General features: G+C 44.1%; 2 protein-coding genes and 2 long non-coding RNA genes across 8 annotated transcripts; 1 reads left to right on the top strand and 3 right to left on the bottom strand.

The window, feature by feature from the left end:
• Nucleotides 1–22,235: 22,235 nt before the first annotated feature.
• RTP4 (receptor transporter protein 4) lies at nucleotides 22,236–27,676 on the bottom strand. 2 transcript variants are annotated; one of them, XM_037037466.1, is made up of 2 exons: nucleotides 27,408–27,676; nucleotides 22,236–23,548 (listed from the first exon to the last, which is right to left on the bottom strand). In XM_037037466.1, exons 1-2 carry the CDS (start codon nucleotides 27,584–27,586, stop codon nucleotides 22,438–22,440), a joined length of 1,290 nt encoding a protein of 429 aa, XP_036893361.1. In that variant the 5' UTR covers nucleotides 27,587–27,676; the 3' UTR covers nucleotides 22,236–22,437. The 2 variants fall into 2 exon arrangements, with proteins under 2 accessions (XP_036893361.1, XP_036893422.1); XM_037037527.1 differs by lacking the exon at nucleotides 27,408–27,676 and adding an exon at nucleotides 25,539–25,712.
• Nucleotides 27,677–65,914: 38,238 nt separating this feature from the next.
• Nucleotides 65,915–68,260, bottom strand: LOC118980726 (uncharacterized). Its single transcript, XR_005065213.1, has 2 exons — nucleotides 68,197–68,260; nucleotides 65,915–67,253 (listed from the first exon to the last, which is right to left on the bottom strand). It is a non-coding gene; the product is annotated as an uncharacterized LOC118980726 (long non-coding RNA).
• An 11,290-nt stretch (nucleotides 68,261–79,550) lies between these two features.
• LOC118980661 (uncharacterized) lies at nucleotides 79,551–81,691 on the bottom strand. Its single transcript, XR_005065188.1, has 3 exons — nucleotides 81,605–81,691; nucleotides 81,339–81,488; nucleotides 79,551–79,635 (listed from the first exon to the last, which is right to left on the bottom strand). It is a non-coding gene; the product is annotated as an uncharacterized LOC118980661 (long non-coding RNA).
• Nucleotides 81,692–81,794: 103 nt separating this feature from the next.
• On the top strand, nucleotides 81,795–143,106 carry MASP1 (MBL associated serine protease 1). Of its 4 annotated transcripts, XM_037037205.1 has the most exons (17): nucleotides 81,824–81,986; nucleotides 88,741–88,782; nucleotides 88,890–89,121; nucleotides 107,513–107,690; nucleotides 108,482–108,613; nucleotides 111,012–111,208; nucleotides 112,916–113,063; nucleotides 114,309–114,427; nucleotides 115,388–115,466; nucleotides 121,991–122,128; nucleotides 122,978–123,052; nucleotides 131,388–131,525; nucleotides 134,813–134,926; nucleotides 135,804–135,989; nucleotides 138,039–138,106; nucleotides 139,297–139,396; nucleotides 139,838–143,106. In XM_037037205.1, the coding sequence occupies exons 1-17, from the start codon at nucleotides 81,982–81,984 to the stop codon at nucleotides 140,026–140,028; spliced, it is 2,142 nt and encodes a 713-aa protein (XP_036893100.1). In that variant the 5' UTR covers nucleotides 81,824–81,981; the 3' UTR covers nucleotides 140,029–143,106. The 4 variants fall into 4 exon arrangements, with proteins under 4 accessions (XP_036892962.1, XP_036893022.1, XP_036893158.1 ...); XM_037037067.1 differs by lacking the exons at nucleotides 131,388–131,525; nucleotides 134,813–134,926; nucleotides 135,804–135,989; ... (1 more) ...; nucleotides 139,297–139,396; nucleotides 139,838–143,106 and adding an exon at nucleotides 127,149–129,627 and having other exon boundaries at nucleotides 81,795–81,986; XM_037037127.1 differs by lacking the exons at nucleotides 88,741–88,782; nucleotides 131,388–131,525; nucleotides 134,813–134,926; ... (2 more) ...; nucleotides 139,297–139,396; nucleotides 139,838–143,106 and adding an exon at nucleotides 127,149–129,627 and having other exon boundaries at nucleotides 81,800–81,986.
• Nucleotides 143,107–144,179: the final 1,073 nt, after the last annotated feature.

The following is a 144,179-nucleotide window of genomic DNA, read 5'->3' as shown; positions in this document are numbered from 1 at the left end:
TGGTGGCCTTTCAATTTGTGGAATGATACCCAAGTAACTGAGCCATACTGGTTGGGCCAAAAATATATATTTTATATACTAGGTTAAATCATATAAAATTTCTACTATTTGATTTTTTGACCTGCAAAACTAGCAGTTTCCTCTGGTTTAAACTAATATGTATAAAAATTATTTTATACATACCAAAAAGTTGTGGCGATCTCAGAAGAGCAATGATCTCTTATGAGATGGCAGATCTCTGTTATTAATGGCAGGGTTTGTAATAATCCTTTCCTAGAGCTTTGAAAGTGGCCCTACAACATCGCTAATTCTTGTTCTCAGGCTGCTGCAAGCCGCAAATGAGGTCACATGTGTAGAACAATCAGCAACCTCATGACACATGGTAAGTGCTCAGTGAGGTTTAGCAGGATTGCAGTTCTGTTGGTGCTGTTTAGGTTATTGTTTACCAGTTTAGGTTTGTCTTTGCTGCATGCTAGGCATGTCCCTCAGACTGTCACTCTATGGTGTCTGTGCCTTGCGGCAGCCCTTTATGATACCTTCCTCAGCATTCGATTCAGCTGCCTGCTTTTAATTAACATTCGGGAAAAGAAGTTCCTTCCTTTGTGGTGTGGTTAGGAACCCTGGGCTTCAGGTTGCTCAGTAATATCCTTATACTCTATCCCTTCACCTCTCAAGAAGCTTCTCAGGTTCCTGGAATCAGCTTCTTGACCAGCTTCTCTCAGTCCTGAGGTAGAGAGAAAAGGCTTGATCTTAAGTACACTCAGTAGCTCTCTTAGTGTTTGTTTTATTTCTTTAAATCCAACATTTGGGTTTCATGGCCAGAGTTTTTTGACTGAACCCTGGACTAGGGTGTCCTAGAAGTAAGATGACCCTGAGGGCAGGAGCACACTCCTAGGGACCAGGAGTTTCTACAGCTGCCGTCAGAAGTTCCTAGGAGGCTGGAGGTGGAAGTGGAACCAGTCCTCTCCTTCACCCCTCAGTTTAATGAAGGTGAAGAAGGTCCTTGTCCAGAAGTCTTAAAATCTGGGTCTTGCCTACCCACTTGTTGGGTAACTTGGCAAAGTACTGTTCCTCTTTACACTCCGATTTTCCCATTTGTTCAATGCCCTTATATTCTCAGGTCCTGTGACTTGTTTGAGTCCTTTCAAAACGTGTTTCAGTGATTCTTACACAGAAGAGATTGGAGGAATTCTTTCTTTCTGAACTACTCTTTTCTTGTACAAACACAAATTGGTGGTTTATTAGCTGAAGCTTTTCTGATTCTTCTTAAGTGGAGGCTTTGTTATCTAGGTATCTAGAAAAGAGCCTTGTATCCTCAGCTTAAAGGACAAGAAATGGATCTCAGTATCAGAAGGACTTACCTTTGTGTCCTCCCTCCGTCATGAAAGTGAACAAGTCAGCTCCCACCTTCAAGGTACCACTTCTCAAATAATAACTCGGGGAGTAATGATTCAGGGCCACCTACCCACATCAGAATGTTGTCACTGCACATTACTTAAAAGGCACTTTAAATAAGCACTTCTCCTGAGATAACTAAAGTGGAAAATGGCAGTAATCACAGGTGCATATACTTCTGTGAGCTGCATTAGCCATGGTCCCTTGGAGGCAGTGGGGGCTGCTCAACTGATAGGGAAATTGTAGGCATGTGGGCTCAGGTTCTGTGACGAGCAATTACAGCCCAGTACAGAGCAACCGTGGGAGGAAGTTGACAGCTGTAATTGAAGAGCATAAGATAAGTCAATAGAGTGAAAAGGAGAGAAAAGAGTGAAATCCACAGCTGCAGGAAGCAATAAAAGCCTTGTATTTGTCCATTTTTGTGTCCTGAGAAGGACACCATAGAAAGTAGGCCAGGATTGAATCCTGCTCTTACCATTTACTAATGGTACCATCTTGTGCAAATCGCTTACACTCTCTTTGGTTTAGTTCCTCCTTCTATGGAAATGAGTGTGGTAATTCTTCGTAAAATTGTTGCAAGGAATAAATGAATTGCATATGTAAAAGAAGCTGGTGGTAATACTTCAAGACGGCAAAAAATAGACTCTGAGTTCTCATTGTATACCAGGCTCTGCACCAGCAAGAGATGAGATATAGATTTTTTTTTAAAAAAAGACAATTCCTGCCTGTCAAGGTAATAGAGATGAGTGAATAAGACAGACACATACACAACTACTCAAGATCAGAGGGTAAACCATTGGTTCCCTAAGAGAACCCAACTTATTTCAAAATATTCCTTTCAGGCATTTTAAAGATCTGTCTGATCACCATTATTTTGTTGTTGTTGTTGAAAAATGGATCTGTCTGCATATTTATTCCAATTAAAAGCATCAAAAGTGAATTACACTTTTAATAACAAATGTCACAACCACAAACCACTACATTTGTAATACCTTCCAACATTCTGAGGATCTGGAAACATCCATTTCTAAAAATTCATTAATTAAACTAAATTGCCAAGTAAAGTGAATTATCTAAATTGTATCATGTAAAAGCACTAGGCATCTAAAATGAGAACTAATTCCAAGAAAATCCAAGATCTTATTTGAGCACCCTGATCCCTTAAACTGGAGCCAGATACTACTTCACAGAGATTTATTCACAAATAACTGAAAATAAGGTCATGCGGGAATAAAAAACAAGAATAATTCATTTTGCAGAGTAGTGTACAGTTCCAAGTAACTTCCACATTTATTCAACTCTATATATGTTAGCTTTTGCTATCTTAGAAAACACCCCAAATATTAGTGGCTTATAAAACACAATAATTTCTTCTCAAGGAGTGAGGTTCAGTCGGCGGCTCTCCTGATCTCTGCTGGGCTTGCTCATGAGTCCAGAGGTTGAATGGAGGTTAGGTGATGTAGGCTGACTCAGCTGGGACAACAGGGCTCTGTGCCGCCCTCTGGGACCACATGACCCACTCGTGGTGATGGTGGAAGCTTGTGAGGACAAGTTGGAAACACACAGGCATCCTGAGAGTTAGGCTCAGAACTGCCATGCTATTATTTCTATACTATTTTATTTGTCAAAGTTATATGGCTGAACTCAGAGTCATGGAGTGGGGAGGTATCCCCTTCCACTTTTGTGGGAGGAACTGTGAAGCTACGTGGCAAAAGGCATGGTATGGGAACAAGGAAAAAATTGGGAACCTTAGTGTAGTCTGCTGCAAACCCTATAAGGTAAAAGAACAAGCATTACTGTCCTTACGCGCATTCTATGTGTAGAGAACCTGGGTCTCAGAGAAGTGAAGTGATTTTTCCATGGAGTAGTGCTTGGTCTTGTGACACCAGATGCCCTTCACTTTTAGTGAACCACAGAGGAGTTGCCTGGAAACCCACATGCTAGAGTTAGAAGGATGGGACTCTAGGAGAAAGCAGGCCCTTGAGAGACTGAATACACCAATGGTCGCTGGCCAGACCACATACAAAAATGGAACTGTGACCCACAACCTCTACAATAGCCAGCCTGGAAAGCTAAACCACAACTTCTGCAACCATTGGACCCTAGGTAGTCAGAACCTGGTCAAGAACTACTACTTCCCTAATTTTTCACCCTCCCACCCTGCTTCCAACTTAGGACCATTTAGAGAAAGACTACCATCTCTTAACAAACCACGTAGGATTCCCCTCTTCTAGTTAACCCCCTTGCTGCTTTCCCACCCCAAACCTCTAATTAGGACATACTTAAATCCCCCATTTTTTCCATCATAAAGCTTTCACACTCTCTTGCTTGCTTTTGAGTCTCTGATAAACATGTGACAATATTTGACTCCTTTGATAAAGCCAGCTCTGTGAGGGGTGTCCAACCTGTGGCCCATGGGCTGCATGAATGGCTGTGAATTGTCAAAGTTGTCAGCCCAACACAAAATTGTAAATTGACTTAAAATATGATGACATTTTTTGTGATTACATGTCTCAATGTACTCAATGTGTGGCCCAAGACAGCTCTTCTTCCAGTGTGGCACAGAGATGCCAGAAGGTTGGACACCCCTGCACAACCATTGCTTGTCCTTATCTGGGAAGTCTTTTTTTTATTTCTACACCATGTGACCCAAAGACTGAAGTAAGAGACTTTTCGGATCCTGCCTATAAAGTCAGAGGATGGAGATTCCTTGGGCCCAAAATAATTGCTTTCAATTCCCCCAAATTTTCTCCAACATTGGGCAACCTTCTTGACTCTGAAGAATATGATAAGAAGTACTTGAGTTCTTTAGTTGAATAACATTGCTATATTCTTATATCCTTTTCCTACAATAAACGATAGATTGTAAGTATTATCATTTGGCTGAATATTCTTAGGCAATCAAACACTGACTAAATGCAACCCCAAACTGGAACAAATCTATATGTCCATCAACTGGTAAATGGGTAAGAAAAACTGGTGTATTCATATAATAGAGCGATGCAGACTCCAGCCAGCAGGATCCGTGTGTTGTGGTTGTGACAAACACATTCACACAGACTACAGAAGTCCTGTGGAGAAAAAAGGGACAGCATGGCCACTCTCTGAGTGAGAGAGGGTCCCAACACTTGCCTGGACAAGCTTTTATTGCTTTTCTGGGCACATTACATTGAGGATGGTCTTCATTTACTACACACAGGTTCGCTTTAGGTGATTTACCTTTTATAGATAACAAAGGAAAGAATGTTGCTAATTACTTCAAAGAAAAGGATGTTGCAGATGCAAAGGGAAAAGTAGTTGAACTGGTTACACTCTATACTTGGGAGGTTCAGCACAGATTTTAGGAAGTTACTTTAAAGATATGCAGTAAACATTTGCTGCCTCAATCCAGGGTGAGGGAGTTTTAGCAAAAAGCAAGCCTCAGAGCAACTTAGGTACAATGCAGGCCTGATTCCCCATGGGAAAACAGATCCCTGGGCTCGGTTCCTGTGTACCAACTCCCTCCCTGTCAGTTTTCTCAATCAGGGGCTGGGCTACATTCACCACGCTACGTGGAACGGTTCCCTATAATAGAGTACTTTTCAGCAGATAAAAAGAACAAACTATGGATACAGGCGAAGCAGGAGAAGCAAGACACAACAAAGCACATGCTTCCATTTACATGATATTTTTATAAAAGGCAAACTTAAAGAGATAGAAAGGAGATCAGTGGGTGAGGGAGGCTAGCTGTGAGAGTGAGGGTTGGCTACAATCTGGCATGAGAGACCCTTTTAGGAAATGTTCCCTCATTTGGAACATTTAGAACATTTGGAAATGTTCTAAAATGGATTGTGGTGATGTGTACAACTGTGTAAATTTATTGGAAACCATGTAATTGTTTTCTTATAATGGATGCAATTTATAATATGTGTTTTAATAAAGCTGGTTAAAAAGAAAGCATTTTGAAAAACAAGTGTTCCTTGGCAGAAAATAAAAACGTATTATGAATGAAAGAAAATGTCGTCAGGCAAATTGCTAAGGACCCAATGTTTGGTATAACATTAGTTGCTCAGGAATGTGGAAGCTGGGTACTGAAAACCCCATCCTTGAATACAGCCCCACTAGGGCTGGGAAAGTGACCTTCCCAAGAGCCTCCTCTTGACCCATTGTCTCTTGGCTTTGTTGGCTTTCAGCACACAGAATGCTGATTCTGGTAGGCGTGTCAGGTACCTGGTCTTTGGAGTCTAATAGACTTGGGTTTGAACTCTGCCTCTGTCACTTAGCAGCTATATGACATGGGGCATATAATTTGATTTCTCCAACCTTTGGTTCTCTTACGCATAAATTGGGACTAATAATTTACATCTCATAGAGCAGTTATGAAGACTAATGGGATTGTTCCAATGATCTATTGCTGTATAACAAACTACTCCCAACCTACTAGATAAAAACAACCATTTGATCACATCTAACCATTCTGTGGGTCAGAAATTCTGGAAGGGCTTGTTTGAGTGTTCAGTGCCTGATCCACATGTGTGAAAGGGGGCGACTGGGCTGGAGCATCTACTTCCAAACTGCTTCTCCCCTCACCTGTACAGTACCTCCCTGACCTTTGTTTTCTCTCTCCACATGGCATCTCACCTGCCAGGGCCTTTCCATGAGATTTGAGTTTCTCACAACATGGTGGTTTCAGGCAGTTCTACTTCTCACATGACAGCTGGCTGCCAATAGACAGGGGGCAAAAGCTGCCGGGCAAGTGGGGCTGTCCCTATGATGGTACAGCATTACTTCTAGTCTGTTACTGATCAAAGCAGTCACAGAGCACACCCACCAGGCACACGTATGGGGGTGGGGTAAGAAGTTTCATATTTTCACCAGAGCATGTGGATGGGAGATACTATGTGGAAATATTTGGAAAATACTTCAAATAGAGGTTAATGACCACATAGTGCCAGGGGAGGCACACTTTTACAGTAAGGGCCAGCTAGTAAGTATTTGGACTCCACAAACCGAGTGGTCTCTGTCATGATTACTCAACTCCGCTGATGTTGCACAAAGACAGTCATCGGTAATACCTAAATAAATAGTTTCAGCTGTTTCCCAATAAACTTTATTTACAAAACAGGGAGCAGGCCAGATTTGGTCCATGGGTCATAGTTTGTAACTCTCGACGTATGCGTGACAAATAATAAATGCTCAGTCATAGCATAAGGTATTATTGTCACCATTAAGAACTTTGGAAATCACCGAATGACTATTCACCTCCCCTTCTATTTACGAATGGAACCTGACTTAGCCAACATTCACAATTTGGTGCCACTAGCCACCCAGTGCTCCCTCTTTGCAATTGGCTCCATGACCTTCGCCTACATTTCAAATCCTAGTAAATACCACCCTCCTCCTACCTGACTCCCCATCAGCCTTTGTCTCTCTCACTGCTAAAGAGCAGCAGGTTTGGTGGGACCTGAAGCCTATTAAATGTAGTCAGGTCCTCTGTAAGAAAAATAATTAAAAATTATGCTCAAAAGTGAATACTTATTTAAGATGAAAAAAGAAAGCACAGCAAATTAACAAATTTTAAAATGCTAACAGACTCCACAAAGTCCAGAAAAATGACATAGCCTGACATTTCTGTAATTCTATTCCCTAAGATTTGATCAAATTTTTAATTTGATTTTGTTATATTTACTATAGAAAGACCAGAAACATAATATAGTTTTCTTCTGACACAGTTAATCAAGTTTTTGAAAAATTATTAATAGTTAAAGAACTCATTCATAATGCCACAAAAATTAGAACTGTTGTGAAATAAAGAAAAACCTTTATCAAATTTCTTTAATATGTGAGCAGGAAGTTTGCAGAGTGTTTCAGGTTCCTTGTACAGTGACTCATCTTACTCTGAATCAAACCACCCAGGGAGCTTATTATTGGCCTTCTTGTTGTAGTTTCTATTATTAATTTTATATTCTTTCATTGATATTATCATTTCATGTCAAGTAGACAAAATATTTTTTAAATTTCCAGAATGTTTATATGGCTTCCTTTACTTCATTGATTATCAAACCATACAGAAAGTTACTCACTAATTTCATTGGAAAGTTATCTCTTCCTTCTTATTAATTACTTCCTTTGGTAGTTTTTATTTTTGGTACAATTTGCTTTTCAATATCAGAAAATTTCTATCAATTTCCTTAGTTTTCTCGATCACTTGTTCTATATTCCATTATTTTTTTAAAAAGTTCCTGAATGTTTATTATAAAAAATTTTTATATTAAAAGTTTAAAAAATGCTATAATAGCCACCAATGCTGTGAATTTTTCAGTTTTTTAATAAATAATTTTAAAGCATAAAACAAGATATTTTTCACGTATATTCAAAACAATGCATTCTCACTAGATTTATTGAAAACTTTATCAATTTGTCTTTTCAAATGGCAGTTAAAATGGTATACTTAAATGTCACTGACTTTTTTGCATGACATTTTGCATTTCAGTCACGTTCAGATACGTGAAATGCATAAATATGTCCCTGCTCAATACAGACTAAACCTCCCATTTAATTTCCTCATAGCTGGACCCCAAAACCTACTAGCCTCTCTGTTGCCACCTGATAACAGTAAATGTGAGATGAAAGCACAGTGAGAGTGAGGAAATATTACGACCTTAACTCGATGTAATTAAAATACCTTACTCTGGAAAATTTACAAGGACAAATGAATACACTGCTAACTTCTACTCCCATGCCTTGTTTTGTTTGGGGGGGGGGGTGGTGATCTTCTTTAAAGGAGTGTGGAAAAGGCAGGCAATATAGTGCAGCAAAAATCATGGCCCTAGGGTAAGCTACCTTTTTTGCTAACCAAACCAGTAAGACTCACTGCAAGTCTCCTTTCCTTTCTGAGCCTGGCTGTGTACCCCATCTCAGTAAGAATCCATTTTAGTCCATATATGATTATAAGGACTGAGGAGGAATCCACATACTCAAGCCCGTGATGAGAAATACTTTATTTTAATAATTCTTTGAGCAAAAAGGAAAAAAGACTCATGGACATAACAATGGTGTGATGATTGCTGGGGGGAGGTGGGGAATAAAGGGACTAAAGGTAATGGAAAGAATACAATAAAGATTAAATAAAATACAAAAAAAGTAAAAATAAATATAAAGAATGATTCTTTTGGGTTTTATTCTTTGGGATTATTTTTATCTAAACTTCATCTCTCTTCAAAACAAAGGATTAGAAGGTTTCTACCAAGTCATCATTTTCTACATCATAAATATAATCAAAACATACCCGTTAGCTAGAAATATGTTATCCCAGATGCCCCCCTCAAAAAAAACCCCATAATTTTCCACACAATGGCTCCAGAGAACCTTTTGTAAAAGACAATTGATTTTCACCCACACACTCATTAATTTTCATGTTGTTCTAAGTTTTGGAGACAAATGAAGTTATTAATATTTGAAGACACTAGGCAATATTTCCTGGCCACCTCATTAAAAAAGCCTCACAGTCAACTAAAGACAAGTAGGGTCTAGACCCAAAATTTAGAATTAGAACTAGGTTGACAAAAAGTCAGGGCTCGGCCCCTGTGAGGGAAATTGAGGTTTGGGACCACCTTGGGCATCAAACTGGTTTGCAGACCTCGTGATTCTCAGTCCCATGTGAGCAGAGAGGAGAGTGTGTGGGAGCAGGCCAAGGGAGACGGCATTCCAGACCTGAATCTGAAGTGTGGCCCTGGATAGGCTAGACTGTGTTTATCTTTCCGAAGTAAAAACAGCAATCCCTACTTCCAGAAAACAATGTTAAGGAAGACCAGGCTACAAAAATGTTTTTTAAACTGTAGAGAAATGTGAGTGAAGATTGCTTTTAAAATGGCCGCTTGTTTAGAAACCAAAGAAGAAACCATTGAATTACCCAGCTTTTTAGTGATACAGAAACATCAGAAATAAATAAGAGGCACGTTTAAGAAAACAAAATGGGACAGGTTGCTCAGGCTTTCCCATCCATTTAGGTCATTGTTTAAATGTCACTTTAACAGGAAATCCTGGGATGGGTTCCTGCTTCCTCTGCCTGGGTTCCCCCTGCTGAAAGGAAAATGTGGCTCTGTGACCTTTAATTTTGTTCAGCTCTCATATTCCACAGTTCCAGCGAGGTTAAGTGGCTTCTGTTGTCCTTGCCCTTTCCCACTATTTCCAGGAACTTCTCCATGAGCCAGGGCTGTGGTGTCTCTCAGCAAAGCCTAAGAATGGAAGAGGGGTCCTCCCCTTGAACAGAGCTGTGTGACGGCCCAGGATGACCAAGCACTGGATGGGGGAAGAGGGGGCGGGCTGCACTCAGAATCCAGGCTGACAGGCTTTCACTACGAACACTAAGATTTATGCACTAGTGAACTTTAGCATGCTATCGCGTGTAAACATATATACTTTCTTGTGATTTCTGGGAATAATTCTGGGATCAGTTCCATCGGAGAAGAAGCATGGAAACATACTACTTCATTCGTCCTTGAAAGATAAGACTCTCATCCAAGGATGCATACAGTCTATGCATGAGAGATGGCCTGTAGAGAGGAGAGGCCCCCGGGAAGCCCACAGAGGGAAGAAACAAGTCCCAGTGCAAATGCAAAGACTCCCTGTGGGAGGTCAACTTTGAGCCAGGGTGTGAAGGATGGGTGGGATTTGGACTGAGACAAAAAAAAAAGAGAATTTCAGGAATCAGAATAAGCCAGTATTTATCAGATCAGTTGCTCAACAAACAGTCCCAGAAATAATGCACCATATTCTCAAAATTTCTGGAGGTTCTGTTTCAGACCTTCTATTCCCAGCACCTTTCTTTGTACTGGTATGTTCAGTTTCCTTCCTGTTGCTTTGCAGGCTATTCTGCTTCCCTCCCCATGTCTTTTATTTGACTTTTATTTTTTTTAATTTTATTTATTTTTAGAGAGAGGAGAAGGAAAGGAGAAAGAGAGGAAGAGAAACATCAATGGGAGAGAGGAGGAGCAATTGGTTTCTCCATGAATGCACTCTGACTGGGGACTGAACCTGCAACCCAGGCATGTGCCCTCACTGGGAATCAAACCGGTGACCTTTCCCTTTTCTGGGTGACACCCAACCAACTAAGCCTCACTGGCCAGGGCCATACTCAGCTCTTTAAGACTGATGTTTCCATTGCATTGTCTTTTTGACTCTTTTTTTCTCCCCTGGATGAGCTAATTTCTTTAGTGTTTTAAGTACAGTTGACAGTCAACATTATATTAGTTTCAGGTGCACGGCCTAGTGTTTAGATATTTAATATAACTTATGAAGTGTTCTCCCCATGACTCCAGCACCAACTTGACACTGTACATTGTCTTAATCCCTAGATTCCATGTGGCTTAAACAGACAGGGTGCTATGACACAGTCCAGCATAAGGCAAATTTAGGGTTCGCACAGGCCTACAGCCCTGGCGGTGCCTTCCTCTGAGGTTTCATCACCAGCCTACTAGTGAGATAACTATGGACATTCTGGACTTCAAACCTGGTCAGAGGCTTTCCACAAAAAAATGGAAATTCTACTGGAAAAGTGAGGAAGGACTTTTCCAGAAGCCCTCTGCAAAATCCTCCTTGCAGGTCAGTGACCATCTGTATGTCAGATGCTTGTTTATGAACCAGTCACTGGCAGGAGAACGTGATTTCACTTGGGTAAACCAGGCCTTTCTTGGGAGCTGGAAGTGAAGCATGTGAGCTTTGTGAGACAAAAGTAGATTCCTATCAACAAAACAAACAAGCAAAATATAACCAAAGACACCAAAATAGAGAACAGGCTGACAGTGACCAGAGGGGAGAGGGGAGGGAATTTCAGGGGGAAAGGGGAGGGGTTTGCAGGAACAAGTATAAAGGACACATGGACAAAAACAAGGGAGGAGGTGGAAATGGGAGGGAGGTGGGAAGGGCTGGGGGTAAAAGGCAGAAAACTGTACCTGAACTACAATTAAAATAAAAAAGAAGTAACTATTAATTTAAAAAGTGGATCCTTAAAATAAATCGATGCTCTGTAAGGAGAAAGTGGAGAACAAATGCTGGGCAGAAACCTACAAGGTCCCCGAACTCAGAAGTTTAGGTCTGTCTTGACACTGAACTCGCTCCATTCCCTTGTCTGTTGTTACAGAACAGAAAGAGTTCATCCACCCAGCACTAGCACAGCCAAACGCTAAACACAGAGAATTTCACTGGAGAAAGATTGTCTTTTTTATTATGAATGGCTCCACCCAAGGAGAACTCAAAGCTAAAGCACAAAAGCCCACACTCCTGATTCAGGTTTGGGGTGGGTTTTTAAGGGTATAGGGAACAGGAGGGAAAAGTTTCACTGGAGAACTTGGAGCTTGACCATTTATGGTAAAACAAGTCAACACAGAATCTTCCTGGACAAAGAACCCTTTGCTTCTAAAAGAGATTGGGTGTTCAAGTTCAGTTATGTTCTGGTCCTTTGTTTCCATGGGGCGGGGGTGAAGGGGATGGAGGGTGGGGAGATTTTGATTCCAGGTGCAGCTGGAGGTCAAAGTTCTCTCCTCCATGCCTGTGGGGGCTGCATAACTTGCAGTTTCCTTCTGTTGTCTCAGAAAAGCAACTTGGTATCTCTTGAAATAGGATAGGACCAGTTTCAACTGGTTCTGTGGTTACACTGTTTCAGATTCTTCTGATTCCAACTTGGATCCAATGAAAATGGTCCCGGCATGTCTGGAAGTGGAATTCAGTCACTAGGGAGGAAAGCCAGGTGAGAGAAGGGATGCTCTTGAGAAGACAGTGTTGAGTGTGGGAGACTGCAAAGCACAGCACTTAAGAGCAGAGCTTTGGAGTAAGATACCCAGCTATTCTGTCAACAGCTGTGGGACCTTGGGACTCAGCCTCAGTACCCAATGAGCCCCAGTTTCACTATTTCTAAGTGCAAATGACAGTACTAGTCTTAGTGTTGTTGTGAAGATTAATTGAGATCCTAGAAGTGGAATGCTCTGAGCTTGTCATGTCCATAAGTGCTCAATAAAATGGCTACTTTATTATCATTTCTGAGGAGAAGTGGGGAAACAGCCCATAGGGAAAGTTGGGGGTTGGCCAGGAAGAGACCACAGCAGGTTCGGGGGGGTTATGGGCAAAGTATTTGGAGTAAAGAGAAAAAGATTTGATTTGAGAAGAGAGGAAAAGGGCTGAAATCACTCCTTTCAGTGTGTTTTATTTCCTAGCTCAGGCCTCAGAGCAATAGCCCTCACCAGTGGCACAGTTCAATAGACACGGTATTAGCCCATACATCTTAGAGCTTTGTTCCTTCTGCCACATCCCCCATAAATCACACGCAAAAACCCCCAAATGCCTTAACACAGCTGTGTGAACCTGGGGAAATCATGTTTCTTCTGTGGGTCTTCATTTCCCAACCTACATAATGCTGATCTCTCATTCTTTTGGCCCTAATATACTGTGAGCCAAAGAACAAAATTAGAATTTTAGCACAACATTTCCAAAAGGTTCCCATTTCTGTCCCAGACTTGTGGTCTAAGTATTATGATGGTTTTACTAGGCGTAAGGAACTTATCCTTAGAGCTTCTCTCTTTATTTAGAGGATATAAGGAATGTAAAACCAGCCTAAGAGTCGGAGCATACGGATAGATGATTCATTCCCATCATGTTATCTTTTGAATAGTTAATAGCTATCCCTACACTACACTCATTCCTTATCTACCTGAATGCCATTTCAGACAAACAAACAAAACGATTACCCCCCAAAAGGGACAATTTTAGAGAGACACTGGGAAGTCTGATGGACTCTGGTGATGAAATTTTTTCTAACTCTGCCTCGCACAAGGGTCTGGCAGAACAAAAGGATGGGCGTGTGTGCAGATGCCTTGCCGTAGTCCAGGAGCAGCACAGCGTCACTTGCCTCAGGCTCCCAGATCTTTTGGCAAATAGAAAAACTCCATTACTTCAGAGCCCTCTCAGAAGGGGGGCATTAGTATTCACTTCCACAAGGAGCCAAGAAATTAGAGTTTTACTAAAACCAAAAATTGCTGGCAGCTTTGCCAACCTGCCTAAGGTTTCCTAGGTTCCATGTAGGCATGCCTTGCTTTATTGCGCTTCGCTTTATTGCGCCCCACAGGTGTTGTGGTTTGTTTTTTTTTTATAAACTGAAAGCAAGACTCTACACCAGCAAAAAGATTATGACTTGATTTATTGTGATACTGTTTTATTGTGGTGTTCTAGAACCGGACCGGCAATGTCTCTGAGGTGTGCCTGCACGCAAGTGCTCACTCCCATTTGGGAAAAAAACTCTTACAGAATTCCTGACTTTAAGTACTGAAAGGACTTTAACAGATCCCTATGCCAACCCAGCACACTCAGTACTTAAATCCCTGTAGTTAATGTCTCTGCCAAGGTGTCGTCTAGCCTCACTTGAATGCCTCTAATGAAGGTTCCAACAGAGAATCTACAGAAAAGGAGCCCAGAAAGACTGGATTATGCGGACTAAGTGTGTGGAGGTGGAGACGGGGTGATTAAGGAATCCTGCTGCAGGGAAGGAGGGTGTTGAGACCTCACCTTGGGTTTGGAGGACGTGGAGATAAGTGTGAGCTTCCTCACGGGTCAGCGTTTGCATCCCAACGTGCTAAGGAAAGCGGAGTGGATGGAATGGGCTGGTCTGGAGGAGGAAACAAACCAATTGCCTAAGCAGCACTTTCTCTAGGTAACAATCTTGGTCTTTCTGAATTGTGCTGTAAGGACAAAAATATTGGGTTGGACATAATGAGACTTCAGTTACTTTCCCACATCCGCTAGCAATTACCAGTTCATCTTGGACACGTTCAAAATATTATCTGAAACTTAGAAATAGGTGAAAGAGATTATTGGATGTTCTTTCAATGCTGGACTTTTTAGACTGTCTCACCTCACCCTAAGGCAGAGGCTCATTTGGAGAATTTTGTTCAGTAGAAATGCAAATAATTTCTTCCTGATGAAACTAATAGCTTCAAAGTTTATGATCCTGTTAAACATAACCCAGTTTTGGAATAGCTTATAACCCAGCAAGCCATTTAGTTACCTATTTGTATAAAATTTTCATATGCTCTTTGGACAAGTCTTAAATCTTACTACTTTCCTCATTATTTAATGAGCTCAGTAAAAACTTTGAAACCTGTTCACTTAACATCCGTATGAGAGACATGATTTTACTTTTCTGAAAATGAACCTTTAACAGGCAACTAACTCACTCCTGCCTCCAAGGATCTGGTTTCCATATTTGTTTAAAAATGCATCAGAACTAGGGGTCTCTAAAGGCCCAGTCTAAGGTGTCTGAACCACTAAGCCACCTGGGACCCTCTTTCCCAGCCTCCCCGGGTCTCCAGAGAAAGGGCCACTCTAACTCCTTGCTGCTGAGAATCGGTGCATGACAGCACCCCTCCCTGCCCCTGAACAGGTGGTCAGATCACACTAGATCATGGCTCAGCCCACCTGCAGCGGGTCTGAGATTGTTCAGAAGTTCCTAGGAACCAGACTACAGTGTTTTGCCTGATTTACTTCCACTCCCCTGCCTCTCCCTTCCCCAACTACCGTCTACTCCCCACTACAAACCTCAAAAGTCTGAAGCTCTGCATCCCCAAGCTTTTAGTTTAATCTGGAGGGTAAGGCCTTCCCCTCTGAGTGCTCACCTCCTTGACATTCTAAATGGAAATCGGTGTCTTTTGGCCTCCGCTGAGGCAGCAGGGGTCAAATTGCTTCTGTCCTCACTCCCAGGGCTCTAAACCCACTTCAGGCTCTGACATCTGAGGAATCTGCCCTTCCAAACCTCCAGAGCTTCTCGTCCTCTGCCTCCTCGGCCTCAGGAGGCCATTATACTCCATTATACTCCAGCTGCAAGTACTTTGAATTCACCAGGGCTGAGGGAGGAAGTGAAGGGTAGATGGAGGCAGAGCACATGAAAGGCGGGTCAAGAAAGGCCACTGGATGCATTTAGGATTTCTTGAAATCCGTAGCTTGTGGTCTTGACCTATAACTAATAATCAACACATAGAAAAAACTCCATTTTAGAAGATGATGGCTTTGTTAACAGGACTTTTTTGTTTGGGGGTGTTTTTTTTTCTGAGTGTTCCCAGTTCAGATCTTCATTCTCTTGGGAATCATCTCAGTGCTTACAGTGTTTATAAAATAAATATGGTTCTCTTCTGATCCCAGCTTGCCTGCATGGCCTGACTGATAATACTCACTCATGACGTGGTGAAGTATTGCTGTACTTCTCTCCACTCCTTTCTTGTTTTCAGTAACATTCTAGTCTTCTATATCAGGATTTAGGCTAATTCTCAGCAGGGGAATGAAGTCATGATTCCCAGGCTCCCAGGCACATCCTGGCCCTCCCTACTCCTCAACTATATAGCTTGTGAAAGGTGCTGGAGATGGGGTATTGGGGGGTAGATGGCTGTAATTTGGGCCCAACAAATTACACAATATTTATTCCATGCTGACAAGGTGCCATAGAAACAAAATCATCAAATGCTTGGATGTGGTTATCCTAGAAATGTAGTTTTAATCAATCAGCAATATACCTATTCGACACTTGGAGTGGGTCTGGTTTTTTTTAAATGCCTTCCTCCTTTACATAGCAAAGAGTTTGGGGATCCTCTGCTCCAGTTAAAGGCAAATTTTTCCAAGAACTTTTCGGGACAAGAGCATTTGTTTCCCTGAGAAGAAAGGCCAACTCCAAATGGGTCACATACCTCTTTATAAAACCCTTGAATCTTGGGGACACAATTCTTTCCAGGTTCACGTCCCAGGCAAGAAAAAGAGCCCAAGAAGGGCCAGGGTGAACACTCCTGCTTCGCTCCACAGCAGGGAGAGACGAGGTGCAGGAGGAGGAGCAGGGGACGGGGATGTGGAGGGCCCAGCCTGGCCCTTTGTCCCCTCTGGACCTGCCATCCTAGTGACCCCAGACCCCAACCTCCCTGGAGCCCAGCCCCTTTATATGACACTGACAAAATTAGAGCCACCTTTAAAACCTAAAAGATACAGAGGTGGGGATCCAGCACATCCTTGTTTAATTCACCAGTCTGGCTCCTCAGAAACCAATCAGATCCTGGAGAATGACATTGGACTATCTTAAACTCAACCAGGAAGAGGTCCCAATCATGACTGCTGTGCCAGAGTGATATTTTGCTAGAGCAAGTGCACATTGCTTCAGATATACGGTATATGGAGATAACTCTGATGAATGTATTCTTTTTTAACCCTATCAAAGATAATCAGAAGTACTTTGTCCTCACATAGAGAAGATGGCAGCTTGGGTTTACACTCTTGTCTCAGGGCCCTGTTAACTCTCTCATCCTGCATCACAATGTAATCTGCAGAATCGGAACCATCTGGACATTCTGTAAAGCATCACATTGGTCCACTGTGTCAATGACATCATATCAATCAGAGCAGATCATTGAGAAGTGGCAAATGCATCAGAGATCTTGGTAAGACGCACGTGCTCCAGAGGGTGGAAAATAAACCTGAAAATGATCCCCTGCCACATCCCAAAAGTTTTAAAGGTACATTAATGTGGAACATGCCAGGATAACACTTCCAAAGTAAAGGTCATTTATTGCATCTTGACCCTCCCATCACTAAAATGAAGCACAGTACCTGGTAGTCCACACTTTGATTCATTTACTAAGTGATAGAGAAAGCTGCCAATTTGGAATGGTCTGAATAGGAAAGGGCTCTGCAGCAGGCCCACAATGCACTGCAGGCATTTCTGTCATATGGGCCATGTGGTATTTATGACCCAGCAGACACTTTGATATTATAGTTGTCTGTACTGGGAAATGGTGCCATGTGGTGTTTATGGCAACACCAAGTTGGAGAAACACAATTTATAACATTTGTATTCTGAAGCAAGGCCGTGCCATCTGCATCAGAGGATTGTATGTCATTTAAAACACAACTCCTACATGCTACTTAGTGATAGTAAAGGTAAAACTCCTGATCACAAGATATCAAAAGATGATGGGGCCAGAGATGCCCATCATGCTCTAGGTTCTGAAGGGCCCATTAAGTTAAAAGGTTGAGGAGGTCCAACACAATTCATCAGAATATGGAAGTGTTGTAGCCAGAACAACCACAAGTCAAGGCTAGAAAATACAAGTGAACTGGGTGAACTTGTGGCTCAGCCCCCGTGTTGAGGGGCCCAGTGGTGCACTGGGGCCTCTCCCTCAGCTCATACCTGATTGCATGGTGGTGGGGCAGAGGTGAGGGTGGGGTTCTACCACCTAACACAAGCCAATGGGGGAAGGGGAAGGAGAAGGTCAGTCTTGGTTCCCCAGTGGTTTTGTGGTAAAAGCTGAAAACAGACTGTGGCTATACTACAGCCTCAAAGAAGGATGGTATATTCACTATGCTCCTTCCATTCTTAAAGGGATAGTAATTCATTTTTACTAGAAGCAGCACATATTCTGATATGGGCTTGCATTTCTTGCCAATAGGACTTCAGCCAGCACGAGTCTCCAGAGGCTTATGGAGTATTTGATCTACAAACCCAGAATCCCACATGTTATGATCAAATTGTGTCCCCTCAAAACTCATCTATTGAAGTGCTACCCACTAGTGTCTCAGATTACAACCTTATTTTGAAGGTTGAAGGACACGATTGGATTGTTGAAGATGTAATTAGTTAAGATGAGGTCTTACTGGAGGAGGGTAGAGTCTTAGTCCAATTTGACTGGTATCCTTGTAAAAGGGGAAAATTTGGAACACAGGCATACACATGTGAAGAATGACCTTCAATGGGCAAAGGAGATACCAGGGCAGTGCTTCTACATGACAAGGAACTCCAAAGATTGCCAGCAAACCACCAGAAACTAGGTGAGTGGCATGGAACAGATTCTCTCACAGCCTTAACAAACTAATACACCACATAATATCACATTACATAAATGATCAAATCTGTAGCAAAAGAGTTACAGCAGCGGTGATAGGCCAGGGGATTTCCTGGTCTTATCAAATACAACATCACCCAGAAGCTGCCAGCCTGGGAAATTAATGACATAACTTCTTAAAGATGCAGTTTGGTACAGTGCAGAGAAGCTATCTTGTGAAATGAGTGACCATCCCCCAGGATGTAGTACATCCAAATGAAAGAGCATTGTATGATGTGTCACCCATAAGAGGTGAAATACATAGGCCTGGAAATCAAGAGGGGAAAGTAGGAGTGCGTTTGTTTACCATTACTCATGTTAAATTCATTCTCATTTTTGTGTGTCCCAGAGTCAGAACTCAAAATTCGGCAGGTCTGGAGATCCTAGATGGGGAATGCTTCCATTAAGGAAGAATCTCATGAACGGCCATGACTGGTCTTTTCAGAGATCTTTTGCCAAGAGATCAACCGGCAAGATAAAGAGTCACTGTCCTGATCATCAAAGGAAAATAGATTGCTGTCACACGGTGTCGGTAGGAAGAATATATTTGACCCCCAAGTGGTCCTCCAGGGCGTCTCTTGGGACTTTCTTGTCCAATTTTGACAGCAGATGGGCAAATGCAGATACTACAAACTGAGAAAAGCCTTGTGACCAAGGGCTCAAACTCCTCACGGATGAAGGTCTGGATAAGCCCATTAGTTAATCCACCTAGACAACAGAGGTGCCAAGGTAAGGGGAATCAAGAATGGGCAGTAAAGGGAGGTCAGGAGTATCCAGTTGCCATCCCAGGACCAGATGTAGTGGTGGGGGTTGGGGGCTTCGATTGCCCGTTAAATTTCCCTCTTCCTTGTTTTTTTTTTTTTTTTTCAGGAAAAATAAAAGTACTGGAGAACTTTTTCCCAGATTCAGGACTTTTTATACCTAGGAAATAGATCCCAGTGGTCCAAAGTCTGGGTTGCAGTGGATGGAGGCTGTGGTGTGCTCCCCTGATCCCTCTCTCAGGACTAGAGCACTCATCTCCCCAGCTTCTGGAAGCATGGCCTGCTACAGGCTTATAGCTGAGACTGTCCCCAGGACTTGCTTTCAGCCACAGGGAGATGTCCCACCTGAGGCTGTCCCAGAGGATCATGTCCAATTAGTTTTTCATAAATATTATAACTTCTCTTATCTTTCTGAGGTATCAACACTAGCTTTACTTTTTAAATATTTTTTGTCTTCTTATCCTGAATTATCTCTTTTTATTCTGATTTTCCATTTTAACCTTTATTTCTTCTTCTTTACCTTCACATTAGGAGATTTATCAGGTATTTGATACTCCCTTGGCTATCTGTCCAAATGCAACTGTGAGACACTAAAAAGCTGACCGGAGGCTCTACAGGGTCTTGGCAACTGATGGGTTTACTCTGGAACTATCTGAGTTGGTTTGTCCACTGGAGAAATCTCCCTATGATCTCTCATTTCACTATAAGTATTTTTTTCCTCTTGAACTAATCAGTTTCCCCCAAGAGGTACCATTCATTCTCCTGTGTGTTTGAGGGTTGGGTGGGTAGGACACAGGTTGGCTCCTAGGTTTGGTAGTGGGTCGAGGAAGTCCCACTACTCAGCATGTAGACTTTCACAGTGTTTCTGACTGCTGAGCCACGCCTGGGTCCCTGAGCCCAGAATCCCTCTGTGTCAATGTCTTCAGAGTATAAACCTCCAGTCTCCCTAGAGTAAGTTAAGAGTGATTACTAGGCCACTTAGAAGTGGGGGAAAGAAACTTGGCATACAGGCATTCAGCCAGTCCTCTTACTTCAACCTTCCTAGGTCCCACCTTCAGAGCTTCTTGTTGCCTACTATTCTTAAGCCCTCTGAAACTGTGCTCCCTGAATTGCCTTGTCCCTCAGTTTTCCCTTGCCTACCTTCTCTTTCAGATCTCTCTACTCTGCTAAGTCACTTGCCTATTATTAGTTCATCAGCTTTCTAGCTTCAACCCATTCTCTTTGACCTTGTGTATTGATGCTTTTTCCCTCTTTTATGGACAGTGGGGTTTCAAGAGAGATCAGTGGGAAATACATGTGTTTTAATCCCCTATATTTCATTGGAAGATGTTAATTTGTTTTACCGGTGGAAAAACTGAGGCCCAGGAAGGGATAATGACTTGTCCCAGGTCATAAGCATGATCAGGCTAGAGGTAAAGTGTCTAGTACCCAGGCCAGTGTTGTCTGTGAAAGAACCAAAAAGTATGAAAACAGGAGGAATGCAGAAATTCAGTAGGGTGGTTTGGGCAGAGTGGCATTTTTAAAAGGGGAGTGCTGGTGAGAGTGACCTAGGAGAAAATGAAGAGACAGCCTTGTAGAAATGCCTAGTAGACAGATGGAAATAAGGAGCAAAAGATGTCACCATGCATCTCAACATCTCAAGATTGGCAAGTTCTTACATTCCTCCCAACCCAATGCTGGAAGAATTGAGACCATATGATAGCTTCAAAATCAAAAACCAAAGGTAATCTCTTTAGGGTGGAAATTTTGGATGGCTTTGAGTAGGAGAGAAAGAAGAACAGGGGGATGGGTATATAAATTTAAATTTTTAATTTCATTTTACTTTTTAAATTTTGGGGGGGAGGAAGACAGAGAGACATTAATATGAAGGAGAAACATCAATTGGTTGCGTCCTGTACACTCCCTGACTGGGCGTTGAACTCACAACCTAGGTGTGTGCCATGATGGGAACTGAACCTGCAACCTTTTGGTTTGTAGGATGATGCTCCAAGCTCCAGGCAACTGAGCCACCCAGCCAGGGAAATATTATTCATTTATAAAATGCTCTTTTTCTTCTTAAAACTGGAGCATATTTAAAACATAATAGCCTGACCCCTGCAGTGCTGTTGATAACTGTATGTTTCCTATTCTTGTAACAAATTACCACAAATGTAGTGTCTTAAAACATAAATTCATTATCTTATAATTCTAGAGGTCAGAAGTTTAAAATCAGTCCCAATGGACTAAAATCATGTGTCAGCAGAGCTGGCTCCTTCGGGAGGTTCTAAGGAAGAATCTGCCTTTGAGTCCATGAGCTTTGAGAGGCTGCCTGCATTCCTTGGTTTACGGCTCCTCCCTCCATCTTCAAAACACATCATTCCAACCTCTTATTCCATCATTATATCTCCTTCTCCTAACTTTGATCCTCTTGCTTCTTTCCTATAAGGTCCCTTATGGTTACATTAGGCCCATCGTGATAATGTAGGATAACATCCCAGTTTTAGGATTCTTAACTTAATCACATCTGCAAAGTTCCTTTTGCTATACAAAGCAACACATTTGTGTTACATTCAAAGAGCGAGTAACCAAATGTCCAGGCACTTAGAGCATTTAGATGTTATTTATTGGCCAAACTCTTAACCTGCGCAGGGGCGAACTTCCCCAACTGTGACCGGAGTCACGTAGCTCCTCAGAGCTACAATATGGAAGTCGCGCCTGGCTTACAGACTAAAGGGTTTTTATAGAATACTGCAAGCAAGCAATACACAGAAGCAGATGTGGCTGTTAGCGATTGGTACCATTGAACAACAGCCTCCTTACTCATTGGTGGGACCCCTTGTTGGAAGGCAGAATATATATTTTTCTTTTTTTTTCTTCTCCTACTGGCCTTCCACATCCTCCTTATCTGGCTTCATGCCTGACTGGCCTTCCACATCCTCCTTATCGGGCTTCGTGCCTAACCCTCCTGGTACACTGAATACATTCTGGGGTGGGGGCCTAACTATATCCTGGTGAAATTTCTACTTGCAGCTGGTCCCTATTGCAGCTGGCTCTTACAATTTGTAGGTTCTGGAGATTAGAACATGAACATCTTTGGGGGACCATTATTCAGCCTACACAATAACTTTCTCATAATACTCATGACCCCAAATTCTGGTGAAAATACAGTCTATATATATTGATACCAATGAATGAATTAGTGAATAAATGAACAAACAACTTTAGTTATTCCACAAATATTTATTATTGGGCTATTATCTGCTAGGTCATGTTTTAGGCTACCTGCAAAGGAAGTCCAGGGACCCAGGGGTTAGCCTACAAACTTGACCCTATTTTGTCTCAAATCAAATTCTTTGTCATATTAGTTCATTGATTACCATGAAATTAAGACAAGAGGAAAAGACAAGCTTATTTTCATCATTCTATCTAAAGTGTCTGCCTACAACCAAGGCATAAAGAGCAGCAACACAGATGGCGCAGCCCAACTTGAGTAAGTTACCAAGGCCACTGGAGTTATTTGGTGCCATCGAGAATAACGCCCTGGAAGAGCTGTCTGGAACTGCTGCTCTGTGTGAATACCTGTCCTGGCTTCCCCAGGAGGCTTGAGTTCCCCCGAAGCTCCCAGATCCATGTGTATCTGTGGGACTTGCTCTCCGTGTGGGCTGTGGGTCTCTCCCCTTTAGAGCCTGAAGACCTGTCCCTGGTGTGGCTTGTGAACCTGTCTCCTGTTTTGACTGTTGGCCAGACCTCCTTAGAGCCTGAGAGTATATCCTCTGACGGGTCTGTTGTCCTGTCCCCAGGGTGGACTGTGAATCTGCCCCCGCTGAAGGCAATGGGCCAACTGCCCGTGTGGGCTGTAGGTCTGTCCACCCTGAGGGAAGTGACCCTGCTACTTGGGTGGGCTGAGACTCTGTTCCACGTACAGCCTGCCGGGCTGCCCTTGGTGTGGGTTGTTGGCCTGTCTCCTGTTTGGGCTGAGGGCCCGCCCCAGGCACTTGGGTTCCAGCAGTGGCATGGCTGGGCCCTGACACCTTACGCTCAGAGGAACCCCCACTCCCCTGAGCTCCCTTTGCTCCAGCTGGCTGGTTCCTAGCTTGGTTTTGTCCACACACATCACCAATGTGAGGCAGAGAGCTCCCCATCTCCATGTAGGAGAAAGGGGATTTGGATAGTTTTCTCGTGCAGTTTTGTAAGCTCTGAACACAGAAGCCCAGAACACATGCCTCACAATTGGCCGTGTCGTGGGACCCGTCCAAAGGCACCTCCGGGATCACCGGAGTCTCTGAGTACTTGTTGGTGCCGTCTCCGTAGTACTTCTCCCGAATGCGCTGTACCAGATTGTTCAAAATCCTCATGGTGCTGTCTGAGGAGAACTCGGGCTTCTCAAATTGAGACCTGGAACACTTCTGGCACCTCTGACCAAAGAGCCGCATAAGCACCTGCCCCTGGGACTTCCGCTGCTCCAGGTGCATGTGACACAGGATCTTCACTTGGGCAGAAGCCCAGTTTCGCTTGCATGAGGAACACCGGAAGCTGCGGATGGGAGAAAGAAGCCCATTGTTCCCTCAGTTACTTGTTGACCTAGGGAAATGCCCTGCCTTGGTGTCTAAGGCCCCTTTCAATTTGAAAAAGTGTATGTGGTATTGACAAATTGACCTGAGAGTAAGAGAAACTGTGTTTCCAATAAAGCTTTTTTTTCCTGTGACCCATTGAGCTTCCACCCACACATGATTCTAGGTCTGCCTCTTTGCCAGTAAGACATCTCTGGGAGAAATGTTTCTGCCTCCTGCCAGCAAAGTTTATCGTCTTCACAGTGGTCAAAGAAACCTCTAACGCAGTACAGTGGTCCTCACTTATCCACAGGCACAGGTGACTCCCCACAGTGGGTGCCTGAAACTGTGGATGGCGCCAAGCCATGAATGTACTTTTTTCCTATATATACATACCTATGATAAAGTTTCATTTATAAATTTGACACGGCAAGAGATGAACAATAACTGGTAATAAAATAGAACAATTATAATTAATACTCTTCAGCAATTTTTATATTGTTTAGCCCAAACCTATTTCTGAATCTGTATGACCATCCCTTACTTGCAGTAAATGTCCACTGTTTCAGGGGTCGGTTGTTGGAGTCTTCCTCCAGGCTCAAAGCTTTCTGGCACAATACATTGCCGTCAACTGTAATATAATTCTGTTTATGTCTCTTAACCACAAATGTGATGCCTTTTTCCGTATTAACGTAGCACTTATCATGCACTGTGGCTGTAAGATTTGCAGTTGTAGATGTGACAGCAAACTAACACAAATTTCTTTTTCCTTCCTCGCAATTTCATGGATATAAAATTCATTCTTACCATAAGTCATAGCAACCTTAGCATATACTTTTTTTTTCTTATTAAGTCAAGAACTTTCACCATCTCCCTTAAAGGAAGCACTTTGGCATATCCACATTGCCAGCATCACTACTCTTGCACTTCGGGGCCTTGAGGAACTAAAATAAGGGTCTCTCAAACATCAGCTCTGTGATACCAGGACAGCAGATCTGATCACGGAGGAGGCTACTAAGTGACTGATGAGCGGGGAGCATATCCTGTGTGGAGATGCAGAACAAAGGGATAATTCGCACCCTGGGCAGGCTGGAGTGGGACTTCTCTGAACAGCATGATTTAAAGCTTTTGAATTATTTATTTCCAGAATTTAACATTTAATATTTTGGACAACAATTGGCTGTGGTTAACTAAAACCACAGAAAGTGAAACCATACATAGGGGCGAACTGCTGTGCCTATTTTGAAGCAGGCATTGCAATTGGTGCTTTACAGCATTATCCCATTTCATCTTTAAAGCTGTTGTCTGACTAAGGCATCATTGAACCTAGATGAGGAAACTGAGTCATAAGGGTGATAAAGCTTGCTCAAGAATGTACAAGATAAGTATAGTCCCGTTTTAGTCCCCAGCCATTTTCAAGTCAACCTTGTTTATTTACCTATTACACAGCATCACTTCTAATGAGCAACGTGGCTACTTTTACACCTAGAAAAACTGACTTGGGACTTGGGGTCATAATACTTAGGTTGGACACCCGAGTGCATAGTTTCCATCAGGGGGACCTTGGAGAAAACACTTCTCTACTCAAAGCCTCAATTTTTATATCCATCAAGTGAAAAGATATTAAGGATTATATTGGCATCATTAAAGGAGATGGCACATGTGAAAGCACTTTGTAAACAACAAAATGCTTTCCAAAAACAGGTTGATATTTTTCAGTGGTACATTGGTAGGTTGTTTATCCTATCTCAGGATGACTATCAAACAATTCATCTGAACAAAAGAAGTGCCTTCCTGTTGGGGGAAGTGCCTCAAGCAGCCCTGGCTGATTGGAGACACTTCCACAGCTCACTGGCTTAAAAAGCAGAGCAGAAGGACTGCTGCATAGGCTCGGGCCAGTGCCTGGAACACTGTTCTGCAGCAGCAGCCCGGAGGCTGGTTTTAAAACCGCCCCCCCCCCACCGGGGTTTTACCTGCTGGATCGGTTCTTGAAATATCTTTTCCCATGTCCCAACATCCAAAATTATTCTCTCTTGAGGTTTGGAGTTCATGTTTAGTGAGGAGCTCTCTCTTTTACTTGATGTGCAGCAGGAAATAAAAACAGTTTCGGTTTCTCTGACCAAAAACCCATCACTAAGTTTCACTTTAGACTGAGTGCACAGGACAAGTCTTTTTTCTGAGGACAGGGGGCAGCAGAGTTTTGCTAGTTTGTAAACAGGCAAACATCTGAGCACAGAGCTCTGTTGTAGTTTTGGGGGGGCACCAATGTTAGTTTTTGTTTAATTTTTCTCTTATCTCACATCATGCAAAGCACTATGCTCAGCACTGGGGCAAGTGCCATTGACTAAGACACCATTTCTAACCCCCAGGGATGCTCAAACCCTTATGCAGACCCAGGCGGTGGGTGGAGGGAACACGTGTCCCACACTCGTCTCATGCCCCCAGTGAACTCTCACCAGTGTTAGGGGAATGTATTAAAATACCCAGAGGCTGTATTTTAATAATGGATTCTGCCACTAAAAATATTACATACATGCTCTATATTTTATATATGCTCTATAATATGTGATATATACATATATGTTATCAATACATTTATTATACATAAGTTAAGTATATATGTATATCTATATGCATTGTCACATGGGAATGGAGAAGGAAACCTTGCTCTGCCTCAGGAAGAGAAGAAAATGCTTTAAGGAGCAGGTGGAGCTTGAGTGGGTTCTTGAAGGATGAATAAAGAGGGAGAAAGGGGAGGGCCGCCCAAACCAGCAGAAATCATGGACAAGGGAATAGAAGCCTGAAAATGCATGGCACGGTTAATAATTCTTAAGGAATGGAGCAGAGGATATCTGAGGCAGGATAGGGGCAGGCAGGGAAGCAGGTGAGGTGGGAAGTAGAGGGAATGTCTCTGAGTACCATATCAAAAGAAAAGACTTGATAGCCCTGGTCAGCAATTCCCACCCTCCTGACATGGTCCAGGAAGCTGGTTCCTGCCACTTGAGTCTCACTGGAGGCTGAAGAGAAAGATGGCCAGTTAGAAAGAGGCATTAGTTAGGGACTCCTGGCACTAGGGTTTATATTTCATTCTTGTAGCATATTTCACCTTTATTACACCCAGGTTTTTAGTAAAGCAATATTCAAAGTGCCTGCTTGGCATTCATCAGTTCTTGGGGCTTTAATGGAAGGCCCCAGGCGAGGGCTGTTCCCAAACAAGCCCAGCAGGGCGGCTGCAGCCTGGGAAAGCTAGTTGGAACTGATGGGGGGGGAGGGGGGGCGGGGTGCAGCAGAAGTCACTAGATAGAGGCAGAGTGGAACAAATGAGGTGGTGTGAAATAGGAGGACAGACTTATGGAGTACGGGAATATTCCTCCAGATTTCAAGAAATATTTAGGGAGGAAATCTAATAAAAAAAGAAACTTCCTCAGGTAAGCAAAAATGGAGGCTCGGAAGTCTAATTTAGATTCTGAAGAACATTGTGACCACAAAAGGATGAAAAGCCTAGTGGCATTTGTTCTTCTGTTTCTTTTTTTTTAAAAAAAGTCCTCATCAGAAGATATGTTTATTGATTTTAGAGAGAGGGGAAGGTAAAAAGAGAAAGAGAGAGACATCAATCGATTACCTTTCATATACTCCCCGACCAGGGATTGAACCCACAACCTAGATATGTGCCCTGAGTATCAAATCCACAGTATTTTGGTGTATGGAACAATATTCCAACAAACTATGCCACCCGCAAGGGCTTGACATTGTCCTTTTAACAAGCTCTCAAAGGACTCAGTCAATGCTAAGCTGAGCCTCTTTGCCTAGGGAAGGTCACTACCAAGCAAACTCTCACCTACCTGCCAAATGCTGGTTGTTGGTATTGCTTCCACCCTTGGGCCACGCAGTCTGGCTGAAGAGTCTCATCCAACTTCAGGGTCCATCTGGCCCGGGGTTTTACCTGCTGCATCAGTTCTTGAAATATCTTTTCCCATGTCCCAACATCCAAAATTATTCTCTCTTGAGGTTTGGAGTTCATGTTTAGTGAGGAGCTCTCTCTTTTACTTGATGTGCAGCAGGAAATGAAAACAGTTTCGGTTTCTCTGACCAAAAACCCATCACTAAGTTTCACTTTAGACTGAGTGCACAGGACAAGTCTTTTTTCTGAGGACAGGGGGCAGCAGAGTTTTGCTAGTTTGTAAACAGGCAAACATCTGAGCACAGAGCTCTGTTGTAGTTTGGGGGGGCACCAATGTTAGTTTTTGTTTAATTTTTCTCTTATCTCACATCATGCAAAGCACTGGGGCAAGTGCCATTGACTAAGACACCATTTCTACCCCCAGGGATGCTCAAACCCTTATGCAGACCCAGGCGGTGGGTGGAGGGAACACGTGTCCCACACTTGTCTCATGCCCCCAGTGAACTCTCACCAGTGTTAGGGGGATGATCTTGATTGAAATCCTTAGCTAGTGGTTTGGTCTTGTGAAGTCTCTGGGGTCAGAGGGCAGGACACCAGGTTGAATGAAAGGATTATTTAACCCTGCCTTTCACTATGTACATTATCTTGGGGGCAGTATACAATCACATGTGGAAGCCATATTTTGGTGGCAAGATGGAGAGAATTCTTGTTCATGAGGTGAAGAATTGAAACTAGATGTGCTTTAAAGTCAGTTCTAACTCAAAGAGACTTAAATTCTAGTAAGTAAGCTTTATCCCTCTGAAGTTTAAATTTAAATGGGGGAGACAAGACAACAGGACACTTATGTCCTTGAAAGCCCCATTACGGTTACCGCATCCCAGATATGACTGGCCTGTGTTCTCAAGTTTTTTAGACTTTAGCGTGCTCTGTTCGTGAGGCAGCAGCCCCGTGCCCTTCTTCCCTCCCTCCCAGGATAGTCTATTCTACAAAAATACTCACTGCTTTCATAACTGTGCACACTGAGGGCACCTATGTCTATATAGACAATGGTAGGAACTTGGAATTGGACCCACAGAGGATTAGAACCAAAAAGCCCTTAGGAGTCAACTTGTACTGTTCCCCCCTGATGAGTATGTGTAAAGAAAACTGAGATCCAGAGGAAAGAGGTCTTTGGCCCAAGGTCACAGAGCAAATTAGTGCCAATACTAGATCAGAACCCAGACATCCCATCCCAGACATCCCCACCTCTGAGTTCTGCTCATCTGCCCCAACCATACATAGGTCCTTTCCCCACCCTTCCCTTCTACTTTCTGCTGGATCTAAGAAGCCAAGCCCATTCTTTTTATTAGTTATCTTCAGAGCATGACCACACACCCTGCCTCCTGACTCCTCCAATAGTCATTTTTCCCAAAATGTAGCCTCGACTGGCCCATTGCACTCCCTGCCCATAGCCCTCTGCCTCTGCTTCGTGTGTTTCTTTTAACATGCACAACGGCTCTAGGCCAGCCTGATCCAGTGGACAGGGAAGCGGGGAGACTATGGGTATGATTTGAGATTTGAGGGCTGAAAGGAGCCCGTTACCTTCCCTGTTACTACAAAGAAATAGAAGGGAAGAAAAGTATGGCCTTTCTAACACCCCATGGATCCACCGTGAGCCACTAGTTTCTTTGTGCCAAGGAATTGTGACTCCAGTACGACAAAATTGTGGGTTTGCTTTTTTGGAGGAGACCTGAAATAGCATCTCGTGACCTCTCCTCCCATGTCACTGAGAAACAAGGTGTAGAAGTGACTTACCCAAGTCACACAGTGTGATGGTGGTGACCTCTAGGCTCTCACCAACCATTGGTACCTTATCATAGATTGGTCAAAGAGTTCCTAAAAAGACAGTAGGAATAGAGGAAGGGTCCCCAAAACAACAAAACACAGGTCAATTCTGTGGAAGGAGGCGATGGGAAAATTTAAATTTTCAGCAGTTCAGAGCTGGAATAAATGTAAAGGATAATCTAATCCTGGGGTGGCAAGTGATGTTTCTCTCCCGTTCTTGCCCAAGACCAACCTTGCTAATCAATGCTTGAATCCTCTCTGGATCTCTGTGTCACTTCAGAATCCCTTTCATCTCAGTTCTGGATAGCTACTACCAAGCAATTGGTATACGAAAAAATTTTTTTCCCATTTCTGCAATAGCCCAGCTCCCTTATTTTACAAGTTTCAGAAACCAAAGCCAAGATAGATTTGCAATAACGAGAGCTAAATCAGTTTCATAATCTTAGATATGCACCCATTTTCACAAGATCTTTCACAGATAAGTCTAGCACAAAGCTTACCAAAGACAGATGTGTTTTTCTTGGGGATATTTTGGGCTTGTGACTAGAGGACGATAGGCATGAATGAGAGGGATTGAGGGTGTGAGACTGAAAGAGGAGGTAGAGGCTCTGCCTGTGGTGATCATCCACTTGTTAATTTATTTCTATAGTTACTTTCGCTTGCAGGTGATAGGGGGCGGAGGGATTTGATTTAATTGAAGGGGAAAAACAAGAAACAAGAATGTAGTTCTTAACATAGCAAGAATTTTACTCATATTTTAAACATCTCTTCAGACAGTTGGCATAAGCTCTGGAGGTATATGTAGAACAGATACAGAAAATTTCATGGTGATTGATCTGGGGAACAAGGAGGCAAGATGATTCCTAACCTAAGTCCATTTTTCCCACTTCAAGCAAGGTTTCAGAATAGGGAGAAACAAATTTGGGACCCGAAGTCCCTGCTGTGTTGGTGATGTCAGATATATCTTCAGCTCCCCGAGCCTGAGGTGACCTTCCTCATAGATAGCTGAGCCAGGACTCAAATTTCTGATACCACATTAAGTCCTGTGGAAGCATGCACATATCTAAAGAAGGAGTGGATTGCAAATGGTAGAAGAGCAGGCAGGAGGCAGAGGGAGCTATTTGGGGTAATCTGAGTGGGGTCTTCATGCTGCTCCTCTAACGTTTTTCTTGCTGGGCTGAGGCCCCTGAGCACATCGGAAGAACCACTGCTCCAGTTAGGTCTACCTCTCAGTGTAAGGTCACTCTGGAGGAGAAGGGTGGTAGTAGGATCACAGCATTCTAGAATGTAACAGAAGGGGCTGGTTTCCCATACTGGACAGTATGGATAATCACAACTAATTACAACAAGGAGCAGTGAAGTTTAAGGAGAAGCAGTTGTCTTACAGTTGTCTTACAAATATCAAAGAACAGTGGGGTCTGGTCAAGATGGCAGAGTAAGTAGACCCTGCACTCAACTCCTTCCACGAACACACCAAAGCTACAACTAAATTATAGGTCAATCAACCTGGATAATTATCTAAATAAAGACTATCTGGACAGCAGTCCTATAATGAAGTCACGCTGAGATTAGTAGAAGCAGCAAAGATGCAAAAGGGGCTGACCTCATACCCACATGTGGCCATTGAGAATCTGGATGGATATCTCAGCTGCAGAGGTCCCCTGAGAAGCAAGGGGTCTCAGCTCCACATGGAGCTCCCCAGTCTGGTACACTGAGAGCTGGGAAGAGGATCCCACAGAACATCTGGCTGTGAAAATCAGGGATTCCTCTTCCTTCCTGGTGAGACAGTGAGAGGGCGAGACAGAAGGTTGCTGGAAACCCAAGCTCTCTCTCAGAGGGCCAGCACACAAATTCTTGCTTGCAGGCACTCACCTTAGGTTCTGGAGAAGGGAGGGTGGCTATTGGGGGGAGGGGCACCAGAGACATAAGGGGAAAGACTGAGCTGGGTGACATTGATGCAAGGGCTGGAAGGATAGGTGCCACTGACCCTGTGTTGAATCCTCCTACATTGCTGACTGGAGCCATCTTTGCTGTTTTAAGCAATCATATATAACTTCTTATACCATGTACAAGACTAAACTCACAATGAATTGAACACTTAAATGCAAAACCTGAAACCATTAAATTCTTAGGACAAAACATCAGCAGTAAAAATTCTGACATTTCTGTTGGCAATTTTTTTCTGATATATTTCCTAGGGTAAACGAAATAAAAAAAATAAACACTTGGGACTACATCAAACTAAAAAGTTTACACACAGCAAAAGTAACAAACAAAATGAGAAGAAAGACTAACGAATGTGAGAAGATATTTGCTAATGATATATCCAATATAGAGTTAATATCCAAAATATACTTAAAACTCATACAATTTAACACTGCCACCTGCCCAAAATCTACTTAAATAGTATGTGCATAACCCCCAGACATGGACAACACAGTGATGATGGTCAGAGAGAAGGGGTGCCGAAAGCTAGGTGGAGGTGGGCAAAGGTGAGGGGAAATGGGGACATCTGTATTAGTGTTAACAACAAAAATAAAGTAAAAAGAAAAATAAATTAGGTAGAAGACCTGCCTAGACATTTCTCCTGAGGGGATATACAGATGGCCCATGGACATTAAAAAGATCAGAGAACTACAAATCAAAACCACAATGAGATATCACCTTACATCTGTTAGAATGGTTATCACCAATAAATCAACAAAGAAATGAGCCCTGGCTGGCGTAGCTCAGTGGATTGAGCACAGGCCTGCAAATCAAAGGGTCACTGGTTGGATTCCCAGGCAGGGCACATGCCTGGGTTTTAGGCCAGATCCCCAGTGGGGGGAGCATGTGAGAAGCAACCATACACTGATGTTTTTATCCCTCTCTTTCTCCTTCTGTTCCCCTCTCTCTAAATCAAATAAATAAATAAAATCTTTTAAAAAAAAGAAATGTTGGCAAGGGTGTGGAGAAAAGAAACCCTCATGCACTGTTGTTAGGATTACAAATTGGTGCAGCCCGCATAGTAAAAAGTATAGAGTTTCCTCAAAAAAAATTACCTTATGGACTAACAATTCCACTTTTGGAAATATATCCAATGAAATCTAAAACACTAGTTTGAATATATGCCTTTGAAATAAATCAATAAACCCCTTGGTTTATTTCAGTGTTATTTACAGTAACCAAGATATGGAAGCAACCCAAGTGCCCTTTAATAGACAATTGGCTAAAGAAGAAGTGGAACATATATACAATGAAGCATTATTACTCAGCTATAAAAATATGAAATCTTACCATTTGCTACAACATTGATGGACATAGAGAATATTCTACTAAGTAAAGTAAATCAGACAGAAGAGAAAAATACCACCTGGTTTGACTGATATGTGAAATCTAAAGAACAAAATAAAGGAACAAACACAACAGAAACAGACTCATAGATACAGTGAGCTCACTAAGGGTTGCCAACTGGGAGGGCGTGGGGCGATGGGTGAAAAAGTTGAACGGAGTAAGAAGTTATAAAAATAGTCACAGGGATGTGAAGTACAGCAGAGAGAATATAACAAATAATATTGTCCTAACTATGTATGGTGCCAGATGGGTAACAGAACTACCAGGGCATCACTTCACAAATTATATAATTGTCTAACCACTATGTCATACACCTGAAACTAACATAAAATAAAAATAAAATGAAATTACAATCCCTCTTGTGAAAAAGGAAAAGTCAAAGAGCACGTTTATCAAATACCTATAATCTGCTAGTCCTTATTCCCAGGCAGGGTACAGTCTAGCAGAACAGACAGGCCTGCAGAGAGCATCTACCTTCATTTCCCCACATCTCACTTTCCTCAGCTTATTCTTTTACTGAGGACACAGATTTGGAATCAGCCCGCCCTGGTAGAGTTCTAGGCCCACAACTCATGCTCCTAGCAGCCCTGGGCAAGTCCCCCAACTCATCTGTTTCTTGGTTTCTCCAAGTGAGGATAATATCATCGCGTACCTCACAGGGCCATTGTGAGGTCCGAATGAGTTTAAAAATAGTTATTGGCACTTAATGAGCAAATAGATGCGCTTGCTATGTTTTTGTCTTTGTTGCTATGTTGCATGATTCTTCCTAATGTACTGTGAAGTCTTTTGTTAAACATAGAGTAAAATATAATTACAAATAAGTATTTTTAAAAATTATGGCACAGGGGAAAAAACTACAAATGTGCATACACACACATATACATATGTATATATATGAACTCAGAGAGCAGAACAGAATCTGTCCTAGGCAGAGATACACATTTCTATCATGCCTTGTTATCTAACCCTCGACCCCACTCTCTGTATCTCTCTGGGAGGGGCCAGCTCTCCCCAAGGACTCACATACCACCTTTGTCTTGACAGCCGGCTCTCCTGTAAGTAGTGAAGTAAGGTAGTCTCCAGAGATCGGTAATGCTCAGAATAAAGGTTGGCCTGCTGAGGATACCTTTTAAGAGAGCAAAGGTCACACTAAAAGGACAATAAAGTGAACCTCTTAGAAAGAACCAGAAGAAATGTGTGAAGTCAAAAGAACTAAAGTAAAACTTCATGAGTTTTCAAAGGGACGGTTTGTCTCACAATTTCTCTGAAAACCTGCTTGGTTTCAGGCTTCACACTGTCCATCTGGGGTGCTGCGGTTTGCCTCCATACACAACCATTTGAATATCGGGGGGCAGAAAGAACTCCAATGAGCTTAGAGAGAGCTGAGCCCCAGAAAGAAGTACAACCAACTCCAGGCTGCCCAGCCCATCATTGCCATTCGCAAATAGAGCCTCTGACTCCCATCTCTGACAGCCACTTCTCTGATAACACAGGTGGTCTGAAAACCAGAGTCAGAACTCTCCAGGTAGCAGTCCAAGGCTGTGGTGAAGATGTGTTAAAGCAGTGACTTTACCCACCCCAAACCACCACCCACACAAGCAGGCTGAAGTTACACCTCTAACTGACTTTTCTCCCGTCTCTGACTCTCTTCACCCAATCCCTTGCTCCTGCCCCCAGGAATCACCTCTCACAATAACTACCAGCAGCAAGTTCTTGTCCAGGCCTGTGCTTTCAGAAGAATCCCAACCAGCACAAAGACCAGAGAGGAAAAAGCTCAACAAACTGAAAATCAACAACTTTTCTCAGATTCATCAGAGAATTCAGCTCACAGGGCCAGCTGCAGCCCTGAAAACCGAAGAGCTAGATGGTGGACACAGAAAATCACAGCTTATTGGAGCCAAAGGCCTAGGAGCACAGGCCAGCACTGGAACCAGTTACGGAAGGGAATTTCTTACATTGTCTTTGGCCGATTGCTAGAGGCTCATTGAGGCAAAGCTTGAGAATTAGGCAATCCAGGGTGCCTAGTCTGAAGAGGGTTCTCACTCTTTCATTAGTTTGACCTCCAGGAGCATCACCAGGTTTTCACCATGAATGTGGAGAAAAAACTGCCTTGTGCTTCTGGCCAAAGGAGGAGAAAAATGACAATGTTTAAAAAATACTCATAACTCTGTTTATAATAAGACCTTACCTCAAGAGAAACTTTTCACTTCAGCATAATGCTTGGGCATTACAAAACTGTAACCAACCTTGGGGGTGGGAGGAATTATCCAATGCAAACCCCTTCTAGCCTTCACTGTGGGGCATAGGAACTACCGTACCCCCTCCTGCGTGTGCTTCCCCTTCCACCTGGTAATGAGAACAAAGCTCATCACACTCGCAGTGAAGAGAGGGGAAAGCAGGGCACATGCTCAGAGAGGCAGGGCCACACCTGTGTTCTTCTTTGGAAGAGGAGCCAGATCCCGCACGGTTCAGACTAATTCTATATTTATCTCATCATATCTAAGGGAGAAATAAAGAATTCAATTATCTATGAAGGTTTTCAACAACCAGAACTATATAACCTCCAAGCCTTGGGAGAGACTTTAAAGGTTCTCTTAGTTCCACTCTTTACTTGCATGCTTGGTAATGGTTAACACTTAAATTATAAATAAAAATCCACATAGTGTCTTTAGAGTGACTCAGAGAGAACTGGACTTAGAAAACAAAGATTTATGTTCCATCTGCAACACTTGCTGAGTTAGTTAAGCTCTTTCAACCTTAATGTCCTCATCTATAAAACAGAAATAAGAATACCATCCCATTAGGCTTCATGATATATATGATATGATATCATATATATGATATCATATGATATCCAATATGATATAGAGATAAACCATAACTATAAAATTTCAGATAGTATTATTTCATAAAAAAGAATAAGTAGAGGCTTGAAATGGTAGCACTTGAATAAAATAGAGTACTTGAACTTAATATTCAGAGTAAAGAAGACATAGGTGCCTGCATACGGAAAGCAGAGACATATTAAAACCAAGAACCTAGAAAGTGTCCGTGTCTGTGTGTTGTAGAGAAGAAAAGCAGCAGATAAAATAAATGACTAAATTTTAGAGCACTTTACTCCTTAGACTGTACCTTTATCCCCATATCTATGTGATCTCCACAATAACCCAATGGCTTACGATTCTTAATCAAGAATGTTTCACAATAGAGGCATCTAATACAGCTTTGTAAAATACAGTTGAACAAGCCCACCTCTGGAAATTTCGATTCAACACATCTTGGGCTGGGGAGAGTATGTATTTTTTGAAAGCTCCAGGAAGAGTGCTGAAATACACTTCTGCTTAAAGATCACTATAAATTAAAAACGGGAGGCTCAGGAAGCTCGAGCAACTCGCTAAGATTTAACATAGGCATGGCAGAGGTAGGAGGTGCAGCCAGGTGCTCTAAGTCCCACTTGTGTTCTTTTTTCCACCCTGTGATTCTGGGAGGCAAGGTCAGCCTTCCTTGGTCTAATCGCAATGGCTGAGTTGACCTGGCACGAGAAAGCTGCTTGCTCTCTGGTGGATGGAGCCCAGGAGACAGCCGCAGTGTTAATGCACGAATGTAATTAACAGCAGCGCACATTGATCCGGGGAGGACAGCTGTAAGAAATGGAGACAGATCACTCAGGGCCATTGCAATGCAAAGCTGGGAAGATGCTGTGCAGCCTGCTAATGGCCATACCGATCAGCAGAACTTGACTTCGTGTCCGTGTGGCTTCAGTCTGGCCGTGAGAGTGCAGCTCAAGTTTTGATGAGATCCCCACAGCTCCCCCATGATGTCAGTGAGAATTTTAAACCTGTGCAAATAGTTGCCAAGACCTCAGGTTAGTAGCAGGATCCAAACAGGCTCAAAGCCACAGGCTCTCCTAAGGGTGGTATGCTGAATGTTTTCAAGGCCTCTTGATCTCAATGTAGCTATGTTGTAAAGATTCAGAATCATCCTCCCAAGGAGAGTTCACAAAATTCAGGCTGAAATATCTCCAGTGAAGCTACTGATTTCTCCTGAGTTCATTCCAAAAGGTCATTCTCACGGCCTATTTTGTGTATCTCTATGGGGCACTCTAATCCTCAGCCACAAGAATGAAGATTAAGTTTTTCATTGTTGGGAAAAAAAGAGGTCAACTCGCTGTCTCTTCCTGATGACTCTGCAGAGATATTTTTTCATTTTATTTTTTTTTAAATCCAGATCCATTATAACCCTGTTTCAATGAGGAGGGGCTTGGCAGGTCCCAAGAGCCTCTTTCAGTATCGGGTATCAGTTACATGTGTCAGGTTTGCAGAGAGGGATGAGTGAGGGCTTCAGCTTTGAAATAAAACCCACTGTGCACACAACACACTCCGGAGGTGGAGGAGGTGGAGACACTGGAGATTACAGGTGATAAATGCTACTCGAGGCACCAGCGCTATTGCACTATTTTCTCTCCTTGCTCTTCCCTTGCAGTCCCACGATTTGTTATGCCCTGTCATGCCCAATTTCGGTTGCAGCCTGATGGATGTCATAAGGCTGTAAACACTCCCAGGTTTTACTTTTCTGTGCACTGTCTCCTACTTTGTACTTGTTATAATCCATGTCACCCAATAATGGATTAATTCTGGGATTCACTCTTGGTTCTTATTAAGCTCCTGAGGTTTGGGAAATAACTATTGCAAGTGCTAATATGTGGAACTGAGCTGAAAATTAGTCTGGCACAGATATTCAGGGAAAGGAAAATGCTGTTCCAGGGAATTTGATAAATGTAAAGAGGATCAGATTTGGGGTGAGAGGATCTGGACTTGAACTCTAGCTGTTCCACTGGCAGATTGCCATGATCTGGACAAGTTGCTTCACCTCCTTGCCTCAGGGTCCCTTTCTGCAGAATAAAGTGTTTGAGTAGATGGTCTTCAAGTTCAGTTCCAGTCCTGACATTCTATGTTTGGATCAGGGCTCTGGACCTACGTTAAGGGATGCAAAAGAGTCCTCCTGCATCCCTGTGAATGCCCTTGACAGTGCCAGGGTTCACTCATTTCTGGGCCTTTCCCCATATTGCTTTCTCTGGCTAGAAGGCTCCTTCATCATCTCCTTACCCTGGAAAACCCTACCCATCCCTTACATCTTAGTTAAGATGTCTTTTCTGTGATAAATAATCTTTTACTGGTTCCCCATGCCTGGATTTAGTGCCAATACCATGTGCTCCCAAGGCGGATGGTATTTCCACTATAACATTTTCAGACATGTAAAACTTTGCTATCATCTCCTCTATGAGCAGGAACATTTTCTAGCTGGTACACTGTTGTGTAGAGTTTAAAGGGAAAAAGATTCAAGGCTAAAAGATCTATCTAGTCAAGTTTTTTCACTTGCCGGGGGAAAAGATATTCTTAACGAGTAAGAACTTGGTACATGTATCTGTACTTTCCAAGAATCTTATTAAAATTATTCTCTGAAAAGATAAATTAAATAAAACTCTAGAATAAAAATGTCTTTAGTATGTCAATATTTAATATGGATTTTGGTGTTAGCATCTGAGAGACAATTTTTACCACATTTAAGATAGTTTTTACCACCCCCCCCAAATTGAAGGTAAAAGTAGCTGTTATTTTTAAGAAGGGAACTTATGGCATAGCGGGAATCACCTCTTGTGTGAGGTCAGAGACCCCACACAAGACTTATAGCTTTGAACCAGCCAGGCCTTTGTTCCTCGTAGGTGAAGTAGGGGTAGTGGAGTGGGCCTGAGGCCTCTTCCCAACAACCTTGTGAAAATCAAGCATTACAGGTGTGAAGATACCTTCTTGGAAGTAAATCATGAGAATGTTTTACTGATGTTTTACTGATAGTACTGATGTTACTACTACTACCAATAAGAATTAGAGTTACGATAGAATAGAAATGGGCTGTCTCATTGTAGCAATAGAAGCCCCTGCCCCTGGAAGCATTCCTACGGAATTTGCACAGCCCTCTCTTGGAGATGTTTGGGGAGACAAATGTATTGGACATTAGAATATTAATCTCTGAGTCCCTTTTTAATTTTCTACAAGGCTATGATTTCTCCAGCACTTGGAAATGTCATAGGCCTGGGAACCATGATTTCCCTGATGTTAGACTGAACTCCATGAATTTAAATCAAGCAGGAGTAAATGTTATATTCCAAATTGGGGTAAAATGTAGCTTTGATATGTGGCTAATGCACACAGACTTCTCTTTCACTGATAACAGAAAACAAGTTATCTCTAGTAAAATACCTTACTGCAGCCCATTGACATTACCCTGGTAGGCTGAGGGAGAGAGGGATCCCAGACATCATTAGCAAAATTTGACAAAGCCTCTCTCTCGAGCCCTGCGCTCTAAGCCTACCTGCTCCTTCTTCCTCCTAGGCTCAGAGCTCCAAGGCTCCGGTCTGGGCCCAGAAGTGGTATAAATGGAGGAGCTCACAGACTACAAGTTACCAAGAAAAACCGTCCACCCATGCTCAAATGAAAACTGAGTAAAAACTATGTTTTGTCAGCTTTTATATCCAAAGTATTTTGAAACTAATGATTCTTTCGACACTTATGCCAGAAACTGGCAGTAGAGTCTCACCTCCATGACACCGAAGTGTCAGAATGCAAAAGGAAAGGGACAGCCCACCTGGCTGTTAAAACTTGCTTGGTTTACTGATTCACTCACTCAGCCAATGGTCACCAAGAATCCTTCAAGTGTGGAGGCACCTGACTCAGCACCAGGTCAGGGGTCCAGGAGAGAACGGGTGACAGGTTCTGTCTCTCAGATATTTATTGTGATAGGTACCGACAGAATGTGACAAAATATAAAGTGATCATACTGAGTAGAAGCAGGAAGTTCAGTTAAGGGGCAGTGAGACATGGAAAGCTTATTTTTTTACCAAGAGAATCAGAGAACTTTTCCTGGCTGGTCAGTACTTGAGCTTGGTCTTGAGGAAAGAGAAGCACACAGATGTGTCGGGATAAAGGTGAGCCAAGGCCCAGAGGCAGGTGCATTCATGGGACAGGAAGCTAATACATGGCATTTATCAAGTGCTTACTGTATGCCAGGGGATGTGCAAAGCTCTTTAAACAAATTATTCCATTTGGTTGAGAAAACTGGGGCACAGAGAGGTGGAGTTGCTTCTCTAAAGTCACACAGTTTAGCAGTGATAGAACTGATACAATGTCTGGGGGTGATTATCGGAGGCTATGCAACAGCCACTAATTCTAGATCAAGAGGCTTTAGGTGCCAAGCTTAGGAGACCAGTGTTCCAGGTGTTGAGACAATAACTCTAGATATCTTGTCATTGGAAAGATTCAACCAGCCTGTCGGGGACTAAATTTTCCACTCATCATAGTGGTTTAGGAAATGATGAAAACCTAGATTTCTCTGACAGAGGTGACAATGGTCAACTGCTATTGCTTACATCAGCACACAGATCTCAGCTCTGCATTCCGCAGAACTCTGGGATGATCTAAAGAAAAGCTTACTGTGCGTTGGAACACCTGGACTGTGGAGAGGAAGGTTCAGGAGCCTTGGGGGCGTCCCTTCATGAGACAGGCTGGTGTAGAGTGGAATTCCACCACTTACTTCAGACTGAATAAGAAAGTCTTATTTATCATGTGGAGAATAGACAGAATAGAGTAGAGCAAAGGACGACAAATCAGGGCTCAGCAAGTCAAATTTAGCTTGCCACCTGTTTCTGTAAATAGTCTTATTGAAACAAAGCCACGCTCATTCCTTCATTTATTGTTGCGTTCCTGCAATGATGGCAGTCTGAGCAGCTGCTACAGACTGTGGTGGTGTGCAGACCCTAAAAGGTCTGGCTTTTTACAGAAAAAGTCTGCCAACCATTATAGAAAAATAAAAGAATTCTAACATATTCACATTGGAAGAGTGGAGCTCATTTAATTCATACTCTTCTCCCCTCCCAGCAATCCCCTCTCCTTCTACCCCACCCACAAGTCACATACACACTCACACACACACAGAGATAAAGAGGCTGAGCTCCAGAGAGAAAAAGAGGTGTACCCAATATGCACAACTGTAATTGAACAACAATAAAATAATTTAAATTTAAAAATGCAATAAAATATAAATAAATAAAAATAAATTCACAAAACTGGTAAAGGACCATAATTAGGGTCACTAACAATTAACTCATGTTCCTTCTATCACATCAATTCTGAAAGACTAAGGTACCTTGTTTTCTAAGCAATTAGCAAATTCCTAAACCACAGTGCCCAGCACCACGCTTGCTCAGAGTGCTGAGGGGGTGACAACAGGGGAGACTTGGTACCTTCCCATCGCGTGGTCTACACTAAAAGTGGTGGTATGCCTCCTGCTGTGGAATTGTACCTTAACACCCTCTAATGCAGGCAAATGAGAGAAAACCAAACAGCACCAAAATTTCCTTCTAAACTCCTTCAGGGAGCCCACACAGCGGAAGCTGACTTAATGTCTTTCATTCACTCCACCACCACCTGTCGGTCCTGCAGAGCTGGAACCGATTTCTGCTTCTTGGAGATGTCTCACATGAAGTAGCTGGGGTGTGTTTAGCAGTCCTATAATTCAAGACACCTTACACCTGAGTGGCACAAGGAAATGAGCCACGTTGAGGATGGGGCAGGCCCTCACTTCCTATCGCATGCTCAGCTTGTCCTAGGGCCTCGTTTATAGCGTGGCCTCCCATATTATTCAAATCATCTTCCTGCTCTTCTTCGTCCTCAAGCTGGGTGTAAGATGCGCCTGTACCAGACAGGTGAGAGAATTTGAGGCAGTGTGTGGTAAAGTTCTCTCTGCCTAGTAGAGACTGTCTGTGTCGGTGTGCATGGAGTGTGTGTGTGTGTAGGGGACTCGGGCATAAATGAACAGAGAGGTGAGATTTTTCCCAAATAGGAAAGTCTTTGTGGAACAAGAAAAATTTACTGTGGATTTTGTATTAGCGATTTATAGAATGCTGGAATTAGAGTGTCATTTGAGGGCCAAAGGCTCCCAGATGGTGCCCAGTACAGGAAATGCACCGGCAGCATCTTGGACAGATGGCTTCTGCCTGAACGCTCCAGGTGACACACTCACTGATTCCTGGGGAAGCCCACTTTGTGCTCAAACAGCTTCAAATGTTGAATAATTGTTCAGTATATTAAAGTGAACTTAATAGCTTCTAGTCTGATCTCCCAAACTCACATGGAATGAGTCGCTCATCTCTTTCTTCATGATGGGTCCTAGGGTGCTTGCACCAGTCAGTCAGATCACTTCCTGCCCAATGTTCTGTTTTCCTCATCATGGAGCATCATGCATGGATGGTGTGCATGTGTGTTCATGCACATGCACATACATGTTGGGATGTGGAGGGGATGGAGAAGAGAGAATTGTGTCAGTTCTGAGTTAGTGGAGTATAAAAGCCATGTGAAAGAGGGGGTTGAAAACCAGGCAGGCCATACTGCACAGGGCATTGTACTGTATGAAAAGGTTGGGCTTTAGGTGGGAGAGTGACACAGCCTGGTTGACAATTTAGAAAGATTTTTCTGCTTGCATTGTGAAGGAGACGTTTGTAGCACCAGGACAGGAAGGAGTTCAAATGAGAGCGAATGAGCCTGAGCAAAGCAAAGGGCACAAAGATCTCCATCAGGTGTATTGGAGACAAAGATGTGTTCAAGGAACCTTTGGGAGTTGGTGACTTAGGCAAACTTTTTCGGTACAGAGAGAGATCAGAGATGACACCAATGGGTCATGGTGGGTCAGCAGATGAAACGTCTCCAAGAAGCTGCCACCGCCAGAAATTTTCATTCTGTGGCCTCGGAGCCCAGCCCTCCCAGTGGAGTCTCTGCCGAGCAAGAAATGATACATTAGCTGTGGGAGTTGGCAAGAGGAATAGAAAACACTAATTACAGGCCAAGATAATTAACCAGCAGGTCTGGGATCAGCTGCATAAACCTCAGTTCATCTGCTCCTGAAAATGGCCAAGGGACGACATGGGGGGAAAGTATGGGCAGGACCTTTCACAAATGCTAAGGGACCAGCTGGGCTCAGACCTTGGTGACACTTGAATTTAATGTGCTGGTCACTTTGGCTCTAGTTTCTGGAGCCCTTGGGGTGCCAAATGCACTGCAGCCAGCCAGTGGTCCAAACATCACTTATGCCTGTAGGCCACTAATTACTGGTCCCCTTTAGCCTTATTGCTACTCTCCATTAGGGGATTGTTGGGGACGTGCACAGGAAATGGATGGGAGGCCATTAGACTGTCCAGGTGGAGAAAGGTCAGGTCTTGCCTCCTGGGAGAAAAGCCTAAACTGTAGCTTTGTAATCTGGTGTTTGAAGCATGAGAAATATCTCGGGACTAAAGAGAAAGAATAAATACTGTCTCGTCTCAGCCTACCCAGATGGCTATGAGCAAGCACACTGTTGCGTTTTACACCACTTTCTTTTGCTTCTCTGTTATGTGTGCATAAATGATGCCTACTGGGAAGATCAGATGATATCAGAGGCATGGGAGTATGCATCGAAGGAGCTGTTGTTACTGTTGTTGACGTTAACTGCTAACCTGAACATTTTGGTACATTTAACTGTATGACATTGGGCAAGTCACTTCTCTCTAGGCCTGCTTCTTCATCTGAAAACTGAAGGGATTGGTCTAGATAAGTGATTCTTAACCAGAAATGCACACTAGAATTGCCCGTGGAGCATCTTAAAAATGCAGGAGCCCACACTCTAGTCCAGATACTATACAAGGAGGGACTCCCCCAAAACACTGATTTATAGAAAGTTGTGTATTTATTCTTACATGTTTAACTTCAGTTGCCTTCAAAGTACTCTCCACTTGGTGCAAAACATTTATCAAGACATTTTTTCCACTGCTCAAAACAGTTTTTGAACGTGTTAATTTTCATGCCTTTTAGTGCTTCTGCCATTTTTTTATTTCACCTCTTCCACATTAGCAAAACATTTCCCTTTGAGGCCTTTTTTCATCCAAGGAAACAAAAAAAAAACTTTGGGGTCAGGTGAATAGGGAGAGTAGGGTATAGGGTCATGCTATTTTTGGTCAAAAACTGCTGACCACTCGGCAGGGCATGTGCAGGTATGCTCATAGATCACCCATCAAGAAATGGGCAAATGCGTTTTAAGTGTTCCCAGAGAGTTCAATGAAGCCAAACCCAGCCTCTCCCTACACTGCCAGCTGATGCACCGATGCAGATGGGCTCCCAGAACACTCACCTACTGGGGGAAGCCTGTACTACAAGGAGCCCAGCCTGCAGAAGATAATTCCGTTTTGGGGGGGGGGTCCCCTTTATATTGAAGTAGATTCTTAGGGTGTATTAGAATCCCATGCTCACTAAAAGCCATTGAAATAAAGTCAAGCTCCACCTGCTTCTCACCTCCATATACCTGCTCCCCCCATAGCTAGAGCCATTTGATCTCCAGCCTCGGGATAAGCCTGCCACAGCCTCCACCACTGATCCTGTCCTCAGGCCAAAGCTCTGGAGCTCAGCAGAAAGCCCCCCAGTGCTAAGCTGGCTCCGACCTCCTATTTAAGTTTGGCCTCAGCTCTGGCCAGCCATCAAGATGTGCCCTCACCTTGTCCTCTAAAGGAGCTGCATTGCAGGCTCATTTAGCCCTGACTGGCAGGGCATTGCCTTGCTTTTCACAGAGTCTGGGTTTTTTCCTTGAACTTGAGACTAATGGGAATAGACCTGTGATTGACTGAAAGACTGTCTTGCTCTGGACCACCTGCCGGGGTCATCCAAATACTCCTGCTGTTGGATTCCTCCTCTTGTCATGTTACATAGCTCTGTCTGCCTCACAGAAAACCCACCGCTCCCATCCAACATTCATGTTTGACATCATGACTCAGCTTCCTTTCCAAGACTGCACATGGCCTGTTGCCTGCCAAAGCCGGCGGGCCTTCAGCCTACAGTTTTGTTCCTTTCTCACTCCAACTTGACTCTTACTCTGTCCAGCCACAGTTAAGGGTGTTTTGACTGGTTCTGCCCCACCATGCAATTTTAGTGATTTCTAAAACCCCTCCCAACTGAAAAGTCACTACCAGGCTGGTTGCCTTGGGCCCTAAGAAGAGCGCAGGGTCTCTCTGGGCTCAGCTTGCTCATCCGTAAAGCAGGAGTGCCAACATCTATCCGCCTTGTAAGGGCACTGTCTCTGACTCAAACTCTTCTTCTCATCTATCAACTGAACTAGTCCTACTCATCCTGAGGCCTCAGGTCTTAGACACTGCTTCATAAACCAGATTTCCTTACCAACATTTCTCCACCACTGCTATGTGCCGTGATAGCAACCGGTACTTTCCTTTGCGCTCTTTAAATTCATGTAGTTCATTGTGAATTATCAGCTGAAAGTCCCTCTCCTCTTCTAGTCCATCAGGTCCGTGAGAGCAGAAACTGCCTTGCTCACCAACATTGAATCCCCAATGCCTGGGGCATAGTAAATGTGAGGCATGCGTCTGACGATTGAAAGATGAGATGTTGGGTGTGTCTGGCACACACACACAGCAGGTCCTCAGTGAATATTGTTCCTTCCTCTCTGCTCCAACAGAACGCTGCACAGCCCGTCTCAGGACATGAGCTGCCAGCACAGGGGAGCACCAGGGTAGAGCTGAGCTGGATCTCGAGGTCAGCACCGGCCTTCTTTCTGGGTCCTGTAGAATCTACAACCCTGGCAAAAGCCACAAGCAACTGAAAGTCTGGCAGTGATGCCCCTGTCTGCAGTTATCCACATTAAAGGAATCCCGTCTGAGAAGCTCTTTAAAAATACCAGTGCCTGTATCCAACTCACAGAGACTCTGTTTTAATCCTCTGGAGTGGGGCCTTTGCTACTGTTCAGTAATTCCCCCAGGTGACCTCAATATGCAGCCTCATTGTGAGAATGATTGAAAATGGTCCAATGACCGTTTTTCAGATATGAAGATGAAGCACGGGAGGGAAAGGAATTAACCCAAGAACCCATAGCTTAGATGTCCACCCACGGCTCTTCCCACTGCACCAAGTAACAAATTGAAATCCCCTTTACCGATCACAGAGGCAGCGCTCCTGGCGTCGGACCAGGCTGGGGGCAGAGAGCTTGTTTTTTCCACCCTAGAAAATCTGTTATTAAAAGCCTGTTTGTGCAAGAAGGATATAATTAAAATTGAATGAGTATAATTTCTTTACCGCAATGAATATTAATTGAAGGTAAACACAGCATCAATATTCATTTAGAGGAATATGGAGGCTAAAAAGCAGACTGCTCATACCAGGGCTGTCAATCAGAAAAATAACAGGATGATAGGAACCCGATAGCAAAATGCTGCTCTATTTTCCTCAAACCCTCTTGGCTACAGAAATCAGTCAAAATGCAAATCTGCTGCCGGTTGAGCCCCATGACTGTGCATGTGTCTGCCTTGCTCAGGGCTCAGCTTTCAGAAAATTTTAAGCTGTAAAGGCTTTAAATTTTTTTTAATTTTATTTATTTATTTTAGACATAGGGGGAGGGAGGGGGAGAGAGAAGGAGAGAAACATTGATGTGCAAGACATACATGGATCTGCCACCTCCACTGCACCCCCAACTGGGGACCTGGCCTGCCACCCAGGCATGTGCCCCGGCTGGGAATCGAACCCAGGGCAACCTTTTGGTTTGTAGGCCTGCACTAAATCAACTGAGCCACACCAGCTAGAGATATAAAGGTTTCTTAATGGGAGGTCAGGATGCTGGAGGGGCAACTGTCCTCTTTGACCCTCCTGGAGAGGGAGAGAGGCTTAAGCAGACCCAGCCAGGCTCAGCCATGGGCTTCTGGGCTGTGAGCATTGGGTAAATGGCAAAAGCACATTACTTCCCAAGAAAGAAACCCCGATGCCCTGGGGGGGTCCCCAGCTCTGTAAAATAGGACTCAACTGGGAAGGCTTTTTAAAATGCAGATTGCCAAGCCTCTCCCTGGTCCTACTAAATCTAATTTTTTATTTGGACCAACGTTTGGGAATAAGCATTTTAACAAACTCTCCTGTTACTTCTGATTTTTAGCCAAGCTCAAGATCTTTGTTGTGCCAGGGCAGTTAGGGTCTTGAATCACGCTATTCATTGATCACTCGTCTGATAGGTATTAATCATTAAGTATTCTGTTAGTCGTAGGTGAATACAGGGACTGGTAGTCTGTTCAATGGTTCCTCCTGGTCCAGCAAGAGGAACTAACACATTAGAAATGCATTTATAATACATAGAGATTATCACAGAGGGAGGAAAACAATATTATGGGAGCACAAAGGCAGGTTGACTCAACTATGAATGGGGAGTCCAGGAGCTTTACAGAGAAGATGAATGGAGAACTTGTGTGAGTCACATGTTCTCCCAGCAGTGAAGGTGTGGAGCCCTGGAGGCACAGCTGGAGACGGGTTTACTGGAAGGCAGAGAACAGTGTTTTGTTAGGCTGATGAGTACTGCATTGTGAAGAGCGTAGATGTCATGCAAAGGCATGTGGATTTCATCATGTAAACAAGGAAGATTCGGGAGACTAACCTGCACCTTGGCAGGTTAGAGAGGGAATGGACTTAGAGGCTGCAGGTTTAAATATCTCTTCATCATACCAGATTTAGGATCAAACAGTGATTAAGATTTTAAAAGGAAATGATAACCGGAAGGCTAACATTTAAACAGTATTCACCAGGGATTGAAAGAAAGAAGCACTGTCTTCCCAGAGAAGTCAGTGTGTCCTGAATCGGTGGGGAGAAAAGAAGGGATCCTAGGCTTGACAGGGCGCCCATCAGCAGTACTCAGCAAGGTTGCTAACCACCATCATAGGCCAAGAAGGCCTCACTATAGGCCTTTGGACCTATGGCTGTGGGCAGCCACCTAACAAGCTCCTAATGAGAAGGGGGTTGTATTTGGATACAACGATGCAAACAGCATGGGTACCAGCTCTGACAACCAAGAAGGGGTGAGCTCTGTACTCATCCTGGTCCCATGTGAGGGAGTAAATAACTTCTCTTCTTTCTGGAACTGACCTTACAGAGTTCCTCAGCTCTGGCAGGGCCCATAGAGCTCCTCCATACCAATGCTTTCAGCTCCGAGACGGACTACACAAATGCCTGAGGGTGCAAGGACCCTCCCAGGGTTACTCTGCCCCCTAATGTGACCCATCCCACCTGAGTGTGACTTTTTCCCTTGAAGTACCTGTCCTCTAGCCCCCTGGTGAGCAAACCCTGCTGCACACTGGAATCACCTGAAGAGATTTAAAAACTATTGATGCCTGGGTCCCAACCCCAGAGATTCTGACTTAATTAAACTGTAGTGAGGCCTGGGTACTGAAAGACAAATACTATTTAAGTGCCAAGAAGAAACACCTTTATTGCATGGGCTAAGATAGGAGAGAAGAGGATTATTTGTCTTTCCACACCTTGAGTTTCCTCAGGTTGAACCCCTTGCCTTCCAGCACATGGCCGTCTGCTCCGCCAGCGGCCTGGTCTCGGAGTGAAACACACAAGAAGCCTGCCTGCTGAAACCGCTCCTCCGGAAGACTGCTGATTTGGGCATTCCTTTTAGTTTCACCATTTCTTTTGAATTGCCTTTGATCATTTTTTGTTTAAAATCTCTCCTCAGGAGTCATCTTGGCTCCCTTCTTGCGGCCCAGGGGAAGTGCATAGTGGCACTCAAACCACTGTTGGCAAGGTGTGCTGTCAATGAGCACAATGCAGCTCCTTACTAGTGTCTTTGCACGGGCCACTTCATTCTTCGGTACACTGTAGACTACATCAGTAGTCCTTGTGTGTGTGTGTGTGTGTGTGTGAGAGAGAGAGAGAGAGACAGAGACAGAGACAGAGACAGAGACAGAGACAGAGACTCACTCTAAGCCCCAGGAGAAGTTGCCCACGTCCAGCCTCAAGGCTCAGTACTTCTTGTTGCTTCCCTGCACAAGGTCTGTGTGTGTGCATGGCGGGGCCAATCTCAGTGTTGGCCCCTCACATTTGGCCCCTCACATTTTTGCCTCCTGTGATTGGGCTTTCTCTTGCCCCCAGTCTGGTGGTGCTTGTGCCAGCTGTCCCAAGAGATGCCCAGGGCTTGGTGCCAGCTGGATAGAGACACAGTTGCATTCTTAATCTTAGCTAAAGAGTCAACCAATAGGTATTAGAAGGAAATAAGGAGTTGTTCATTAACGGAGGTGTTAGCTAAGAATGCTATTCCCATTTTAATGAAGAATTATTTTTTCTTCTATACATATTTTGCTGACTCTCCTTTAAACTTTGAGAACAATGCACACTATTACTGCGGTTCAAACAACACAATAAACAACTTTCTATAATCTCAACTTAACCTGTATCTATATTTTCCCCTACTTACAGCAACAAAAATGTTAACCTCCTCTTCCCCACATTAAACATAGGGATCATTGGGGATTTGGGATCTACCATAACATTGATTTATTTTTTATAGTCAACATCCATTAAGATTGATTTAACAACTATCTCTGTTTCTTTACTCCAGAATGTTTCTCTCTGTAATGATTTTCTCTTGCATTCCTTTTTCACTTTTCTGAACCAGCCTACTTGTGTTTTTCAGAAGCCTAGTGGGCCCTTTCAATCTAAAACATCTTTCTCCGGCACTGCAATATTTTATTCTCTGATAGTGTTTATTTTTCTCCTATTCATTTTGTCTATATTCTCTCCATCTGGAACTCTTATTGTAGATGTGTTTGGCCTCTTGACTCTGTCCTCCGGGTATCTTAACTTGTTCTATATATTTTATCCCCTGGTCTTTCTGTTCTAAGAACTGGCAGAATTACTCAGCTGTGTTACAACACACTCATTTTCTCTTCAGTTATATCCAGTGTTCTCTGTACTGCATTTATTGACTTTTCTTTTTAACATTTCTAATGGGTACTTTTTCTTAACACCCTGTTTCTGTTTTATAAAAGTCAATGTTAATTAATTTTTCCTTTTTATTTGCTCCACTCTCTCTTTGTTAGGGTGCTAATTTTTCTATTTGTTGAGTTGTGTCCCTTTCTTATATAATGTTTGTTTTTCTTAAATCTTCAGCAATTCTTGTTAGAATGCTTGATGTTGTATTACAGATTGACTTTGAGGCTGCTTGAGAGTGGAGGTGAGTTTTTTGTTTGTTTGTTTTTTACCGAAATCTGACACCAGTCATGCGGTGGAGGGGTGGGATATGCTCTAGGCGATGAGTTGTGCCTGCACCAGACTTCTGGGTGTGGGGACTCCCAGTTAGTCCAGGATGTCACCATACTCCCTGCCTTTTAGCCCCATCCTTTTCTAAGGGTACTTGCCCAGGCTCAGTGAGAGGAGGAAGTGATAATACACAGTACCAGCAGTGGGTCCTGAGACCACTGAACCTAGGTGAGCACGCTGCTGATGCTCACGTAAAGAGGAGGTGTGTCTCTCTCTGAGTGTTATGAGCACTGGGTCCAGAGACAGATGAGAAATATATAGACCCAGACAGAACTTAATTCAAAGTCAAATGGACCTCAATCACTTTACCATATTGCCTCCCCTTATTCTAGGTATCTATCTGTCTGTATACTATCTACCCATCTAAATATTTATACTATACATAATGTATAGTTAAATACGTAGTTTTTACACAGGACTCAGTGTTCAATCAATGGGAGCTACTATGAAGAAAAAACTGTTAATAGTATGTGTTACTTCACCAGAAGTCATAAACAGCCTACTCATTTCTCTGTCTCTACTCTTTCTTTAAAATCAGATTTTGAGTTGGAATCTCAACAACCATTTACTTCCGTCTCTTCATTTTTTTATTTTTAAGCCTAATTAAAACATTTTCATTTAAAAAGTATGAAAAGCCCAGAAAGAGTAAGAAAGCATAAACAAAAATATGTATCCATAGTCCCATCACAATTAGCAATATCAGCCCTATAATTTATGAACTGTGGCCCAGAGAGGGGAAACTGTCAGCAGGCCATTGGCGGAGGCTTCTGCATACCAGTCCTCTTGCACTTCCCTCTGAAACAGAAAGACACATTGTTGTTTCCTTCCTGTTGGCCAGAGGAACACACACCTGGGTAGAGTTGCTCCCTCACGCAGGAGGCCCAGATGAATGCTCAGTTCTTGCCTGCCCGTAATCGCGCTGGTCACCGCGATGACTGTCTCTTGAATTCCACAGCCTGTTAGAGCTTTGGAAATCATTCTGCGCTTCACTTGTCTTAAAGTGTCCGTGTGGCGTGTGTTTTGTCTTTACAGGTATGGGGGCCACGCTAAGACAAGTCTTGGGGAGAGACTGTGGAGCTGTGCAATTATTCCCCTGTACTACCTAGCAAACTCTTCTAAGAAGCTCAAATGTCACCTCCAACTTGAAGTCTTCTCTCCTTTTCTCAGGCACATTTCTTTCTACAGCATGTATAGGGTATTGGTTGGTTTACAGGTCTGTATTGCCTGGCGGGTTATGAACTTCCTGAAGGCAAGGATCCAACACCTAGCATTATTCAGGAACAGAGAAAGGCTCAACAAAAGTTTGATGAATGAATGAGTCAGTGTTTGAAGGAAGCTTAACTTCACTTACCATGTGAAACGTGATGTAAACAACAGAGAACACCATAACTACCACTTAAATACCCTTTCTTCCATTAACTCAGACACTTATTCCCTGACGTACCCAGAGTCAAGGGTAGAAGGCACGTGAGGGATCTTTTACTATAACATCAAAGTCGTTGCTAGAATTTATTCGACAGAACCAGAAGAGCGCTGCTAATCTAGGTTTCTGAACTTCTCCAATGTCAGAGACACACCTGCTCTCCAATTCACCTTGTCGCAAACTCAGAAAAACAATATGTTTAAAAGAAAGTATCTTAGGAAAGTGAAAGAGATTGAATTTAAATTTAAATGTTTAGATTTGAAACTCAGCTCTACTATTAAGTGGCCGTGGGGTTTATTGCTTTATTTTTCTAAGCCTCTCAGTCTTATCTTGAAAACAGAAATAACAATTGCTATAGCAGGATGGCTTTGGACACAAAGTGTAAAAGTGAATATAAAAGTATTTTGTGAACAACAAAATGTTCTATATATTTAAGCGAGAAAAGGATGGGAAGATAAGGAATCAGTAGAGAAATGGGTTGGTGTTCTAAATAAAAGAGAATTATCTGTCAGAATAAAAGAGAAAAAAGTCCTTCTCCAAAGAGAAGAAAATAATTGGAATCATAGAACATTGTGTTACGGGAACAGGAATGCCTTGCTTATAATTACAAGGCGAGTCGGCGGGCAGAACAGTCTCATAAATCTCATCTGATGCTCCTCCTTTCTGCCCCTTTCTGCCCACTTTTCTGGGCCCATGTCTGAGCACGTGGGCTGTCAACTGCACAGCCTGGGTTTGAATTCTGATTCTGACGAATGAGTGAGCCCCCCAAAGTACTTCATTTCTCTATCCATCACTTTCTCATTCATACAGTCAGAGTAATCCTACTATCTCTACTAGTAATCCTACTACCCATGTAGGGTCCTCTCCTCCTTCTTACTGAATTTTATGTCCACTGTGTATCACTATAATTTCCTTGCATTTACTCTCAATTCCCTGGCCCCTTCTACCTCTCTGCATGCTGTACTCACTTGACAAACCCACAACCCTAGCGAATCACAACTCTCCCCACATTCTCTGCCTGCCCTCGTGCGACTGAGGGGAGCTTGAGAAAAACTCACACCAACACTCACTGTCTTGCTTTAGATACAGGACCAAGGTCCACAGGTGTGTCTTTGAGATGGCCCAGCTGCCATACTGTGTTTTCTAACTCACGCTCTCACCCTGCTAGAAACTGCTTTGCAATTCCCCCTCCTCATTCCGCCTTCTCTCATGCTCTCTGACGACCTTGATCTCCACATCTCTGAAGCAATCAGAAGAGCACTTCCACAAATCTCCTCAAATATACTTATAAATCTGCCATCGTTTTCAAACATGTGCTCTATCTCTCCTCCTGTTGCTAAATATAAATTGTCCATCTCCCATCTGCAGCTATTATGGGTTGAACTGTGCCCTCCAAAAATTTCTATGTTGAAATCTTAACCTCCAGCACCTCAGAATGTGACCTGATTTAAAATTAGAGTCGTTACAGATGTAATTGGTTTAGATGAGGTCAGAGTGGATTAAGTTGGGCTCCCAATTCAATACAACTGGTGACCTGATGCAAAAGGAAATCTTGTTCGCAGACAAGCCCACGAGCAGAATGTCATGTGAACAAGGAGGCAAGGCCAGGGTGAAGTGCCTAAAAGGCAAGAAACGATCAAGATTTCCTACAAACCACCAGAAGTTAGGAGAGAGTTTGGAGACAAATTCTCCCTCACAGACCTCAGAAGAAATCAACCCTGATGATACCTTGACCTTGGATGTGTAGCCTCCAGCACTGCGAAACAGTGAATCTCCATTGTTGAATCCACCCAGGTGGCCATATTTTGTTATGGCAGCCTTAGAAACTACAACGACACCCATCCTTGATCATCAAAAGCGATGAAATGCTGCCCTGTGTGGACCATCCGAAGATGCTTTTCCAGCAGGCCTGGTCTTTTCTCCGACAGAATTAGTCTTTCCCCTACTGTGCCATACTCACCAGCATCCACACAAGCTGTTATTTGTCCCATCTTAAATATAGACATATTTTTTCATTTCTCTTGGCCCCACTTCTCCTGCCTCCCACCACCTCTTTTCTCTCGCAACATTTGCAACAGAAATAAATCCTTGTGTTGATATACTTACTGTCTCCCATTTCTCTCCCCCTATTTTTTCTTAAACAAACTCAGACTAGGCTTTTATGCCCATTAGCCCACAAAAGGTCACCAGCAAGGTCCACATTGCTAAACCCAGTGGGCAATCCTCAGCTTTGTTCTTATCTGAGAGATCATTTCTGGCACGTGAAAGCACTTCTTTGGTTTCTGGGACTACATCATCTTGGGTTTGCCCGTCCTCTCTGACTATTCCTTCTCACTTTCATCTCCCACACTCGGGGTGTGGAAGACCCTGGGGCCCTATCCTTGGTCCTCCTCTCTATCTATACATGTTCCCTGGGTTAGCTCATCCAAGCTCAAGGTTTTAACTGTCGTTTGTGTGCCAAAGATTCATGAACCTCCAGCCCAGCCTCTTCCCTGAACTTCAGACTCACAACCAACTGCCCACTATAACAGATCCCACAAACCTAACACTTCCCAAAGTAAACTCTCTGTCTTTCTCCCAAAGCCTGTTCACCAACAATCTTCTTTGTCTTGGTTAAAGGCAGCCCCATCTTTCCAGATGCTCAGACCAAAACCTGGTGTTTATTTCTGACTCCTCACTACCTTTCATGCCACCAACCCAAAAGTCTAATTGAGTGTACATGTAAAATATATCTGAAATCCAGACATTTCTCCCCACCTCTGCTGCACTATCGTCATCTCTCACCAGAATTATTGAAATACCCACCTCACTGGTCCCCCTACTTCTTCCCTTGTATCTTATACTCTATCCTCAACACAATAGTCAGAGAAAATCTGTAAAACATAAGCCACATTAGGTCAAGTCCTCCAGTGGCTCCCAACTCGATTGAGAGAAAGTTGAGCCCTTACAGTGACCCCCTAAGCCCTTCATGACTTCTGCCCATTCTTACATCTCTGACTTCATCACTTCTATCCTCCATCATCCTCTCTCCATGGGCTCCTTGCTGGTCCTAGAGCATGCAGGTTGCCCTGACCCCAGAGTCTGCACTGGCTGGTGCCTCCACCTGGAATACTGGCCCCTAGGTTATCACACAGATAACGTCCTTCCCACCCCCATCTCTGCTCAGATGTCACTTCCTCAGTGAGGCCTACCTGGACCACGGACCTGCTCTCAGACACGTCTCAGAAGAACTTCCCTTCCCTGTCACTTCCCAATATGCAATACATTTTACTTATTCATTATGTTTACATATTTTTCTGTCTCCCTGTACCAGAATGTAAGCTCTGGAGGTTAGAAATGTATTTTTCTATTTTATTTATTCACATGTGTAATAAGTGCTCAATAAATTCAGGGTGGGGCAGAAGTAGGTTTACAGAGTATATTCTTGTACTGTTATGTATTATTATATTATTTTTCATAAAAACAACTGTAAACTTACTTTTGCCCCACCTATATTTGTTGACTGAGTGAATATAAGATGTTTAAAATGGTATCTGGCACAAAATCAGTGCTTAGTAATTGTTAGCCATCATCTATATTACCTCCCATTATTCAGATTAGCTTTTGCAGCCAGACGGTCTAGGAACTCGGCTGGCACAGTGCCCCTTGAAGGAAAGACACTAGGTGAGCGGGGGGAGACTTGCAGGTTAATGAAGCGTATCCAGGGCTCATTTGTTTCCAGTTGATTTTCATGGGCTCTTTCCGATTTCCTGCAACTGCTCCCTCGTGTCAGGGTTGGATGGCTCCCTCGGACCTGTCCTGGCAGGGCTCTGCTAAAAAGCACTGCTCTGTGCTCCTCAGGAGAGCCTCGGGCCTCATTTAGCTGGTGGGAAATAAAAATTAATAACCTCAGAGAAATCTCAGCCTATGTCTGCTGTTTCCTCATCTCCAGGAATTCTTAGCCTTTAAAAGCAAATAAAAGAATTAGTCCCCAACCCACAAGTCACTGTAGTTAATGCAGTTGAACAAAGGACAGGTAGATTCTGCTTCGCTTATTAGGATACTTCGATGATCAGTGAGAATACAAATGGTTTTTAATTTTTTTTAATGAAATGTTTTGCAAGGGAACTGACTTAATGTGGCTGTTGTTTTTACAGGACCCCTCTGACTGTAATTTTGAAAATAGAGGGCAGGGAGCGAGGGCAGAAGCAAGGAGACCACTTAGGAGGCAATTGTAGCAATCCTGGGGAGAGAAGCTGATGGCTCAGGTCGCAGGGGCAGCAGCGGAAGACGTGAGAAATGGCTGGGGTCCAGACACATTTTGAAAGCAGAGTCAGTAGGATTTCCTGACTGGTTGGATCTGTCGCATGAGAGAAAGAAAAGGGTCACAGACGACAACACGATTTCAGGATGGGGGCCGGCAAGGATGGGAGCCTTCCCAGCACCTCACCAGACCCACGGGCACCCTTATAGTCAGAGACTGTGAGGAGGAGGGGCAGAGGAAGAGTTGCATTAAATAAGATGTTTTGCACCCAAACATCACACACATGTCTTCTCTAAAGCAGAACTGACAAATGTTTTTCAATTTTCTCAGAAGAAACAGTTAGTTCACCTTCAGAATTCTTAACCATTAATTCTCTTTCCCCCGCTTTTTTACTCTGTCCGGGAAAAATTGTTTCCTGAATTTTCACAGAACAAAATATCTCAAGTCTAGCATATCCCCCCCATGAAACCCAGATTCTGGTGACACGCACCCCTCCACACCCTCCTGAGTGGAGTCAGGCCCCAAAGCAGCAGGTCTTGTCCCAATGACCCCACGTGGATTTGGAGCCCAACCAATGAGACTGGTGGCTATTCAGATGACTAAGAGATGTACTGGGAAGAGCTGAGAGATTATTTTGCATTTTTAAACACTAGGGGTGAGGAGGAACCCCATTTTCTGGTCCAGAGTCTTCTGGACTGTGGACTCTGCAACTGTTCAGCATTATCCTGTCCACAGAGAGCTCCTCACCCCAAGGCAGAGCCCTAGCTGGTTGGGGGAAGGCCCTCATTGGAGACGAAAAGGGAACAGCATAGAAAATGGGGATCCAGGGTATCCCAACTCCTCATTACTACTATTACTTCACTATATATATATATATATATATCCATATATATATATATATATATCCATATATCTCTCCACTATATATATACCCATATATATACTCATATATATATCCATCCATCCCTCCTATGGCTATGAGAATTTAGGACCCCCTGAAGCTGTCACATGAAATGGAAGAAGCCTCGTGCTGGTTGTTTTAGGAATCAATTTGCCCAGGAGGCTCAGAGCTGTGGGGAAGAATGCACAAGACAGGTGGCTGTGGCCGGTGCTGGGAACACCCCAAAGGGTTCCATCCTGGCCAGGAGAGAACCTTGGCTCCGCCCTGAGCCCCTGCAACAGCCTGCACACGGCTCCGGGCTCAGGGCGGTGCTGGGGCCGTGCTCAGAGGGGATCTGTGTTAAAGTGGTTTTCCAGTGATCCCTTGCTTTCTGATTCAAGGGGCCATCAAGGCCGTTCCTTGAGTAATATCACCCTCACCCCCTTCCTATTTGCCTTCTTTAAGGAGTAAACAAAGTAGAATTAAAGCTTTGTGCTGGGCAGGTTTATAACCCTGTCAAGGTCAACAGTAGCACTTCCAGCAAGTAGCAGGCAAGGACGACGTCCTGCCTACGTTCCCCAAAAAACCACTCTTGTCTGCCCAAACCTCAGAGGAGAATTTTGTGTTCTGTCTGGATAGTGGAGGTGCCAGCCTGACCAGTTTGTCTTCTAGGAGGACTACAAAGGAGAAATTGAGGACAGAAAGAACCAGCCCCATGACAATTTCCCACCCACCAGGGGTGAGATCCTTAACTCTGCTTGGAATGTTTGTAACCCTGAGGCTGTTTTCCTGCTAAAACAGACTGCAAAAAGCCGTGCAAACAGAAACAGTAGGACAAGTGTGTATCGGCAGGGCTTGCCCTACTTAACAGAAAGTGTTCAATATGTTTTCTGATTTGATTGTCGCACAACTCTGGACTATCAGCTTTGCCAAGACAGAGAAATTATGTCTGTCTCCTTCGTGTATCCACATTGCTTGAAGCAGTGAGTGGCAGCTAACAGGCACTCAATGTGTATTTGTTGAATAAATGAACTTGATGAAAAGTCATTATTCCCACTTTATAATTGAGGGCAGCAGCCTCACCGTTAAATGGCAGAGCCAGGGCCAGACCGAGATTCTCAATACAAAACCATTGCTATTTATTTTGTCCAGTTGTGCTTCTAAGGCTGCTAGCTTCTGGAAACAAAGAAGCCCAGAGGCAGGAGTGTGTGAAGCAGCTGTACAGTGCACAGAAAAGCAGGCAGAGTCTTTGGCATTTTCCAGCACAAAGACAGATTGGCAAAGAAAACTCAGGACAGAAATGTGGGCATGGAGGTAGCCGGCAGGAAGCTCCAGTCCTTCCTGTGCAGCGAAGGCTCCGTCTCAGCAGGAGACGGGTACTGGCAGGATGTGTGTAGCTCTCCAGCGCCCCCTGCAGCAGAGCTTCAGAATGCAGCCTCTCTGCGGGGCTGAACTCCTCCGGGGAAACCCAAACCCAAATACATCAGAGTATTTCACGCTCCTTGCATGGTCTACTATTTAGGAATTGGCCACGATAAGATTCAGCACTTTTCCGAAGAAAATAACCAAGAGTTTAGTCTTTCTACAAAATGGGGAGCTAATGTGTATGGCTGACCATCAGAGTGACCACATGACCTTTGGTTCTTACAGCTGAGAGGAACTCTGCCTGGTCCAGGGCCTGGGTCCCCAGAGAGGAGTTCTAAGAAGATGCTGAAATACTATGCATATTATAAATATTCTAGAAGACGGGGTCCGTGCCTTTCATCAGATCCTCACAGAAGTGTCTGATTCAAATCCAGCCACATAAGGAACTAGAATGACCCCAATTACCCAGCTGCGCTCAAAGCTCCAGAAATGGCCTTTTGCAAGTTTCTGTGATCAGTGCCTGACCCCCAACCCCCACCACAGAGACGGGGGCAGGTTGTCCCACTAGGACCTGGACAAAATGTCTCTTTCCACATGTCCAACATGTGTCAGAACCAAAGCTGTAGCATAGAAATGGCACAATAACCCCCCAAATGCATCAGCTAACACCAAAGGGGTTGTTTTTAAATTCGTGTGTTTAAAAGCGACTAATAAATAGTTCCCCAAAGTGAGATTTTTTTTCATGAGAATTTCTGCTCATATGTCTCAGAAGACCCTCACATACAGAAGCCAGACCTGGAGCTGGTGGCACCCATCAGCCCAAAATTCTAGTGAACCACCCTCAGGAGGAGGCTTCAGTAATAGAGGGAAAAAATAACAAAACAAAACAAAAGAAACCCATGTTTCTACGGAAAGAGATGCTCTGGTGCCACCTGGTGGCTATTACTATTAACGCACCTTTCACAACAGTTTTTGTACCAAGTGCCTATTTCTGATCTTTTCAAGGCTTTGGAAACTGAATTTGGTTCAAACTCCCTCCTTTATTTATTTACAAATTGTGGCTCAGAGATAGTATAAACACTGTGCCACACAGTTTACCTGCAGCAGAGCCCGGATGGAGGCTTAGGCCTTCATACCCTCCTTCTAGGCTCTCTCACCCTGTGCAATGCTGCTTGTTCAAACTTTTCTACCATTTTGCCCTTTCCCTGGACAGGAACTTTCCAGCTTGAGCCAAGATCTGGGCTAACTGTCCTTCTTTGCGCTCCCACAGTCCTTTGCATTTCCCTCTGTAACACTATCCTCTACCCAGGTTATCCCTACTGGTTTTTCTGTACCCTTCACTCAACAGGAGTCACTTGAGAGCAGAGACTGCCCACATTTTGGACCCCAGGGCCCATCCTGGAGCCTGGAACGTATGAATTTATGAGTGAAGTCAGCCATCACCAAGGTGAAGGATATGACAAATGTCTGGGCCAGGACCACCCCTGCTGCGCCTGCCACCATGCACTACTTCCTGTTCAGTGCCTTAGAGCCCCTACACTTCTGGGGTCCTGGAAGGGACAAGACGTGGTCCCTATTGTGTGCAGCTCCAGGCAGGCCTGGGGAGGTCAGTTACTGTCACAACACTGTGCAGAGAGTCTTACATGTGGGTGCCCTAGGGCAGAGACAGAACACTGGTGTGAGACTGTGAAGCTCAAGGTAGTTTCAGAGCAGAACATTTGAGGTCACTTCTGAGACTCGAAGGTGAATTCAGGTGAACCTTGGTGGAGGACACTGGAGCAACAGGAACAGCCAGGCCCAGGGGCGTGAGCATGCAGGTGTGTTAAAGGTACACCTGGAGTACAGAGCTCACTGGAGAGTCGGGGGAAGAGGAGAGCCTGACCCAACAACTGCGCAGGACAAAGACCTTTAATGCTGAGATAGGGGAGGTAGGAGTGAGATCCCCACGAAAGATTTTAAGTAGAACTATGAGACAGGGTCTGGGCCACAGTGGGGTCAGTGAATTGGGAAAAATGAGTGTGGCCTGGGGAAAGCCTTTAAAAGTTGTCCTCAAACTTTACTGTGTTTTAGAATCTCCAGGAGACAGAGCTTATAATGCAGATCCTCAGGCCCCCTCCAGAGGTTCTGGTTTGGTAGGTCTGGGCTAGGGCCCTAGGAATCTGAATAGTGGATTTTCAGCCAGAAGCAAGCTCTTTGAGTGTCCTGGGTGGGGGGGGGGGGGCCGGGGACAATAGCTTGATGGCCACACTTGAAGAACCACTAGAAAATAAGAAGAGGGGAGAACCAAGGGCAGAAGGCAACAAGGGAGGGATAGGAAGTGAGAGAGACACTCACAGTGGTCACCAAGAAGAACAGCTGGGGGCGGGGGGCAGGGGTGAAGAGGGAATAATTGGTGCCAGAAAAACCAAAGGGAGACTGTTTTAAAGAGAGAATGGCTCCCAAAGCAAACTCAACAAGAAAGTTAAATTAAGTATGAACTGAAAATGGGTTATTAGATTTGGGCAACCACACGGTCCTTAATGACTCTAGCCAGCAGCAGTTTTACTGGAAAAATGGGGAGCAAAGCCAGAGAGCAGAGGAGTGGGCAGTCACCGGAGCCAAAGGACGCTTGCACCAGGAGATACTCTTCTCTCCAGAAGCTTGGCTGGGACAGAAATGGGAAGGGGGTGGAGGCTGGATGGGAAGACTATTGTGCTGGAGAAGGGTCTTGGTTTCTGGAGGGAAAAGACGTGACTCTTTCTAAGCTCTGGAGGAGGAGGGGACCAAGGCTTCCAGCGGAGGGTTCATGATAGAGGTGGCTAAGGAAGAGAGGCCCCTGGGGAGTGAGGAGGTGTTGGGGAGATGTGCCAAGCCCCCCACAGCAGGAGGGGGCTCCTCCTTTCCTGAGGCAAGAAGACAGAGAAACGGGGAGAGTGAGTGAAACATGGTTTTGCAGGGCGATTAAAGTAAGAGACAAAGCAAACAAATAACAAATAGACTCACTTTGTCAAAATGAGAGTTCATGTAAATCTGGGAGAAATAGTGAGTTTGTTAAATAACTGGATGTTAAATAACTGAAAGAGTCAAAAGACATTGAGAGTCAAGAGGGAAGAGCTAAAATCTAATTGCAATAGTGCAAATGTAAACTCTTTGCTTGGTTTAAAAATGAGTTTCCCCAAACACAGGAGGGCACTTGACCTAACAGCAGCCAACAGTTAAAGAATTAACTGGTGACAGTCTCCATTGGACTAAGAGGGATTATGAGGCCTTCAAAAATTGAGACTCCAAAATGGTCAACTGGGGACCAACCCCAGGGGTTTGCAGAATTCTAGCCTACCAACTCTTTGTTACTCCACCCCATCTTTCCTAAAGGCATGAAGGCGAGGAAGAGTGGGTGGCGTGACTACTGAAACAACTTTGTCTATACTTTGCTTTGTGATTTTTTTGAAAGTCACTCCTTTGCACACCTTGATGTTTAACTATATTAAAACCCAGTTCTTTGAAATCTATCTCAAAATTGATCACACTGATTTCACCAAATGAAACTCATAAGTCTCCCTGACAACCAGAGAAACGTTGCAAGAATAGAGAGTCCTAAAGCCTGCCTCCCCGCCTCGGAGACTCTGATTGCGTGGGTCTTGGTGGAGAGGGGCTGGCCATAAGTCCTCTGATGACCAGTTACGTTTGGAAGCCACTGAACTAGTCAGGAAATCTCTGAAGGTATCTGGTTCCCATCCTAAGGGAAGACAACGTTCTTCCTTGTGCTCCACAAGCACTGAGAACCATGAGATGGTGCTTGTGGCAAGGATGACAAACGTACATGCTTCACACTGGTGCTGGTTACAGTCTACTAAAGGCATTGGTTGGGATGGCACACAAAAGGTGGGAAGACTTGCTTAGGTTTATACAATCTTTGTCTTAAAAAAGTTTGGTTTTCAATAGACATCAATCACTATATATTTATTCTTTTGGAATCTTTTCAAATGACTGGTCTATGAGCAAAACTCTGTGTGTGATGAGGCCATGCTCTGGAGAAGTGGTTTGGAACAAGCTCATTGTGCCTAAAATAAACAGAGCGCAGTTGAGCAAATCCTTTATTAGCTTTCCTCTTTGGGTTTAAGTTTGTTGGTTGTCATGTCTCTTTGAGTTATAATGTACCTGCCATAGAGTTGGTTCATCGTATGTGTTGTTTGGTTATTTTCAGCAAATGGCTACAGCTGTGCAATCGATCATAACTCCAGTTACGAAACCTGGGCATCGCCCCACAAAGTCCCCCTCACACCTGTTAACAGCCCTGCAGCCCACAGAAGCCGCGGGTCTGCTTTTGTTTCTCATGGTTTGCCTCTCTAGAAATCTCATGTAAATGGGAACACAAAGTACCGTCTTTGATGTCTGCCTTCTTTCACTTAACGTATTTGTGAAGACCATCGTTATATGGACACAGAGTTGACTTCTTATTTTAGCTCTTACATTTTAGTCTACAAGCCATTTGTAATTCACTTTTGTGTATGGTGTATCTGGGTTTATGTATTTATTTATGTATGTATGCATATGGATATTCAATTCTACTTTCCACCACTTTAAAAGGCTGTCTTTCTCCCACTGAACTGCCCTGGCACCTTTGTAGGAAAACAACTGACTGTAAATGTGCAGTGGTTTTTTGGTTTTGGGTTGTTTTCCTTTCTTTTTTTTTTGGACTCTCCCTTCTGTTCCAGTGATCTACATGTCTGTCTTTGTAGAAAGCTTTGTTTAGTTATATACACTAGGTTACTGGTAAAATGTTGCTTACCGAGGATAGTGGTAAAAATATTTTCTTGAAAAATATTTGTCTAGGCAGTGCCACATAATATTCATAACAAGACACCAAAAAGGGGGTTCTAGAAGAGGCTATTAGGACCCCAAAGATCCTGATGCAGAAAGCAGCATCATCCTTTGCAGAAAGGGAAACAGGCCCATGGGGAGGAAGTAAGTTACCTAAAGTTATACCCAAATGCAAAGCCAGGTGCCCTTCCAGGAAGCCCCATCTTCCCACTGTGCCAGCTGTCCTTTCCCACTCCTGGGCAACTCTTTAAGCTGTTTCCACCTCTTCTCCCTCCACTGAGGTCCTTCCGGCAGCAGCTGGGAGCCCACATGGGCGTGTGGCTGGGCAGGGTGCCCAGGTGCCCTGTCTTCCCTCCTCACCTCAGCCTCCCCTTGGAGACTCCCTGGAAACAGTCTTCTCAGGCCCTGCACTGCCCCAGGATGACTGTTCCCTGTGGTCCTGCCCCTCCCTTTCCAGGGACAGTGGAGCTGGCTTTTCTCCAGGGACGCTTCTCAGAATGGAAAAAAGAAAGCAGCACCATCGACGTCAAGTGGCTGTTACACAACAGCAGTGTCTTGCTGAGGATCGGGTAAAGGACTCAGAAACATACGGATTGAATTTCCCTTGACTTACCCAGGAATGCAGTAAGTCGGGGCCGCGGAGGAGGGCTGCCACTCAGCGGTAGCACTCAGAGCACTTGAAAGAGCCACCACCCCCACTTCTCCCCAAGGACTTCTTACCCTGGAGCTGTCCCATCCCTCTCAAGTTCCAAGGGCGCCTACCCTCAGCCAGGCAGAGACACGCTGGGCTCTGTCCCTACCAAGCTGGGCCTCGTGGTGACAGCAGCATCCCAGGCAGCTCCCTGCTGCCTGTCTTCAGAGAAACACTGTGTCTCCAACCTCACAGGCTGGGCAGGGTGTCTACTCATTACTTCATTCATTCCTCTACTCATTCAACTAGTGTTTATTGAGCCCTGTGGGAGTAGGCGTAAAACATAACAACGAACAGACAGCACAGTCCTTCTCTCCTATCTTGTGAAAGAACTTTCTAGCCTCCAAGTTATCAAGCCTTTTGAATAGGGGTGAGTTCTCAGCTCTGGCAGCATTCAGACAGAAGTTGATAGAGACTCCGGGAGGATGGGTGGCTGACCTCCCAGATCTCTGCCAAGTACTAGTTTTCATGAGGTTGTAGGTTCCTGGAACACGGCCACTGTTCCCCTCCACCCCACTGACGGCAGTGGGTGTCCAGAAGCGGCAGGTACCCATCTTTCCTGCGGAAAAAAAGTTCTTATTCACTTTATTTTCTGCTTTTGTCCCCTCAGAAGAGATCTGAGAACTTTCTCCTGAAAGAGGATGAACCTGAAGAATAAAACAAAAATACTTAAACAAGCATTAAAATTCTGGATAAAAATTTCCTGTTGGGAAACTGCATGAAGGACACACAGGAACTCTGTGTTGTTTCTCTTTCTACATTGTGAACAGTACATTCCTGTGTGAATGTATAGGGCACAGGAAAGCAAAACAGGAAAAGAATGCTGTCCATAATTCCATTCCTTTGGTGGTGCTGGGTGTGTGTTGTGTCATTTTTTATAACCAAATGCAAATCCACAACTCCCTCAAAATAAAAAGGTTTAATTAAACTCCCTAAAAGTTCTTGATAATTAGACTATGAATGTGCAAGGTGTTACTTTTAGTGGAAAGAGAGTGATGAGTGTGAGGGAACTTTTCTATAAATCTGAAATTATTTCAAAACAAAACTTTAAAAGCAGGGGCAGAGTGCTGGGTGAAGAAGTAGTAGCCACTGACTTTGTATGTAACCTTGGGCAAGTCCTTTGTCCTCTCCAACCCTCAGTTTCCCCATCTATAAAATGAAGGTGTTGAACAAGACCCTCTTTATGGACATGTCACACCCCTCCTGTGGTCACTCTGTGGCCCTGTACCTGTGTAACCCCCACCCTCTTCTCTTCGCCTTTTCCCCAGCCCAGCATCTCAGGTTCACCAACTATATTGCAGGGAAAAACAAAATTAACTCTAAAAAATTGTGAAAGTAATTATGAAAGGACCCAGTGGATGCCAAGTGAGCTAAGTTAGTTCCACCACCCCTCCCCCTCCCCATCCTCATCCCCTGACCCCTGAGCAGACACAAGCTCTCAACAGCAGCTTGGGAGGTTCTAACTTAGCTGGGCAAGAAGCTAAATAGAAAGATCAGATCCTCAATTGTTTCCCCAGGATGACGGTTTCCACACGTTGGATGCATCTGATTACCTGGGGAGCTGTTTCAATCACAGGTTGCTGTGACTGAAACAGGGCTCTCATTCAGATGGTCTAGGGCAGGGCTTCAGAGACGTGTTTCTCTAGCAGGTTCCCAGGTTCTCGGCAAGCTTAGAGGACAACCACATGCTCCACAGTCTAGAGGGAAAGCAGACTTGCTTGGGAGTTGGGCTCTCAGGGCTGGAGCCAAGGAGGAGAAGGAAACAAAGTCCTGGGAGAGGGTGACCGAAACAAAGGGATCTGGAGATCACAGTAGGGACCCCTCTCAAGATGGGTAGAGGGAGGAGTTTGCTGCTCCAGCTTTTCCTCCTTTTTCCTTCCTTCCCACCAGAAATGAAGCCCCACAACCCCCTTTCTCCCGCCCCTGGGAAGGCGGCAGGGCCAGGTGAGCTCGGGCCTGGGCTGAGGTGCTAGCTGTGAGGGCTGAGGGAGAGAAAGACGGGAGTGCAGAAAATTTTCCGAAGCCCAGGATGCAGAATCTGGGAGGGAGTTGAAAACTCAGTCAGTTCCAGAATGGTTGGTTGGGCGAATGTTCCTGGGTGGTTTGGGGGAGCCACACTGAAGCAGAAGGTTGCCTGTGGCGGTGTTCTTCAACACCTGTGTGCTCCAGCAGACGGTGAGGTGGAAGACAGAGAAGAGCTAACTTTTATTAAGGATTCAGGTTAGTGCGCAGCCCTGGGCTGAGCACTGTATGCGTTTTATCTCCATGAAGCAGGCATTATCCCCACTCACACGCAGTAAGTGTTCCCAGGCTGCACAGGAACTCACACCTGCTGATGCCTGACTTCCACCCCTGATCTCTCCACTGGTTGGAAGGCTCTGTCACCTCCCAAAAAGCTGAGTGACTTTGACCAAATCAAATTTTCAGAGCCATAGTTTCTCTTCCAGGAACAAAAGTCGATGGCAAATATTCCCCAAAGAGTTTTAAGGAATACACAAAACAGTAAGGTGGAACAGCTGGGTGAAATGCAGGTTGCTAGGTGAGGCTCCACCACCCACCTAAAGGTTAATAATAATGAACAAGGCCTTTGATGCCCACAGGGTAACCACCTAGCAGTCTTATGTTTGGTCTGGGCACCACTGGGTTAAAATTTTCATCCTGCTTTAAATAAAACCCTTACCAGTGTGATGTTTCAATATCACTGATTCCAAAACCATTATACCATGAGGCCAGAGTTAAAAAAGAATTTAATCCAAAACCAAAACATGCCCAGTACCAATATTTGTTTGATAAGTAATTTCTGCTTCAAGTTATAACTTGGTGCAAAATGTATTTTTTGGCATATTTCATTTTGTAGTGTGTGATATATAATGTCTTCACTGTATCCCTGTATAGAATCCTGAAATATTCAGAAAAACAATGACAATAATAACCATCCTTTTCAGGTTTACAGCACCAAAGGATAGAACAGCAACTCGTGTCTCTTCATTATAGAGGAGGAAATGGGCCCAGGCAACTTACAAGGGATGCTCAAGTTCTTAGAGCTCCGTCCATCCATCCAGATAGTGTTGACCCAGCACTCTTTGTGTTGCGCCATAATGATTATATTGAACACTTGAGGGAACAGCGTAACAGTCCACCCAATACCATCCACCCAGCTGCACCCCAAATCAATCAGGTCTCTTTTCATATGAGTGTGTACTCGCCATGGGAAATGTCCACCTAGAATCAAGACTATGTCAGAGTTGGAAGGGGCCTTGGAGGTTATCTAAAGATTAATACAAGGCATAGATGTTTTGAGAAGTCAAGAGAAAAGATGAAGATCACCCTGCCGGAGGGACTGGGAGTCTCACCCCACTGTCCTCAGTACACAGGAATATGAGGAGAAGGTGTTCCTTCAACCAGCCCCAGAACCCGTTTGAGGAGAAGATGCTGGGAGGCTTCCTGGAAGAGACAACGAATGAGAGATTTAGAGGGTTTTACACGTGTGTTTGCCCTACATGTCCCTGATTGTCCAGGAAACCCAAAGGGGCGGTCTGGAAAGGTATTATTGTTATCACTGTATTGCAGAGAAGGGAGCTGGGGCTCAGGGGAGAAACGTGTTTGTCACGGTTTACACCACCCAAAAGAGTGGCGAGGGCCGGACTAAACCAGAATCCCTTGTTCCCTGTCTCACTACTGGTTCAGCCCTGTCCCCAAGGATCTGTGGGAAAGGCCCCTTTGTGTGCTGTAAGCTCCCATCCCGCCCCCCCGNCCCCCCCCCCCCCCCCCCCCGTGGCTGATTTTATAGATCTTTTCTCAGGCTCTGGGAATGACTTTGGGGTGGCGGTGACTAGCAGTGACTGACTCGCTGTGTGGTGGAGCTTCGTTGATTGCATTTTCTATAAGCACGTCTCTGGGGAGTTGTAAGGACTCACAGGGCTTCAAGAGTTTCTGGTTAAGACCATTTTCCTAGGAAGAGTCTGTAATGACTCTCAAATGACTTGATTTTTTTTCTCAGTGGTTGGTATTTTAGTATGGCAGACACTTAGGTTAGGCAAAGATTTTCTTGATATATCAGCAAAACATGCTATATAGAAGAAAAATATATAAATTGTACTGCATTAAAATTAAATTTTTTCTCTGCAAAAACATTAAGATAACAAAAAGACAAGCCATGGAATAGAATAAAATATTTGTAAATCATACCTCTGATGATGGACTTGTGTATACAATGGACTCAGTGTACATAGCTAGCTTAATAAGAAAACAAATAATCCAACTTTTAAAATAGGCAAAGGGTTTGAATAAACACTTTACAAAAAAGGATATAAGGGTAACAGATAAACATATAAAATATTCAACTTATTAATCATTAGGGGAATGCAATTAAAAACCAGTGAGATACCCCTACATACATATAATTGGCTACAATTTTTTAAAACTGACCCGATTGAGTATTGGCAAGAAAATGGTACAACTAGAACATTCACTCACTATTGGTGGGAATGCAAAATTGACACAATCACTTTAGTAAACTGGTTGACAGTGTCTTAAAACATTAGACATACATCTCCCCTACGATCCAGCCATTTCAGTCCTAGAGATGGACCCACGACAAATAAAAGCATAATTCCAAACCAATATATGTATGTGAATATTCACAGCAGCTTTATCTGCAATAGCTGGAACCTGGGAACAACTCATATGCTTATTAACAGGTAAATGGATAAATAAGTTATGACACATGACACATGCAACATAGGTAAATCTCAAAGTAATGATGCTGAATGAAAGAAGCCAGGCAAAAATGAGTGCTTATTGTATGATTCTATTTGCATAAAACTCTAGAAAATGCAAACTCATCTAGACTGACAGAAGCAAGACCAGTTCTCTTCTAGGGAAGGAGGGACAAGGTGGAGTAAGAAGGAGGGATGACAAAGAGATCCAAGAAGCTCTGAGGGATAACGAATGTGCTCATTGTTGGGATTGCGGTGACGGTTTCACAGCTGTGTAGATAGTTTAAAGCTTACCAGATGGTACACTTTAAATTTGTGTCGCTTATTTGATATCAAATACTCCTCAGAAAAGCAAGCCCGAAAAATAAAATAACATGAGCTACCGAGAAAGCAGAACAGGTGAAAGAAGAGTATTTCTTAATTGGTGAATAAAAATAATTTCCTGGTGAAGCCTCTATGAAAAACAGTATGAGGTTTCCTCAAAAATGTAAAGAGAGATCTACCTTAGGACCCAGAGATTCCACTTCTGGGTATTTATCTAAAGAAACCCAAAACACTAATTTGAAAAAAAATATGTGTATCCCTTTGTTTATTGTAGCATTATTTACAATAGCCAAAATGTGAAAGCAACCTAAGCAGCCATCAAGAGATGAATGGATTGAGAAGTGGTACAAATATATCATGGACTACTACTCAGCCATAAAATACTGCTCAGCCACCATTTGCAACAATGTGGGTGCACCTAAAGGGTATCATGCTGAGGGAAATAAGTCAGACAGAGAAGACAAAGGCCATATGCTTTCACTCATACGTGGAATCTAAAAAACAAAATCAATGAGCAAACAAAACAGAAACAGACTCAGAGATACAGAGAACATACTGTTGGTTGCCAGAGGGGAGAGAGGTTGGAGGGCTGGGTGAGAAGGGGGAAGGGAGCAGGAAGCACAAATTGGTAGTTACAGAGCAGGTGTGGAGATGTAAAGTACAGTGTAGGAAATACAGTTGATAATATTGTAATAGCCATTCATGGTGACAGATGGGTACTAGGCTTATCAGGGGATTACTTCACAAATTAAATAAGTATCTAACTACTGGGCTGTGCACCCGAAAATAATGCAAAGCAATTCTGAATGTAAACTGTAATTGAAAACTAAAATTTTAAATAAGTAAGTGCAAAAAAATAAACAAATTTGCCCAAGGCATAGCCAGCTTTCCTGAGAGTGGTGTGCATATATGTGTGAAGAAGTATTTTTTTGTTGTTTTTAGAAGTATTTTTATTTTAAAACTTCTGCTTTTGAAAAAGTTGTTGTCACCCAGGTTTGCTGTGTTGTGACAACTGAAGTGTTCAAGTTTGGCCTGCGGTTTGGCCTGAGAGCTCTGCCCACCACAAGGCCCATGTGCTCCACATGCTGCTAAGCTCCAGCCAAGACCAGCCCTGGGCGGGGTCTGCCGGGAGGTCCTTCCTGCTCTTTTCCCACTGCTTCAGTCTCAACAGATTTTCCCCCGGGCCTGGGGGTGGTGTGAGATTAGGAGGTTTGGGTACTTAGATGTCATTGGCTCTCTGGTTATTCTCCAGCCTCTCACCAACTTGGTTCCACCTCCCACACTGCTATCAAACATAAACTTTTAAAAAACACTCTCTGAGCCCTGGCTGGTGTACCTCAGTGGATTGAGCACGGGCCTGTGAACCAGGCGATCACGGTTCGATTCCCAGTCAGGGCACACGCCTGGGTTGCAGGCCAGTTCCCGGCAGGGGCCAGTCCCCAGCAGGGGATGCACGAGAAGCAACCATACATTGATGTTTCTCTTCCTCTCTCCTTCCCTTCCCCTCTAAAGACAAATAAATAAAATAAAAATAAATAAAATGCTTCAAACATTTAAAAAAATAAAAAATAAAAAACACTCTCTGATCGTATTAACCTCCATTTTAAAACCTTTTCATCTCCTCGTTGCCTAAAAATTCAGGGGTCCTCAATCCTTTCAAGATTCTGGATCAGTGGTAAACTTTCCTCATCTAGCCCGGCACCTGCGCTCCTTACATCCTGGCTGCTGCTTGCCTTCCAGCTCTCTCCCATCGCAGTCAATGGTGCCAACACCATCTTAAGTCGGAATTCTGGGGGTTTGCTCTGCTATCTCCCTCTCCCCCGTTCCTCACTCTGAATCTGTACCCAGGTTCAGGCTTTTTGTCTGACAAAATTATATTGTGCCTTTGTCCACTTGGCTCTACGTCCACTGCCACCATTCTGATCCCTCCAAGCGTCTTCGCTCCTAATCAGGGCTATTTTATGACTTTCATGGGTTGCTGGCACTTTTGCCTTTATGGACCCTTTATCCATAAAAGGTAAAAAAATTACATTTTAGTGCTGCATTGGTATAGGGGCAAACACGATCCAGGCTGGATTCAAGTTAAATATTTATTATAATTTTGTGGGGTTTATTCTGATTTTAAAAGAAATTAAAATTAAACATTTTCGTGGGCCCCAGGCCCTGTGCCCACTGCACCTGATGGGTGCTGAATGGGCGCTGGTCCTAATCATGGGAGCCCAGCCCCCTGACGGGCCTCCCTGTTTCCCCTCCTCAAATCCATTCTCCTTGCGATGCCCAGTGAGACCTTTTATCACCCTGAGTGGGACTGCGCTGCTCCCTTGATTAAGCACCCCTGACTGTGGCCTACAAGGCTGGGCACTAAGGGCTTTGCATTGCTACAGGTACAAATCAAGCCCTTCTCCACGACACCCTCCAGACAACTAATGGTTATGTTTTGTAAATCTCCTTCCATACCTTCTTCTATGCTATGTGGAAAGTATGTACAAAGGTTTCTGATATGTACTAAATATGCACCGTTGGGGAAGCCTGCTGTCGTTTGCATTAAAGAAATGACATCCTAAGGTACGTATCGCACTTCAACATGCCCTGTTCACTCAATACTAAGTCTTGGAGGTAAATCCGTGTTGGTACTTAGAGATCTTCCTCATTTCTGCTGAGTCTCCATATATTGTGGTATGAATGTGTTACATTTAGTCATTACTCTACATTTTTCACCTTGACAAATAAAACTACAATGAACATGCTTGCACGTATGTTTCTCTAAAACCAATATCTTGAAGCAAGATTCTTGATTTATAAGATGTGTGCATTTTCAATTTACTAACCCTCCAGTTTGCCCTTCAAGTGTCCGTGCCACTTCATACTCCCACACGCCTCGCTCGAGTGCGCCCATTCCTCCACAATTTCACCCGCACTAACCATCTCTTACATCCTCCAGCAACTCTGCCTGAAAAGGGCCAGCCCATGGTAAGCTTTCAGGGTCTGAATATGTCTTTCCTTCAACTTCGCTTATACAATCCTTTGATTGAGTGTAGAATGAGAGGTTTAAGGGATTTTTCCTTTTGCACATGAGATAATCCTATTCCCCTCTTCTTTCCAGGTGGAGGGTGAGAAATCTGTGTGTTGATCTAATTTCCATTCTTTTCTTTTGGTAATTTTTAAGATTTTAATTTTATCCTTAATATGCTGAAATTTCACTATAAGGAATCTAATGTAATTTTATGTATGCCCTCCACTTGGAGCTTGGTAGATCCTAATAGTCTGAGAATTCTTGCCTTTTCTCAATTCCAGAAAAACTGGGACCAGAGTTTTTTCCAAGTTCATTTGCTTTCCCTTCTCTTCCTTTAGATTTTAATAAAATGCTATTAGACATATGTAGGACCTTCTGAATCTATGCTTTATTTTTTATACTTCTGATCACTTTATCTGGGGAAATTCTTCAGCCTAATTTTCCAAACAATTTATTAGTTCTTCATTAGGGCCATTTTGCTATTCATGCTTATATTTGCACTTTATTTTTAATTGTAATAATTATATTTAACAATCATATTTAGTGAAGTATATTTTATAAATTGATATTGTTTCTATTTCACTAATTATTCAATCATGTCTTTTATATTTTAATCTGTTCTTGTTTCCAACCTTTCTCCTCTTCTTGTTTTATAGATGATATTTCTCCTTTAGGTTTCTGGAGACAGCATACTTTAAACTTCTGTTCTTATGGTTCTACTGACTCTAATGCCTCCCATGAAATTCTTCTCTTATTGAATTTACTATCTCTGTTTCATATTGAGGGTTTTAAAAGATATTTGTTAGTTCTTGCTTAACAACCTTTCCATAGGAGGTCCCTACTCCTTCCCTAGTAACTTTATGCTGCTGCCCAGTCAGCTCCCAACTTCCCAGTGAGAGTGAAGGCTTCTGCGTGATCAAGATGGGTTCCCACTGCAGCCTCAGCTCCCTGTCACAGGTAGCTTCTCCTCTCCTGCCTTCCTTTTACAGACTTTCCCATTTTCTCATTCACAGATAATTCCTTTTCTTGATTCTGATTGCAGCTCTTCCTTTATTAATCTCATTTCTATGTTTTTCTTATTATTTCTATGAATTGGGTATAGGAATGAGAAATTTCCACATGGTAAAATCTAGGTTATATAGCCCATCATTTGAAAACACTGACTCTTCACTAGCTAACTCGTACTCATTCTGTTCAACTTAAATACCACATCACCATGACTTGCAGACTACTTTGTATAAGTTAGGCCCTTCTACTAGTCTCTCTCATAGAACTTTGTTTTCCTACATAGCACTCACCACAATTTGCGATTATAGAGGCAATTGTATGTTTACCTGTCTTGAGGATGACACGAATTTTTAAAAATTAGTTAAGCCTCTTACGTATTTAAAAAAGCATTTATTTGTTCAAAGGTACAACAATATTGTACAGATCCTTAAATTATTGTAGTGAAAAAATAACACAAGTAGACAAATGTTTGCTGTATAATTTGACACATGTAATAACTTAAAGTTTGTGTAAGGAAGAGAGTAGTGTTTATTTCTATGGTGGTTGATCAAGGAAGACTTAAAAGAAAGAGAAGCTGACATCTAAACAAGATTTCAAAGGTGAAACAAGAGGAAGTTCTACAGAAAGATGAGGGGAAAAATGCCATTAAAGACCAAGAGAACCAAGAGAGGTATATGAGTTCATGCACGTATGAAAGACCATGACGGCATCGGGAATACACAACTAGTTCGGTATCAGTTCTAGACATCATCGTGTATGTCACAGTATGCCAATTGCAAGGGAGAATATAGAGGTAAAAGAGCAGTCCCATGTAACAGAATGTGTCAGTCAGGATAGGCTAGATTATCTGCAGTAATGAAGAACACCAGAAGTTCAGTGGCTTCCAATAGCAATTCTTTCTAACTCATACAAAGTCTGCCATGGTCCCAGGCTACTCTTCAGGGCAGCTGTTCTCCACATGTTGGCTCAGCACTGTGGGCTACTTCAATCTCACGACACCTCATGTCAACATGAGTCAGGTTCAAATGCTATTCTGAGACATTTTTATTTTATTCTGTAAACAAAGGAACACTCTGGAAAATCTGGCAGAGAAAAAGAACAAATAAAACCTGTATTTTTATTAGAGTGGAACTGAAAGCAGAGAAACCAATTTAAGAGGTTGCTGAAATAACCCAGTGAGACCAAATGAAGCCCTCCACAAACGCAAGGGCATGGGGCATAGCAGACATGCGTGATGATGGATTTGATAGATATTTATATGTAAAAAAATAGGGCATTGATTGATGGCATAGGAGGAGAAAGAGAAACATAAATCAGGGTGACAGTCAAATACCTGGCTTTGGTTTCTGAGTTGATGGTGATTCATGAACACAGTTGGTACAGGAGAATGAGCAGGTTGGGAATGAAAAGATAACCTCTGTCCACTGTACCCTTCAGATTGAGGTGGGAGTAGACATTTGATTTGTGGGTAAGAAACCATGGGGAGTTTGGGGGATAAAAAATAAATGTCTAAATGACCACTATGTGACAGTATTTAAAACTATAGAGGTAGCATATGTGAGAAATATTCAGAAAGAATGATTAAAACTGAGTTTCTGAACTTCCTCACCTCGCAGAGGGCATTAAGCACCAGAAATTAAATGCCAAACCTTAAGAATATGTGAAGATTTAAATTTTTCTTAGAATAAGGCCCATTTCACAATGTTTCTTAAGATCTTACTATGTGCAACTCAAAGACACAATTCTTGGTACAAGGAATAAAGCAATAAACAAAAAATATGAAAAAACCTGTCCACCTGGAGACTGAGTTATTTTGATGGTTGGAAAGCAAGCAACAAATATATAAATAATTAAAATAAGTGATGATTAGTGCCATAAAGAAAAATGAGACAGGATATGGATATACAAAGTGGGAGGGACTAGAATTAGTAGAACAATAGTTGGGTAGGAATTCACTGAAAAGGTGACACATTTAGAAAAAACTGAAGGAGCTGAGGGAGTGAACTCTGAGGATTTGGGGGGCATACTCCAGACAGAGAGAACCTAGCTTTCATTAGATTCTCAGTGATTCACCAGAAAGATGAAAAATGTTTCCTCTGAAGTAAGAAGAGAGCTAAGGAACGGGTAACAAAAAAATAATCTAGTAAAGAATGCTGGTGATTGGCTGTGGGGTTCAGAAAAGATGTCAAGCCAAGAGAATCTGATCAACTGGAAGAAAATGAAATGGGGTCAAATAACTGGATGTGTTGGTAAGGTTGAAGTCTAACTATTGGGTTATTGAAGGAGCCACAGGCCTAGAAAGATAGAAGATAGTGTTCAAGGAAGAGGGTATAATGAGTGTAAGATTTCAGAGGTGGATATGGCTATGGGTATAGTACATGGCTAAGGTGAAACAGGAAAAGTCATTATTGAAGATGAGGTGGTCAAGGATCAACATCACTCAGGACATCAGGAGGAAATGGAAAGGAAAAGTAAGCAATGGTGCCCTGTACCTGAGGTCTTAATGAAAAGAACAAAAGATAGGACTAAGGGGTTGGAAGGTCATTCATAGAGATGAGTATGGTGGACCAGGGTGATAAAAGACCAGGGGAATTTGCAAGAAAAGTAATGATCAAAAAATATCCACAGGGAATTAGAGACGTGAGAGCCCTGACTTCTCCGTGGTCTGAGTCCTGTCCCCTGCGCTGTCTCACCTCAGTTCTCCATTTGTTTTTTAAGGCCCAGTCAACCCACCCTTGTGGTTTGATCCACTTGATTCATGGGATCTTACCATCTGAGGAACTTCTGAGAGAAAGGATATTGACTGTGAATGGAGAGCAACTATAATCAATACAAGATGGATTTAGTCGAGCAAAGGTAAGGGATATGTGTATGGTGTATTAGTTTCCCAGGGCTACCACAACTAAATGCCATAAACTAGATCACTTAAATTGCAGGAATTTGTGTGCTCACTGTTCTGGAGGCTGAAAGTCTAAGATCTTCAAGGTGTTGGCAGGTTGGGTTTCTTTAGAGACCTCTCTCCTGGGCTCACAGATGGCTGCCTCCTTGTTGTATCCTCACAGGGTCATCCCTTTGTGTTGTCTGTGTCCTAATCTCCTTCCTATGAGAACATCAGTCATATTGGATGAGGGCCTGCTCTAAGAATCCCCTTTCAATGTACTCACATTTTTAAAGTCCCTATATCCAAACACAGTCATATTCTGAGATAGTAGGGGTTAGAACTTTAACATATTAATTGGGTGGAGCATAATTCAACCCCTGACAAATTATGTATGTTTCAAGTTCTTAAGAATCCCAGGATTCTCTCTTATACATAATCTTCCCCAACATTACCATGAAGAGAAATAATCAAACAAGAAACCAGGTACCCTGTGTTACCAGCTAGGCTACTATAAGGCTCACAGAATCAAGCTCTTCAGTAAAGATTGGTTAGATGACAAGGCTCTCTTTGGTCAGAAGTTTAAGTAGATTATCTCCATCTCCTGATAATTTAAATCTTAAATCTTCCCTCCTCCCATCCTTTGGCCCGGCCTGTGAGAAATAAGGTCAAAGAGAAAGCCAGAATTACCTAAAAGGAGCTGGTTCCAAGTTTTTGTTTTCACTGAATGAAATCAGGCAGAAATCGGAAGTTGGTGTGTGTGCCTAGTTGACTCATTTGCACTGCTCACTAGTAAAAATAGACTTTAGTTAAGGGAAGAAGGAGGAAGACAATAGAAATCAAGTTAGGCTGAGAGGTGGGAAAAGGAAAGAGGAATTCCCTCCTACATAGATTACCAGGAGGTTCTATAACCCATAAGCTTAATGGCAGCTAAGAGTACATAAAGATTTTGCTCCTGAAGAGAAGTCAGACCACCTTTGAGCACCTCTTCACTTGACAATACTGTATGGTAGAGAGCCAGGCTGCACTGGCCAGGCAAAGACCTTCAAAAGAAGTTTCTGTTTTAAATACTTACTCTGAAATAGAGTGGTCTATAACCAGGGGTCAAGTCAAGAACATGTATAAAGAACCCTTGGACAAAGACAACGTGGGGGGAAGGATTGAATGTGGGGGTGGGTAGGGCAGAGGAGAGTAATGAGGGAAAATGGGAACAACAATAAAAACAAAATTTTTAAAAATAGGGAAAAAAAGAGTGAAGGCTATGGAAATCTGAATTCACGGTCTCAACCTCACCATGTAATTTCTATGCAATCCTGGACAATGCATATCTCTCCTCAGGAACTAAATTACCTCTTCTCAGTATTATTAATCATGCATATAAAATAGAGATGACAATTATGGCATCTACTGGCTATTTTGAGAATAAAATGAGTCATACCAGTGAAGCATTCTTCTTGGGAGACCTTTTTCTGTTTTGACTTAGAGGTTACCCTCTTTTTAAAACTACTTTAGTATCTTCTAAGCTTCCATCTGGTCTTAATAGCAATGCAATAGATATCATTCCACACACTGAGACAGAGATGCCATAAAGTGTTTGAGTAGGAACATACTTAAAAAATTAAAACAAAACACCTACTCTAACATTATCAGTGTGAATTAGAAACTTGAAACCCAGGGAGGCAGATGAAAAGCTCAAGGCTTCACACTGGGTTGGAGCAAAATGTGGCCTCCATTCCCAGCACCTGGACTCACTGGCCAATCCTCTCCCTCTGGGAGTCCACCCTCTAGACTGACGCTTCCAACACATAGTCATTTGCCTTTACAATTTGTTTCATATACGTAAGTACCACCTATATTATTATTTTTAAGTTTTTTAAATTAAACTGAATTTGGATTTATTTTTTAACTAAAATCCACATACTTGAAAACATGATACTGCCACAAATATAAAAATAATGAATAAAAATTATTGAATTGTAGCCTCCACAAGACTCTGAAACTGACACCTGTCTGCTCCAGGTAAATAGGAAAATAGTGCTCATGGCATAATGCACCGCCTTGAGACTTTCTTCTTTACAGCATCAGGAGTGAAGGAGAAGTTTAAAAGGCAGGACTTTTTTGACGTATCATGGAGATGGACATTGAGGGTTGACCCATACAATGCCCATTCCCAGCCCCTGTCTTTACTGCCTGCCTCTGCTATACAAACTATCAAACTCTTGAAGTTACCAGTGGCTGTAGAATTGAGCTATGGCCTGTGAGACATAAAGAAAAGCATCCCAATGCTACCTTTTCCTCCTCCTTTTTTTTCCTGCTTAGACACCTATATCTGGAGTTACTGCAGCCATTTTGTAAGCATGAGATGACCAGCATGATTGTAAAAGTCCAAATTCTAAGCCTAGCAGAACAGAAAGAAAGAAAAAAATGTTGAATAGCTGCCCCAGAACTACCTGCCTCCTCGTTTCTTGCTATGTAAAGGAAACAAATTCTATTTCAGCATTAGTCAAGGTTTCTCTTATTACTTACCAAACAGAATCTTAACTGATCTGTTTATTAATTCCACGTATGTGGCACCCCAGGTAAGCTTGACACTACTGGTGTCTTTCGTGCTTTGGGAGACCCTGCTGTAAGAGAGCCTGCACTGGTTTGCAAAAGCTGCCATAACAAAATACTGCAGACTGGACAGCTTCAACAGCAGAAAGTAACTTTCTCACAGTTTTGGAGGCTAGAAGTTCAAGGTGTTCTGAGGCATCTCTCTTTGGCTCACCGACAGCTCCTTCTTGCTGTCTCCTCACACACTTGTTTTGTTTTCCCTGTGTTATCTGTGTCCTAATTTCCCCCTTATTATATGGACACCAGTTAGATTAGATTAGATCCCACACTAACAGCCCTGTTTTAGCTTAATCATCTCTTTGAAGACCCTCTTTCAAAATAGTCGTATTCCGAGGTACAGGGAGTTACAGCTTCAACACATGAATTTTAGAGGATATAATTCAGCCTATAAAAGACTCTAAGAGTTTATTTTTTAATAAAACCTATTTTTTTCTTCCCTGGAAACTTGTGGTCACATAACTTGGCTCAGGAATGTTCAAAGTCCACAGGGAGGATCAGGAATTTGCAGATGAGAGGGAAGAGCCTTTAATTTGGGGTCAGGAAGACTGGGCTCTAAATATTGGTCCCCCTCTTGCTGACACACTTAGTCTCTCTGAACCTCAGTGTCATGATCTGTAAAGAGATGGGAAAATTACATGCAATGATGTATATGGAAGTACCTGGCACATACTAAGGATATTTCATCAAATCCAAAGTCCCAGAAATTGTAAGATGCACCATTTATGTTATATGTACCCCAAATGGCAAGATTGTGCCATGGGGGTCATGGAAGTTTTTCAAATTACAGTCTTAGGAGCCCGACCGCAGACTCCTAAACATAAATCTGGGTTGAAGTTCAGGAATTGGTATTTTTTAAATTCCGCAGATGATTCAGACAACCTGATAGGCTCTGAAGCAATGATTTTCAACATAGGTCAGTCAGTGTGTTAAACAACCTAAATTTTAATTCTAAGCTTTGATCTATGGGGCTATTTACCAGTTTCTTGGCTATTCTATAGGAAGCTTGGATTTCAGACTTTGCCAACAAAAACCCACTGCCCAGATTCCTTACATTTTCTAACACATTCATGGAATTCCAGAAGGTCCAGTCTCGGGAGATATATTTAATAAATACTTCAGCGGAACATGTAAACTAAGTCTTTTCTAGTAGTACAAATGCTGTGGCGTTGCCTTTCTGTGTAGTGGTTTTCTGGTCCCTCACCCTGACTATAACCTGGGGGTGCTGAGCCCACATCTGCCACTCTATGCTTTTATGGTCCTAAAGGACATACTAGCACAGTGAAGGTGGCCAGGTAAATTGCTAATGACCTACAAAGCAATCAAAGAATCCAGAGTTTCCTTAGTCACTTCTATGCATATTTTTAACTTCTTGGTGAAACCTTAAAAATATTCTTAAATATTCTTAAAAAGTATTGTTTTAAATACCTGCGTTTGAATGCTGATTAGTGGGATGCTATTATGACAAGAGTTAAAGCCAGTGTCAAGATTAGAGGGCAACTCTGGATTCTTTGATTGCTTTATAGGTCATTAGCAATTCCCCTGGCCACCTTCACTGTGCTAGCATCACACCGCCCTCCAGCCCACATTTATATGCATTCCTAATTTCAACAGAGTTCCATCCCGATTTCACAGTGGAGCAAAGTGATGCCTCTCCTCCGCCTTCCCGAGTTGAGAACCCAGGTGACCTGCCCAAGGTTTCGTTCAAGTCAGCCTACCAATATTGAGCCTATGTTCAGACCACTGTGCCTCCATTCCTCCCACTCCCACATCTATTAATGACACCACAGGGAGTTCTTACCAAACCCACAGGACAGTATCACTAATGTAGTCCAACCCAATGGGAAGCTTCCTGAGCCACAAGGTTCTTGTTTTCATGCAGGTTCCATCAGAGCCTTGGCTGTCACCCAAGAAAGCACATATCAGATCTGCTGTATATTGGCAGAACGTTGGCTTAGAACGTATTTCAAATGCCTCCCATTGAACATTGGCAGCCTTGAAAAAACATGGCCAGGAAACTATTCCAGGAGCCCTAATTGCTCTATATGACACTTCACAAGGAGAAGCTGATAGCTTTCCCTCCCAAGCTCTTTCCCCTCTGCCCTGGGGTAGATGACTACACTTCCCAGTATGTGCCCTAAATTAGGAGAGGCCAGCTGGGCTGCAGCGTGAATGGAGGGAATGTCTTCAATGGGCAGAGCCCTCTGCACAGCACAGCGTGCCTTGTGCCAAGTTATTTCTCCTTCAGCTTTAAAACCCTTGTGTATTCCAAGAGAAATGTAGTCCATGTGTTTCTGATTCATTTACACTTAAATCATTAAAATGTTGTTTTGTGAAAGTTATTTGATGTCTAAGGAGCTTGTGAGTCTGCTTAATGGGACTTTAAAATTTTTTTCTGTTCTGCCTGAAACACAAAAGCAACTTTCCGTTGAAACACTGCCTAAGGACAAACCTATTCTCTTGTCCCATGAACTTGCACCCACATTATCAACCACAGTCTCTTAATAATGCCAAGCTTGGCAATGCTGGTATTTGAATGTGTCAAAATAGAGAAACTGGAGAGAAAATGGAGCAAGGAGAATTTCGGCCAGATTCAAGCAACTGTTCCCTAAAATGTCCAAAGCAAGGTGGAGAGTACATTCGTGTGAAATCTTGGTTAGAACAGGTGGTAGCCATTTCTCAGGCACACCCCTGGATAGCTAGAAAAGCACGTCACAAGTATAATCTCACTTAAGCCCCACAGCAGCCCCCACTTTCTAGATAAGAAAGCAGAATTAAAGACGTTAGCATTGGGCCTAAAGTGCACAGCTGGCATAGATAGAAAGGATAGATCACAACCAAATTTTCACTCTGAGTCTAACACTGTTTTTGAAATGCCTTAAACTGAGTTTTTCTGTGAATGTTGTAAGAACTTGAAATGTCATGTGCATTATTGTAATAAGAAGCAGTACAATATAATCAATCGGAGCTCAGATTTTTCCCTCATTGTTTTCTAGCTGTGTGACCTTGGGTGAATTACTTAGCCTCTCTGAGTAGTTTCATTATTTATAAAATGGGGACACTCTTACTACCCACCTATATGAGGAATAAAGATGATCGGAGAGAATTAACACATTGCCAGAACAGTGCTTGACACATAGCGCTTCGTAAATGTTACCTGTTAGTGGAAATAGCAGTAAGGAATAACAAAGAGCTGGGTAATCTTGTCACACAAACTCTCTGAGCCTCAGTTTCCTCATTTGTAAAGTGAGCATGATGGTATGACCCTCACAAGTTTGTGGGAGCAATTGAGATGACATCTGTGTATCGCTCTGTGCCTAACATAGAAAAGCTGCTCAGTAGAATCTAGTTTTTACACCCATTTGATCATTTTTTACCGCGAAGGGAGTGCTTTTCTTTTTATTCGGCTCAGCGTAGATGTAGTGCTGATTTTCCCACAAACCTGCATGCAGACCCGTGCACAAGCCTGGCTCTCCCTGCGCCCCGGGGTGTGTGAAGGACCCTCTCTAGCAGACCTCACACAGTCTGATTTGGTAAACAGCACAAGCTCTGTGTTTCAGTGGGAAGAACAAGGGGCCCAGCAGAGGACCTGTGCTCACTCACATTCTGGACCAGTGGCTCTGCTCACATGAAAACTTGTGGCATTTGTCCACAGACTTGGGGATTGCGATCTGTTTTCTTTCCCAGCGTAGACTTTAGAAGTGCCTTCGTAGTTGGTTATTTCTGTTTAATTGGTGTCCCTTTGCCGGTGTCCTGAAAAAGAGCAGAAAGCTATAGCCATCTGGAAAGGGAGACTGAAGAGAAATTAGACTTTGTCCCCCTCCACCCTCCACACACACATACATACACACACGCAGTGACAAAAATACCTATTTGAGTGTCTCAGTTATTTTCTCTCAGGGACTGGAGCCAGCCACACAGGATAAAGGAGGGAACTGGAGGAACAGATCTCTTAAGGAAGACAGATTCTGTTCTGTCAGGTTCTTCAGAGTGTGTGTAAGAGGGAGTCAGAGCAGAGAGAGAGAGAGAGAGAGAGAGAGAGAAAGGCAGAGTGAGAGAGGGGGAGAGGGGATCTGTTGCAGGCAGGGGAAGGCGTGACCTGAATGGAGAATGCCAGCCAATTCCAGAGACACACAGGGACCTCAGAACAAAGATAAGGCATCGCTGACACATCGGGGACGAGCTCACAGACAGCTCAGGTCGGGGGGACCAGAGCCAGGCAGCCAGGAGCACCCAAGACAGGAAAATGAGGTGAGTGCCAGGGCAGGAGTGGGCATGGGTGTCCCTTCAGGGACCTGGTGTCAAGTAGCCCTGCGGGATCTGACCTTGTCTCTGGGCTAACTCACCTTCGTGTCCTGTGGGTGATACAAAGGGTTTCTTATCAATCCTTGGGGCTCTGAGCGGCAAATGTGGGCTGGAGCGCCTTCCCCGGGACGCCGGAGACATGCAACTTGAAACGGGAGACTTTGTGCAAATCCTGCCCGGGGCTGCCGAGTCTCAGATTTCTCCCCCTGCCAGCGTGGGGTGCTGCTGCCTGCTGGCAAATGTGGCTTTCCTCCTGTTGCCCACAAGGCTCATTTTTTGTTTTCCTCCTCTGCAAAGAGCATTGGTTTATCTCTCCCAACACTTTGTGAGTTAGGTATGTGTTTGTATGTTTATCTGTTCTGACCGGAAAAGAAACCAGCTTCCCACAGCTTAGCTCTGTGGTTTCTTAAACCTGCAGGACTTGGCCAGTTAAAGCCTCAGTTTAAAAAACTAAAACCCTGTCCCCATTTTACAGTTTCCCATGAATTTCTACATTTCTTACTGAAATCAGAGGCAGCTGGTGGCATGAATCAGGCTACTAATTGCACCAAATGGCTCTTAAAGGAAGACAACAATTTTTTTTAAAGAAGCCTTTGGAGTTCTGAACCTAGGACTTTAAATTCTAATTCTTTTTTTGCTCCTTAACATTTCCTATTCCTCAGCCCATAGTTAGAGTTACTGGATGCTTTCTACTAGACATTTTTTATAAGTTTTCCTCTGCAAGTCTCAAAACCCTAACACCGTAATTATTTTTACTACTCATAAGTGTTAATGCTGTTAAAAATACCAAAAAAAAAAGAAAAGAAAAACACTTCAGGTTTATTAGGCCCCTAAACACCTCTTTTGCCATTAATTTTCTTCTCAATTGAAAAAGGGGTTCTTTTTGTTTCTCTTTTTCAAAGTCACCTATCAACTTTCCTGGGTCTGGGGTCAGTGTGGACCCTTCGAACTCAGGTTACCCATAGTTCAAAGGGGTTATCAGGTTTTTAAGGTTAATTCAATCATTCTGTTCCTTTTAAATCCACTGTAATTTTAGATCTGTCATCTAACTTCATTTTCCTTTCTCCTAAAAGTGATGAAATCTATGCCATCTCCATGGAATGACAATCTGACTGATCTGTCACTGTTTGAACCCCACCCTACCACCCAGCGCCTCAGTCATACTGAACTGCAGGGCCGATCGGGCAGTTCTGTGTCTTTGTGTTTACTCTTCCTTAACCCCGAACACCCCTTCCCCTCATTTCCTACCTTGGGGATGGGATTGTCCCAGCCGAGTCAGACATCACCTCGTCTTTCCTAGCCCACATCCCCAGCATAAGCATCCCTTCCTTTGTGCTGTCTCTCCCCTTTGGGGCTACATCTCTTCCTGTCTTTGTATAAAAGTCTACTGCCCCTCCCAAGACTGAATGTTTCTTAAGGCACAGAATCTATGTCTTGTTCATATTTGCATGCCCAGTACCTAGCATAATTTCTGTTTTCTATTACGCATTCAATAAATATCGGCTGAATTGAATTCGGTTGTTAAATAGTAAAAGTGCTGTTGCAAAAGTGCTCCACTTGAAGTTCTCAAGGAGTCTTGCCTCACATACAAGGGCATTTCAGGGTTTAGAAAATACTTTTTTTACAGACACTGTCTCATCTGGTCTTCAGATTTTGGATAAGGTAAGGATTTATGGAAAAGTGAGGATAAAAGCAGGTAACAATTTACCCAAAGCCACATGGATGGTTTTTGAAAGGCTCAGACCTAATCTTGGATCTTTGGTTTCCCAGTCCGGGATTTTTCTCCTGTATTCTATCAGCTCTCAACCAAGTGTAATATTCTATACTGGCAGCCCTCACTCCTAGCTGTACATTAGAATCCTCTGTAGTGCTTTAAAGTGCCAAGGACTAGACCTCACTTCAGACCAATTAAACTAGAATCTGCTGGGAAGGGGCTTTGGTATTGGTATCTTAAAATTTTTTTTCACATAAAGCCATGGTTTTTTGAGTTATTTTTCACAGGATTAATTGCTTTGGCCAGATGCCTGGGTATATGGGCATGGACCCAGCTTCCTCTGTGAGCTTTGGTTATTCCCTTCTTCTGTTGAAGCTAATTCACCATATGGAATTGGGTATGACATGTCACCTCTTGGGGTATCCTTTTCATCATCTGTCAAGTAAGGGTGTTGTCAAAGGGATGTATACAGTCCCTTTCAACTCTTCGATTCAGAAACAGTCTGGGTGTAGTGTAGGTTGAAATGAGGGGACTCAACGGAGAGGATAGAAACTATCACGCATTGCACAGTCACTGATCTATGCAGGCATTTTCGTGCATTCCCAATAGCCTGCTCCTGCAGTGGAGCCAATGAAATCTCAGCTTTAGACGTTACTCTTGACATTTCAAGCAAATGTAGCTAAACTTTTTTGATTAGTGAGAGAATAGATAGCAGGTGTCAGAAATTGTACAGCCGGTGCCTGGTGTGTAAGAAGCCAAAAACTCTCAGAGAACGTGATGCAGAATGAAAGCCGCCACTTACATTCTTTGATTTGCAGACCCTAAAGCAAGGCAACATATGTTCAAGCCCATTATGTGCAAGGAGATATTTGTTTCATATGTTCAACTGTTTTGAGATGCAAACAAAATAGAACAGAAAGATTCACAGGCCTTCCTCCCACGCTACCCAGTTGTCTACACAGCACGGTCCAGGGCCTCTGGGGCTGTCAGCAGCCAGCCCTTGACAGACCTGCATTAGGAGGCTCAGAGTCTCCTCCACGTGGTCTGGAAAAGCAGAGAGGAAAAAAGCTGACCTTTCAGCCTTGCATAATCTGGATGTCACCACTGCAGGGAAATCCGCTTTGGGAGCCAATGCTAACTACTACCCCTTGCTTTTCGGGAAGCAGCATGATAAAGTAATCATACCTAATGTTTGCCCAGGGTTGGACAGTTAACAAAATACTTTCTAACCTTCCTTTACTCCGAAGCAGCCCTAGTGGGAAGTCATTATTATCACCGAATGGATAAAGAAACTAAAACCTTACATGACCTCCCCAAAATGGGTCAGATAAATGAAGTCAAAGCTTGGACTCGAACCTAGTTCTTCCGACCCAGGACCCACCACTCTCCCCGCTGTCCCCCACCCCCACCTATCCCCCCACCCCCCACATTCGCCCCACCCCAGGCAGCACCGACCAGGAGCTCCCTCCCCTACTGACATTGGTACATTTCCTCCCTTGAAAGTGGGGCTGCCTGGGCCCTGAAAGTGAGAGTTTCAAGACTCAGCTTTCCTGTGAATCCATGGGAGACTTGGAGTCATGCCTTCCCTTCTCTCTGCCTCTTAGGCCCTTCCTCCAACAGAGGGCTTTAAAAAATATTGACCCTGGAAATTGGATTAAAATGTTTTGTTTCTTTAGTTGCATCTCACATGTTGCTATTGTAGGGGACTTGGAAAAATTTTAAATAATTTTATTGTTTTCTTTTTATTGAAAAAGTAGTACAGGTCCTTCTAAACAGATTTTAATATTTTGTATACACAAAAGTAAACTTAAAAATACTCATATTCCCACTTCAATGATAACCATTGTTCACACCCTACTGATATCCCTCTAGGTGTTTTTTGCACTTACCTATTTATCTTTTATGTAAATATTAGTGAGAAACTAGATAATATATACATGTGTATATATATACATATATGTAGTTGTCTTGTATTTACACACTCAAAAATTCATGTATAATGCATCTGTACACTTGGTACAGAAGGTTGGGGAGAAACAGCTTCCTGATTAGCAAAGATGTAACTATTAGTCCTAAGATGCTCGTATCATTTCCCAGCATTGACTCTTTCGGTTGTGCAAGACTGTGGCCCCCCTTTCATTCATTCATTCATTCATTCATTCATTCATCCATCTTCTTAGTCATTCAGTCATCATCTGAATGTCAGGCTGTACCATATTTAGTTATACATATAAAATCTTGAATGCTCAAGTGAGTCCTATAACTAGAGATTATAGTCCCCATTTCATATATGACAAAACTGGAGCTCAGAGATACTAGTTACCCAAGATTTCACAGCCAGTAAGTAGTAGAATTGGAATTTCAACCCAAATACATGTAACTTCAGGGGCGTCTCTCTAAAGCAGTGCAGTTTGATACATGCTCTCGTGGAAGCATGTACTACAAAGAGCTATGGAGTGAAAGATACTCCACAGCCTGGGAAGCTTTGAGCTCAGTGGTGGAGGACAAATAAGACAATCAAGTGAGGAATGAATGGTATGTGCAATGGGACAGAGGCATGGATGGGTGTGGCATGCTGCCAGAATGGCATGCCAGCACACAGCTGGCACCAAGATGAAGCTAGTCAGGCATATCAGCACTAGATCAAAAAGGGCTCCTCAGCCATCCCGGGAGCAGATGTTTGACACTGCAGGCACAGTGGAGCCGCGTGGTCACAACTGGGTTTTAGGAAATCAACTTTGGTGGAAGATTGTTGAATGGTGACAAGTGGGGGCAGGGAAATCACTGAGGATGAGGCAGCACTAGTCCACGTTAGAACATTTAAATTAATTGATCATGGGTAGCAGAATAAATAGGACTTACGGGAGAAGTCGATGAGCCAGGTTTGTGATGTTTGAGTTCAAGGTCCTTAGGTCTCGCTGCAGGAGGAAGAAGGTCAATCTATTAGACCCCTGGTGTGGTGTATATCGACCATTAGGGCTTTGACCAGCTTTGGACATTCTGTCTCTTTATTGCATCAGCCACTTAGGGCGCGATCTGTAAGTTTTATTGAGTTTTACTCATCCCTTATGCAACTCTTGTAACAGTCCATTATCTTTGATTCCTACAACGAAAAATAAATAAATAGGATTTTGACCCTTTTATAAGAACACACACAGAGAGAAAAAAACTTGTTTTCCTCATTCTCTTTATTTTAAAAGAAAAAGGATTTTATTTATTTATTTTTAGAGAAGGAGGAATGGAGGGAGAAAGAAAGGGAGAGAAACATTTATCTGTTGTCTCTCATGTGTGCCCCAACCAGGGACTGAACCTGAAACTGGGCCATGGGTCCTGACCAGGAATCAAACCGTCCACCTTTCACTTTGCAGGCTGATGCCCAAGCAACTGAGCCACAGGTCAGGACTACTTATTCTTTATTAATTAAAAAAGATTAAATTAAAAAAACACATATGCCCTCTGCTGGGCAGGACAGGAGCGAAGGCTTGGGAAGGGTGGCGCTGGTGGCCAGTGGCCATGAGCTAAGGTGTCCTGGAATCAACACTGTGCCTGGGAGCTCAGAAGAAAAGCCACAGTTGGGTCCATCTTCTTCCATGACCCATGGGCATCTTTCAGGGCAAAAGGGTCCATCTAAACTCCTTGAGGCAAGGGGAAATAAAAAGCAAAACTGAAACTACTCACAAATAAATCCTACATTTTTGGAGAATGGATAATTCCTTCACTTGGATTTTTTCTTCTTTCTGTTACTAATACTGTTAGATTTGACAATCAGAGAAGAATCAGGAAAAATGACAGGGGCTTTGCTGACACCACCAACTTCATCAAGACAAAAGGTTTTGTGTCTCAGGGAAGTCCTGGAAAAGACTGGTGACTCAGGGAGCTATGTGGAGATGGTGGCCAAATTCATCTTCATTATTAAGTTATCTTTTCCAGCCAAGACATGATAAGAGTGAAAGAGGATGCTATTAATGATTATACCAGGTCAATGGGTATAATCCAGGGATGCCCCAGGTGAGTCAGACAGCCTAGCCACATTATCCCAGAAGAACTTTCCACGATGATAAAAATACTCTAGCTCTGTGCCGTCCAATGTGCAACTGCTAGCCACATGTGGCTACTGAGAATTTGAGATGTGGCTAATGAAACTGAGATGAATGTGTAGCTCCCTTTCATTTTTGTCCCTCTAAATTTAAGTTTAAATAGTTCCATGTGTCTAGAGGCTGATGTATTAGACAGTAGAGCTCTTCAGTCATATGATTCATATGAAAAGACCAGAACCCTGCACGGCAGCAGCTAAGTCCCCAGACAAAGGAAGTGCTGAGGGAGGCCCTCAGTAAGAATTCTCTGAAGAACTAAAAACTCCATCATCATAAGTCACTGTGATGTCTCCTCAGTGGCACAAATTCAGACCATTTCTCAGAAACTTCCAGGAACTTCGAGAAACACAGTTTTGCCTGGGAACAGCCAAGATCCCAGTGACATTTCCCATCAAATGTTTAAGCCTAAGCCCTAGCATTGAGTGTTAGGACACGTGGCACTGGGACCAGCAGTTGCAAAGATTCTTTGCCGCCTGTTCCCAGGGCTTTCCTGGCAGTGTTCTGAAAGCCAGCAGAGCTTCTGTCTGGTCAGAACATACCTCTCATTAAAAAAAAAAATTGGGGGGGGCCATACCTTGATTAATTTTGTTAACTTTGTTTAAGGTACTGTAGATCCGATCAGTGAGTGTAAATCTCATCCGAATATTACTACATTACCATTACTTACTTTTTAAGAAATGGAAGAATTTATGAGTTTTAAATGAAGCTGAGTTGAAGAAATGATAACTTTCACCTAATTATGAAATTTACATTTGTAACAGACAAATGATATGTGTTAGAGTCCGCAATGCAGTACTTGCTGGGAAACTTTAATACTATAATCAAATCTTGAAAAGAGCACAACTGGAAAAAACCTTGGGAATCACTGAGTTACCACCTTCCTGTGTTTTAGACCAGGCATGCACGGCCTATGGGGGAGAAGTAGTGACAGAAGGTCAGTGGCAGACACATGCCAAGAACTTGGTCTCCAGGCTGCTGATTCAGGTCAATGGTGAGGTACCTGTGTCCATGAGTGTGAGCAGATCCATTTGTGTCTTTCAGGTGGCTCCTTCTGTATCATGCTCTGTGCTTCTCCTTGTTGAAGGCTTTGGCCTACACTGTGGAACTTAACAACATGTTTGGCCAGATTCAGTCGCCCGGCTATCCAGACTCCTACCCGAGTGATTCAAAAGTGACTTGGAATATCACTGTCCCAGAGGGATTTCGGATCAAGCTTTACTTCATGCACTTCAACTTGGAATCTTCCTACCTTTGTGAATATGACTATGTGAAGGTGAGACCCCCAATGTTCCCTAATGGGACCAGGATCTCTGCTGGAAAATCCGCTGGGAGTTAGGGAAGCCTAGGTGAATTAGATGCTGTGTTTACTCTCCCAGCTGGAGCCCAGTGTGGAAGATACACAAGGTTACACATGATGAATGAAGGTGTGGGTGGCACACTAGGTGCAGTCCGAGTACATAAACCTAGAAAGAACCACGAAGGAAACTGAGGCTGGGAAAGTGTAGCTCAGCCAAACACAGCTTCTCCTTTTTATTTCTGTTCTCAAAGTCTTTAATGTTTTCACTAATCTCTGCTCCAAGGACACCTTTAATTCAAAAAAAAAAAAAGAAGGCAGAAACTACAGGGACTCCAGAGTAAACATTAATCACACTGAAACACATCCATGATTATATCCAAATCTGAGGCCTCAGAGAGCATTGCCCAGTTCCCTAGGTAACGATCAAGTGTTTGGGAAGTGTCGGGTATGTAGTGGTAGGTAGAGAGAGGTGAGATTGGAAGGTTGGATTGGGGAGAGACTCTGAAGGGCCTTGTATGTGATGCTAAGGAGTTTGTATTTTATCAGCAAAGGGTATATAGGCAAGGGTGGGAGGTCACTATCAGAGGTGAAGTTAATAAAAAAAACATGGAAGAGGGGCAGAAAATAATCAACACATTATCTGGTCCCCATGGTCTCAAGGATTCAGAGAAAACCCGGAAACAAGGCTATGGATGGAAAACCGTTCTTTAAAGTGGTGCTGAGAAAGGTTGAAGTTCTTTTTTTTTTAATGAAAGAGTATGGTTGAAGTATTTTTAAGAGATCAAATTTATTGAGGTTGTATCTGATTCATAAAAATGACTACCTACTTTCTATACTTTCTCTGACTTCCTGGAAGAAGTTCTCACCACACCACACCAGAGTTGACTTTGCATATTATTATCACCGTCTCATTTTTCCACAGCCAGAAATTCAGCAAGAGTTACCCTTGCATTAACCAGGATGTTTGATCAACAGCAAAGTAGAGATTTTACAAGGTGCTTTTACACTTATAATCTTATTCAATCTCTAAAACGATCCTATGAGACAGGTACTACTATCTCATTTAACAGGCCAAGAAACAAACCCAAGAAGATGAAGCAAGTCCCCCAAGGCTGTGTGGCTAGAAAGTGGTGAATCACGGTCTAAACCCATGTCTTGTGACTGTCAATCTCATCCTTTGTTGGCCCTACAAGCTGTGCTCCCCTGAGCCCCAGGATACCACAGGGGCTTACAAGGGCCACTAGGGGCAGGGCAGGCCTGGTAAGCAGGGCTGTGAATGCCTACCCTGCTTAAACTCATTTTAATTGCTGGATTTTACTTATTATTTATATTGGGTCTGCATCAAAAATCTCACTTGAAATGAGGTTTCTGTGACTTCAAAACCTTCCAAAATTGGTATTCCATGGCAAAGTTTCTCAATTCCAGTGCTATTGACATTTTGAGCCAGATTAATTCTTTGCTGAGGAAAGCTGTTTTGAGAATTATATGGTTTTTAACATCATTCTTGGCTTCCACTCACAAGATGCCCATAGCACTTTCCCTTCCAGTTCTAACAACCCAAAGTGTCTCCAGACATTGCCAGTGTTCCAGACAGAATCTCCCCATCTGAGAGCCTCCGCTCTGTGGGATGCTGCTTCTCTTTGGATGTTCTGTTCTGGGGACTGTGAGGATTTAGAGGTACGAAAGGTCTGGTCCCTTACAAAGAGAGATGAGCCCCGAAAAATAGCCATTGCATAAGGTGGAAAAGAGTGATGACAATAAAAGACTGAAAAATGGAACCGATCTCTTGTGTCACAGGGACAGAGCAAGGGCACTTCTCCAAGTAAGGGTTCATCACCCTAAATTAAAGTTTCTGACAAACAAGTCACTTATGTCTTTCAGGAAATACTCTAGCCTCTGCCAGAACCAAACTCCATGAGAAGAAGGATTATGGGTGGGGACATTAGGTTGTCAAAATCCCCCAGCCCATTTCCCCAACTAAAGCTGGTCATAAAACCAAGACATTCTTAAATATTGGGGTTGGAACATAGACTTAACCAGCAGGAAAATGACCAAACATTGGCTTAGTAAGATAGTACATTCCATAGATTTGGACAAGGCCAGATGTGAACTTTCTAACTGCTTCCTCCCCTCTACTTTCAAACATGTCAACCATCTAGAAATTGTGTCAGTGAAAATACTTGCTTTTATTGGTAGCTGCAACCTCACAACCATGAAATTACAGAATTTTTTTCTTGAGCTGTAACAATGGCTTATTGTTGTTATTTCTCCCTCTCCACCCTAGAATTGACTATCATTTAATATGCACTGAGCAGTTATTCCTCACAAGTTTTCCTATTATTCAGACAGATGCTGAGTTTGACTTTGTTAGGTCTCCTTTATCAAGATGATAAACACACAGTAGAGAATTTAACTTATTGCTTTGCCCCAAATAAATGCAGTCTCCTGGCAAAGCAGATTAAGGAGCTGACATCAGCTGCATCTGGCAGTGGAAAAAATGACAAGGTACTTTTCAAGGGCAACAACAGAATCTGAAGAACTTTTCTGACATTGAATTAAGGACACTGGAATATATTTCTACCCAAATCTTGACCTTTCTGACTGGAGACTACTTTGGAAATCGATCAATGTTTTCTCACCACGGAGGTGAAATACCTTCATGAAAGCCCAAGGAGATGGAACTAGACCTTCTGGACGGGAGCATGGTCTTGGGTTTTTGCCTGGGTTTCAGAAAATGCCTGTTCTAGTCCCATATCTGCCATTAATGCCCAATGATTGGGAGTGGACAAAAAAATCTTGTAGCACTTTCTCTGCTCCAAAATTAGACTTGTAACCAAAAGAGCAACCAGCAGTGCAGAGACTGATTTGCCTACCTAAGGTGCCCTAGAGTCCTTGTATCTCTGATCCTGATACATTTTTCCAAACTCTTTGGAGGAAGGGATTAACATACTGTGCTGGGAGGGCAAGATGCACTTCCCTACTTGTGCTTGCCCAGCTGACTGCCTTCTAGATGACATCCCAGCATCAGCATTGGCCGCCCTACAAGGGCTCCAGCAACCTTGGGGCCTGAGAGGGCCTTCCTTTGCCAGACACTGTGCTCTGGTCAGTTGACAAGTAGAGCTCACATGGAGGTGGGTCCTGTGTCCTTGGCCACACATGCCCCATGCTCATCAGAGTTCCCTTCCTAGAGTCGAGAACTCACAGAACAGCAGGCTGCTGGGGCCCTCTGGAGACTTTTCTAATCCCATGTTGCTGCTTGTTATTGTTATTTTTCAAATATTATCTCCCCAGGGGCTCTGAAGCTCACTCTGCTCACTCATCCTCCTGGTCACCCTAAGGGTCACACCTTTCAGGAATTACAGCTTGACTATTGCTTAAGTTCCCATTGGACAGAAAAGGAGACTGAAGCTCAGAATTCAGGAACAAGACTGGCACTCTGGCTTCTGGACCGCAAAACCCAGAACCTTCCACATATAGTTGAAACGTGTTCACTTTTCCTAATGTCCCCCTACACTTCACCCCCAGAATATGTATCTTTCCTGCTACAAATGAGAAGGAAGCTCTTCCCTTTCCATCTGCATTACATACAGGTATGCCGCCCCATGCCTGGTTGAGTCAACACTCCTCTCCAAATTCTGTTTTTTCGTCTGTTCCATGAGGGGAGGAGATGGGATGATTCTTAAAGTTCCTTGAATTCCAGAATTATAATCCTAATCCTCCTTGCCAAGATTTTCCAGATGACCCCACCAAATTCTCATTCTCCTCGTTAGGACAATGCCAGAAACTGACAATAGTATGTCACAACGGCCACTTCCCGAAGTTCCATGGCCTTAAGCACTCCAATAAGAGCCTACAGTCTGCTGGGGGGGCTTTAGTGGCAGGCCATTTAAAGAAAACCTGTAAACACATTATGCCACTGCTGTCCTTTTCCAAGCAGTTTCAGATATCACTCATTTCCATTTGATGGGGTAATATCCCCTGTTTTGAAGCTTTATCATTCTGTGACTTAATCACCTTGGCAGCTTTAAAGTGGGTTTAAAAAATGCTCTAGTTCACAGGAACTTAGCCCAGCCCTTGCCCACACGGACTGCCCTTCCCACCCTGGCCCGTCAGGGTACTGATGAGCGCACTGCTGACAGTGCACAGCAGTAGCTTAAAGAAGAGCAGGACCCAAGGCTGTGGTCCAGATGCTCTCATTTGATGAAACTTCCTCGGTCTGGCCTGATTTCCCACAGTCCTTGGTCTTTAAGGTGTATGCACATCTGCACGGCAGCTTCTGATCCCTTGGAATGTGTCTACAGTGTGTGGATTCCTGTAGTGCATGGATGAGGCACACAAATGGTAGCTGGTTGATGCTGCAGATGAGGGGCAGCGCACAAATGCCGGCCAGGGAGTCGGTAGGCCTGCATTCTCTACTAACTGCGTAAACCGTGGGCCAGTGACCACTTCTAGAGGGGACTCTGTTTCCTCCTCTCTGAAACACAGGAAGTTGAACAAGATGATCTCTAAGGCCAAGCTAGCCCTCATATGTATGCATCTAAGACCACAAAAATCATAGTTCCACTCTATCAACATTATGAGCAAAGCCTAGGGAAGCGCATCACATTGGCCAGGGTCACGCTGGCACCAAAACTGGTATCTCAAGATTCTCTGTCTGTTTCTTTAAAAAAAAATTAAATGACAGTGGAGTCCCATTTTGTGGATACTTGGGTTTTTTTTTAAGTGTAATGTAATATAAGAATAATGGAAAGCGAATATTGTCTGTACTCAAATTAATTCAATCTTTTAAATATGGTAGAACACTGACGTTTAATATCCCCAAGAGGGACTGTCTTCTCAGAAATGTGACAAATTACAGTTCCGCTGGTTGGGCATCAGGTGGAGTGGTCAACTTGTGCTGAGACAGGAGCCCTAGAGCTGTAGTTGCTGAATGTAATTCTTAGAATCCAGAACCACCGAGGGGACAGCATATGCATACATCCTATTTCCAAGTTTACTCCGTGACATCAAACACCTGCCTTCTGTTTTTATTCTCACTGAGTTCATATAGCTCAGTTGGCATCTGTCGCATGCTCATGACATAACACCACTGTTTTTCTGTTATCTCTGTATCCTTGGTATATTCAACACTTCTTCCATTCTTTCCACTGTCAGCACCATAGTTGCAATTTTTATTTTTCTCACCTAGTCTGTTGCAATAGTCTCCTGAATGTCTACCAACTGTCAGTCTCTCCCCAACCAGTCCACCCTCTATATGTGTCCAAAGGAAAAATATTGCTTTGACTGTACCACTCTCAAAATCCCTGTCTCCACACCATCAATGGAGTGAAGTCCAAGAATCCTATTTAAAACCTACTATGAACTGGACACTGCACCAAAGACGGGGCCCATGAAGATGTCCTATCCTCAAGAAATTCACACTGTTGTAGTGTTTTATAAGACAAGTGCATAATTAAATTTAAGCTGGGCAGTTAACACAAGGGGTATGAGGCAGTATATAAGTTGGGGAGTGGTCATTTCTGGGTGTTCAGGAAAGGCTTTGGAAATAGTTAATGTTTGAGAAAAGTATCGAGGGGTAACTAGGAATTCAAGAGTGAAATTATATAAACTTCTCAATTTCCCTAAGCAGTACAGGAAAAAAAGTACAGGTTTTGTCATCAGTACAGGAAAAAAAAGTTTATAGTGATACAGCACTTTTCTCAAAGGTTTTTTGGGAGGTGTTAAATGAGATAATGGTGGTAAGTGGAATGAACACTGCAAAAGGCATTCACGTTCAATGGTTCACGAGTCAGTCTCTGGAGCCAGTCAGACCTGGAGTCAGGTCCTGCCTCCACGTCTTAAGAGTAAAATGAGGTAATAATAGTGCCTATCTCGTGGGCTTTTTGTGAACGCCAAGTGAGATCAACTCTTTAATGATACATGTCCAAGACATGTGTGATTAGCTGCATAAATACTATTATAGTGGTAATGATGGCAACGGTGTGAATAATAGAGTGCCTACTGGTATCACCGGATGCTCAGTAAATGTCAGTTTTCTCATCTACTATGACTGTACTACCAACTGACTATCCACAATCTTGCTCTTGTCAGGCAAGAAGGGTACTTTGGTAAGAGTACAAGAAGGGTACTTTTATGGTACTTTTATGGAAAGGTACTTTGGAAGGACTGTCCAAATCCAGGAGGTTATTTCTCCTGTGTGTTACCTTGCAGTAGCAAAAATTTATGGCAGTTTCTTGTCTACTACTTCATTCTCATGGAATAGGAAGAGCAGAGATCATTACACTCAATTTAAAGAAAAGAAAACTGAGCACAGAAAAATTTAAATGGATTTATCCCAGTCTCCACAGAAAGCCAGGTCTCAGTTCCTGGTCTTCTTACTCCCAAGTTATGATTTTTATCTTCATGTGGCCCTTCTCAGAACAGGCTTTTATCGTGGAAGAGACCTTGATATGCTTCCTCACTATGCGTTTTTTCCAAGGCAATACTGCCTGTGAGAGTAGTTTAGTAAAATTTACTAAAATAGAAGGAACTTGAATGTCCTCTGTTGTCTAGATTTTGTTAAATAACTCTTTTTTTCCAATTTTGAGAGAAAAAACGTTTTACAGAAAAAGACGGAAATGGAGTCTGAGCTATGAAGGATGGGAAATGCCAGATTTATCTGTTTGTGGTACACAAATTCTCATGGTGAACTCAAGGTCATTCTACCAGACTATCAGCCTCATGAGTTCAGGTCCCACGTCTGTGTGTTTTTTCCCAGCAGTGAGCACAGTCCTGGGGCAGAACAGAAAAATGTGTGTCTCCTTGTAGTGAGCATCAAGGAAAGGGCTCTGGTATAGAAATTAGCCCCTGACTTCTGCTACATTGGGCAAGTCACCTTGCTGCTTTGGTCCTCAGCTTCCCCACCTGCCCAGTGAGAACACTGGACTGACTGGCCTCTGCAAGCCCACCCAGTCCCAACGGTCAGCACCTCCCAAGCCACCACCCCTGCCCCAGGCCTCATGGGTCAATCTGCATCCTGCTACGTAGCCCAAAGCTGAGTTCCAGCTCTCAACTGACTCCTCTGACCCCACCCCTGATTTCTGTGCAGAGCTCTGTGTTTGCTCAGCACATGCTCTACCTTCAGGCTGTGGCTGACCCCATCTACTGCAGTAGTTGTGCTAATTCTATGGGAGCGGACAGGAGGCCTTGAACCCTGAAAGAAAAGAGAAATGAGAAATGGGTAAATGTTTCTCATGAATGTTAATTGTATTCCCTAGTGGAATTCTTTCACTCTGGTGATACCAGGTCCCAAACACCAATTCTAGCTGATTCGAAAGAATCAAGAAGTGAAAATGAGCTTCAGAAAAGTTGGGGGGAGCTTATTTTATGCAGGAAATGCAAACAGCACAGGCTATGGTGTGATGAAAAACAGAAGGAAGGTCATGGTGCTGGGGCAGAGAATGTGCTCAAGGGTGGGGGGTGTGAGGTGGGAGTGCTTGGGGGTAAGGATGCACCTGGCATGCAGGTCTGTGTGCTTGTGGGTACACAGGCTGCTCTCAGATGCACCCCACACACCAAACAAAACTCGGGTTTACTCTAGTGTGCTCATTCACAGAGGAAAATGTTAGGGAATAGGAGGTATTCATTCATGCAACAAATTTATTTATTGAATGCCTATTTATCAGAGCTTGGGGGTATAACACTAATTAAAACAGAAAAAATCACTGCCCGTAGGGCGCTTACATTGCACTGGGGGACAATGAACATTAAACATAACTCATAAGTAAATTATATAGTGAGTCATAAGGTGATGGGAAAATAAATGAAATAAAGCAGGAACCCCTTGAGTTGGGGTGGGGGATATGACTGAGATACATTGGTCATGGCAGTCCTCATTGAGAAGGTGGCTTCTGAGCAAAGATGTGTGACTTTCTGGGGAAAATCATTTCTACCAGAGAACAGCTGGGGCAGAGGCCCCAAGGTGGCCAAGTGCCTGGTGTGTTTGACCAACAGCAGGGGTGGCGGTGTGGCTGGAGCAGGAGGGCAAGGAAGAGAGAGAGGTGTGGTGGGGAACAAGGTGGAGAGTGACCATCAGACAGGCTAGGAAACAGGGTCCCTGTTTCATGCTGACAGGCAGTGACAGACTCCACAAGCTGTTTTCACACCAATGTTTCTTTCATTTGACCTCTTGACTCTTTGAGCAATGAATTAATGTCCACGGTGTATGTTTATGAAAACTGAGCCTGAACACAATTGTGTGCTTGTCAGTGATTAACAACTGGATCTGGTTGGGGGCAGTGCCCGGCGAAGGGGCTGGGAAGCTGGGGAGAAGGGCACACCGCTCAGCACTCATACCAGACACTGCTATCTCAAGACCACGGATAATCGTAGAATGCTAAAATAGTTAGCAGGTGATGAGTTTTTATGTAATCTGTTTTTAATATATATATTTATATGTAAGTTTATGGAACTTAATTTTCCATGGAGGCTGTATTTAACAACAGGGTCACAAAAAGCCCTGCAAGGTTGGCAGTGGGTTTCTGGAAGCTGGGGCCAGCCAGCCCGAGCGCACCGCCGCCTGGGGAGGTTAAAGTGACAAACAGCACAGCACAGGAGTGGCTCAGCGGCAACCAGAACCCAGGTTGTTCAGTCCCTAGGACTGAGGCTCTCGGGGAGGATTTCCATGGGAAAATTTGAGGAGGTACATTTGGGCTAGGATGGGGCGCAGTCCTGGGAGGTGCCGGAGGGACACACCAGCTCACACATTCCTGGAAACTGCTGGTTGACACCAGCACCTGGCAGGTCCCTTCTCTCCACCAGGCACTTACTTAATCCAGTCCAGACTGTGACATACCTTGAGCCTGGCTGCCTCTGCTGTGGAAGGAGACAGTGAGGCTTTGTTTTCAGCTGTCCTCCAGCAATTTTCCTGTCTCCCACTGTTTGGGGCTCAGCCTCCAGTCCCTGAGGAAATTTGCATGTGAATGGGCCTGAAGTCATCAAGGGGTCAGATGGGGAGTCTGAACCATTTGCAGGCCTACAAGGGTATGAATCCTTCCTGGCCCGCCTTCCCAGCCTCATTCCTAAACTTTCTCCCAGCCCCGCCTCCAAGCCTGCTCCTGCTGAGATGCTGAGACTGTAGGCACTGCCAGCTTCCCACCTGCAGGAAGCCTGCTTCCCAGGCTCCCAGCGACTCCTCCCCAGCCAGCCCTTTCTTCTCCCTGTTCATGCTGCCTGGAGACCATGCCCTTTTCTGGCCAGAGCCGCCCTTCGAATGGGCAGTCCTTGTCGAAGTAGTGGGCAGCTAAGACTCTAAGACACTCTAAGCTCCCTTTGGGAGGGAGCTGTGTCTCAGACCTTCAGAGCGTTAATGTTGTTAGCATGTGCCTGTACACAGGACCTTCTTAGGGGTTCAGCATTGCAGATGTTTACTCTAACAAATAGAACACTGTACTGGGTCGGTCAGTGTACCTTGGTCCTGATCCCGGGCTGCTGTTATCTGGCCCTGTGACTTTGAACCAGTTTGCTTTACTTCTCTGAGCCTCAGCTTCCCCACCTAACAAAGGAAAGATGTGGCCTGGATGGCCTTCAATGTCTTTTCTATATATGACATTCTCTGGTTGTCTGATTCCAGTACCTGACCAGAGCTGGAGGACAGGACATCTGGAGTTTGTCTCAGGTCTACTACTCCTAGGACATGTGACCTTAGGGACTCACATCACCTCTCTGGGCCCAGAATCACAACTGCCTGAAGTACATTCATTTCAAGACTGCCATCATAGGAATATGAAAATAACCTGCTAAGTGGAAAATTTCACACAGAACAGGGGCCTATTACTACGAATGGGTAGGCCAAAATGTTTGTTTTCTGTACGATGGCTCTAAGAGTGCTTAGCTGTCTTTAACTTCATTTGAACCAATTGTATTAGATTGTATTGCCACAGCTGTCATGTCAGCATGCATTATAAAAACTTACCAAAATTGGTGAATTTTTGCACAACCATTTTAATATTGAAGATAGAAGAAAATATGCAACATTTGGGGCATATTAGCTTTATTGCTTTAAGAAAGATAAAACGCAACTGAAACACAAAAAAAGATTTGTGCGGTGTATGGAGAAGGTGCTATGACTGATTGAATGTGTCAAAAGTAGTTTGCAAAGTCTCTTGTACTACTGACATTTTGGCTGAATAATTCTTTGCTGTGGGGCTGTCTTAGGTACTGGAAGATGTTTAGCCGCACCCCTGTCCTCTACCCACTAGAAGCCAATAGCAGGAGATGGTTAACACACTCAAAATATCCAAATCAAATTATTGGTGAAAATAAGAAATGTGTCTTTTATTTTACCAAAAAAACTAACTAGACTTTTTGCTACATAATACGACCGTTGTCGTTATTATTATTTTCATTGTTTTTATGGCTAAATGACTTGGACCAGAACTTAAGAAGCATCAATCAAGGCCATCTTGCATCTTAGACTTATTTTTTTTTTTACTGATATGACTTTCAAGAGCTTCTGAAATACAAAACACACACACACATGCACACACGTCTTCTTTTCTTCCAGTCCCAGGTTCTTGTCTGGCTGGTATCCAGTACCTTTAATTTGCTCCTTTTCATCATCTTTGCCTGTAATTTGAACTGGGTAAAATAGCAAAATTGGGCTGTTAACCTCCTCAGCATAGTCCCTGGAAGTGGCAGGCTTGCGGCAAGGGTGACCTCAGGAGCACTGAGCACTCACGTGTTATTCAGGAGCCCTGGGCCCAGGGCCGTCACTGAGTCATTGGCCTAAATTCATGCATCTGGCAAAACTCTTTGAAACACAAGAAAGTGAAGAGATTCCTGGACTTAACACTGTTTTTTTGCAGGTGGAAGCTTTTAGAGATCCCTTGCATTACTCTTACCCTCTCTCGCGAAATAAGAGTAAGATCCTTACTGTGTCAGCCACCTCTCAGGACTGTGAGGAAGCTTGTAAAGTACAGAGAGCCAAAGGGACCTAAGAGGCCACCTGTCAAATAAGGAGGCTGGGCTGAGAGGGATCTCTGGGTTCCCTTCCTGCTCCATTGGACTGGGACCTGGAAGTCTCATAACAAGGGAAGGCAGAGATTATGGCTTTAGTGAGGTTGGGCGTGGAGTAGAACTTGGAAACAAAAAGATATATCCAGGGTCAGTTCCAGTCTCTTAATTCTTTAAATGTGTGAAATTACCCACATCCTACTGGGACAGCTGCAAGTTCAGAAAGCTATCATTTCACTTGGCTGGATCTCAGCAATCCTGTTCTCACTAATTTACTGAGTGCTGACTTTATTTCAGGTAACTTTCTAAGTGTCTCACATATATTAACTCATGCTGTGTTTACAGCATTCCTGTGATATGAATACTCTTACTTTCACTATTTTACAGATCAGAAAACCTGTATTCAGAGTTTATTAGTTTCCTAGGGCTGGTGTAACAAACAACCATAAGCCAAGTGGCTGATAACAATAGAAGTCTATTTTCTCATAGTTTAGGAGGCCAGAAGTCTGAAATCAAGGTGTTTGCAGGACCCTGCTTCCACTGAAGTCTCTAGGGAAGAATCCTCCCTTGCCCTTCTAGCTTTGGCACTCCTTGGCATTCCCTAAGTGTGCGGCGCAACTCCAGTCTCTGCCTCTGTCTTTATACTTTTCTCTGTGTGTCTTTGTGTTCAAGTTTCTCTCTTCTTATAAGGACAGGAGTTACTGGAATAGAATCCAAGAGAATCCAGTATGCTGTCATCTTAATCACATAGGCAAAGATTTATTTCCATATAAGGTCAAGTCCAAAGGTTAGGACTTGAAGATATTTTTGGAGGAATACAATTCAACCTACAAAGAGAATTTATTTCCCAAATACCTAACAACTGGTGAAGACCCATGTTCAACTCATATAAATATGACGTCCCACATGATTTGGTCTCAGTAAGGAGTTACATGCAAAAAACAGGAAATATAAAATATTGAAAGCAATGCACAATTCAAATCACTCTCTTGAGAAACAAACAAAAAATAAAGGAGAGATGTTTTTATGACATTCCTAAATGTTCAATCCCTCCCCCACTGATCTCTCTCTCTATCTGTCTCTCTCTCTCTCAGCTCTTCCTATCCCCAAAAGTCTTCATGAACTCCATACCAAGGAATTCCTCTGTCTCCCCTCATGCATACACTGACACCTACCCATTATCTCCTTGTCTAGGTGACACAAGCACAAGATGACCACAATAGAATTCCCATTGAAAAATGGGAGGAGTGGGAGGCATATCACAGTTACGACCCATAGGAACCTGAAAGCCAGCCAGGCATATGTTGCCTGCTCCAGAGACCAGTTCTGGATCAGAGCCCAGTTCTGCTCTCTGAGAGCGGTGCCCAGTCTATTGCTCTCCGTGGCTCTTGACTCTGCCCCCCTGGCTTCTCAGCTTCACCTGCTGAGACAGCCTTCCTTTTCCATAAGAAATGGCCCATTTGCAGCTGAGTAGTCCTTTCCATCTATTTCTTATGCTTTGAACCTGGGCCTCTTTTTATTTTGAATTGTCTCAGTCATTTCTAGTCCCAGCTGGTTGGTACATCTTTCTTTAAAACTTTTTGGTGTCTCACATATCAGATTATAGTCCACTCCACTAAACAAAAACAATACCCACGGTTCTTTTCAAAATAGGCCTCTCTCTATACTGTGAAGAACATGTTTGAGTGCAATGGGATAGTGCTCTTAAGATTCTTCAGTACCCTTTTGTCTAGCTGACAGGGAGCTCTAGCACTGCCTTAAATCTTCTACATTTTAATGAAGGATCATACAGCCAGAGATTTGATGTGATTTTTATCCTGAGGCCATTTTGCTTTTTAAATGTTTTGCTGGTATAGAGACCAGACATGAGAAATAATCTTAATTTTCCAACCCAGCTAGTCCTGGGTCCTTGTATTTCCTCTAATTTCTGCTTGTACACCAAAGACTTAACTTCTTCCTGAAGTACCTTGCCGTCCACAGCTAGAAGCACACACTGATGCTCGCAACATTCTACATTAAGGTCTCCTAAGCCAGATCCACAAGTTTATTACCATATATTTTTCCACCTCCTAAGTGGTCACTGGCAAGTTTTGCTACTCATTTTACCACTGTGACTCAGGTCATTTTTTGTGACGTCCTACACCTAGGTCACTCCTACACCTTCCAGAGCAGTTTCCTCCCTGCTAGCCAAACTGAAGCCTCCAGATGCCAGTTTTTGACAGCTTTATTGACATCCTACTTCTGATGTCAACAAAAGTGTCTGTCAGAGTACAGTCAGGACAACAGTCTCTATGAGTATTGAAATAATGGCTATTGATGGGCATTAGAACTCATATAACTATAGGAGGAGCTGGGAAAATGAGGGCTCCAGCTTCTCATAGCCAGCGAGTTGGAAGACCACAGAAAGGTTCCTAATCAGTTGTCCCAAACCCCTGGCATGGGTGTCTGCAGAGGAATCCAAGAATTAAGCCCATCTAAGGAACTGAAATGGGGCTGTGAAAGGGGAGTCATGGGGGGAGGTCTATGAGACACTGTTGGCTCTGAGCATCTGTCACTGCTGTGGGTCCATCTGCAAGCATCAGGTGGTAAGTCTGGGCTACTGTTTGTCATCAGAGACAGCAGTTGACAAGAAGAGCTGGGTGCAGATTGAAGAGAGTGAGGACAAGTTATGACCTATTTGGTACATCTATATCTGTTCATTCTGTATCTGATCATGTAGGAATCTTCAGAGAGTAAAAAAACTGTTGTGTTCTCAACTCACACAAGTTCCTCTTTCGGCCAGCCCTACCCTGGCCAAAACAGTGAAGGAGACTCTGGGAATGTAGTTTCCAGATTAATTAACAGACAATACGACAATGCACCACACTCTCTGAATGTCCTCCTAAATTCACTCTGAAAACCTCTCCAAGGGCCCAGAGGAATTATCAGAGGGGCTCCAGGATACAGTTTTTGAACAATGACCAACAAGACCTTGAGCCATTGGATCTGTAGGACAGCCTTTGTTGGTTGGCCTCATGCCTTAAAGGGACACGAATGTCATTGTCTATGGAATCAAGATGCTGCAATTGTGGACCAAGAGCCTTCAGTCACTAAATAATGACCTTGTCTGATTCATTTAAGCATCATCTAGGCTTCAGGTTTTTCATTTACAAAATGAGAATGATCACTCCTAAGCTACCTTCTTTATCCATTGCTCCAAGGAACGAATGGGTAGCCTTCAATGTATTTGTTAAATTCTCATAACTTTATGGACATGTGGAGAGTAGCTGTAGCTTTCCTCCTACAGAAATTTGGCCAACTTTTTTGCTGCCCTGCCTTGGTTTTCTAGGGGTTTTATGCTGATTCTGCTGAAGCACAAAATTTATAGAAAACAAACTTGGGCTTCTCCTCCTTAGATCTCTCTTTCCAGCTTTCTTCTGTCCTCAATGGAAGCCCTTTCCTACATTAGGTGGTGATGGGAAGGGAGGGGTGGTTGAGGCTTTCAATGTCTCCAGGCCATTGAATCCCTCGGCCATTGAATACTGCCTGCATACTCTCTCTATGATCCCTCAACTCTCCATCTACTATTTCTATGAGCCCAAACCCCACTCACTTTTCAGTCCCCAGCTCACAGAACATTTCTTTTTCCTAAATGTTTCTGATTCCCTTCATCTGGGTGATATCTTTTCCCTTTTTAAAACACCTGGGTCTTCCTATCTTTCATTCTAATAGCTATACCCTGACATGCCCTAACACATATACATTTGAGTGCTTATCTTATTGTCCTACTAAATTTCACATTGGGAGAAACAGGGGACTTGCATATTAAGCTCATGCAACAAATAAGTATTTTTGCATTCTCCACATTATAGTCCAGACAGAACTTGGTGTATAAATAATTTCTGAATTAAGTTGAAAGAAAGCAAATTGAGGACATGCATCCACACATCAGTGTCCTAAATAATAAATAACAATACCCTAAAAAGACAAAGTTGTCCATAATGAGGTATAAAAAAAATGAAGAGTCTGTGATCCCTAATTGAATGTTTCTTGGTTCTCTGTTATTATGAATTTTATGTCTTCATGTGATAAGGTATTTCCTTCCATCATGGCAACATGAAGACCCTAGAAATGGAACAATCCAAAGAGAAGCCAGGGCTCAATCTTCCACCTGTACTTGGAAGTAAATGATGTTTATAAAATTTTACAATCCATAGCAGCAGCTGCAAATATTAACCAGGGCCAGTGACGCCCCTCTGTTTAAGTTCTGGCTGGAACTGTCACTGAGCCACTTCCTCTCTGGGAGATAGTTCATGCACCCAAGATAAGGTTTCAAGAAGCCCTTGAGCCAGAAAAGTTGTTTGTCAAAGTGTTTATGTCTTTTGTCATAGATGCCCTGGATTGGTGGGTTTCTTTCTCCAGGGTCAGAACCATTCCCAAAGCACAACTGATATCAGAAAATACTTGTAGTTATCTCTCTACTCTTAAGTAAGTCACTTCCCCACTTCCTCTCTCTAGACCTCAGTTTCCTCTAGAAGGGCACGTGAAATAGCTCTTAAATATCCCTCTCTCTCAGCTCTGGTATTCCAGGACTCTGTTATGAGCTGCAGGCTGAATTCACAGAGTCCCAGGGCCTTCTTTTTCCTTCTACTAAAGGTGTACATTGCTCAGATTTTCCCATAAGTCAGCTGTGGCATGCTTACCCGTTGTCTAAAATAATGTTGCTCTGCAGGTGATGACAGTTTGTCTGCCCACTTGAAAAGTCCCCTAAATCTGGAAGATCCAAGGTCTCTCCCTAATCCAAATGACCTCTGATTGGTTTCACTTGAAAGTGTCCATGTTAAAGGCATTATAGAACCCAAAAGACATTGAGGATCCCAAATTGCAGGAAGGAGGCTATTGTGTCTGGAAGTGTTAACACTCAGGACATCAGTATTCATTAGTAATTGATTTTGTATTATATGGTTATAGATCACAAGCAAGTTCAAGCTCATCAGATCTTTCAGCAGGAAACCGTTTGTGTATTGAAACTCCTGCTCACTATCTTCTAGTATGTATGTATGTATCTGTACTTATGGATATAATAATGACTTGTTCAAATACTAGTATGTCAAAATTGGAAAAGAACACCGAGCTCAACTATTTCAAACCCCTGTTTTGTTAGGTAGATAAACAAGGACTGAAGAGGAGATGGCCATACAATGGTTAATTGCAGATCAGGAATAGGGTTCAGGACCTCCAGCCACACCTTCCATTATTCCAAAGCAGTGGCCATCATTGTGACAGTGTGCTCCAGCTCATGCAGTCACTCATAGCAGAAACACTTTCCCAGAACTGCAGCCTAAACCTACTTAGTCTTATCTTTATTAAGTTCTTAGAACAGCAGTTTAACTGTTCCCTGTTTTACAACATATTTCAGCTAATAAACTCATAAAAATACAGGAAATAAAACAGCACATAAAAAGATATAAGATTGCAAAAGCATTATTGTCTGGGGATATTCGATGCAGGGCAAGCAACATCATGCAACGCAATATCCCCAAGAAGGTTGATGTTCATAACAGTGTCCCTGAATCTGAAAGGGTTAATATGTTTCACCTAAGAAGGTAGATTTCTATGAAGCATTTTAAATAGTATTACAGCAAAAAATGCTTTAAAATTTTTAATTATAGTTAAGTAAAACTTTAGCTGTCTGGAAAACTCAGATAACCAAAATGAAAAAGCCAGCTGCGATGTTCAAGGAAGTGACATCTCAGCTGCGTGCAGATAGGCACATTCTACAGTAAAAAGTCTGTTGCAAGTTTGGCTAGTGTCTGCAGAAGAAAGAAATAAATAGCAAAGCCATGATCTCATCTTCTGTTTACACTTCAATTCTCAAAGTTAGTGATTAATTGTCCTTGTGTTTTGTTGCCAGGGCAAATTGTTTTTCTTTAAAACATCCACTTATTTTAAATAAATAAATCGTTAGTTTCAAAACAGAAGTGCCAAATGTCAAGATAATCTGGCATACTAAACTAAAGAACAAAACAATGAATTCATTAAAATCTACTAGAGATCGGCAGCCTCTGAGAACAGTTCCTTTAATGACTTTGGAATGCAGCAGAAGCCATTCTTGGTGAGAGATTTTCTTATGCATCTTGCCTAAAACATCAGTCTAGAAGTTGCAAACACAAATACAAGCTTAAAAGAATTGCGACAGGTGTAAATGACAGAGTCCTGAGTAAGCCAAGTATTTGTGGTCAAATAAATAACACAAACCAGCTGCCATACTGTGCTTCCCAAACCAACACACACAATCAGCTTAGACAACTAGTTTAAGATGTCTGCTTGGGTCTCTGAATTCACGCAGGGCCTCTGGCTTTTCCAACGTAGTGAATTCTTTCAGCAGACAGGCAAGTTTTGCACTTGAGTCTTACCACATACACAAAAATGCGCTATTTTGGGGTGATTCCAGTAATTTTGTATTATTAAAACTACCTATTAAATATAGTTCTGATTACATGACTTTCCTGTTCAAAAGTTTTCGACATCTTCCCTTTATTCACCGAAGGAAAGGTCATTTATCATTATGGCATTCAAGGTCCACCATAATCTAATTTCAGCTTATCCTTCTAAATGCATTTTCTACAATCCCCACAGACTACCTGGCTTCTCATTGTTTTCAGAGTCAGTGTTGTACTTTGAGTTCTTGACAACAAATAACTGCTATGTGCCAGGCCCTGTTCCATGCACTGAAGACACATCTGTAAAGAAAAAGTCTTCTTGTCCTGCTTATATTCTGATGAGGATATTTCCCCCTCTGAGTGCACTCCCAGAGCTAGTTTTTCATTAAACCTCCTATCACACTGTATAATAGCTCTATGTGTGTTTTCATCAGTCTGAACACTATCTCCCCAAGCACAGCTCTTTGTCTCATTCTTATTATCCCCATTATCTGCTTTGCCCAGTGTCAGACACACTCTGAATGCTCAATGAATGACATATTGTATATAGTTTCTTTTCTTTGGAAATGTGGTAAGTTTTTGTTGTATATAGAATCCATCTATGAGGTTATTTAACTCTTTTGAATTTTAACAAAGAGTTATTTTCAACAAATAAGCCATTTGGTTGTCAACAGGAATGATGTAGCCATTTGGTTCTCAATGGGAATGACAAAGGTCAAGCTACTCCTTGTGGATCTAAACAAAATGAATGAAGCAGTGATTGAATGGCCACTTTGATTTAACCTATAATGTGTCTTTCCTTAAATCCCAGAATCCCTAATCCCCACTCTGTGGGGACCCCTAGGCTGCCTGGTCTACTCATGGGCAGCCCCTCCCTGTTTTTTACAGGAGACCAGCAGAGAAGCTAATTTAAGAAGCTATACATCTTCTTCCCTTTCTCTTTGACCTCAAAGGTAGAAACTGAAGACCAGTTGCTGGCAATCTTCTGCGGTAGTGAGAACACAGACACGGAGCATACCCCTGGTCAGGAAGTGGTCCTTTCCCCTGGTTCCTTCATGTCTATCACTTTCCAGTCAGATTTCTCTGATGAGGAGCGATTCACAGGCTTTGAAGCCCACTACGTGGCTGTGGGTAAGTGAGAAGTTGGTGCTCATCCCCAGGTCTCCCTTTCGCACTGAGGATTATAAGTGCTGTGTGCTCTCTTCTTCTCAATGAACACATGTACACTTGGCACACAGATTCTACCATGAATGTCTTACTGCATTTGCTCTATTATGTATCTATCCATCTGGTAACTAGGAACATGGAGCATCTTTTCCTGTGCTTCTTGGCCATTTATATATCCTTTGGTGAGAAATGCATGTTTGAATTTTTAAACTGGATTGAAAACATACATCCTTTTTATCTTTATATTTCCAATGCTTATGACAGGTTGACCCCTATAAGCAACATAGAAAGGGAGAGATGGCATGGGGTAGAAGTTAAGGGCCCGCACTCAGGAGCCAGCCCACCTGGATTTGAATGCCTGCCCTTTCCACCACTTTTATCGGTGTGCCTGGGCATCAGTTTTAGTCAATGCCTGTGAGTCTCAGTTTCATAATCTATACAGTAGGCATAGTAAGAGTCCTGCTTATTATTATCACAATTCTTAGAGGAAAGTAGTGCCATCATGAGTCAGGTTGCTTGGATTTGAACCTGGCTCTCTGTAATCTTGGGTGAGCGTCTCACCTCTCTGAGTTCCAGTTTGCTCACATAAACAGTGATAAGGGCTACTTCTGGGCTTCATGCAAGGAGTAAATGACAAAAATGCTTGTATCTCCCAGCATAGTGAATAGTCCATGCTAAGTGCTCTGTGTATGTTGGCTGTTGTCTTCATCATCCCATATGTATGGACTCACTGAGAGGCTCTGCCCGTCCCGCAGATGTGGATGAGTGCACCGAGCGCGAGGACGAGGAGCTGTCCTGCGACCACTACTGCCATAACTACATCGGCGGCTACTACTGCTCCTGCCGCTTTGGCTACATCCTCCACACGGACAACAGGACCTGCCGAGGTGGGGCTCAGGGATGATCCTGCTCATCATCACTGTGTGGCACTTTCCAATCAGATGAGGAAGGCTTGGCGGAAGGACAGAGATAAAGTAGGAACAATTAAAAATGAGGTCAGAGAGCTGGGCTTCCAGATACTACGTGGAAGATGCTGATGAAATACCCAGCAGCCCTAGCTGCTAGGCCATCTTCCTTCCTGGGCAGCAGGAATCTCTGCCCCTTTCTCCCTCTCTCCTCTCCCACTGCAGGCCATCAGTCAGGCCAAGTGAAGAAGAAAAGGATTCCTAGTCCCCTCACTCTGAGCCAAGAACTAGGCCTCATCAGAAGTAGTTTTTTTCTCTTCTATTCCATGGTTCCTAAGTGTCCCTGTAACAAAGAGAATCTTGGTCCAAAGGAAAGAAGAGGGAGGATGGAAGTAAAGACCAAGAGAACAAGAAAACATGTCATTCTTGCTATCTGTTTGCATCACTCATCAACATGCCTATTCAGCCATAGTCTCTGCCTGGTTTCCTGGGCACACAAAGGGGTTCGGCTACTTTCTGGGAGGACCATCCTGGTGAGTGGGTGACACAAGCAAATGGTGAAACATAGTAAATGCTGTACCAGACGTGTGGCCACAGCACAGTCAGAACTGAGTCTGCCTGGGGAGTGGTCAAACTCTTCCCAGAAATAATGACCCTGATGGACATGAAAGAATAAGGAAAAGGAGAGCATTTCAGGCAGGGAGAAAAGCTTCTGCAAACCTTCCAAGCTCTGATAGAATTTGGAATATTTGGGGAATTGCCAATAGATTAGTGTAAGGATAGGATAAGGATCTGTGTTTTAGAAAAATCCCTTGGAAGCTGAGTAAGGGATCACTGGAGGAAGACAAGGCTTGAAACAAAAATTCTTTTCCTTTCTCCTTCAAACACTTCTACCTTCTCCTGAATAAAACCACTGTACGACTCATCAATAGAGAGCAGGCACATAGAGGAGTTACCTTCTAGACTACAGAGTTACATTTTCTATGGTTTCTATTTAGTAATCTCTTACTGAGTATCTACTATGTGGTCAGTACGTGGAGGCTAAAAATGAGCATGGTTTCTTGACCTTTTTTCTTATTTCCACCTGTGCCTCCAGGAGCTTTTTAAAACATTGTCTTTCTAATCTCCCTAATATCTGCCCCTTCCCATGAAATTTTAATACAACAGATATGCTGTATGTATTATTTATATACTATATACCTATCTATGTTAATTCATAAAAAGAGTAAGACTTGCCCCCAACCAAGGACCAATTTTAACCACCTTTTGGGCAATATAATTGCCATGAGAATGCCTGGGGCAGAAAATAAAAGCAGATGGGAATTCAGGATGAATGGCCTCATCCTAAACCTTATTCTACAGCTCAGAATGGTAGAACTTCAAGTTAGTTATGCTCCCTTTTCTGGTCCATACTTCACTCTTTTGCAAATGAGCAGGATAAACAAGTGCATAGATAGAACTGACATCCTAGATCCAGGATGAGTAAGCCCAAGGACAAAGGTTCAGTAGCAAATAGAAGGACTTTGGTAGATGCCCCAACTGGGTGGCTCAGTTGGTTGGAGTGTCATTACATACCCCAAAAGGTGGCAAGTTTGATTCCTAGTCAGGGCACATAGCTAGGTTGCAGGTTCAATCCCCAGTCAAGGCACACACAAGAGGCAGCCCATCAATGTTTCTTTCTCACATTGATGTTTCTCTCTCTCTCTCTCTCTCTCTCAAATCAATAAACGTATTCTCAGGTGAGGATTAAAATAAACAAGCAAACAAGCAAATAAACCTCAACAGCACTAAGCCATGGCCAGGACCCCAGGACACTGACTCTCTGGTGCAGCAAATGCAGTGGGGACAGAGCAGAACCCCTGAGCTCAGGGGAACAGTTTAGTGGGGGCAAGGGAGTCCACAAACAAATATATCACGTAATGGCAAGTAGTGGTCAGCAGCATGAAGGGAAACAAAGCAAGGCCGGGGTGGGAGAGTGAGGGTGTGTGTGAAAGATCAAGGCAGGCTTTAAGCAGAAACCTAATGGAATTCTGAGCTGAGGGGAGAGGAGGACAAAAGCAGTCCAGACATCCCCCCACCAACCAATCCATCTCAAAATCTTCCCATCTTAGGTCCCCTCCCCACCACCACCAATGTCAGAGTATCTGATGAGAAAGCTTATCACACTCACTGCCTTTGAGTCTTGATTCTGCAAATTACTAGGTATGTGATTTCACAGAGCTTCAGTGAAGAAGCTCCATTTCCTATGTGAAATGGGGATAATGATTCCTGTTTTTGCTCACCTCTCGGGACCACTGGGAAACTATGCAGTAACAGACAAGAAAGGAGGGTCTGTGGCCATGGTGTGGTGTGTCACTTTGCGTGGGTGTGTTTCCCACAGTGGAGTGCAGTGACAACCTCTTTACCCAGAGAACTGGAGTCATCACCAGCCCTGACTTCCCCAACCCTTACCCTAAGAGCTCCGAATGCTTCTATGTGATTGGACTGGAGGAAGGTTTCATGATCAACCTGCAGTTTGAGGACATTTTTGACATTGAGGACCATCCAGAGGTGCCTTGCCCCTATGACTACATCAAGGTAAGCCTGAAATGGGACTCTGCCCTGGGAATGCTAGAAAATCTTGCTGGATTGGGAACATCGATATTCTTACCCTCCACCTTCTCCTAGGATAGGAGGCCAAGCAGCTCACTCCCCAAAGAGTAATTATTTAAAATAACATCTACCAGTTTAATCAGATCCAGTCTAGGGATCTTCCTTAATCCAAAAGTAGCTGCCTGGCCACCCACAAAATCCTTTGTACCATGTAACATAAGATCATCATGAAGTAACACCAGGGCTAAAGGTCATGGGGACCACCTCAGAATTCTGCCCACCATGCACAATTTCCAGGGGCTCTGCAGTAAGCTTTACCCAGGAACTTAAACTCTTAGGGCTTTACTTTTTCCACTCTCCCTACATTAAGGGTAACAAGATGAAAACATCACCCAGGATTGTAGAAGTCACTGAATGAGAGTTAAAGAGTTCTCATCCATAGAAATGGAAGGAAAAGAGTTAAAGACATAGGGAGGACCCAGGACTGGGAGTTGGGAAATCTGGATCAGCTAATAGTGCCTATTCCCTTTCCTCTGCCCCACTGTCTCTATCCTAGTGGAAACCCCATCATTTCCTGGTCAACTGTAAAGCTTCCTAGTTGGTTTTCTTCTGTTCTCCTATAGCCTCTAGGCTTATCTTTATGAAAGCTGCATTAGATCAAGATTGCTCTTAGAAGTAAACATAAACTCCTCAGCACACGGTGGCACTCGCCTGCCTTTCAATCTCACACGTGCCACGGCACTCCCTCTGCTCCAACCACACTGGCTTTCTTCCTGTTCTTAACACTTTCCAAGATATTTCCCTCCTTTGGCCTTGACATTCGCGTAGGCTGTTTTTTCTGCCTGGAAAGAATTCTCCCCTCCTCCTCCAATGACAAGCTCTTACTCATCCTACATGTCTCAAATCCAATGTCACCTCCTCAAGGAGGCCTTCCCTGGCCACCTATTTCAAGTTATTATTTATCATATAAATGATGAATTATATAGATGACATAGATTTTACTACATAAATTAAAAACATATAGCATATATTTATTGTCAGGCTCCTCAAACTAGACTACATGTTCTTTGAGAGCAGAGACCTTTTCTATCCTGTGCACCTGGACAAGATTCTGTACCGTTCTGAGTCATAATATGTTCATCTTTGAGCAGAGGGATTATCAGCTTACCTTGTCCACTGTCAGGGCCATTGTCCACTGTAAATGGAGAGTGGATGTAGAACAATCTAGTAATGCCCACTAGAAACTAGAATCTTTTTCTTTAATGAAAATTTTCTTTTTAGTCCTGACTGGTGTGGCTCGGTGGACTGAGTGCTGGCCTGTGAACCGAAGGGTCACCGGGTTGACTCCCAGTCAGGACACAAGCCTGGGTTGCAGGCCACATCACCGATGTGGGGCAGGCAAGAGGCAACTACACAGTGATGCTTCTCGCCCTCTCTTTTACCCTCCCTTCCCTCTCTAAAAATAAATAAAATCTTTGAAAAAGAAAAGAAAAAAGAAAATTTTCTTTCTGTGGAACTACTTGACTTCTTTCTGGAAAGAGGTAAGTTGTTTTTAAAAAGACAAATAGAACACGTTCTGGAAGGCTCACACGAAGGCTTCCAGAAAGCCCCAGGTGCAGTGTAGAAGGGGTTCCTGCATCAGCCACTGCTGCTCTGTTCTGACCCTCTTTTTATCTCTCCTGCCTCTTGCAGATTAAAGCTGGTCCCAAAGTTTTGGGACCCTTCTGTGGAGAGAAAGCCCCAGAACCCATCAATACCCAGACCCACAACATCATGATCCTGTTCCGCAGTGACAACTCGGGCGAGAACCGGGGCTGGAAGCTCTCGTACAAGGCGACAGGTAACTTGGTCATCGTGCTCAGCCCTCATGGAGCAGAGGCTGAGGGGTAGGGGGTGCAGGCCTGGGACTCCCCTGAGCTTGAGGCAGGACTCCCAGTTCCGCCACCAAGCACACCAAGGCACATGCTCTCCTCTGACTCTGTTGCTCATCTATAAAATGAGGTTAAGGACAGCAATGATGATGCGTTTGGACTTGCTGTTTCTCAGAATCACATGGGGATTTTTTAAAAAAAACTTGGTTTTTGAATTGCACCTGCTCATACTGTGACTCATGGGTCCTGGAGAGGACCCTGCCTAAGTCTGAGGCAGGAATGTGGGCGCGGGCCTGCAGCTCAACATGTTCTATTATGGCAGTTCACCTCCTGTGCTTCCCAGACCGGCAAAGCCCACAGCCCCCAATACCCCAAGACAGCCAGTCCCTGCCCAAATGCTGATAGAGCCATTTGACCCAAAGGGTGCGCAATAACTTAAAAAAGAAGAGGTGGGACTTCAGTGACAAGACCACAACTGGGCATGACTAATTCAATTCATAAACTCCAATATCCTGGCCTGGCCTGCATTATCAAATTCAGTGCTCAAAAGTGAGGAGAATATTAACAAAAGAGAGTTTGTCCAGGAAAAAATGTCAGGTGTCGCCCCAGGCCTAGGAATCCTATCTGATTTAGCCTTTGAAGAGAGGACTCAGAGGCATATGCTCACAGTTTATCACTGGGAAATGGTCTTGGGAAGAAAGAGCCATCAGAGTCCTCCTGAGTTCTCCAAGAGGGCAAACTACACCTGATGAGTCAAAAATGAAATGGTATAGATTTCAGTTGAATATCAAACTCCTCTTACTTTAATCAGAGGAATCCAGTATAAAAGGTACAGGTTTGGGAGGTACTGAGCTCCCTGTCACTATACAAATGCAAATATGTTTAACATCTACTTTGAGAGATTTATTTTTAAAGAACAAGACAAGAGTTGCACTCCAATGACCTTGAATATGCTATCCAACCCTGAGTTTTGATGAAATCTTCTGGCCAACCGCCTCATTTTACAAATGAGGAAACAGAGGTCCAAGTGGAAAAGTGACCCACTCAAGGTTCCAATAAGATTTTTTGATGGCTTGTTAGGTCCGGATCCCCAATGCCCAGTTCCGTGTGTGGTTTTTTCACTTTCATCACACCTAGTAGTCTTGGGACTGGCTTCTCCTTGCTGGACTTTTGCTTGTTTTCTCACATGCTGCCCTTCCATTGCTGCCCACCAGGGAAGGAGTGCCCAGAGCTACAGCCTCCTGTCCATGGGAAAGTCGAGCCCTTGCAAGCCAAGTACTTCTTCAAAGACCAGGTGCTCATCAGCTGTGACGCAGGCTACAAAGTCCTGAAGGTACAGGGTCCTGCCTGGGGAGTGGGAGCCACCAGGCCAGGGAAATTCTCCAGAGCCTCTCAGACCACATGGGCTTCTGGAGCTTGCAATGGTTTCACTATAGTGTTTTCTAGCTTCCCCATAAATCTCCAAAATGTTCCAGAAATTCCAGTCTTCTGAAAATTTAGAGCATGTGTTAGAGGCTCTCACTTCTGGAAGTGGTGTGAAGTCTTTTGTCAGGGCATGGGCTGGTTTGAATTTCAAACAATCTAGATCTGCTCAGCCCTGCCTTCAGGACAAACAACCTTAACAAATTTGAGGCTTGCTGAGGAAAATGGGGATGGAAACCAGAGATTTTAGAAGTGGCAGAGAGGCACTGCTCACTCCCCCACCCGATGAAACAGTGGTTCTCCTAGGAATCACCTGCTTAATTTAAAAAACAGAGCCACCTCCCAGGCCCACCTGAGCTCAATGAAACCAGAATCTCTGGGATGGTACCAGTGATTGGTGTTTCTGTATGTTGCCTAGGTGAGTCTGACATGAACCAAGCTAGAGGACCACTGCTCTCAAAGTGGGGTCCCCACTACAGCATCACCTCACTTGTTAAAAATGTAAAGGCCGGGTCCCCGGGCCAGACTCAGTGAATCCAAAACTGGTGGGGCAGGGCCCAGCAACCTGTGCAAAAGCCCTCAGGGATGCTGCTTGCTCAGGTGTGGGAACCGCTGCTCTGAAACAGTAGTCAAAGGGTATAGGCTGTCCAAACCCCTTCCCACAGCCAGCCCTTGACTCTCTCCAGGGTAGGAATATGAAATAAAACTCAGCATCTTTTCCTTATTGTCAAGCTTGCCCCTTGGAGGCTTTGGGTTGGAAAATCTCAGTTTAGGACACCCAGGTTTTTGGTTTGAGCTGGTTTTACTGGGAAACCGCCAGCAACCCCACCTCTCCTCCTTCTCCCCACACCTTCTTCATGTTTCTTCCTAGGATAATGTGGAAATGGACACATTCCAGATTGAGTGTCTGAAGGATGGCACATGGAGTAACAAGATTCCCACGTGTAAAAGTAAGAAAACAAAACTGATTGGTTAAAAAGACCATGAGATTCCCCAGCACTGGTGGGATTCGAGCAGAGACCACAAGGGGAGACAGCTTGACAGGTGCACTTTAAGAGAAAGGGGCCAGGGATTCAACAAACACATGAGAGTTGGACAGAAAAGGCTATTAATGTTCCTTTTAGCAATAAGGCATTAGGAGTCCAAAAGAAACTTCTTGTGGGTCCCAACGTACTTTCTAAATACTAATTTTCCCTCCGCCTGCAGATAGGTTGCCAAACTAGCTAAACAAATAGCATGTCTCCAGGTTTGAATCTAGCTCTCGCAACAGCTAATTCAGGAAACTATTTAGCCCCCATGCCTACAGCCAAGTGACCTTGCCAGTCTTTAGATGGCCATCAGCCATAGCCACTAAGTCTTCTGAGACAGCTTGTGCTTTAGGGCTGTGGTGTCAGCATAGTGGGCATGTGTGAGGCAGGGGACACAGTTTGGCATGGCTCCTGGGGCTCCTGGAGTTCTTGCATTGTCTCTGATCCCAATACACCCTGTGACCATGGATGACAAGATCCTTCTTAATGGTAAAATAAAAGAGTTTAAACTAGCTTTAATATTCTAGAATATATCCTGGAGATTCTAACATAATGTAGCCCATATCAGTCACCTAGTGAGTCTTGTGAAAATACAAATTTTTAGCCACGATCTCTTCTTCCCCTCCCCAGGTGATTTTGATGCAAGACTTGTAAGGACCACAGTTTTAGAAAGCTCATCTATGGCAAGAGTACTAAGAGAAGGCACAGGGACAGAAAGGGAGAGAGGGAGAAAGGGAAGAAGGATTTGCTTTAGAATGAACAGGTGAGAAGTTAAGAATTAGGACAGGTCCTGCCCACCCCTCATTCATGACTTCATGTAAAATTTGGAGTGATGTCCTTGTCCCCTTATCTCCTCAGTGGCTCATATTCATTGAGCTGGCACATCCACTCCCACTGCCCTACGGGGACACTGTCAGGGTGGGGCTCCCCTGAGACAAATCCCAGGCATAATTATGGAACAGAGCAGGTTTGTTTTTAAGTTTCCTTTTTCGATATGATGATGTGGATGGAGTCAGAGACCAGTGTGGGCAAGGGGGGGGGGGGTCATTTTATGGTTTCAACAAAATGTTCATAAGAACATTTACCAGATGCCTGTGCCAAGATCCAGAGGGAAATCATATGGGAAAGACAAGGTTCAGACATGGAGGAACTCAAATGCCAACAGACACATCTGCCACCTCCTCCAGCACGTGGCTCACATGTAGCGCTGTGCCTGAGTTCTACCCAAGCAAGAGGGTGTTCAGAGGGGAAGGTAAAGGAAGATGTGGGATGTAGAGGGCAGAACGTAGTTTTGGAGTCAGAAAGTTCTAGATCCAAATATAGACTCAAAGAGTTGAGGGTCTCTAGGCAATGTACTCCCACTCTTTTGGATTTGGTTTTCTACATTCTTGATTATTCTGAAGACTGTGTTAATGTGCATATCATTACTGAAGAGTGCCAGTAATAAGTAAAAATTCAATAAAAGCTTATTTTCCCCACCCAACTTCCTCATTAGGAAGTGTTTTGGTTTCTCTCATTCATGCTTTTGGAAAATAGGAAACTTTAATGACAATTTCCTCCCCTGATGGAGCACTTTTTATCGCAACAGAAGTGTTGATAGAATAAGGCACTACTATATTCAGTGGTACTCTTTTATGTGACTTTTGTTAGTATACAAAAGAGCCTGTCATTCTGTACCAAAGAAAAGAATATTTTCCCCCCTAATGTGGCCTGGTTCTCCCAGCACAGCCTGGATTATGACTATGAGAATCCCTATTTAGACAAACCTGGCAGCTCTGCTCATTCACTGAGTTGGTATTTATTGAATATCTCTCTGTACCAGGCATGTGTCAAGACCTAGGGGAAATGCAAAGATGAGCAAGACTCAGAAGTTGTGAGTCCATAGGGATTGAGGGGAAAGGGGTTGGGAACATACGGGAAGTGTGTGTGCTGGGCGGAAACCGGTACCAGAAAAGGAAGTAGAAATTACTGGTGGTTGTCCTGGCCCTGCCACCACCTTGCTGCAGTGACCCCAGACAAGCCCCGCTCCGCTCTGAATGCCATCTGTTAAATGAGGGTTGGGACCAGATGAATCCAAAGCTTGCTCCAGCAGTAGAATGTTATAATCCTCCTGAGCCAGCATTTACAGCTGTGCAAATTCTCTGGATGGCAGAAATTCCACAATACCAAACTGTCCTTCACACTGGCTGTGCCTAAACTGTGCATTCTCAATCAATCCTGGTGGAGTGATTTCTGTATTTCCTGCATGAACGGCTTCTGCTTTGCTTGCTAATTTTTCTCTTTCTCTTCTTTCTCTCTCTCCCTTCCTCTGCCTGCTTTCTTTCTCTGGACCCACTGATCCCTCTTTGATCTTCATCATGGTGGCAGATACCGAAATGGATGTGGAGAGCAAGTCAGAGCAAGTGACCAAGTGAATGACTGGACCCCTACACAATGCAGAAATCCAGGAATGGACCACTCACAAGACCCCTGGGGTCCCAGAGCTACTCCACCCCTCCCCACCCACCAACACTCCATTCCCCATTGCAGTGTGGATTAGAAAGGATGCTAAATAAGGCATCCTAGTCTCAAGCAGTTGAAACTCCTGCGTGTGTATAAGAATAATCCCTTTTGAGGTTTCACCCATTATTCAAATATTACTCTAGAACATAGTGAAAAGACAATAGGAGATTGTTTTTAGCATCTGTAAATGGACTGTATTCTTCCCAAAGGAAAAATGACTTTGGTCTTAGAGGCACAATATTTAATACTATACAATCACATGGCCTTAGATTGACCAGGTCAAAGTGGGCCCTGGTTTGTACAATCCACTCTGGACTCTAAATTTAAATGGGCCAGAATGCCTGTGACTTTATGATTTTACTATTTTTACCTGTTGCTACTTTCTTAACATAAGTAGGTGGAACTAGGAATAATTCATGTAGCCTAGATTTTTAGGGAGTCTAGATATATTCTTATGCCTAAAAATGTCCCTTCCACCTATACAAAACACAAGGCTGAGAGTCCTCCACCAGGGGTTCTTTCTTCTGGGGCTTATACATTTTGCATTTCTAAAAATTCACTGACTGAAGTTTTTCAAAAGATAGGCATCATACTTGAAAGTAGCAGTCCTCAGCTCAGGTGCCATGAGACACCCCTGGTCATAAGTCGTGACAAGGGCTGTAGGTGGCAGCCAGCATGCTGGAAATCTCTGCTTCAGCCTGAACAAAATCTGGATACACACATCAGAGAAGCCTTGCATTGCATGGTGACTACTAGTCAATTTGGTAATGAAATGACCTCTGGAGGAGGGCAGAATCCTGCAAGGGTGGTCAAGGAACAGCCCAGAGACTGAGGAGCCAGTGTACGGCAGGAGTGCCCCTAAGACAGGGCATGGGATAGCACTAAATACAAGTGCCAGGTGAATCAGTATTTTTAAGCCCACAAGGCATAACAAATATTGTACTCAATGTGCTACAGGGAATTATAATTTAGGCAGAAGGTTTGACATAGACCCAAATAACTGTAATACTGGCGACATAAGGTGCATCCATCAGAGAGAGGTTAATAAATAAAGAGCTCTGCAAAGAGAAATCTGGAAGCAGCCCTGATTAGAAGAATGAGAAAAGGTTTTCAACAAAAAGCAATCTGTAAGGCTTGGCGAGTGGCCAGAGCATGGACACACAGAATTTCCCATGTGGGGAAAACAGCAGGCGAGAGAGGTACAGGAAGGGTCTGTGATGCCGGAGCATCCACTCACCAAGGGGAAGGACGGAGATGAGGCTGGGTGGGAGAGTGGGCCATCCCTGAGTTGATCCAACAGCAGTGATCCTTTAGGAAGCCCCCAAATTGTGGCAAAGAGTGCTCAAGGTGGCAGGTCAAGAAACATGTGTCTGAAAGAAAATAAAGGGCGAGAAAAAGTGATAATGGAGACAGGCAGAGGGTGGTGCATCCCATCCCAGAGAATAATGAGAAAGGGAGGCCAAGAGAATGGGAAGGGACACTTGGATTCCAGAGTGTGGAAGTGGCCAGAGGAGGCTTTAGAGAAAAGGATGAAACTCTTCCTCAAGCCAAGAAGGTAGTAGACTAGCTAAGAAAGCAGAGTCTGGATATGGCATCTCTGATGGTGCCAGGCCTCTCAAAAGGGAAGTTGTTGCCAGGCCACAGAAAGACATGGACATTTGCCTGCCACATAGCCTTGGGGAGACGGTTACCCCTTCCCTGTTCACTCTACCCAAGCTGAAGTGACCTCCGTTTTCCACTATGTTCCCCTCCTCTATACAGTTACAGGACCAGCTTTAACAGTAGGCAATGTTACTTTTCTGAAGTGATGTGAAAGCAGAGCAGACCCTGTACCCAGAAAATTTCTCCCCACCAGTGCTGGCCATGTCACATAGCCTGACCATCTTGCCATGTCTAGGACCAACCCTGGAATTTCTTCCCCTGGAATTAGGTATCAGGTCTTGAGGCTACCTTAGGCAAAATGAACTGATAGAACAAAGTTAAGATAGAGAAGACTAATACCAACATCCAGGCACCAATCAATGGCATTTCCTAAAAAGGGAAGAAAAATCTGATTTGAGACTCAGCAGGAAAATACATTTAAAACCGTTGATAGCTTTCTCTTTTTTTTTTATTATTCTTGTACATTTACTCTTTCCTATGAATTTTATTTTATTTTTTAAAGATTTTATTTATTTATTTACCTTTAGAGGGGAAGGAGAGAGGGAGAGAAACATCAATGTATGGTTGCTTTTTGTGCATCCCCTGCTGGGAGTTGGCCTGCAGGGAACTGGCCCGCAACCCAGTCATGTGCCCTGACTGGGAATTGAACCTTGATCCTCTGGTTCGCTGGCCTGTGCTCAATCCACTGAGCTACACCAGCCAGGGCTTAAAACCGTTGATAGCTTTCAATAACAAATACAATCACTTCTTGCTGTCCTACTGCTGACCTTCACAAGCTCTCCTCGCAGACTAGAAGAGTGTGTCTACACTGGGTGATGGAGACAAGTGGGAATAATTTGTCCAGAGAGTGTGGAGGCCAGGACAAAACACTGCCCAGTTCTCCTGGCTTTTGCTTTCCTACATCCGCTCCTAGCCTTCGCCAACTGCCTCATCCTGGAGGGCATTGAAGTTAGCTACATTTTAAGTTGGACAACTCTGTTCAATCAAACAGTTGAATCTGGAGTGCTAAAGTTAAAAGTCATAATATCTAAATATAGTATTTCAGGAGTAAATTGCCCACTCTCTGCTTTCCAAAATGAGCAGGTAAAATTCAGCAAGAGGGCAACTCTGGAAATACTAACAGGGCCTTGGAATGCAGTCTTCTGAGATTATCAGATTACAACCGATGTCTATCATTATCCAGATAATATGATTATAGGCAGTTTCAACTAGAAAATAGATAATTAAGAATGGCCAGTTTGGTTTATTCAAAAACCACTGAGTATAATGTCTAGTTCCCTGACCATACATGCTATACGACCTTAGACGAGTCAAGTCTACTCTGAACTCATCTCTAAAGTAAAGATGATATTCTAGATTACCTGTGTTAATGTTTCTTGGCAACTATGAAGTTCTGTGATCCCTCTATGATTCTTCAACTTTGATAGGGGTTGTTAGACCCAAGATAAGGATTTCCTTGGAATTGAACACCCCACCTTAATGGAGAAACACCACCCTCATGAAGAAACACTGACAAGTTGGGTCCTCAGCCTCTGACCTGGCTCCTGGCAGACTTGTACTGGACTCTATCAGTGCTAGAAATTTCCCCGAGACATGGCTGGATGAGCCATCTCCCCCAAGATCACCTCTGAGGAGCAGGCATCTGTAGTCTCATCCTACAGCCAGGCCCAATGACCAAACACCAACAACTGGAGAAAAGAAGCAACTGAAGACTAAGAGCTGGTTTGCCCTGACGCTGCCTCCTGAATTCTGTGTCTACAGAGAGCCAGCACGGTGGTACTGTGGGGGTTTTCTTTCTGTCAGTTTTTTTTTTTTTTTTTTTTGGCTAAACTTCAATGTGAGCACATTAGTGGCTATTACTCAGCATGTGGTTGGATCTGGAAGAACTGAATATTCTTTGGTTCTTGTCAGCCAGAAGTTTTTGGCTAAGCAGAAGAGACGAAGAGGATTGCATAATAGACCTGGAAGTCAAGGAAAGGGTCCTGGGGGGGTGGGGAGAAGATGGGGCTGCTTAAACCTCAGCCGACCTGCCCTTGCCCTGAAATTGACATCAGGCCAGGTGAGTTGATCACACGGTAGATGGAAAAGACCCTCAAAGCAAGGCCACTGGTGATTGCACAGGTTGTGCCCTCCACAATCCCTAAAGCATCATTCTCATGGACTATAACATGGCTTACTGAAGTTGTGTGGAGGGCACAACTTATACACCTGTAGCCCCTACCAGATAGCCCCAGGAAGAAGAGCAAAGGGTAATTGAAGGATCTCACTCTCTTCTCCCTCAGTTGCCGACTGTGGAGCCCCTGCAGAGCTGGAACATGGACTGGTCACCTTCTCTACAAGAAACAACCTCACCACATACAAATCTGAGATCAGATACTCCTGCCAACAGCCCTACTATAAGATGTACCACAATATCACAGGTGAGCCCTGCATGCTAAACCAGCTCCTCCCCACCCCACCTTACACTTTCTGGGCCGTAGGGTTAGGTTGAGGCTGAAACAGCGAATCAGCTGGCCACAGTTTGGGAGGAATGGGAAGGAAAAAACACTTGGAGACATGCCTTGCCTCTCTCTGGCTCAAGCCGGCACCACAAGAGTGTGGCCATATGCCAACCCTATATCCACATATACATACCCACAACCTGCCACAAAGAAAGAACCCTCAGGGAGATGGGAAGGCTGATCAGTTCTGCCTCTGCCATAGACTAGCACTAAGAAAATCCTCCCAATTTCTCAAAGCCTCCAAGTCCTCACTTGAAAAAGGGAGCAGTGACATAGCTCACAGAACTACTTTAACACTCAAATGAGATGGTAGACATGAGTGTGATTCATTACAGAGTTTGTTAAGTGGAGAAGGAAGGGAAGGGCGTGTATTCCACAGAGCACTGTGTGAACACAGGCCTGAGTGACTAATGATGAGAAGTGCCTGCCAGAGGCTGAGCAGGGTTGGAGGGGATGGAGCAGCCCCCAGACAGGCCAGGCGGGAAGCAGTTTGCACAGAGCCTTGCACAGGCCATGCTGAAATGTGTGGGATTTGTTTCTGAGGGCAGTGGGGAGCTATTGGTGATACTGAGCAGAAGAACATGGTCAGAATCTCCTTTTAGAAAGAACCTTCAGGTTGCAGACTGGCTCAGAGGGAATGGCATTAGAAAGACATTTTGGAAGACTTGCAATGATCCACAATAGGGGAATTAGGAAAACAGGCCCATTTTTCATGTACTTTAAATCAATCATTTCTCCCTTTACCTCAATTTTTCTTTACTCTCCCAGGTATATATACCTGTTCTGCCCAAGGAGTCTGGATAAATGAAGTACTTGGAAGAAACCAGCCCACCTGCCTGCCAGGTACCTCACCCTCAAGTCCCCTGCCTCAAGGTCTCCTATTGGAGGCCTTTGGGCCTCAGGTGCTCTGGCTGTTAGTGTAGCAGGGGAGTAAAGGGCATGATGCTTTGATTGATTTTAAGCTACCTTCTGAGGGTCAAAGGTCAGAGAAGCCCATCCTCACACCTCAAACCAACCAGCTTCTACAGTCACCTTTTCTATCAGGCTAGGAGACTTTCTGTCTCCTCTCTCTGCAGTTCCACTCCCTGCACACCAACTTTTCATCCCACACAGTTTGCGTGTGTCAGAAAAATTGAGAAAATAGGCACCCCATTCTCAAGCACTCACTGTGCTATAGAGGAAACAAATAACATCAGGTAACAACTATGGACAGAGTAAGTTCATTCAAAGATCAATGCATTCAACTCACTAACTACTGCCTCCTTATAGTTTACCTACTGACTCACTTTAAAATGAAAGAAGACTTTTGGTAACAAAGAATATCACCATGCATATGGATTGAGGGGATATTTTGTAGATAGTGGCATTAGCATTAAAAGTATGGATGATTTGCATCACAATCATGGTACACAAATGTATATATTGAAATCAACGTATTAGAAAATTCTAGTTCTAAATGCGCACTGTAGGGTTAAACAAATAACCCCCCAAAATTGAATTTAATATTCACAACACAGAAATATATGCTTTAAAAAAAGCAAGAATAGCAGTAATTGAAAGACAAAACCATTCAAGACAGTGTGAAGAGCAGTACTGACTCTGTCTGCTCATTTGCTTCTATAAGGAGCTTCACAGTGTGGTTAAGTGTTGGGTAGCACTGGTATTTCACTGAATTTGAGTGTTAGGTAGAATGATATAATGTTATTCTTTGACTGCTATGTTTTAGTACCCCTCAATAACACTCAGTAGGATTCTAGACGTTAAAATGGAAAGGCTATGGAGTCATCTACCATTACCCTTAAGAACTGAAGAAAGTGTTGGCATTTGGAAATCCATTTTGGCCATCACAGGAGCTATGAGACCCCAGAGAAAGAGGAGGTCATGGCATGCACCTGCCTGGAAGCGGAGGGGTGAGGACTGGTTAGGAAGACTTCACTTAGGAGGGCTTTATGCTTAAGAAAGAATTCTTGAGGTAGTAAAACAGGAGAAAGGTCAACTTACCCACAGTCTACTGATCCCCATCATCTCACTGAGGCTTAGCCAGAAAGATACCCAAGGTTTTACCATTGGTCAAGCCTCAGAGAAAATGGGGAATGGTGGAACTGTGACAAACTGGAGGGGCAAATCTCTATTTTGCTAAAATTCCATAGGGGCCAAATAAAACAGCGCTGCAGGTAGATTGCCTCCTGGGCAGCCAGGCTGCAACCTCTGAAAGGGGAAGAGGCACTGAGCTGGGAGTCAGGGGCCTGGGTCCTAGTCCCGATGCTGTTATTTCCTAATTGTGACCTTTGGTAAGTATTACCACCTCTCTGGGGCCAGGATTCCATACCCCAGAAGGGAGGGAACAGAAACAGGTGATCCATGACATTCTATAACTTTCAGTGGTCATTATCCTCTATATTTATACAAAACATCTTAGATATAGTGAGTCATAAAACTATTTTGACACTTGGTGTTGGGCAAACCATGTTGTATCATTGTACCAGGCCGGAGATTTATAAATTCCCTCCTCCTAAAACACTGAGATTGAACCCAGAGAGAAGGCAAAGTGGAGAAAACCATTGTATTGGTCATCATAATATGTACCTTTCCAAGAACACTGTTAAGCAAATAGTATTTGTCCCTTATTTTACAGATGAGAAAACTAAGAGTAATTAAGGTATGATTTATGCAAGGATACCTGAAGAAAGTCAGGGGCAGACCCAGAAGGCAAGCCCAAGACTTTTGATGTCAACACAAGCAACCCCGAGCCATTCTTGATTCTGGTTATATTTTATGACATCCTCATGAATCCCAAATTTTAGATTATCAAATTTTTGTTTTAAAAGTCCTCCCTCAGCACCTCCAGTCTCCTAGAACCCAAGTTTGACTTCAGCACAGAAGCTATAGTATGTCAAGAAGATTCTTTTCTCCCAGGAAAGACAGCATGTAGAATGATGTCAGCCTAAAAGAATAGCCGCATGTCAACGAGCTCTCTCAAAATCTTGTTTCATTATTCAACCTTTCAAAAGTATGACAGCACATCCAAAAAATCAGTTTTTGTAGAGGAAATGAAGCTACAGTCATAAGTGACTGTAGTGCCCACAGGATGGACCACTTCTGAATATGAGGTGCTGTTCTAGAGAAAAAAGGGAAGAGGTGACCACTGCTAGAGACAGGCCTGGCTCTACTTCTGGCTTAGCCACTAATGACTTTGAATATGTCACTTACTTTCTCTCAACTGTGGTTTCTCCATCTGTAAATTAGCTATTCTCCATGTTTCCCCAACTCTGACATTCTGCGACCTGGGTTATGCCATTGGCATCTTAGTTGAAAAAAGGCACCATTCAGCACTGGCTTTGTTATGATCATGGACTAAGCCACAGGCATGTCTTTCACCAGATGAGGGCCTTTTGGCACTAGATGAGTCGTTCTGTGAGCTAATCACAGACCTGCCTTGAGCTGTCAACCTGTAGGCTGCTGCTTATATTTGGGAGTCTGGCCTTCAACGGTGAAAGGCCACACCGCAGAGAGTTAGCAAAGGCCATCTTACATCTGGTCTGGGGTGAACACAAGGTACCTCAGGATTATATAAGACACATTTGGCATCAGGAAGAAGAACATCTGAAAAGCATTAAGTTTATGAAAGCCTGACCTACCAAAGTTGCCAAGAATACTCAAATGCTTTTTGGTCTTTAAAGGATTGTTGACAGTTTGCAGGGCCAAGAAGTGTAGCCTGAACATTTGAACCAAGAGGAGGCCAATGTTTACACCAGGTTTACCTCCCAGCCCTAAGAACCAGGCTGGGAAGGGCCCATGTAAACTCATTCTTAGCCAGCAGGGTCTGATGTTGAAGGCCCTCTGTTCAGGAGCCAAAGGTGTTTGGCTGCAGGAGGCTGGTGGTGCATGTGCATGCTCGGGGTACAACTCAGTGGAACGAAGTTTGATCAGACCTTTCTTCTTCCCCTGAAGGTACTACAGGGTTCCTGGGTGCAATGATGTGTGGCTCAGAACAGGGCCCATGCATCATTGCTTGTAGATTATGCCACCTTTCCTTATCCTTAGATGCCCTGGGCATCACTCACAGCATGTGTACTTTGTGCTAGAGAAGAAAAGGTTAGAGGGGCCTGCCATATAATCTTCACATGTAATGAGGCATTGTAGGATGTAGGCCAGTACATCAATCTTAGAATCTAGTTAGACCCTTACCACCTATCTTAATAGCCACGTGCCCTTGGGCTAGTCACTTAACCTCTGTAGAGTTTTACTTACCTATAAAATGAGGGTGGCCAGGGCAAATGAACTAAAAATGAAGGGAATTTGAAAGGTCCACAGCAATCATCAACTGGCTCATTTAGCAAGTCAAAAATTAAAATCTAGAGAGGGCAATTTACTTACCCAGAGTCACACAAGACATAGGAGAGAAAAGCCAGGTCGAGGCCTCTGGAGTCTTGGCTCCCAGTCCAGTGTTTGTTGCAACCTGCTAAATAGTCTTTTAGTTTCCTTTTATCTCTCAAAGCCTATGACCTACAGTTTTCAGAAGTTTTCTGAGTGCCCACAGGATGGGCCACTTCTGAATATGAGATGCCATTCTAGAGAAAAAAGGGAAGAGGTGACCACTGCTAGAGACAGGCCTGGCTCAAAGTCTAGGCCAGAAATGATCCTGACTAGAAATGGTTCATGGTGGTGACAGTCCATGCATGAAGTGGTCAGACCCATAGATGGTCCTGGCTACAGAAGGGCCGGACTACAGGCTGGCCAGACTAGGAAGACTTAGGTCAAACATGACCCCACACAGAGTTTTCCCAAGCTAGTGTGGCCTCATAATGTAGATAGAATAGGGTTCTGTGGTGGCATAATCTACAGTGGGTGAGATGTGAATTTCTCTTAGTGGCTCTCTTCACATGGCTGACCTAACCAGCCTCTGTCTCTTGTCCCCACCCCCTCCTTCTCCTTACAGTGTGTGGTCAGCCCTCCCGCTCCCTACCGAACCTGGTCAAGCGGATCATCGGGGGCCGGAATGCCGAGCCTGGCCTCTTCCCATGGCAGGCTCTGATAGTAGTGGAGGACACCTCAAGGGTACCAAATGACAAGTGGTTTGGGAGTGGGGCCCTGCTCTCTGAGTCCTGGATCCTCACAGCAGCCCATGTGCTGCGCTCCCAGCGCAGAGACAACACAGTGACACCAGTCTCCAAGGAGCACATCACTGTCTACCTGGGCCTACACGACATGCGGGACAAATCGGGTGCTGTGAACAGCTCGGCTGCCCGAGTGGTACTCCACCCAGACTTCAACATCCAGAACTACAACCACGACATAGCTCTGGTACAGCTGCAGGAACCTGTGCCACTGGGACCCCACATCATGCCCATCTGCCTGCCACGGCCCGAGCCCGCAGGCCCAGTGCCCCACATGCTAGGCCTAGTGGCAGGCTGGGGTATCTCCAATCCTAATGTGACAGTGGATGAGATCATCAGCAGTGGCACTCGGACCTTGTCAGATGTCCTGCAGTATGTCAAGTTACCTGTGGTACCACATGCCGAATGCAAAACCAGCTACGAGTCCCGCTTGGGCAACTACAGCGTCACTGAGAATATGTTCTGTGCTGGCTACTATGAGGGCGGCAAGGATACATGCCTTGGAGATAGCGGTGGGGCCTTCGTCATCCTTGATGACTTGAGCCAGACCTGGGTGGCCCAAGGCCTGGTGTCCTGGGGGGGCCCTGAAGAATGTGGCAGCAAGCAGGTCTATGGGGTCTACACGAAGGTCTCCAACTATGTGAACTGGGTGTGGGAGCAGATGGACTCTCCACAAGGTCTGGGGGAGCTCCAGGTGGAGCGGTGATCTGACTGATCTCCTCAGGGCCTGCCTGCCCTGCCCCAGCCTGAGCGAGGCTGACCACACATTTCCGAAGGCACACTCCATGTTACTCCCCAGACCAAACGGAATAGAACCTGCTGCTCCCATCTCCCTGAGACAGCCCCAGGACTCTGAGAGGCAGCCGAGTGGTATAGGGAAAGTTTCGACACAGGAGACCTGGGTCCATGGCCCTGGGCAAGTCCCTTCCCCTCTCTATGCCTCACTGTCCTCAGCACCACAAGGGAGCTGGATGTCTGGGCCAGTCCCAGGACTCCTTCCTCTCAGGACTGCTTTAACCCAGTGGCCTCATTCACTCCTATGCACTTATCAAACCCACTGTTGGCCTAGCTGGGCCCAATGGTTAGAAAATGTTTCCTCATGTCGAACTGAACTCTGAGCCCATATATTTGTCGTCCGGGCACAGACAAGTCTGATTCCTCCTCTAGAAGAAAGCCATTCAGTTCTGGGAAGATGGAGATCATACCCCGAGGCTCCTCTCTCCCAGGGTAACCCTTGCAGCACTCTTAGCCCTGAGGTTTCTCTCCCAAAAGCTTTCTGCAGTCCAAACCTCAGCCTGAATCTTCCTTGTTCAAGGGATTTCAAAGGACAAAGAGAAAGTTTGGGTAACATAGGAGGAGAATAGCAGTTGGAGGCTCCCCAACCCTTTTAAATTCCTTTCAGCAGCTCAGCTCAAATGTCATTCGGGAGCGTATGTCATTCTAAAATACCAGCTGGCAGCAGCGGGGTATCCATACCTGCTGCTCCAGACAAGCGTGAAGCAACCTTCCAGCCTGGAAATGCATCATCTGAAAAGCCCGCCTGAGCCCCAGCCCCAGGCATGGAGATTCATCTGGACTGCTTGGAAAAAGAGAAGGCCCCTGCTGTGCCCTGCTGTGTGCTTCTGGGCAGGAAAATAGAAGAAGGGTGGGCTAAGGACATGAGGAGTGACTTATCCCCCCAAGGCTGCCCAGTGTACCTGGAGTCTGAGCTCTTCAAAGAATCCACCCAGTATGGATATTCAGAGGGATGCACTCCTCTGGCTTCCAGGATCTTTATAAAGGGCAGCAGAGACTTGCCCGTGGAAGGCAGTGAGAAGAGACAGAGAGCCAAGAGTCCTGAGCTCTAGCCCCAGCTCTGCCTCCAACCAGCTATATAACTTTTGACAAATCACTTTCCCTTTTGGAAAGAGAAGGGCCCCTTTGGGGGCCTCAGTTTCCCCATCTGTAAAAGGAAAGGATTAGATCTCCTTCAGGGACCTTCTAGCTCCATGACTCAGGGCTGCCAATCACCAAAAGCCTCTGCTTGGCCCTCACAAGGACGATGGTCCTCCTGGGACTTTCCACCAGAGAAAAGCAGCCAGAGAAGCTCCCGAGAGAAATGTCAAGAGAACAGTTGGGGAGTGTCCACTTTTCTAACAGGGTCATGAAACCACACTCCTTTGTCTATGAGCAGTGCATGTACAGGATGCTATATATTGTATATTTTATATCACAAGCTCACTATTCTGTAAGGTGCCTCTACACTCCATTTCTCCTGTCAGGGGTCTAAAGTGGAAATAAAAGCTCTGTGGATAATCAACAGCCTTTATTTGGGGGTTTGGTTATTGTTAGCGTTTATTTGTTTTGACTTTGTAAAAAGAAACTTGCCTCTCATAAAAGCCAAAACCCCTCACATTACTGAGAAAGTACAATTTTTGTCACCTAGATAGCATCCAAGACAAAGTGATGAGGAATGGGGTTGGTCACTGGTATGTGTCCTCACGCCTGCATATCCCATCATTGCAATGCCTGCTAGTCAAGTCTTTGACTTCAAAGAGCTCAAACTAACATGCAAGGCAAGGTTCTGCGCTTCTAGGTCTCACACAGGCCCAGAAGGAGGTGAGTGTCGTGAGAGAAGTGGAGATTGCAGTATCGTGGAAACTTAAAAAGAACAAGAAGTCCATATGGCTGGAGGGGGCCCGGGGAGCTTTGCAGAGGGTCTGCAAAGGCTGCGCTGGGGGACAGAAGGACAGGGCAGGGTGGGCAGAGATGAAGCAGGAAAATGTGTGTGCACAGCGTGGGAGCGGTAGGAGTCAAGGGGGAGCAGAAACAGCCCTAAAAGCCATACTGTGTTTGCACTCTGTCCTGTAATTAGTGATCCTCTAACTTGAGGTATCTGAGAACCACCTGAGATACATTTCAGAAATGTAGATTCCTGAGTCTCTCCCAGGAAATTCTAAAATTACCCGGGCTGAAGGTGGGTAGCATAGAGTGGAAAGTGACTTGTGGGGAGGGACTGAGCTAGAGGGAGAGATTGGAAAGTGACTGCAGTCATTCTGGAGGGAGATGGTGAAAATCTACCAAGCCTAGGGCTGTGATGGCCCAGGTGTAGGGGAGGGGAATTTAAAAACATTTCAGTGATGTATTCAGCAGGGCTTGGTGTCTAGGCACAAAAATAGTGGAGGTGCAGGGTGTGGGGGCAGCACAAGCTAGCCTATTGGTGAGGGCTCTCCACGGAATGCAGTCATGCTGTGCCTTTGTTCAGAGTTTATATGGTAATGACAATGTCATGCTTTTTACACATTGGAACTAAAACAATTCTAAATTATGTTTTACGGTTTGTATGTAGCTGGTTTCAAGGATTACCATGTCTTATGTTCTATTACATTACAGGTTTTTATTTTCCTCTAGATATTTGGACTGTGTGTTGTGACATATCAGGACACTGAGGGGTCATGAGGTTACAGGGAGGAGAAGACTCACACTACTCTCTGCTTCTCCTGGTCATTTTTTAAAAAAACTGGTTTAGTTACTGATTATAGGAGTGAAGAAAAGGGAGGGAACAAAGAGAGGCCAGTGCCGGCAACAACAGATATCTGAATAACAAAGAGGAGAAGGTTGGTGAAGGGTAGAGACAAGGACTTGGTTTTGCTGTGCTTGAGAAATTTATGAGCAATCCAGCTGGAGATGTAAAGAAAAGCTATTTAACAGGAGCGAGCAGATTGAGACACTGATCTGAAATCTGTCAGAGTATATATAGGTGGTGCGATGCTATTCCTGTATCTTTTTTTTAAAGATTTTATTTATTTATCTTTAGAGGGGAAGGGAAAGAGAGAAGGAGAGAAATATCAATGTATGCTTGCCTCTCATGTGTCCCCTGCTGGGAACTGGCCTGCAACCCAGGCATGTGCTCTGACTGGGAATCGAACCGAGGTCCTTTGGTTTGCAGACCCGCGCTCAATCTACTGAGCTACACCAGCCAGGGCAGCACTCTTCCTGACAGAGAGAACTGAGCTGGTAGCTCTGACAAAGGGCACGAAGGAGCCAAGAGTGTGATGTTTCCCTCCCTCCTTTGACTGCAGTGTGTGGGCTCCCCAAGTTCTCCAGGAAGCTGTTAGCCAGGATCATCAATGGACGCCCAGCGGAGAAAGGCACCACCCCCTGGATTGCCATGCTGACGCACCCAAGTGGGCAGCCCTTCTGTGGAGGCTCCCTTATAGGTAAGGAGGTGGTGGAAGGGGTAGGAGACCCAGTTTAGGGAACAGGGTGGAAGCGAAAGTACCCAACCCTCTTTCTGTAGACAGATCAACATTTCTTCATAAAGAAACACTGTCTACACCAGTAGCAGGGCCCAGAAGTACGGCCTTGTGGAAAGAGCCCTTAGCTGGTTCCAGGAGACATGCATTCCTATTCTAGCTGCCCCCCTTTAGTCAACAAACACCTACTGAATTCTGGCCAGTCTCTGGCACTTGGAAGGGTCATAGAGTTGGCCCCTCAAACATGGATAACAAACATGTGGCTCAAAGGAAGGGTGTGCCAGGGCTGCGGGATCAGGGAGAACAAGGAAATCCACCCTGGAGGAGTAACAACATGTTGCTCAAAGGAAGGGAGATGTACAAAGGCCTCAAATTTCCTCCTTAGGAATTTAAATTTTATTCTGAACACTAAGGCAGGTTTATAAGCACGTTCTCTGGAAAGTTCTTTCCAGGGACTCTCCAGGGAAAGTTCTCTCCAATGAAAGGATTGAAAGGGAGGGTGACTCAGGAGCCCAGACGTTTGGTAAGATGGCTATTGCAATAGTCGGAGGGAAGTCATTAGCTTCAGAATAAGGGGACAAAGGATAGAAATGAGGCAGATTGAGAAGCACTGGAAAGTGGAATCATCAGGATTTTTTAAGTCCTCACCTGAGGTTTTGTTTCTTAATTTTGGAGTGAGCAAAAAAGGAGAGAGAGACAGAGAGGAGAGAGGAATATCAATTGGTTGAGCTGCCTGTCCAGGGCAAAAGCATCAGAATTTTGTAATGGGTTAAAGGTGGTGGAAGTAGGAGAAAGGGCAGGAAAGGAATGGTTAGCAACTGCTTCCTATTGCAATTTTTGATCTAAGGTCAATTCCATCCCTGACATCATAGAAAAATTAATAGCACTCTAGAGCCCACAACCAGTTCCTGGTTTAATCCTGTCACAGAGTACACAGGTCTGCATGGGTCCATGTGTTCCTGGACAGCTCCCAGGGCTGCGGGCCTTGCCCCTCACTGACCCACCTCCTCCAGGGTTCAGTCAGGTGAGGACAGCTCCCGTCAGGGATCCATCCCTAAGGGGAGGCACCAGCCACCCTGGGAGATGCGAAACTGCAACCAGGCATGAGCACTCCTCGAGGAGGAAGTGACTCTTGCCGTCCCACACACCAAGCTGAGTGTCCCCACTCTATGGAGCCTCTCTAAGGGGCACAGAGAGTGATACAAGTGACAGGGGCAGCCCTGTGGGGACTGGGCAGGGGAGAGGACCAAAGAATTGAAGGGGGGAGAGGGACGGAGAGACAGAGATAGAGAGGACAGAAAGAGGCATGGAGAATAGGAGAGAGGCCTGGAAAATGAGAGAGAGGTAACTGGAGAGAGGTAAAGGAGAAAAAGAAGTAAACAAATATGATGAGAGGAAGAGAGACAGGTAGGGCACAAGATGCCCAAGTGAAAGGAGAAATCAGGAAAGACAGAAAAGCATGGAGGAACCAGAAGTGAGGAAGAGGTCAGAAGAGAAGCAGAGAGATGGGAGGAGGAGCAGAGGGGAGAGTGGGGAGCAAGACCACTTCGCCAGCCATTGCCGATGTCATTAGAATGTGAGTGAAAGAGATGGATTGTGTGCCCATGGTTTTAATAATTTAGTTTTCTTAAGCCTTGAATTTTAAGTTCAATAATATTCAATGCTAGTTTGCATCTACTGCATGTTTATTTCCTATTATGTTTTAAAGTAGTTAGAAGTCTGCTTCTCTATCCTTGGCCGAGCTGCAAGTTCTCTCATGCTCCACACTGCCCAGCTCTCCTATCTAGAATCTCTCTCTTCCTCCTGGTGCTCATTGTTGTAGAGGGAATGTGGGGTGGGAGAGGAACCTGAGAGGCAGGAAAGGGGCCAAGGGATGGAGGAAAGAGGGAAAGCACTATGCTTTTGGTGCCCACAACGAAAGCTGGGTAGAGGGACCCTGGTTCAGGGACTCTTGCAGAGCTGGGAGGTAAAGTCACAGCTCTGGACTCACCACGACACACCCCTGGGTTTGTCTAAATGGCCCAGAGCCCTGCTCTGAAACAGGCTCTCCTACCTAGCTACCTTGTCCCATTTTATCCACCTGGAAATTTTGGTCAAGATCCCCTGGCTATGGACAGAAACAAAAAATGTCTCCAGTGACAGAGGGTGGCCTACATGGAGCTCTACGCAGAACCCAGTAGCCAGAGCACAGACTGGGTCCCTAGAGAGCCAAGTAGGGCCTGGGACCTGTTGCCAAAAAACACCTCTGCCTGCGACTCTGAACTCTGACCTGATACCCTCACCCCCAAGCCCTGGTGCCTTTTCTCTCTTTGGTTCATCCTGGTTATACCTCTAGGTTTAGCTATTTATGGGTTTACCATCTGCTTCACCTACAGGATGAACCAAAGCCTGACCGCATGTTAAACAAAGGGAAGGAACCTGTCCATTGAGCAGAAGAGACAGCCAAGATAGGAGACATGCTCTAGGCTAATGGTCAGGAGACCCAGGGTCTGGCCCTGGCCTGTCACTAACCTTCTGGGTGACCCTAGACACCCCTGCTTTGCTCAGGCCTCAGGGTCCATATCTACAAAATGAGAAATTAGGATCAGAGCAGTGATGACATAGGGTCACCTGGGGAACTTTTAAAACATACTTGTGCCTGGGACATACTCCCATGACTTAGCTGGTCTGGTTCTGGACCCGGGTACTACTTTCGTTTTGGTTTGGTTTTTGTCTTTTTAGTTCCCCAGGTGACTCTAGGGTTCATCCACAGTTCAGAAGCACCATGCTAAAGCAGTGCTTCTCCAACTTCAGTGTGCATAGGGATTACTTGAGGAGCTTATTAAAGTTCCCAGATTTTCCTACTGAATGCAGATTCTGATTCAATAGATCTGAGGTGGGAGCCTGAGAGTCTGCATTTCTAAGAGGTTTCCAGACAAGGCTGTTGATGCTGGTCCAGGAACCACAAGGCCGGAGAGATGGGCAGTGAGCACAAGGTTCTGTGTGGGCCCACCTTGGGCTGTCAGGAGCTCACCAACCTTACGGGTTTAAGGGAGCCCTGAAACCCAGTTTAAGATGTTCAGCTTTGGCTTTGGTTGGAACAGGCAGATAAAATCACAGATTTAACTGCTCCTTTTTAGATTAGGATATGAGTGTCTGACTAGGGGCTTTGAAATGCAATGGAGAAGGGTATCCTAGGTGGTCTGAAGGCCCTCAGCTCAAGACAGGTGGGGGCAGTGCAGGGCAGTGTGTGCGCGCAATTCTCTTCTCAGGCTCCAACTGGATTTTGACTGCGGCTCACTGCCTCCACCATTCACTGGATCCAGAGGACCCAGTTTTCCACAACTTTTACAGGCTCACCCCTTCTGACTTCAAAATCATCGTTGGTGAGTGAGGGGCAGACTGATTACTGAAGCCAGTGTTGGTTCTGGGAAAGGGGTATGTCCACTAACTCATTCATCAGGGCATGACACCTGGGATGAAGAGCCGGCTGAGGCCGGAGTCCGGGGACCTGAGTCCAAGCTCAAGGCAGTGATTTCCAGGTGCAGGGTCCATGAGCAAGTCTGTGAATCCTAGGCTTCAGTTTTATAATGGGAAAATAAAGGGCCCAGTCTAGTTTCCAAAGACGCTTCAGGCTTCTACGAATTCATGGTTTCAAGTGGACCATACACATAAAATCCAAGCTTCCCCTCCCCAAGACCATCAGCTGATTCAACTCAGTTCCCTACTGACACTATGCCAGGATCTAAGGACACAAGTATTCTTAAGATCTAGTTCCTGCCCACAAGGAGCTTACAGCTTAATAAAGGAATAAAATATGAGCAGGGAGACCTCTGGTATAAGAAAAAAAAAGCAGTAAGTTCTGTGGGAGAGAAACAGACAAAGTGTCTTGGGAGTCCAGAGAGAAAAGACTTCTAACTGAAGAATCCAACTCAAGACTTGAAGAGGCTTCATGAAGGTGGCAACACAGGATCCAGGCACTGAAGGGTGATTATATGATTTGAACATGTGGCAATGAGCACTGGAATGAGTATGTTAAGTCAATGAGATTAGCTCATGAAGCAAGACAGATGGAAGCCCATGAGAATACGTGTGGAAAAGAAGGTAGGGCAGGAGAGCTGGGAAAGGTGGGAAGGAAAGTATTAAAAGAGTTAAGGCTGGAAACACAAGATGGATGGGACAGGAGGCTGCAGGGAGCAAGATGAGACCTTATTTTTTGTGCCTCCATTATCTTCATGTCTCATGTGCCTTATTCTTGCCCAGGTAAGCACTGGAGGTCCCGGTCAGATGAGACTGAACAGCATCTCATGGTCAAACACATCTTCCTCCATCCCCTGTATGATCCCAACACATTTGAGAATGACGTGGCTCTGGTGGAGCTGTTAAAGGGCCCGGTGCTGAATGACTTTGTGATGCCCATCTGTCTGCCAGACAGGCCCCCGGAGGAAGGTACCTCTCCCCCTCCCACCATGATTTTGCCTCTGCAGAATAGCAGTTGCCTCCACAGAGACATCTTCTCTGGGGCCAGTGAGGCTCGGGTGCCAACGAAGCCCGCTGACAGCGTCTGCATGATTCCTCAGCTGCCTCCCCTAAAACTGGCTAAGTCAGAACCGGTTCCAAGGTACCACGTAGTAAACAGGCAGGCTTGTTCTGTGCTGTAAGTACTATATCAGTCAGAATCCAGATGGGGGAACAGAAACCAGACCAATTATTGTAACAGAGAGACTCTAACAGGGTATTGGAGGACTGGCGAAGTAAAGGGGGATGCTGATGCTGAGATACTGGGGTAGCACTTGCAGGAAGAAACCACCACTTCTGGGGCTGGGGGAACAAGTGGAAGAGGGGAGTTGTAGGACCTAGAGGCTTGGACAGGGAGTCTGTGGAGCGAGAACTCAGATCCCTGTGCTGACAGTGTCAGGGAAAAGAACCCACCGCCAGGGCTTAGGTAAGAAACCACTGGTAGGGTATACCAACAGTAGTGGCAAGCTTTCCTGGAAGTGCCCCCTTTTTGCAGAATCACCCAGACAAAGCAGAAGTGCCATTTTAGGGTTTTGTTCATTGCATCACAAAGCAGAGTATAGAATGCTGAGTTTGGAGCTGAGGGACAATATCTTAATCACCAGCATAGACTCAAATCCTCATGCCACCATTTCCTAGTCAGTTGACCTTGAGGAAGTTGCTGAACCTCAGGGCCTCTACCTCTGCACTGAGGATAATACCTCAGGGTGTGGTTGTGATATTTAAATAAAATACTGTATTTAAATATATCCACCCTGGCTGGTGTAAGCTCAGTGGATTGAGCATGGGCCTGCGAACCAGAGGATCGCGGTTCGATTCCCAGTCAGGGCACATGCCTGGGTTGCAGGCCAGTTCCCGGCAGGGGACACACGATACATTTTGTGTCCTCAGCAGAGGCAACCATACACTGATATTTCTCTCCCTCTCTCCTTCCCTTCCCCTCTAAAGATAAATAAATAAAATATTTAAAAAATAAAATAAAATAAATATATCCAGTATAGAGTCAGAGCCCGACCCAGGGCAGTTGGCTTCCCTTTTATTCTATTAGAAGTTCAGTGGTGCTGTATCACAGCTAAACTCCTTCAGTTCAAATAAGTTATTTTAAAAAATGCTGAGTAGAATTTGAGAAGTATTTAAGTGGAACAAGCCAACAGGAAAGACACAGGTACGGCTCTGACTCATCAGATGCCATGCGCCTACCCTGTGCAGTTGCTTTACATTCATTAACTTGTTTACCGCTTATAAAAGCCTTGTGAGGTGGTATTGTAGTCCCATTTTCCAGATGGGAAAATGGAGGGTCAGCAAGGTGAAGTGACTTACCCAAGATACAGCTTGTAAGAGCAGATCGAGGGGCTAGAATCCAGGTTTTTCAGCTTAAAAGTCCACTGCTGTTTTCAGGATCCAGGCTTTTTCTTCAAGTAAAGAAATAAGTTCTCTCTCAGTGCACAACCCATTTCTACAACATTCTGAGATTTGACAACTTTATAGACTTCTGGAATATCAGAGCTGGGAGGCGGGGAAGTAAGAGGATCCCAAGTCTGGCCTCTTCAGTTTATGGATAGGGCAACTGAGGCTCAGAACTGGAGGGAGGAGTGAGGGCTTGCTTAAGGTAGCATAGTATATCGTGGACCAGGCCAGACTTTTTTTATCCTCACAATTATTGATTGAGCACCTACTACGTGCCAGCATAGCAATGAACAAGACAGAGGAGATGACTGCCTTCATGGAGCCCAGGGTCCATGCCAGTGGGGAGAATAGACAACTAAGCAAACCAGTTAACGATTCATAGAAACAAATTCCTAGACTGCTGTTGCAAGTAACCTCCAACCCAGCCGTCTTCCTCCTCACCAAGCTGCCTTTCAAGGAGGGTGCAGCTGCAGCCCCTCCTCCTCAGGCAGAGGATGATGGGGCTGCAGGATGCTGGCTTCTGAAAACCCCACAGATAGCCTCTCTGCTCCCACTGTGTCTTTTCTCCTCCAGGGGCCATGGTCATCGTCAGTGGCTGGGGGAAGCAGTTCTTACAGAGGTTCCCAGAGACCCTGATGGAGGTGAAGTTCAACTTATGCCCTACAGAGTGTGACACCTCTGCCCCGCATGGGGCCTTCCTGCTCCATGTTGCCACTCAGGGACTTGGAGGCTTGAGCAGAGGGTGGTTAAGGAAGACGCCAGGGGCTCACACTCACCTCAAAGTTCACTGGGACTGTGAATCCCAACAAGCTGGATCTGTTTAGTCTGCACAGTGCGGTCTCCAGTCTCTAAACATTGTTGGTTGTTTCTGTAGCTCAGCTCATGGAAATTCTTGCAGAAAACATCAGACTAGAAGATCCAAAAGGATGGTCCATCTGTACATGATAAAGACTCGTATCGCAGATTAAACAAGAATGGGCCAACGAATAGGCTCTTGAGAGCTGCAGTTCTTGCAGTATATACTTGACTGTTGCATTTAGAACTTCACATTCATATCATTACATAAAAGAACTCTGAACTGGAAATAAGGAGCCATGGCTCCAAGTCCTGGCTGCTACTGACTTGCTGGGTGACCTTAAGCAAGTAATTTGTCTCTCTACACAATAGAATAGTGTCTCAAGTTGCAAAGTCAGGGGCAACACTGGATGTTCTCCAAGAGCTGCCTGGCTCTGACATGACTGGGTCCTATGACTGCCATGGCTACTTTCTAAATCCTTCGACATACGTTATTTTAATGTACTTTAAAATTTTCAGATTTACAACAACCATCCATTCTTCATTCATTAATTGCCAGGTGTTTATTTGGTGCCTCCCAGGTACTAGACATTGTGCTAGTTACTAGGTACACTGGGGACAAAAGGACAGCCCTGGCCCCTGGCCTCTTGGGGCTGATGGTCAGGTACACGATGTAGTTTTTGATGTGATAAATGTGATGATAGAAAAATGTGGGATGCTCCAGAATGGCTGGACAAGTATTATCATCACCAGTTAACAAATGACAAAACTGGAACTCCAAGAGGGCCAATGACTTGCCCAAGGTCACACAGCAAGTTCAAGACTGAGACTGTACGTGGTCATGCATCTCCTGATTCTCCATTCAGTGTTTCTTCACCTGTACCACAGGGGAGTTTCTGTGGTACAGGTGAAGAGACCTGGTTTAAGGCGCACCCAGGATGGGGATGGGGATGGGGAGGAGCCAGCTGTAGGGGGCGTCAGAACAGCAGGAACTCCTCTTCCTGGACTGAGGACCAACAATGGCTTTGTGTTTCAGATTGAAATCCCAATCGTTGATCACCGCACTTGCCAGAAGGCCTATGCCCCAGTGAAGAAGACCGTGACCAGGGACATGATCTGTGCTGGGGATAAGGAAGGTGAGTCAAGAGGCTGGCATATAATAGGGCACCTCATGCCAGGAAGTGGGGCAGAGACCAGCAATGGAAAGCCTGGAGACCTTGGAGCCTGAACAGTGAGAGAGGGGAAGGAAAGTCATGAAAGGAAGGATTCTGCTGGAGAAGCTGCGTCAGAGAGTAGAGGGCTAAGAAATTTCCATTATCCCCTTCTCCAAGTTCAACTTTTCATCTCTGAAACAGGAGAGTTCTTATCCTGCCCTTCCTAAAATCACTGGGCTCTGAGGAGGCCTGGTCTAGAATTTTGGAGCCCAGATTTGAGTCAAATAATCTGCCTGCGCCCCCTCGTGCTCAATTCTCTGAACTACAAGTCAGCGGTGAGGAGAAGGAGGCTTCTTTGGACTGGGGATTAAGGAAGGAGACCAGTTACTTTAACCTCAGTATCTTTTTCATTTTTTCATCTAGGGGGGAAAGACTCCTGTGCCGGTGACTCTGGAGGTCCCATGGTGACCCTGGATAAAGAAAGAGGCCATTGGTACTTGGTGGGCACGGTGTCCTGGGGCGACGACTGTGGAAAGAAGGACCGCTACGGAGTGTATTCCTACGTCTACAGCAACAGGAACTGGATCCAGAGAGTCACCAGTATGAGGAACTGAATTCAGTTTTTCACCACCTGCCCGCGCTCAGTCAGCAGCAGAGGATAATTATCTGATGCAAGACACCCTCGCCCACCTCATTCAGCCCATTACTGGCCAATAACGGGGCCATCTCAGCCCCATTTTCCCCCTTTTTAAAGCAGCCAAGTAGCTGAGTGATCAAGAACCCAGGGCTGAATGCAACCTCTATCACTCAATACGTTTGTAACGCCGGGCAGGTGACGTCACCTCTTTGAACCTCAATCTCTTTGTATTCTGAAAATGACATACCTTACCTACCTCATAAAAGTTCGACGAGTATTGAATTAATTAGTACATACACAGCACTTAGCGCAGTTTCAGGCATAAACTAAGTGCCCAACACATGTAATTTAGCAGTCAATGTGTCCACCAGGAAGGCAGAGTTCTCTTACAAATCCTAGCTGGTTCTTAAGGATGATCAGTGTGTACCCTTCCCCTAAACTCTGATCACTTCTTTCATCTGCCCCCAAATGCTCTGTGCTTCTGTGCTACCACACACCCTTCCCAACCCCAACCCCTACCCCCCATAATAAAATAAAAAGAGAAAAGTCCTACAGCATGTCCCACAGCAATGCATGAGTTAGACACCAAATTGCGAGAGAGCCTTGCAAGAAGCAGGGCAGGGAGGGAGATTGGGAATGGTGGGCTGGGAAGCCAGACACCAGGTCCTATGACTAGCTCTACCCCCAGCTCTTTGCGTGACTATAAGCAGGACTACCCCTCATCCCAAAGGACCCTCTGGCTCTGACTGTCTAAGATCTAAAGAAGCCATTTTCCCTTGATGAGATGAGTCAAAGACAAATAACCAAAAGGCAAAGACTACCTTAGTAGTCTTTAGTAGAGTTTAGTAGAGTTTTGATGCAGAGAAAATACTGCTACCCCAGTAACCTCCACCCTCATTCACCACACCCTGGTTCCCAAAGGCATAGCCCAGGCAAAGTGCCGGTCAAGGAGTCTTCCCTTATTCCTAAACACAGCATCAGCCCCAGGCCCCAACCCCCTTCCCTTTCTGAGAATCTGAGCTGCACAAGGTCAGCCCTGAAAGGCTGGACTCAGGGCCCTGAATCCTCCCTCCCTGTGTCCACAGCTGCCCCCACGCAGCCATTCTTCCGATTTCTCACCCCTGTTCCTTACCCTGAACACTCTAGCCCCACACAGTGATGAGTTTCCTATGCAGAATTCCCTCGGGGAACCAGCTCCTGTCTCAGGAAGTTTCTAGAGAACTCGCCCCCTGCAGAACTCTGAGATTTAAGCCCGTCCAGGCATCAGAAGTCCCAAGTCCCTGTCTGGTTCCATGGAAACTGGTCTTCACAGCAGACTTCAGTTCTTGACTTGCGCTGGAGCTGCTGGAATCATTCAGGGTTTCTTGCTGAAAGAAAGCACAAGGAATGAGACTGAATGAGACTTATGGGCACTAAGCCTAAGGCTGAATGCTCAGGGATAGCAGGTCACAGCCTGCTTCTGGTTCTATAAGCTAGTCATTCTACCTCTCCGTGTCCTGCAAGTTACTCTGGAAAGGGAAGATGACAGTGAGACCCAACTCCATCAGACATTTGTCGAGCAAGCTTGAGATCCTTTTCATGCGCCAAAGAAGAAATGTGATGCAAAGCTCTGAAACTGTCCTAGAGCATTCCAAAACTCCATACCTCCCTGAGCCACAGCACTACCTGGGAGTGCTCATGTACCAGGCTGTGCTAACTGCTCCAGAGACTGCTGAGATGAGGGGAACATGATTCCTACCTTCCAGAAGCTCCAAAGGGGGAGAACTGACACATACACAAGTGCCCACCTTGAGCAGAATGAACCCCCTGCCCCACCCCATCACGGTGATGTGTTGGAGCAGCACAGAGGCACTGGAGGAGAGAACATCAGGAGGGCACCCCAGTCAGTGTGATGCTGGAGCTGAACTTTGAAGAGGGTGGGCGTTCATAGGTAAGACAAGGAGGCCTTCCAGGTGGAAAGAGAACACAGCAAGCAAATGGTCCCTGAGGCTGTCCTCAGATTATACTATCTTCTCTCACAAAAATTACATGTCTGGTAGACTCATGTTCTGATTCTGGAATCAGAACCAACATTTAAGAGGACTTTCTCCTTAAAGCCAGACAACAGTGAGACTTAGCCTCAGGATTTGTATACAAATATGGGTCCCCCCACCCCCACTAATCAAAAGGAGAGCCTTCCTATTAAGCCTCTCATAAGCCAGAATAGCGTACAGTGGAGGAACAATTATCTTAGGACACATCTTGCTAACTGATGCACAAAATAAATCAAGGTCAAGCACAGGTGCTCAAAGACACCATTCAAAGCTATGGCACCTTGATACTGAGAGGCTGGGCCTGGTTCACAGGAAAGGAGCTTGGCCAGGCCACTGTTAACTCTCAGAGTGTGCGATGTTTCTGTAAGAGCTTGCTGCGAAACAAACTCTGAACCCTAATTTTGCTTTTCATCCTTTTTTTTTCTTAAAACTGAAAATCCTCTTCAGATTTCTTTTGGTTAGTGGAACAGATACTAATGTAATGCACTTTTTTGTAAAAGTGAAGTGCAGGAAATCAAATCTTCAAAAAGCAGAGGATATCTGTCTGTACCAACTTCAGGCTGGACCGTTTATCCCAACTATTCTCCCAATTGCACCTTCATTCTCATCCCGAGGAAACGTCTAAATGTGCTGTATAAAGATCTATCATCCCCCACACTGCGGCTAAGGTCCAAGAAACCTAAATTTCTCACAGAGTCACAGAAGCAGAGGGTTGGCCTGTCTGTTAGGACCATCTTTTCTAACTTCATGACCTCTTTCTTGAACATTTCTGGAGATGGGAAACCCACTACCTCCAAATGCAATCCATTCCCACTTCAACAGGAGCTGCCTCTTACAAAAGTCACTTCTATGCAACCAAATTCACCTCCCTAGAATATAGTTTTTATATGTAAAGCTATGTTCATACCACGAAGGTTGTTATTGCCAATAATGACCATGCCGATTTCATTAGCAACAGAAGCTGTTGTTCTTGTGGGTGACTATGCATTTGTTCCAATAAACATCTGCATTGAGTCAAAGCATCCTGTTTGGCTTGTGTTTTGCATGCACTGATGATTCCGGTGACTTGTGTTTTCATTCATCAACATTTCTCTGTATCTGATTAGGAACACTGCACCATGAAGAGAGAGACTGGGATGAGAAGGTCATATTGTCAGTACAATAGCATGTCTTAAGTTTTGCATGTCAGTTCTGATTAAATAGCTTATCCTACTGTTCCTGTAAACTGTCAAAATATCAGGATGCCAGTTCTTCAGCATCCAAATTGTATTTCTTGATTGCCATCCATATATAACATAAGAATGTTTTTGGATTATGTGTTCAATTGTTTGGTTCAGAAAATATGCCACCATGTTTACAAGTGGCCTGTTGTGGGATGGAGTACTTTTGTTCTGCTATGACTTAATATTTCATAGTGACATGGATCTAGGAATCAGCATCACCAAGAAGTCCTTCAAGAAAAGCGAGGCAAGATTCAGGGACGGGAAAGCTATCCCACTCAGGTAGCAGAGAGCATGGCCAGTGTGATCTAGAATGGGCCTTGAAACCAAGACACTTAGGTTCCAAGGCAGCGTAAGATGAATCTCTTATTCATTTAATTTCTCCATCTACAAACTGGCAGAAAAATCTTTGCCCTAATTCTCCTGAGGGTTATTGTATCAGAAAAAAATAGCAAATGGGAAAGACCTTTGGCAACTAATTTAGCTCATATACAAACAATTCTACAGGAAATGATCACTAACATTTTTGAGCACTTACTACTATATGATTGAAACTATGTTAAGCTCTTACATGATCCTCTAATTTCATTGTCACAATGGCCTGTGATGAAAGTACTTTAGTATCCCCATTTTACAGGTGAGCAAACTGAAGCAGAGTGAGGTTAAAAATGTGGCCCGGCCTGAAAAGATAACACCCCATAGCAACAAGCACACAGAGTACTCAAAGTTTGGTTTCTAATACTATTTTCCAATAAAAGAAACTCCTTGATGAAATGGCTAATTCTGAAGCCAGGGCAGGAAATACACTGTGCCATATTATGGGTGTACTTCTGGTACAAGATGAGCCTGAAGCGCCTTGTTTTAGAAAGTCAGGA

Source organism: Sturnira hondurensis, unplaced genomic scaffold (assembly GCF_014824575.4).
Source record: "Sturnira hondurensis isolate 20B ecotype Veracruz unplaced genomic scaffold, ASM1482457v3 Scaffold0000396, whole genome shotgun sequence".
NCBI lineage: Eukaryota > Metazoa > Chordata > Mammalia > Chiroptera > Phyllostomidae > Sturnira > Sturnira hondurensis.
This window is presented reverse-complemented; position numbering and strand designations above follow the sequence as displayed.

Coding starts and splice junctions, on each gene's coding strand:
- MASP1 (XM_037037067.1), top strand. Junction 89,122..107,512: donor GTGAATATGACTATGTGAAG/GTGAGACCCCCA, acceptor TTGACCTCAAAG/GTAGAAACTGAAGACCAGTT. Junction 123,053..127,148: donor CCAGCCCACCTGCCTGCCAG/GTACCTCACCCT, acceptor TTCTCCTTACAG/TGTGTGGTCAGCCCTCCCGC.
- RTP4 (XM_037037466.1), bottom strand. CDS start 27,586: ATGAACTCCAAACCTCAAGAGAGAATAATTTTGGATGTTGGGACATGG. Junction 23,549..27,407: donor CAACAACCAGCATTTGGCAG/GTAGGTGAGAGT, acceptor TCCCATCCGCAG/CTTCCGGTGTTCCTCATGCA.